This window comes from Ammospiza nelsoni, chromosome 11 (assembly GCF_027579445.1).
Source record: "Ammospiza nelsoni isolate bAmmNel1 chromosome 11, bAmmNel1.pri, whole genome shotgun sequence".
Classification (NCBI taxonomy): domain Eukaryota; kingdom Metazoa; phylum Chordata; class Aves; order Passeriformes; family Passerellidae; genus Ammospiza; species Ammospiza nelsoni.
The window spans coordinates 19121941-19254167 of record NC_080643.1 but is presented as its reverse complement, the minus strand read 5'-3'; the positions used below and the strand labels follow the sequence as shown (position 1 = coordinate 19254167).

Sequence of the window (132227 nt, the reverse complement as noted above, 5' to 3'; positions counted from 1 at the left end):
ATTCAGGCAGCTGGAAGCCCAGTCACCATTATATCATCAATATCTGTCTCCAAGGTTGGTCACATTAATGGAAGGAGTCATCCAGAGGGATGTTTTATCCATGGGAGCCTGAAAATGGCACAAGACTGGTATCTAGCAAAAAATAGGGAAAAGGAGGTTGTGTGTGAAATTAGGAGAAAAATCAGCTGTCCCTGAAACCTGAAGAATAAATAGAATTATTTGGGTTTGTTTTCCTTACAGAAGGAAGCTGCTATTTTCCAGAAATTATCACTTATTTTTGTCTTTAGTGTATCCCAGGACAAAACCCATTATCTGCTCTGGTTATTTTCCTGGAAGCAGCTCCCAGCCAGCTTCAGACTGGGCGAAGTGATAGGAGCAGAAACAAATGGGAAGCACCTCAAGAATGTGTTTTGATGTTTGGGGCTGGGAATGACCTTGGGTGTTGGCTGCTCCCAGGTTCCTGCAGGGAGGGAGGGTGACACTGCAGCGTTCAGAGACAAACACTCCCATGAGCCAACCTGATCAGCAGGTTTGTGGGCAGGAGCTGCTCTGAGCAAGGAGAATTTGGGGTGTTGGGAACAGAACTGAGCTGCAGCTCAGGGCTGAGCTCCCCAAGGGGCTCTGGGCAGCTTTCCAGGCTGAGGGAAGAAGCAGCTCCTTGTTCCTCACAGGGGTCTCTGTGATACCCTTACCCTGTACAGGTGCCAAGGGAAAGTCTGAGCTCACTCCTCTAAATTTTCATTTAATGAGATGGAACCTCCTGCTACAAAGGGAGGAGAGGGGCTTTGGGCCAGTCCCTTGGTGCTGGTGATAAAATATTTAATTCTTCCTCAAACCTGAGCACTGCTACACCTGCAGAGTGATGGTGAAGCCTGTGAATTCCCAGAAAATCTCATCCAGAAAACACAGTTATGAAAATACATCAGAACACAGATCAAAACTGGGACATGCTAGGGTTAAGTTTGTTTTTACGGCCCTAGTTTAGGAACCCTGTGGGCAGAATTACACCAGCATTCAGTGAAATAGTTTAGGGCTGATTTTCCCCACCTCCTTGGAGTCAGCCAGGGTTGTTTGCTGATGGAGCATTCACCTCGTTGGAGAAGCTGGGAGAGGCACAAGGAGACTTCAGGAGAGGGAAAGGACAATTCCAACGCTCAGAGAACCAAAGCCTGTCCAGGGTAACTGAACTCTGTCCTTGTCTGTGTGATGGATCTCAGGTGGGATCCCACACAGAGCCTTTTCCCAGGTGGTGACAGTGGGTTTGTGCCAGCTGGACTTCATCTCCAGGGCTCTGCATGGGAGACACTCAGCAGGCAGAAATGAGCAGAGCTGGCAGCAGCTCCTAACCCTGAGTTACCCCTGGAGTCAGCAGGGAAAACTCACAGGAACTTCTTCTGAGCCAAGGGTCACTCCTGGAAATGGCTGGATCAGTTTTATTGGGTTGTCTCATGGTTAGCTGACTGTATAGGGGGATACAGTGTGGGTGAATGAAGGTGGTACAGAATGTAATCTCATCCCCTAAAGAGTTGCAGCTGGAGCAATTACTAAAGATTAGGAGCAGGCCTGATGTTAACAGGCCACACCTGTAGCCAATGAGAACAAGTGGTATAAAAGAGTGGATTGGGGGAGATGCAGTTGGTTGGTTGTGCTCTGAGGAAGCAGTCAGTGCTTCGAGGAGCTGCCTATGAGAAAAATCGAGGGGGTATGAAACTCGGAGATATGGAATCTTTGCATAAAACTCCTGATGTATAAATCAACATGTGTGCATCACCAGGTGGGGGGACACATTCACCTTAAAAAATGTATGAAAATGATTTAAATTTGGGAGAGTCCTGAGCAACCCAGCCCAGAGGTTTCCAGAGGAGAACAAAGGTGATTAATCTATAGAGCTCTGTCAATCCTGGCCTGCCTGGAGCCAGGGTCAGAGATGGGACTGAGGAGAACAGGGCAACTCCTGCCCTTCCAGCTGTGAAAATGGGACACTGTGGTGACACAGTGACACTGCTGCAGCACAGACTGGACAACGAGGTTTGTAATGTAGCAAACTTCGCACACCAGTGTGTCTGTGCTCATAATTCCTCTGGAACAGGGCCTGCTCCAGAGCAGTTCTGCCAGCACACATCCTGAACCCCTGTAGATGTGTCCTGCAGCTCCAGGCAATGCTCAGCTCTCTCTGCCCCCACCCGTGTCCTGGTGGCTCATTCTGGATCCCAGCCAGGCCCAGCAGGGCACGGAGCCGTGCCAGGCCCTGGGCACAGGTGAGGGCTCCAGCCTGGCCCCCCAGTGACCCTGGGCACAGCCCCATGCCCTGGCCATGTCCCAAATCCTCCTCCTCGTCCTGGCAGCAACTTCAGCTGCCCCAGGGAGCTGTGACAGCCCAGACCCATCTGGGCTGGGCAGCAGAGCTCAGAGTTCACAGCCAGGACTCCTCTGCGAATTGTCCACCCTGCTGGGGGATCTCACAGCCTGCACAGGTCTTGCTGTGTTCCCCTTTCTTTTTAAAGAATAACTCGATAGGAAATTAGAAAATATATTATTATTTAAATAAATTAAATTCAAATTAATTCAAATTTAATTGAAATTATTTAGTTATTTAAAGAATAACTTGTGACAGTGTTCACAGGGGTTCTTGGATTGGGGAAGAGATGAGGATCTGACTCCGTGTTTCAGAAGGCTGGTTTATTATTTTATGATATATATTATATTAAAACTATACTAAAGAATAGAAGAAAGGATTTCATCAGAAGGCTGGCTAAGCTAAGAATAGAAAGGAATGATAACAAAGGCTCTGTCTGGGACAGAGAGTCCGAGCCAGCTGACTGTGATTGGCCATTAATTAGAAACGACCACATGAGACCAATCACAGACGCACCTGTTGCATTCCACAGCAACAGATAATCAATGTTTACATTTTGTTCCTAAGGCTTCTCAGCTTCTCAGGAGGAAAAATCCTAAGGAAAGGATTTTTCATAAAAGTTGTCTGTGACAATAACTCAATAGGAAAATTATTATAGAATACTTGGAGGCTGATCAGGTGAGTTTCAAGTCAGTGATGCTCTGTCTCTGTGTTGCACTGCAAGTGGAAACCCAGATTCCTTGGCAATACTGAACTTTCAAAATCAAATCTAAACCTCCTGGTTTGTTTTCAATGGGACGTCTCTCTCTCTGGGTTTTACACAGAAACTCAGGGGGAAAATACTTGTGCAAAGAGGGTGAGTGAGAAGTGCTCAAAGGTGTTAGGGAGAGCCAGGGGATCCCTCTGCACAAATCTGCCGTCCTCCGTTGTTTCTCTGAGAACAAGACCCCTGTCGACATGTCATGCCCTCATTTTTGTGTTGTCTCTGAAAACAAGCAATTTATTTCTAAAACAGAAGAGGATACTGAGATAAAGAGTTTCTTTAGCCATTCACTGGCTTCCCCATCTCAAATAAATTTAAATATTTTTAAATTTAAAATCACATCCTGTTTGAGGGGTAACTTTAGGAGAGTTCCCCTTCAATACAATCCATCTTCTTTTCCTTGTTATATCCTAGAAAGCCACTGGTCTAATTTTGCACTTGGGAGTGTGGCTGGATGAGGGCAGCAATTCTGTATTTGGATAACGTCCAGGCAGAGCCCGTGGCCCAGGATGGGACAGAGATCCCTGCAGGATGGACCCAAGGCAGTGCAAGGGCCCTTTCCACCCTGCTGCTCCCACAGAGGATGGGATGTGTGAATTCCAGCAGATCCCATTTCAGGCTCACTCCATATTTAAACTCCTGGTGCTCATCTGTTCCACCAAGAAAAGATCATCTGAAAAACGAGAGAAGTGGCTGAAAGGCTCATTCAGCTCAGCAAGTGGAGCAAGCAGAACTCTCGTGGCAGGAGCAGCAGCTGATGCCTGACCTTTCCCCACTGCCCCTTTCCCCCTCTGCTCTCAGGAGCAGGCTCAGGCATTCCTGGGAGCTGTGCATTTGGAAAAACAGAGCTATTTTTATTCACCCTGTGGTTTCTCAGCAGAGAGGTCTTGGGGAATATTTCCTTTCGCGTCAATCCCTTTAAACATTTTACAGAGCAGAGTCTGTTCTGGGAAGTCAGTAAATCTGAATTCATGTTTTGAAGTTTTATCGTGGCTGGGAATACAAGGTGCAGGAGGCAGCCAGCAGGGCTGATGAATGAAGCAAATGCAGGCTGTGCAGTCCTGCTCAAGCTATTACCAGAGTATTTTACCTTTTCCGTGCATCCAAATGAAACCCTTTACAGAAGCAGAGCAATCCAAAACCATCTGGCACCAGAATTGGGGATTTCATAATGTTTTAATGCAAACCATGTGAGCAGGATGTGCAGAGTGTCTGTGTCAGTGGGCTGAAGGAATAGGTGGGGAGAGGATGAACTTTGCAATAAAAGTTCTGTCCATTTTCTGGTGTGCTGTCAGTGCCCACCTTGCCCCAGTGGGGCTGGGCAGGGACAACTCTGCTCTGTCACCTGTCCCTGCCCCAGTTTTAAAAACTTTTAAAAACTTTTATTCTATTTTCAGCTTATTTTATCTCAGAGTTTACATACAAATACATACCATGTAAACCTTCTATCAAGCTTTAAAAATTCATTTCCCACACTTCCCCATATGTTTTCCTTGAGGGCACTGCCAGAAGAGCCCTGCAGTTCTGCTGACAGTGCTGTGGCCCTGGGGACAACCCTGTGCCTCAGCCATCCTCAGTTTGGGGCACCCTGCTCTCCTGGGAGGGGCTGGATCCTAATGAGATACATCCCTAATGAGGTATATCCCTAATGAGATGCATCCCTAGAGAGAAGGAATTGGAGATGCCAGGTTCCATTTGCACTGGGGAATGGGCAGATAATGGAATCCCAGACTGGTTTGGGTTGGAGGGAGCTCAGAGCCCCTCCAGTGTCACCCCTGCCATGGCAGGGACACCTCCCACTGTCCCAGGTGCTCCAAGCCCCAGTGTCCAGCCTGGCCTTGGGCACTGCCGGGGATCCAGGGGCAGCCACAGCTGCTCTGGGCACCTGTGCCAGGGCCTGCCCACCCTCACAGGGAGAATTTCTTAACATCTGATCTAAACTCTTTATCAGTGGGAGCCTGTGGGAACCCAGGACATCCCTCTGGCTGTCCAGGACACCAGGACCCTGCCAGGGGGCTCACAGACCCTGGCACAGAGCCCAGAACACCTGTGGGTTTGATTATGACCCGTGGAGCAAGTTACCAACCTTATGTGAAGATCAGCAAGCCACAACAGTTTAGGCAGAATAATAGTGAAGTTATCACGGGGTGAAAAAGTGGATTTTGGGGTTTTGGTATGGGGGTTCAGGGGGCAAGATGGAGGAATCCGGGCTTGTCCAGCCTTTTTCCTTCTTCTTCTCCTTAGCCTCCATCTTCTGCTGTGATGGTGGCACTTTTAGATTGGTTTAGAGTAGAAGCTCACTGTCTAACATAGGTGATAGGTATTGGAAATTAATTGTAAACATTATACATATAGTTTTTAGTATAAAGACATAACACTGCCCTGGGGGCAGGCAGAGTGCCTGGAACTGTCCTGCTGGATGGACCTCAGCAGGGCAGGAGAAAATTTTTTGTAGATAAGACACAATAAACAACCTTGAGACTGAGAACTGAAGAGCTCTGACTCCTTCTTTGAGCGCCAGGCTGGGAAAAGAGACTTTGAACAATCTCGGGGTCACTCTGGGCAGCGAGAGATCCCCACAGGAGCCATTCCCCTTTGTCACTCCATCCTGTGTAAACCATCTCTCTCCATCTCCCTGTAGCTCCTTCAGGCAGTGCAAGGACATGGTTTGGTCACCCCCAAAACTTCTCCAGATGAACAATCCCAGTTGTCCCAGCATTTCCTCACAGGAGAGTGCTCCAGCCCTCTGACCCTCCTGCTGTCCCTGAATGGAACAGACAGGGTGGAGCACGAGAGCAGAGGACTCACCTGGCACCAAGCCTGTCCAGACAACATTTTCAATTAAAAACCTCAGTGACAGTGCCAGAAAAACGATCACAGCAGTTACATTTCTTTGGGGTGGCAGGACTGAAGTCCTTATGGCAACCTGAAGCCAGGAGAGCTGGAGAGGGACTGGGGACAAGGGATGGAGGGACAGGACACAGGGAATGGCTCCCACTGCCAGAGGGCAGGCATGGGTGGGATATTGGGAATTGGGAATTGTTCCCTGTGAGGGTGGGCAGGCCCTGGCACAGGGTGCCCAGAGCAGCTGTGGCTGCCCCTGCATCCCTGGCAGTGCCCAAGGCCAGGCTGGACACTGGGGCTGGGAGCACCTGGGACAGTGGGAGGTGTCCCTGCCATGGCAGGGGTGGCACTGGAGGGGCTTTGAGGTCCCTCCAACCCAAACCAGTCTGGGATTCAGGGATTCTATACCAGCAGGCAGGACATTATCAATTCTATGGTGACTTCACCAGCAATGTTTACTGGTAATTTAGTAGTTATACATTATTCTAAAATGTGAAAAAGCCAATCACTTGTTTTTAAAATTTTAAAAGTTTAATAGTAATAAAATGGTTATAAAGGTAGTAATACAATTAGTGTAATAATAATTTTGGACAATTTGGATTAGGATAATAGGAGACAATAGAAACAAAGAGTTACACATATCTGGGTACCTATTTTCTGGGCAGCATAAGCCCAAAAAAGGACCCACATTAACAGAAAATTAACCCTTAAAACCAATAACCTGTTGCATATTCATACATCTCATACATGATGCATAAATTCCATTCAAACACAGGTTTTGTCTGGTCATCGTCAACTTCTCCCTCTTAATCCTAACAGCACCTTTGAGGCAGGAAGAAGTTAATTTCTTCTGATAATGGAGCAATAAATTCTTTTTCTTGAAAGATTTCGTTGTCCTGTGGCTGCTATCTCACTGTGAGTCCTTTCTTTACAAAACAAAATTATCCTACATAGTGTAGTTTCTATTTTATATATTTATATATTACATAATTTATATTAATATATATTAATATATTATATTATATTATATTATATTATATTATATTATATTATATTATATTATATTATATTATATTATATTATATTATATTATATTATATTATATTATATTATATTATATTATATTATATATATTTCTATTTTATATACATTTTTTATAACCTAAAACTATCTTTACCACACTACTTAAGAGAACTAATACAGCATTACTTTCTAACACAACACATATAATATTCATTTTAATATTTGCGAAAAGCCAATCACAAAATACATATTTTTCACAGAAAATGATGATAAATTCAGCTTGTCAAATGAACAGATTCGCTTATTTTGCAATTCTCTCTTTACAAAGGTGTCTCTGTAGATGCTGGAACACAGAAACAGCAGCGGTGCCGTGTCCCTGCTGCCAGGGGGGCTCGGGATGGGATTTTGGGGCTCTCTTGGCTTGGGATGGGATTTTGGGGCTCTCCCTGCTCGGAATGGGATTTTGGGGCTCTCTTGGCTCGGGATGGGTTTTGGGGCTCTCTTGGCTCGGGATGGGATTTTGGGGCTCTCCCTGCTCGGGATGGGATTTTGGGGCTCTCTTAGCTCGGGATGGGATTTTGGGGCTCTCTTGGCTCGGGATGGGATTTTGTGGCTCTCCCTGCTCGGGATGGGATTTTGGGGCTCTCCCAGATCGGGATGGGTTTTGGGGGCTCTCTTGGCTCGGAATGGGATTTTGGGGCTCTCTTGGCTCGGGATGGGATTTTGGGGCTCTCTTAGCTCGGGATGGGATTTTGGGGCTCTCTTGGCTCGGGATGGGATTTTGGGGCTCTCCCATTCCCGAGGCGGCCGCGAGAGGGAGGACGCGCCCCGTGCCAGGCTGGATCCGCCCGCTGCTCTCGGGAAATTCTATTTTAAACCCGGGCAGCCCAAATCCCTGCGAGCTGTTGGCTGACATTTGTGGTGCAGTGTAAGAATAGCTCATTTTGGGTTGCCATAAACACATCCCGAGCTGACATAAACTCAACGAAGAGCCTTTACAAAGTGTTTATACCAGTTCCACTGGGCTGCTCGGGACCTTTGTGTTTGGATAAACACCGAGCCTGAAATGCACTGATTTAGCTCAGAATGGGCATGAAAACTTCTGGTTTATCTTCAGAAGTAAACGGTGCACTGGATTCAGCAGCAGCTTCACAGAAAGAACTTTTTGAAGAGACTCCTCATCTGTATTTGATTGTTTCTTTTTGGAATATTTTGCAATATTTTTGTTGTTGGTTCTGCTTCCAGACAATCTCTTACCACTGGGGCATTCTGTGAATGCAGCCACATGTCTGAGGACAAGGCAGAAAAGATTCCCAGCACCTGGCTGCTGGAGAGCTTTGTGTTTAAAGCAAAATTTGTAGCTGAAAAATTCACAGAGGGTTTGTTCTGAGGATGGTGCTGGTGCTCACATGAGGGGGAAATCACTGTTTGCAGTGGCTCAGGTTTGAAATGTCTGCATCTGTACTGTATCTTTCCAATATTTTCCCCATCCCTTTCTTCTCTCAGTTCAGATCACCTCATTCCTCCCTGTGACCGTGTTCACAGGGGTTCTTGGATGAGGGAAGAGACCAGGATCTGACTCCATGGTTCAGAAGGCTGATTTATTATTTTATGATATATATTATATTAAAACTATACTAAAAGAACAGAAGAAAGGATTTCATCAGAAGGCTGGCTAAGAATAGAATAGCAAGGAATAATAACAAAGGTTTGTGGCTCAGCTCTCTGTCCAAGCCAGCTGAGTGTGATTGGCCATTAATTAGAAACAACCACATGAGACCAATCCCAGATGCACCTGTTGCATTCCACAGCAGCAGATAATCATTGTTTACATTTTGTTCCTGAGGCCTCCCAGCTTCTCAAGAGGAAAAATCCTAAAGAAAAGATTTCTCATAAAAGATGTCTGCGACACCTCCCTTTCAGACACTTCCTCCTGGGCCTTGCAATCTCCCTTGCCCAAGAAAATGCAGCTGTCACGATGGTTCACAGATCAAAATTCAGCCTTTCATGCAGCTGGGGCTTGATCCATTAACCACTTTGAAGATTGTGACCAAAGCCTGTAAGTGGCATGTGAAATATGAGCCTGCAGCAAGAGTTAATGAGGCCCAGGGAGCTGCAGAGCTGCTCTGCTGTCCCACGCAGGAACCCGGGAGGGACAGAGCAGCAGGAGGGGCAGCAGGGCCAGGGACAGCCTCAGGCAGCCCAAACAAGGTCAGAAAGCACTAAATGTGGAAGTGAGAAGGGGGGTTTGGCTGTGGTATTAAACAGACATAGAAAGGAGCAAAGTGTGGAGAGAGGAGCGATGTGGCTGTGCTGGGACTGCTGAGCCACGGAGCAGCATCCAGGGGAACCAGGGGCTCTGGGAGCAGCATCCAGGGGGACCAGGGGCTCTGGGAACAGCATCCAGGGGGATCAGGAGCTCTGGGAACAGCATCCAGGGGGATCAGGAGCTCTGGGAGCAGCATCCAGGGGGATCAGGAGCTCTGGGAACAGCATCCAGGGGAACCAGGGGCTCTGGGAGCAGCATCCAGGGGGATCAGGAGCTCTGGGAGCAGCATCCAGGGGAACCAGGGGCTCTGGGAACAGCATCCAGGGGGATCAGGAGCTCTGGGAGCAGCATCCAGGGGGATCAGGAGCTCTGGGAGCAGCATCCAGGGGAACCAGGGGCTCTGGGAGCAGCATCCAGGGGGATCAGGGGCTCTGGGAGCAGCATCCAGGGGGACCAGGGGCTCTGGGAGCAGAGAGAGCAGGGGAGAGGCTGCCCTGGGAGCAGGAGGATGCACAGTGAGGTTCCCAGGATGCTCAGTTGTGACAGTGTTCACAGGGGTTCTTGGATGAGGGGAGAGACGAGAATGTTGACTCCATGTTCAGAAGGCTTGATTTATTATTCTGTGATATATATATATATATATATAACATTATAACTATACTAAAAAGAAATAGAAGGAAAGATTTCCTCTGAAGGCTAGCTAAGAATAGAAAAGAATGAATAACAAAGATCTGTGGCTCGGACAGAGAGTCCGAGCTATCTGGTCTGTGGTTGGCCATTAATTGTAAACATTCAAGATGATCCAATCAAAAATCCACCTGATGCATTCCACAGAAGCAGATAACCATTGTTTACATTTTGTTTCTGAGGCCTCCCAGCTTCTCAGAAGGGAAAAAATCCTAAAGAAAAGGATTTTCACAAAAAGATGTCTGCGACACTCAGTGAGGTTCCCAGGATGCACAGTGGGATTTCCAGGATGGACAGTGAGATCCCAACGACGCTCAGTGAGGTTCCCAGGATGCAGGTGGGGTTCCCAGGATGGAATGGGGGGTTCCAGGATGCTCAGTGAGGTTCCCAGGATGCAGGTGGGGTTCCCAGGATGGAATGGGGGGTTCCAGGATGCTCAGTGAGGTTCCCAGGATGCACAGTGTGATTTTGTCCCAGACTGCAAAGCAAGATGTATTCTATTACCATCTGTATGGCAGCTGTCTCCTGTTCATTGGGCAGTTTTCCTTATCTCTTCCACAGCCACTCCTCCCTCCAGAGGGGACATCTGCTGATAACAGCTATTGAATGTCACTGCCTGACTGATAAGAACTACAGCATCCCAGTCAGAGATGCTCTGCCCCAGAGGCAATTCCTGCCAGAGATATAATGTGGAGATTCTGGAACACCAAGACAGTTTCTCCACTGGCTTTCCCAGAGAAACAGCAGCTGCCTCTTCTTCCCCTGGATCTTCAGAGGAAGACTACACCCTTTTCTACAGGATTCCTGCTCCAGCAGAACAACACCTGACACTCCAGGAGGACTGCAGCCATAATTCCACTTGGACTGCTACCAACACCCTGACCCACAGGGTGTCGGGTTGTGTTCTGACTCTGTCAGTTGTTGTTTTAGTTTACTGCATTGTTTATTTTATACTTTTATTTTCTTTCCTCTTAAAAAACTGTTATTTCCTCCTCCCATATTTTTGCCTGAGAGCCCCTTAATTTATAATTTATAGCAATTCAAGAGGTGGGGAGGGTTTACATTCTCCATTTCAGGGGAGGCTTCTGCCTTCCTTAGCAGACTCCTGTCTTTCCAAACCAAGAGAGATTCCAGGATGCACAGGTGCCACTTGCCAGAGGAAGGCTCTGGTGATGTAAATGGCAATAATCCAATTTATACACTGTGCAAACCCAGGGCACCACAGGGAATATTTCTCTGTCTGCTCTGGGGTGCCCTGACCCCCAGGGAAGCTCTTACTTTGACCCTCATTCATGGAGATAAATTCATTCACTTCAAGATAAACCAGAATCCACAAAAGTGTGAAATAGATTATAGAGAGCAGTGTAGTTGTATCACTTGGTGAGAAATTTCGTTTTGGGATTTTTAGTATGTTGTGGATGAAAGCAAGATGGAGGGCACAGGGTGTCATCCTGGGTTTCTTCTCCATGCTTCTTCTTCCTCCTTCTCCATGGGTTTGGGTGGCATTTTGTAATTGGGCAGAAAAGTCCACATTGCAGCTCTGTGGGATCAGTTATTGGGTTAAAAGGGAAAATAATCCAGGTGTCAGTTCTTAATTGGATAGTTTAGTCTTAAAAGACCTTGTAACAAGAGCTTGTTGGCCATTTTGTGCCTTCTAATGAAAAGCTGCCGAACTCACCATAATGAGACTGCTTTACTGATAAGAAATAATAAACACTTGAGTCTGAACACAAATTACTGTCTCCAGTGCCTTCAATCCAGACCCAGAAAAACCAACACTGGGACCCCCACAATGACCCTTGGTGCTGTCAGGTGAGAGGGAATGCAGGGAAATAACCCACACTGAGCACTGATAACCCTGTGTTCACATCTGGGAGCTTCTCCTGAGTGAAGAAAGAGCTCCAGTATTTTAAACTCCTGTTAAAAGTGAGCTGAACCTTCATGTTGACCAGCACAACCTGCTGTTTCCCTGAGCTGCAGGAGAAAATGAGAGGAAGGAGCCACCCACAGCATCAATTAAACAGGATTAATTTCACATCAGCATGGACAGAGTTGATAAGACCAAGGATCCACCACAAACAGTACAATAAGTTTCCACTGAATCAACATTTTCTGAGGGAAAACTCAGAATATTCTGTGATTCTGTCCTGTCTGGAAAAGTTGCAGCATCTGAAATTGTTACACTGAAAGTACCAGTTATCATTTCTCGATTCCAGGAATACCAAATGCTCACAATTGCTGCCTTTTGGAGTTTATTATAATTCTAAATATGATCCTGCTGTGACCCTGCTGAGCAAGTGGCAGAAAATGTAAATTGACAAAACTTGGAGATTTAGGCATTAAAATTATTCCGTTCAGTGTATTATTCAGGCTCCCATTTCAAAAATAACTTAAAATTTTGTTTTCAAATACTCACCTCTACTTGTGCAAGGCAAAGTCAAGTCACTGCAGCTGGGTTGTGCTCTTCTGTTTTACACATCACCAGCTGAGTGAACATATTTCCATCTGAATATTAAAGAAAACAGCCTAAAAAAGGAAAATATTTAGTCAAAGCATTGTATTTTCAGTTGGATAATATATTAATGAACAACCAGATTTTGTTTGTTCAGACAACCAGCTGACACAGTGAAAATGGAGGTGGCCAAATCCTAAATTATTCTTCAGCCTTCCCCAGTGAGCCAGGCAGGATTCAGAACTCAAGATACTGGAGGTTGTCACAGACATCTTTTATGAGAAATCTTTTCTTTAGGAATTTTCCTCCTGAGAAGCTGGGAGGCCTCAGGAACAAAATGTAAACACTGATTATCTGCTGCTGTGGAATGCAACAGGTGCATCTGGGATTGGTCTCATGTGGTTGTTTCTAATTAATGGCCAATCACAGTCAGCTGGCTTGGACAGAGAGCTGAGCCACAAACCTTTGTTATTATTCCTTGCTATTCTATTCTTAGCCAGCCTTCTGATGAAATCCTTTCTTCTGTTCTTTTAGTATAGTTTTAATATAATATATATCATAAAATAATAAATCAGCCTTCTGAACCATGGAGTCAGATCCTTGTCTTTGCCCTCATCCTGAGACCCCTGTGAGCACGGTCACAGGAGGTGGCACATCCTCACCCGGCTGATAATGAGCAATTTTCCTGTGACAGGGGGAGCACTGAGCCCGAGTTCCAGGGAATTCCTTTCCATTTCCATGTCCTGCTGTGGGCAGCCCTGGGATGAGCTCAGCTGAGCTGTGGTGATGCAGTGAGCCCAGCAGAGCTGGTTCACAGCAGGCTCTCAGTGCCACAAATGCCACCACACCAGGGCCTCTGTGACCTCTGTGCAGGCACAGCTCCCACAGGACTGCCAAGAAATGAGGCTCCAGTGTGGAATTGATTTTAACTGCTTGCTGCTGGTGCTTTTGGTTTGAGCAGGTATTTATTTGGTTTAATTCTTTGGAGCTCACTGCTGGGTTAGCTTTGTCTCCTGTGGCAGGGGAGCAAAATGCAAAATTCAGTTCAATTGGGCACAGTGAATTTTGGGGGTTTTGCATCTGTGTCCCAGAACAGCACAGCCACGTGTGCCACCACACTGGCTCAGCCCCACAGGCTCCAAACCCTTCCCAAAACCCCAAAACGTGCAGGGCCCCTTCCAGGTGCTGCTGTGCCCTGGAATGAGCTGCAGCACTGTCACCAGGACATTTTTTGGAAAATCCTCACTGCCCAGGATTTTCTGCTGGGAAGCTGAGAAGCCTCAGAGAGGAATGAAAACAATAATTATTGATTATTGCTGATTGCTGCTCCTGTGTTTGCTGCTGTGGAATGTGGCTTGGACATTGTTTGCCAACAGGTGAATGTTTGATTGGTTCCATGTGAATTGTTTTTAATTAATGACCAATCACAGCCAGCTGTGTTGGACTCTGAGTCAGTAATGAGTTTTTATTATTGATTCTTGTTAAGCCTTCTGATGTATGCTTTCTCTTTCTGTAGTATAATTTTGGTATAGCATTAACATGATGTAATATGATGTAATATGATGTAATATGATATGATGTAATATGATGTAATATTATGTAATATAATATAATATAATATAATATAATATAATATAATATAATATAATATAATATAATATAATATAATATAATATAATATAATATAATATGGTATAACATAGTATAATGTAATGTTTTGTATTATATTATAATATATAATATATAATATATTATTACATCTTATTTATATATTTTATATATTAAAATATATGTTTATATATATAAATATATTTACATATATTTATATAAAAATTTATTTATTCAAATTATATTATATTATATTATATTATATTATATTATATTATATTATATTATATTATATTATATTATATTATATTATATTATATTATATTATATTATATTATATTATATTCAGCCTTCTGAGAACATGGAGTCAAATTCTCATCTCTCACCTCATCCGGGGGACCTCACAAACCCTACTCAGCACCCCGCACCCTCCCAAGCCCAGATGCACTCTGTGCTGTAGGGATGGCAAGCACTTGTCTACAGGAGCTCCTGATGTTCTTTATGTCCTTGCAGCTGGAATTTTTTAGTCCAGGGCCAAGAGATGCCAGCTCCAGCACTCCCCTACACCAGTGAACTCAGCACTTTGTGTTTTTGCTTTGCTTTTGTTTGCTCAAGCATTAATGAGCCTTTGTGATGCAGGATTTGAATAGAGGAAGTGACAGAACTTTATTTCTCTTTCTCTACTTTATTCAAATCCTTTTCTAAAGAGCAGGAAACTTCTCTACTCTTAGAGTAACTTCCTACTCTCTTTTTCTACTCTTAGAGTAGAAACTTTTCTAAGAGTGGAAACTTTTCTAAAGATTAGAAAAGGGTTTGAATAAAGTAGAGAAAGAGAGGAATAAAGTTCTGTCACTGACAGAGTGACTGAAAGAGTGACACTCCAGATCCTGGGCCCCTCAATTCTCCATCCCACCGTGCCACAGCCATTCTTGGCTTCACACAAGGCCAGCAGAGGAATTTCTGCTCTTGTCTGAGCTGCACAGAGCCTCTGAGATGCCCCCATGCTCCTCTACCTCTGCAGGTATTTGTTTCCAGCTCCCTGCAGATATTTTGCAGAATTCCCTTCAGGGCAGCAGGGAAATTGTTGTTAACTCTTCCCAGGCCAGGCTGTAATCTGGAATCAAGCCAGAAATCCTGGATTCATAGCAGGATGTCAGTGCCTTGTTGAGGAGCTCTGACAGCCAAACCCTCTGGAGCTCCAAGCAAGACCCTTGGCATCCTGGATGCTCCCTGTGAGAGCACTTGGGAAGGTGGCACCTGCAGAGTTTCCCCTCCCTGGTGCCCTGGTTGGGCTCAGATCTGAAGCTTTGCCATTTCTAAGCAGCTTTCAGGTGTGTTCTCAGAATTCTGCTTGGGCTGAGGGGCAGCAGCTGTTGGTGACTCTGGGTTCACCAGACTGGCTGGGGTTGCTCTGGGATTCACTGTCCAGCTTGGCTGGGGTCAGTGCCAGGGTGGCACAAAGCCCTGGGCTTGGATGTCACAATTTCTCTCCTGCCCTGCTCTCCTGCACACAGATAAAGCAAATCCCTCCTCCTGCAGGTGCTGCAGGAGCTCTCCCCTGTCTCCAAACAGGAATGACCCAAACCCCACGGGCTGAGCACAAAATCAGGGACTTTGTGAAGGTCACCTTGGCTCTGGGCATTTCCCTCTGCAAGGTAAACCTGACTCCTGCTGTGTTTGCTCTTTGCATACACCATAAAGTATCCAGGATATGAAATTGCAGCGCGCAGATGCAGCAACGCCTCTCACTGAAGGACTTTCCTGATTTAATGCTGCACAAAGGTGAAAGCTTCACCCTGGTGTGGGGTGGGAATTGGAGAAACAGAAACTTCCACAGACACTGAAGGGTTTGAGCTGCAGCCTTGGGAGAAGATTGGATTGATGTAAAAATACAATACACAGATATTAGGCAGAAAAATCATAAACTGATGGTTCTGTAGTTGTAAGAATGTGCCTTAAGTTAGTGAGCAGCTGTACTGCTGAGATGGTGAAGGGTTTGCAGTGTAGGGCTGGGGTTGTGTGGAGTGAGCTGAGAGTTCAGAATTATAACAGAAGCATTTGTGTGCATGTGAGACAGAAGTCATTGGACAAAAGTATCCAGAGTGCAGCAGAAGTGAGTAAAGGTGATGGGTTAGAAAAGCAAAATAAACCCTGTGGCAGCTGTCATTGGGTTAGAAAGTCCTGTATTGCCTTGGAACAAAGAACATGTGACTGCTCTTGAGCTATGGCCCAGTGCTTGCTCCTCTGAAACCTCTGAGACTGATGTCTGACTGAGCTATAAATTGTTTTTAGCTTGAAAATCGTCTTCCCCTTCATCACCAGCAGTGCCAATGACAGTGTAGCTGCCCCCAGTTCTTCAGCAAGGACTGGCCCAGCATCTCCTCTGGGCACAGAGCTGCCCCAAGTGCAGGGCCTGAGTCAGCAGCTGCTCTCCTGCCTGCCTGGGGAGCAGGGATGTGCCAGGCACAGCAGCAGCTGGCCATACCTGCAAGCTCCCTTTAGGAAAAGAGCCTCAGGGGTGGGTGTCTGTGGAATTTAGACGGGTGTGAGACAGCCCAAACGGTTTGGGCAATAAATGAGTCACTGGTGGCTCTGAGCAAGCCATATGTCCCCACAGGTGCCTGCAGAGGAGCTGGCATTCCCTTCCATGGCAGATGGCAGCTGCCAGAGCTCAGCTCTGCCCGCCCAGGGATGTCGCAGACAACTTTTATGGAAAATCCTTTCCTTAGGATTTTTCCTCCTGAGAAGCTGGGAGGCCTCAGGAACAAAATGTAAACATTGATTATCTGCTGCTGTGGAATGCAACAGGTGCATGTGTGATTGGTCCATGTTAGATGTTTGTAATTAATGGCCAATCACAGTCAGCTGAATCGGACAGAGCACTGAGCCACAAACCTTTGTTATAAATTTCCTATTCTATTCTTAGCTAGCCTTCTGATGAAACCTTTTCTTCTATTCTTTTAGTATAGTTTTAATGTAATATATATCATAAAATAATAAATCAAGCCTTCTGAGACATGGAGTCAGATCCTCATCCCTTCCCCAATCCAAAACCCCTGTGAGCACAATCAGACAGGGATGCTCAGCACAGGACTGGTTGCACTAAAGTGGAAAAATTATAAGAAAAAGGCCTCATAAAATCCAGCCTGCTCTGTTGTATCCATAGCTAACCTGTCATTTCTTCACTTGGCAAGTTCCCCTGTGAAAGCAATTCTGGAGTGAGCACTTGGTTAACATAACAATCTATTCCTGGGTGAAAAACACCTTGCACCTGTATGAACTGTGCCAGTCACCCCTGAGATGTCAGGGGTGGCTCAGTTAGAACACCTGACTCCAGAAAATAAAGTTCTTATTGCTGCTCAGTGGTTAAATTCTTAGATCTGAAACCTAACTGCTATTTTAATTCTGACTGGAGTCTCAAAGTCCTGCAGAAAGCAAAGCTGCTCAGCTTGGGCACAGATTGGAGCCAGCTCAGGCAGCAGGGATGGAGCCCTGGCTGCCATCCCCAGCTGATAACAGCGATGGAGCCCTGGCTGCCATCCCCAGCTGATAACAGCGATGGAGCCCTGGCTGCCATCCCCAGCTGATAAGAGCGATGGAGCCCGGGCTCTCCTCCCTCCCAGCACTGCAGATCCAGTTTCAGCCACAAAGCACCGGGTCCTTATCAGCCCCAGGAGTGCCTTTGTTCTGCTGCTGGCTCCTGACCTGCATCAGGAAGGCAAACACCTGCAGAGCTGCCTTTCCTGTGTCTGGGGCATGAACCAACAGCTGGGCCACTCTGGAGTCCTGGTTCCAGCAGAAATTCCTCAAAATCCCCTTTACCTCTGTCTTTCCTGCTGCCCCATGCCCTGTTTGCCACGCTGATCAGGGTGACATCCTTATATAAATCTGTCACTGGATAAATCAGGGAATCACAGAGAATTCATCCATGGGCATGGGATGGTGGAGAGAACAAAGCCCAGATTTCTTTCCCACAAATCCCCATTTTAGGTGTAATTATGGACTGGGAGGACTGTGGGATCCTCTCCTGGATTGCTGTCAGGGCAGTTTATAAACCCAACAGTTCAGTGCTTCCTGCTGCACTCCTGAACTCCTGACACCCCAGCTCACCCTAAACCATCAGAATCATTCCAGTCATCACTTTTATGAGGTAAGGAATAAAAATGAGAGTTCTTTTTTCTCCAGAATGATATTACTTCTGCGTGGTTTCCAGGCTCAGCCCTGTCCCAGATGTACAGAAATATCCAGTTTTCTCTTTAGCAACATGGTGTGATTGCTCTCCTCTGGAGAGAGAGAGAGGCTGGTGCTGCTCCTCAGTGAGGTAATGGCCACAGGGGAGTCACTCCCCTCTCACATTTGGCTCCTGCTTCCCAGTGTCTCCTCTATAAAGCAATTTATGGTTCTTGGAGGCTGCAGGGGCGTGGGAGCTGTGTGAGAAAGGCAAACACAAAGTTAACTATTGCATCATCCTCCAGTGGCCAAGTGACCAGGTACAGCAATTGCTGTGAGAAATCCAGGAGTTGGTCATTTTCCTTTCAATTTTGTTGAGTATTAAGCTACAAGAATGAGGACATAGGGCATATTTTAACCAATAAAGCTTGCAGTTAAGTTGATCAGAAGATCGATTTAAGAAGAACCCCAAAATCCCCCAAATTCACCCCAAAATTCATCTGGGAACCCCAAAATTCCACCTGGGACATCCAAAATCCCCCTCAAAATTCACCCCAAAACCAGACCACGTAGGGTGGCCTGCTTTGATTCTGAAAAATAAATATTTCTTTAAGCACTGTAATAAGCCATCTAAAATGAATTTATTTGCTTGTTTTAGCAGTGACATCCTTAGCTGCAGGCAGCATTCTGGTTTGCTGCAGGCATCCATGTGGGTACCTGCACTTTTGAGAGCACTGGCCTTCCTCTGAGCTGCACAAACAACCAGAAATCAGACCCCAAACAGAAAGAAACCAGGTTTCTGGTTTCACTGGAACAACACTCAAGAAGCAAGTCCAGGTCAGCAACAGAGTGGTATTGGTGGGAACCTGAGCTCCTTGAAAATATTCTTTGTATAAAGAATGCTTTTCCATCAGTGAACTAATTCAGGTAATTTTCCTGCACACAAAAAAATGAGGTCAAAGGTAGAACAAAGTGCATATTATTAATGAATGCTCAGTCTATGGCTATGTCCAGACCATGATACAGAACAAATGAGGGGTGCACTTCTTGCCCTGTTAAGGAAGCACTTGGGAAAGGAGATATTGGACATTTTGGTTGATGGCACAATTGTCAGCTGAGGTCTGGAGCTGCACGTGAAAAATGTGTCAGTGAAAAGGCTGGATTGGGCAAAGCAGCTCTGAGAGCTGCATCTGGCCAGCATTTGGCAGAGGAACAGATTTTCTTTCCCAGAGGAACCAGAGAGAGGAGATGACAGCCTCCCAGTCTGAAGGAAAACCCTCCCATTGAAGGAATTAATGTAAAATGGTTTGGCTGTGCTTGTCCTGGCACACTCTGTACTCAACAAAAAAGAGAGAGAAGATCTTCCATAAAGTAAATTAAATTAAAGGTGAGAATCCACTTCTTACCCTGAGACAGCCCCAGTGCAGATGCTGCAGATCAGACTGGGTGGATAATCTCATCCCTGCTGAAAAAAGCTAAAATTGCTCTCTCTGAAGTTACAGCCCTCAATAAAAACCTTCGGGTTTGAACTTCAATTATCCACACCTTCCACAACTATCTCAGTATAAACCCTGCCTTCTGCCCAGCAGAGATTCCCAGATTAATGGTTTTTCCCATTTCCAAGAAAAGAAATAATAAATCAACAGAGCAAAGAGCAAGGACATGTCAGGGCAGGTAGGGAACAATCTCTTTCTAGAGATTGGCTGTAAATAAGCTGGGTTTGGGTGGCAGCTACACAGATTAGGGTTTGGATAAAATACCCCTGTGTAGAGAACAGAGCAGAATTTCTGTTTCCCCTGATGCTCAGATCTCACTGTCTGCTGTACAAATATTTACATGGCAGGAGCTTCAGGCTTCTTGTGTGTCCTGCACTCAGGGACTCCCTCATCTGTATTTCTTGCTGGGAGAAAGGCAAAAAGTGGCAGAATGAAGCATGACAGAAGTGCTGACTCTGTGTTCCATCACCAGCACCCCCTTTTCTCTCCACCCCTGCCTCAAGCTGCTGAGTGCACATCTGGAACATCTGCCTGCTTCCCCTGCCCAGCACAAACACCTCTGCACCATCCATCACCCCAAAGCAGTGCCCTGCACATGCAGAGCTCTGGGTAAACACAGAGTACACCTAACATCAATTTTAGCAAGGAAATTTGTTAAATAGGTTGTTATATATCCCCCCCACCATGCTTTGGGTTTCAGCATTTGTCCTGGGTTGTAAGATTTGGTTTGGGGGTGTGTGTTCTATTGCCATCTGTCAGAGCTGGGGCAGGTATCTTCTGTTCATTGGGCAGTTCTCTTTACCTCTTTCACAAACCCATCCTCCTTCCAGGAGATATTTTCTGTTAATGGGCCAGTGAGTGTCCCTGCAGGGCTGATAAAATTCCATCATCCCATGGGGAGAAGCTCCGCCCAGGGGAGGAGCCGAGCATTCCAAACCAGATAGAATCAGAGATTAGGAACACCTCAGCAGCCTTTGCCCCCTGCATTGCCAGAGGAGCAGCTTTCTGCTGCCCTGTCCTGATTTACCCAGCCAGGCCAACCTTGCTGCCAGCAGCCCTTTCCAAAGGCTGTGCTCTGTGCCTGGCTTACTGCAGGGAATCCTGGCTTTTTTGGTAACCTCCTGCTTTTAGCACCCAGCTCACACAGATATGGTCTGGGACAGACTGGGGTGTTGTGAGGTCCCCAGGGTGAGGTGAGAATTTGACTCCAAGTTCTCAGAAGACTGATTTATTATTATATTATATATTATACCTTATGTATTATATATTACATATATTACATTATATTACATTATATTACATTATATTATATTATATTATATTATATTTCATATATTTTATTCTATTCTGTTCTGTTCTATTCTAAACTATACTAAAGAATGAGAGAGGCTGCATTAGAAGGTCAAACAAGAATGATAATGAAAGCTCGTGACTGACTCCTCCTGACTGACTCCTCCGAGTCCAACACAGCTGATGGTGATTGGTCATTAATTAAGAACAATTTACATGTTTGAATAAACAATTTCCAGACCACATTCTAGAGGAGTAAAACATGGAGAAGCTGAGGCTTCCCATTTTTCTAGGAGAAGAAATCCTAGTGAAAGATCTCTTTGCATCTTTGATTTTTATGTGCTTACCCCTAGCCCTCCCCAGCTTTTCTCTGTGTTCTGGTGATGTTCCCTTGCAGTTTTCCCAGGACAGGAATAAATCCAGGGTTGAAGCTCCCAGGTTGTGCCCAGAGCCAGGCTTTGTGCTGTGTGCCTGCAATGCCTGGCTCGCAGGGACCCGGCTCCGGTTACAGGGCTGGCGTCAGGCAGGCTGTGCAGCTAAAAATAAAAGCATCCAAAGCACAAACCCCGAAGAGAGCGGGATATTAAAATTCCAGGAAAGCTGGAGGAAAAGCTGGAGCAGCCCCCGGGGGGAAAGCACCGACATTTTGGGGTGGTTTAAGTGAAGCCTCGGGGTTTGGCTGTTTTGAGGCCTGTCAGCCGTGCGGCCCTCAGGGCTCGGCCTGTGGCTCCAGGTGCTTGTGCTTGCACAGAGAAAGATTTGGAGCCTTTTGGGAGGCAGAACCATCCCTGGTGTCCCTGAGAACTTGAACCCCAGAGAAAGATTTGGAGCCTTTTGGGAGGCAGAACCATCCCTGGTGTCCCTGAGAACTTGAACCCCAGAGAAAGATTTGGAGTTTTTGGGAGGCAGAACTATCCCCTCTGTCCCTGAGAACTCGAACCACAGAGAAAGATTTGGAACCTTTTGGGAGGCAGAACCATCCCTGTTGTCCGTGACACCCCCTAAGCCCAGGCACACCTGGCTGAGCCTTGGATTCCCCCTGGATCCAAACCCCCAGGATGGTTCTGGGTTTGGGGACGTGGCTCTGGTGAGTCCCGAGGGCTCTCATGGGGGAATGGGCTTTTCACAGCTTCTGCAGCGCCTTGAATTGTCTGCAAGGTGAACAACGGATCTGTGAATCCAGGCTAAAGGGTCAGGGTTAAATACTTACCGAACCTGCTTCCAAAGGTGAAATTAATTAGTCTGCAATCAGATGGAAAAGACCCAGTGCTGTTTCTAAGGGGAGGTTTATGAATTTTGTATGAAGGATTTGGTGGAAATTTCCACATTTTCTGAGCACAAATCATAATCTAATAATCTTTGAAATTGTCGTTTTCTATTTAAATATTAAATAGCTACAGGGATTAATGTTTACCAGGTAGAGAGTTGTATTGCGGAGTGTGACTGCCCTTTCCTGGAGCAGCACTGTTCCATTGCAGCCTGGCAGACTGCTCGCCTTTGACCCGACTGCAAAACCCCTTTCTAGATTTAATCGAAGCCTCTTTTAAAGCAGGAGCTTTATCTCTGCCTCCTTTTGGGTGCTTTGAAACTAAACCCGCCAGGAGTGTGAGAGTGAGCTTTAAAAGCAGCTGTGTGTTTGCATAACAATGGATTAAATCCACACAGTCCCGGGGCTCCCCGAGTCCGTCTGCCCCGGAGCTCCCTGCATGTGGGTCAGGAGTTTCCAAATGATGCCTCAGATTAATCAGTGCAAAGGCCTGGCTTTTCCGAGTGTGCCACAGTTTAATCCTGGCCCTCGTTGGGGTTTTGTGAATCACAGAATGAACTGGGATGGAGAAGACCTTTAAGATGAGCTGGTTGTGCTCAGGGGCTGCAGAGAGGATGGGCACTGGGAGCAGCACCTTGCCTGGTGTGAAGTTTGGGGATTTGCTTTGGTTCTGTGAAAAACACCAATTTAAAATGAAATTTTAAAAGTTTAATAATAATAAAATGGTTATAACATCAGTAATATAATTAGAGTAATAAAAATTTTAACAATTTGGATTAGGACTATATGAGACAATAGAAACAAAGAGTTACAGACATCTGGGTACCCATTTTCTGGGCAGCATAAGCCTGAAAAAGGAAACACGTTAACAGAGGATTAACCCTTAAAAACATTAACCTGTTGCATATTTATACATCTCATGTATGATGGATAAATTCCATTCAAACACAGGATTCTGTCTGGTCAGTGTCATCTTCTTCCTCCCAATCCTGATGGTGTCTTCAGAGCTGAGCGTGGTGGGAAGAAGTTAATTTCTTCTGATGAGGGAACAATAAATTCTCTTTCTCTGAAAGATTTAGGTGTCCTGTGGCTGCTATCTCAGTGGGAGTACCTCATTCCTCTCTTTAAAACAAGTATTTTACATAGCCTAGTTTCTATTTTAACATTATGCTATAGCCTAAAACTACATTTAACACACTACTTAAGAGAATTAATACAGCATAACTTTCTAACATAACACATATAATATTTGTGAAAAGCCAATCATCAAATATGCATTTTTCACAGTTCTCCACCTAAAGAACAGCAGCTCCTTCTGAAGGAAGCTGGAGGTGATCTCCTGCTGACATTATTTGGGTGTTTTTAATGGGATCAAGGAATATCTGAGCTAGGATATCCCACAGATCGTCCAGTCCTGCCCCTGGCCCTGCACAGACAGCCCATATCCCCTGTGCATCCCTTGGGCAGGGCTATCCCAGCCCTGGATGTGCAGTGTGTGATGTTGTCACCTTCTCAGGCAGCTCCAAACCTGTCCCCGTGTGCCTTGTGCAGCTCCACTCCTTATTCAGGATTTTCCCTCCCGGTCCGAGCTCTGTCTCCCAGAAATCAGCTCAGTTTTTGTTAAAAGAGTTGCCTGCTACAACTCAGGTGTCCCCACATTCATTTTCTAGCAGCAGGTGCTGGGAACAGCTTCAGGGTACAGTCAGAGCTACCAACATCCTCTGGTTTTTGGGCAGGAAAACCTCACTATTCCCTGAAAATCTGCAGTGCTCACTGACCTCAGGATCAGCCCTGCACTGATGAATTTCAGGCTCATCTCTCCAGCAGAATTAAAATTAGCCCTCCACAGACCTGGGCCAGGCTCACTTTTTCTGCTTCCTGCAGTCATTAATTAAGGTGGCAGCTAATTTGGATGGGATCCTTTATTTTTGGCTGTATTTACTAGAATGATTGCTGGAACGAGTTGGATGTGTTGCATCTTGAGTATTACTGAGGCTGGAAAGCAGCCAGAACAACCAAGGAGCAGAACTTTCAGGCAGTTTTCCATATCTGCAGTAAAACTCAAGTCTGCTGCAAAGTTATCTGAGGAATTCAGAACAAGAAATGGGAAGGGAATGACACAGATGTGAGGGGGGGAAAAAAAAGTGAGGTATTTTATGCTTTTGGACAGCTTCCTGCAGTTATATCACTGCATTTCTATTATTCCTCAGCAAAATCAGAGACAGCAGATTGCACTTGAGCGGCTCCAGCATTCTTGGCAGCCTGGGGAAATCCAAGTGAGCTGAGAGAGGGGGATCAGAGGTGATTCCCCACCCTTGTCCATTCATTCCAGAGTGAAATGGGCAAGGACGAGCACATTGGGGATATTTCCCAGTGCTTTCATTACTTTGTGCCTCATCTTTGGCACAGTTTGTTGAGTATTCCATATTTGTTTTTAAGAATAAGGAGAGTGAGCTTACTGTGTTCTGAATGTCAGAGCACATTTCAAGGGGAAAAAATTCCCTAAACCCATTGCTCCACAAACAGCAGGACTAAAGCAGTTTCACCACTGATTTATGTGGTCTCATCCCTAAAGCACCTTTGCTATAAGGATAATTATATATATTTATATATAAGATGAATATATATACATACATATAAAAGATAAGGAAATATATATAAGGATATATATAAAAGGATATATACAAATACATATAATATGTAATATGTAATATGTAATATATAATATGTAATATGTAATATATACTATATACTATATACTATATACTATATACTATATACTATATACTATATATTATATAGTATATATACTATATAATACATAATATAATATATAATATATAATATAAATATACTATATAATAATGAATTTATAGATAATTAATATATTATCATATAATATATAATAGTATTATATATTATTATATATTATATGATAATGTATTAATTAAATTATAATATATAATATATAATATATAATATATAATATATAATATATAATATATAATATATAATATATAATATATAATATATAATATATAATATATAATATATAATATATAATATATAATATTATATATTATACATTATATATTATACATTATATATTATATATTATATATTATATATTATATATTATATATTATATATTATATATTATATATTATATATTATATATTATATATTATATATTATATATTATATATTATATATTATATATTATATATTATATATTATATATTATATGTTATATGTTATATATTATATAGTATCTATTATATAGTATCTATTATATAGTATCTATTATATAGTATCTATTATATAGTATCTATTTTATATATATATATATATATATATATATATATATATATATATATATATATATATATATATATATATATATATATGAGGATGACTTAACTGTGGTTCTCATTTCAGAGGGCAAACCCCCACATGCTGGGATGCTGGGGCAAATTCAGCCTCAGGTATGTGGGCACTGACCAGCCTGCTGCATAAACAGGAATATTTGGTGCCTGAGTTCTTTCTCTCCTTCAGCTGAGGAACGAACATGGTTACTTTTTCTGTCTTCAGTTGCTGACTTCCAAGAAACTTTAGAAAATTAATTCTTCTTGAGGCCTTGACTCATGTGTCAAATATGTATGAAATTTGGAGCAGAGATAGACTGAGCCATTACATAAGCTTCCTCTCCTTAGGAAAGCAACCTAATCAAGCTTGTTCCATAAAAACTCCCCACCCACATGACTGGAAATGGAGGATTTTACAAACACAGACCTGTGCCAAACAACAGCCATCAGAACCCCTCTGGCCAGTGTCCTTTTTCTTGGCACAGATGCCTGCTTGTGCTGGACAATGGAGCACATTTTGTCCTCTCTTTTGAAAGAGGAGTTTACAAGTTAAACCTAATGTCAATTCCCAATCCAAATCCCTAATAAGCTGCCACTCATCAGGCTGGGGGAGAAAGAATAACAAAATGGAAGTGCATTAATTAATTTCCCCAAATGTTCTGTTGCTGCATTTCCCTTCACTGACAGGTATCCCACATTTCCTCACAATCTGAAGGAAAAAGGTTGGGATGAGATTTTTGGGCATTGTTAGCTGGATTACTGTGGTTAATCAATGCAGTTAATTGCATTGATTTATTTCCCCAAATGTTCTGTTGCTGCATTTCCCCTCTAAGCTCCAAGGCCTCACTGCATTTCCCTTCACTGACAGGTATCCCACACTTCCTCACAATCTGAAGGAAAAAGGTTAGGATGATTGTTTTGGGCATTGTAAGCTGGATTACTGTGGTTAATTACTGTAGTTAATTAATGTAGCCTCCCTGCCCTGCCATGGTGAGGGCAGCACTCCCTCAGCTCCTGCTGCTCTGTGCTCGCTGCCTCCATCACCTCTGAAGCCCAAATGTGAAGCCAAATTTTCCCAGTTTTTCCCACATCCCTGTGGTTTGGATTGTGCTGGAGTGTGCTCTGTCCTCAGTCTGGGGAACATGAGAATTTTGCTGTGCTTCTCCTCCTGAGCACTGAGCTGCCACTTCTCCCCTGGTGGGGCCAGAGAGAGCCCCAAAGAGGAGGAGCAGAGCTGCCAGCAAAGCCCAAGGATGGAGCAGCATCCACTCCAAAATTCACTGCACTGAACATCAAAATTCACTGCACTTGCACAAAACCCTGCTGCAGTTACACAGCTCTCCCATGAAATATGTGTTTGGGCTTATTTCAGTTTTCATCAGAGTGCTCTGAAGTTTAACTAAATCCTTGTTCATTTTGGTGCCCAGGATGATATTGGCTTTTGCAGTCAGTTGAATACCAGCAGATTCAGTTTGACATTCAGGTTTAAGCCTTGCTCATTTTGATCCCAAAATGTGTCCAGGAGTCCCTGCTTGAAGAACCTCATGTCTGAGGGTCCCAAGCTTGTCCCCTCCTCTGGATATTTCCAGCCAGGAATCATCACTCTTTCTCCTTGCCTCAAATATTCTGTTACCCTGGTAGCAGGAAGTCAATTGGGGGGGCCAAGAGAAAAACCTTTTTATTTTGGAGGCTGCAGAGAAAGAGTCCAGAATTCTGTCACAAGGTTCTGCTCTATTCTATTCTATTCTATTCTATTCTATCCCATCCCATCCCATCCCATCCCATCCCATCCCCTCCCATCCCATTCCTCTTTCCCCCTTTGCAAGAATAAAGTATGACAGCTCCATAAAGAATGTGGATTTTTATACAGAACACATCCCTCTGGTGCCCAACCACTCTGGAATGTGAAATGATTGTTTGTTTAACAAAAGGAAAAACAAAAAATGCAAAGTTTTTGCCAGCCCTGGCTCTGCCTGCCCCACACGCCAGGGAGGCACCTGCACAAATATTGTTTGCATACAAATAAATTTGTGTACACTGAGGGGGAGAAGAAAAAGAGAATCTAAAAGCTCAAGCACTCCACAGGAGCCAAGCTCTCTGACTCTTTCAGTATGTAATTACTGAAATAATTACTGATGAGCTGTATTAAAGGAAAAAGAGAATAAACATTTTTAATGAATGCTCCCAGGTTCACATTCTGGGGCTGCGCTGGCATTTTTAACCTGGTGACTGAATTTGAAGTAGAGTATTTTTAGCTGCACCTGTTGGTTGTTTTTGCTTTTGTAAAGTGTCTCCACACCCCCTCCAGCCTCTCCACCCACTGTCTCCAGTGCTGATGGAAGCACCACACACACAGACAGTCACCCCACAGACTGGCTTGGTTTTTCTCACTTTCATTTCTTAGCACATGCATGAGAATAATTTCACTGGTTTCACTTTAGTTTATAATCTATTTGTCCACCAATCCACCAATACCTAAACCAGCTGGCTGAAACCTGAGTATCCTTCCAGAAATTTCACATAGAAAATTATTTCTTTTTATATTTTTTGGTTTTCTGATTTTGTTTAGTTGAGTTTGTTTGTTTGTTTGTTTGGGTTTTTCTGTTTTTTTTTTTTTTTTTTTTTTTTTTTGTTAGGAAATCTTCAGTGGATTTGAAATGAACTTTGCAGTTTTGAGCACTGAAAGCCAGGGAGGAGTTTTGGGTGCAGAAGCTGGGCTGCTGAGGCAGAGAAAGCAGTGCTGCTGTTTGGGTAAAGGTTATCCCAGACTTTGTTACAGGTCCTGTCCTTCCTGTGCATTCCAAAGCCAACTCCAGCTGCTGGGATTGATGATTTTACTGGGATTTTCCTGGTGTCACACATGGGACAAGGCAGGGGCCACAATGAAAGAGGGGCTCTGACACCAGGATGCCAGCAGGGAGAAGAGTTTCTCAAAGTGAGGGAAAGGAGAGGAGTTGGTATTTTCATATTTCAGTCCAAGCCCTTTCTTTGGTTGCCACAGAGCCATTGTCACTCTGTGCTGGTCTGACTTTCATATTTCCCATGGCATTGGCCTTGGCCAGCTCCTTTTGAACAGCAAATCTTCCCAAACTGAGGCAGGGGAGGATCCATGGCAATGCCTTTGCCCAAGTGCAAAGTGCCTACAGCAAGAACAGCCCTGATTTTGCAAAAGGGGGAACAAAAAGTGTGTCAGGCTGAAGGTGCAGAATTGCTGAGCAGCAGCAATTGCTCTCTGAGGCTCTTCTTGCCTTATTAAATCAAGTCAATACTTGCTCAATGATCAGTATCTCTCCCAGTTTCCATCTTGTGCTGCAGCTCAGAGGAGGAGGAGGCTCCAGGGCTGTTCCTCTCCTCAGAGCCCACGAGCAGGGCAAGGATGGGAGCAGGAGCAGCTCCTGCCCTGGGGTGTTACTGAAACCTGCCAGTGGAAATCCATCCCTCCCCTCTGAAGTCACCTGCAGCAGGTGAGGAATTCCTTGGGTGCACCAGATCCTTCATTTACCTCTGGGCAGGTGGCAGAGAAATTGCAGCTTAGTGAGGCAGTTCAAAAGGGAAAAATCCCAGGGCCATTAGGGAGCCCTGAGGAGCAGGAGGTGAATTCCTGCCAGGCTGCATTCTGGGGGGCTGGCATCAGCTCCCAGGGCCAGCATGTGACATCCAGTGCAAGGCTTTGATTTTGAAATTGTACACATAAATATATACACACACATATTGTTTTATCTGAGGGAAGATTGTAATCGTTGTTGAATCAAAGGTGAAATTTTCAAGGAGCAGGAGGAACTCTGCTCTCCAGATTATATGTTAAAGTTGGATGTGCATTTCTAAATCTTGTTTTGTTGTTTCAACACGTGGACATGGCTTTACTTTTACTTACAGTATATAATATATTGGTCAGTACAAAAATACATGGCTGCTGTCCTGAGAAAGCCATTTAATGCATGATTAACTGTGGCTGTGTGAGCTGTGAGAAGCACTGAAATACCAGAGCTAATTTTGCACATGGACTGGAGACAGCTCAGTTCTTTGTGTGGAAACACAAGGTAGGCAAGGGACCCTTGGGACAGGGGTCTCTTGCCTACCTTGTGTCCCCTTTTGGAGGCATTCAGCTCACAGAATAAATAAATAAATAAATAAATAAATAAATAAATAGTGCTTAGTGCAGGGTTTTGTGTCCCTCCTGTCCCTTTCGAAGGCATTCAGCTAATAGAATAAATAAATAAATAAATAAATAGTGCCTAATAAATAAATAAATATTGAAGCCTGTGTTGAGCAGGCAGAGCTGGGGAATGGACCCAGCCCCAGCATTAATTCACACACCAGGGGTGTGCAGCCTCACTGGCTATTTCAGCTCTTCCCCTGCCCAAATTAACTCCTTCATCAAAGTTTCCACCCCACACTGAGGGGTGGGAGATGCTGAGGGAGGGAATGGGCACAGGGGAGAGGGGGTTCTGGCAGCAGTTTTATTCCTGAGAGAATGCCAGAGTGCATTACAGGAGTCAAAGTTCCTCCGTTCTGAGATCAAAAAACCCCAATAGATTTGATAATAATTCCTAATTCACCAGAAGGAGTCTGAAAGGCTCCTAAAAATGATCAAATTAATGATATCCTACTTTATTATTAATTTATTATTCTTAGGTTTTCACAGGATTCAGTTCTCTCAGGGGAGTTCAGAACTAGACCAGAGCAGTGTTTTGTATCTGAGCCAATTAAGGAAAACCAATTCTCTGTTCTCTCCACCCAAACCTTTCTCTGAGGACCCTCTAAAATCCCCAGGGCTCTGAGATCCCATTGGGGCAGTTTAAGGTGTCCTGCTCCTGTGATATTCCCCAAGGCTGCTCCTTTCTCCTGTGCATCAGCATCTGCAGCTGAGGGATGCAGGAGAGCAGCTGGACCAGCTGTGACTTGAGCATCTGCTGGGGAAAGCCACAATCTGAAGGAAGGGTTTCCCCTGGCTAAAAAGCCAGCCTGGAAACAGCCACCTCTGCAGAGGGGCAGCCCTCAGTCCCCAAATCCAGTTTGGAGTGTCCTGCCTTGCTGCTCACTGCCATGGCCAGGACACAGCTGGAAGAGCCAGCTCAGCGTGGAGCTGTGAGAAACAGCCCCAACCCTGACTGAATTCCCCCCTCAGCCTCCCTGCCACCTTCCTGGGCTTCATCACTCTCCCATCCTGCCTCCCACTGCTTTCCAGCACCTTTGTGGATCTGCTTTCTCTCACAGGCTTTGCATTGAGGTTCCTTCACCTGTTGCCAAAATCCTCACCTTGCTTTTGGGTTCCTTCACCTGTTGCAGTCCTTTCCTCAAATCCTCAAAATTCCAGAACAATCCTTTGCTTACTTTTCCCTGCTTCCCTCTTTGAGCCAATTCTACCAGCACAGAGCTGAAGGAATGCAGTGACAGGAGTATTCCACCAATTAATATTGGTTCAGGAGCTGATGCAGGAGCCACTTCAACTCAAAATTGATGTGCTAACAAGGCTTATGGGAAATTTGTTTATTATTATTTCACCAAAGAATGACTCAAATTCTTGAGTGCAGGCTAAGGAAGAACTACTGGTACACAAAGTTTTACACATTTAGTTCTTAATCAGAAACTTGTGCAATGTTGTTTATGGAATTGTCCTGATTCAGATGTGGCTGTTATACCACTTTTGTTAAGAGTAAATAGATGCCAAAGCACAGAATAAACACTGATATCTGATCAGGATCACTGGAAATGAAGTGATTACTGACTGAAGTGTTTATTTATGGACAAAGATACCAGGGATGAACCATGGAGTCAGCAGGGCCATCAATCTTTGATACAGCTGCAATGAATCCTTTGTGTGAAATGAATCCTTCACACCAATACTTCTTATCCAGTGCTTGCCTCTCTTCCTATTTCCCACACCTTTATATTATCAGCTATCAATTTATATGAAATGTCCCTTGATGGATTGCTCTGTGCCCCTCTGGCTGTGGCAAACTGCTCCAAGTGCCACCTTTGTGCATCCTGCACTCCCAGTGTGAGTGGATGCACTCTCAGCAGAGACATTCTGTCATCAGCTTTTTATTCTCCTGCTTTCAGCTACACACTGAAAACTAAGATTATAAAAAGATATGATCTCATTGCTGAAGTGTCTCCAGCCACCAGTGGACTGACATTGTTTTTCCTCATTCAACAAGCAAAATGCAGCATTTCACAGCTCTTTTGAACACAGCTGTGGAACTCTTAATTCAATATTTGTACCTTGTACATCCCTGTTGTGCTGGATTTTAAAAAGGCCCGAGGGGAGGTGAAAGCTTATTGGCCATGTTAGCAGAGGTGTGGTGGTTTCTCTTCTCTTCTCTTCTCTTCTCTTCTCTTCTCTTCTCTTCTCTTCTCTTCTCTTCTCTTCTCTTCTCTTCTCTTCTCTTCTCTTCTCTTCTCTTCTCTTCTCTTCTCTTCTCTTCTCTTCTCTTCTCTTCTCTTCTCTTCTCTTCTCTTCTCTTCTCTTCTCTTCCCTTCCCTTCCCTTCCCTTCCCTTCCCTTCCCTTCCCTTCCCTTCCCTTCCCTTCCCTTCCCTTCCCTTCCCTTCCCTTCCCTTCCCTTCCCTTCCCTTCCCTTCCCTTCCCTTCCCTTCCCTTCCCTTCCCTTCCCTTCCCTTCCCTTCCCTTCCCTTCCCTTCCCTTCCCTTCCCTTCCCTTCCCTTCCCTTCCCTTCCCTTCCCTTCCCTTCCCTTCCCTTCCCTTCCCTTCCCTTCCCTTCCCTTCCCTTCCCTTCCCTTCCCTTCCCTTCCCTTCCCTTCCCTTCCCTTCCCTTCCCTTCCCTTCCCTTCCCTTCCCTTCCCTTCCCTTCCCTTCCCTTCCCTTCCCTTCCCTTCCCTTCCCTTCCCTTCCCTTCCCTTCCCTTCCCTTCCCTTCCCTTCCCTTCCCTTCCCTTCCCTTCCCTTCCCTTCCCTTCCCTTCCCTTCCCTTCCCTTCCCTTCCCTTCCCTTCCCTTCCCTTCCTAGAAAATCATTGAAAACCTGGGAATTATGGTGCTTGTCCTGTCCATAGTCACTTTTATGGAAATGGTGACCAGAAAGCATCCAAGAAAAATGCATTTCCCAAATCTTAGGGCCAGTACCTGTGCCCAGAGGCTGAACTAAGCAGGAAATTCCATTGGCAGTAATTCCTGCACTGTTCCTTCATCACCAGCACCAAACCTCTCCAGATGCTGGAGTTTCACATGGAGGGTGTTTCAACACTCCCAGCACAGCCTCCTTGTGTGGAGGCACCTCAGCTTTGGTCTTGTTCCATCTTGTTCCAGGAAAACTCACTGGAGTCATCTTGAGTGGGAATATGTGTATCAGGGAACAGGTATATATTATTGTCTTGGTTTGAAAGGACTGGTGTCTGTTGAGGAAAGCAGGAACCTCCCCTGAAATGGGAAATGTCAACCCCCTCCCTCTGAATTGTTATAATTTTGAAATTAAGGGGCTCTGAAGCAAAGATATGGGAATAGGAATAACAGTTCTTTACTAGGAAAACAAAAAATTCAAATGTAATAGTACATTATAAAAACCCAAAACCCAGTGCCAGAGTCAGAGCATGCCCTGACCCCCTGTGTGTCAGGGGGGTGTCCCAGCCCCATCCCAGGGGGGCTCAGCCCTCCTGCAGTGCCAGCTGTGGCTCTGCTGCAGCAGGGATCCTGCACAAGGGGGGAGTTTTCCTCTGCAGCTCCAGGGCTGCTGGGGATGGGCCTGGGCTCCCTCTGGCCATGCAGTTGGAAAAAGGTTTCCCTGGTGTCCCAAACCTCAGATTGTATCCAGGTAGGAATGCTCGGCTCCTCCCCTGGGCGGAGCTTCTCCCCAGGGGATGATGGAATTTTATCAGCCCTGCAGGGACACTCACTGGCCCATTAACAGAAAATATCTCCTGGAAGGAGGATGGGTTTGTGGGAGAGATAAAGAGAACTGCCCAATGAACAGAAGAGAACTGCCCCAGCTGGGTCTAAGAGCTGGCAATAGAATAAACACCCCCAGCACATCTTGCATTGCCCCCTGGGACAGCTGCAGACACTGAAGCTGCTGTCAGGGCTGACATTCATGATAAATGTTCCTTTAACTCCATCTCCCTGTGCAGAACCTGGCAGGGCCATTTTGTGATCACATCTTCTCTTGCAGTGGAGCAGAAATTGTGAGCCTTCCACTGCAAAAAGCCTCTTCATGTATCTGGTTTGAAGGGAGCACAAAGATAATACAAAACACTCAGATTCTCTTGTGTTCCTCTAATTTCAGTGCTCAGGCTCCCATAAATTACCACTTGATGAGCCTTTAAGATTCTGCTTCAGTGGAATTTATTGGGCAATATCAAAAGCAAGCAAACAAGTGGAGAATGAAACCCAGCTTCCAATCTCAGGGTGGTGTTCCATGCTGAATTGTCCACAGAAACTGTAATTGCTTTCCAGCAGGAAGCAAAAGATGGTAAATCTCTTTCAGAAGTTGGAATTAGTCATGCACAGATCAAAATCCATTCATATGCAAAGAGCACTCATCAATAAATTGCAGCTGCCTGCAAATAGCTGCAAGCCAGTGGAGAATATTCAGTGTTTGTCAAGTTAATCGCTGACATAAAATTGCATGTTGGATGACACTGATGGAGCTCATGAGTGTCAAATGTTTCCTTGGCCTACAGAGTGATTACTCAAAAAGGATTTCTTCAGAAAAAGAACTCATCAAAGACCTTTTTCTGACAAAATGCTTTTTCATTGGAAAATGAGATTCACACCCAGTTCTGCATGGAAAGTTCAAAGTTTTGCATGGAAACCAATTTATTTTGGTGAAGCTTTTGTAAGGGAAGGTCTCAGAGCTCTAATTCAAAGTTTCTGCTTTAGATGAGAAGTCCCTTCATTCCAAATTATCACACAGTCCAGGCCAATTGCTCGGAACAAAGAAGCTCCAGGATTTTGCTCCTATTTTTGTGGATTTATTCAAAGTAAACCAGCTCCATCAGGAGAGACTTAAAGACAAAAAAAACCCCCAAAACCCAAACTAAAAAAAACAAAAAAAAACCAAAACCAAACTCCTAGCAGAACTGGAGGTTCCAGCTCAGCCTTTCTAGCCCTGTGACCTCCCTGGGTTACGTGAGGATGGTTCATGTGAGGATCTGAGAAGTTCCAGCTCCTCTGGGGATTTGAGCCCAGCTCAGGACAGGACAGGACCCTGTGAAATGCTGATTTCCTCTTGCTGCACCCTGCAAGCAGCAGCAAGGCTGGGGCAGGGCAGAATGAATAACCCAGAGTTATTTATATCTATAATTTATGTGTATATATATATATATATATATATATATATATATATATATATATATATATATAATTTTATTATATTTATAAATATATAATATAATATAATATAATATAATATAATATAATATAATATAATATAATATAATATAATATAATATAATATAATATAATATTATATTATATTATATTATATTATATTATATTATATTATATTATATTATATTATATTATATTATATTATATTATATTATATTATATTATATTATATTATATTATATTATATTATATTATATTATATTATATTAATAAGAGAAGAAGAGCTCTTGAATTTCACCTGAGAGTGATGCTCATAACCTGAGATATCCCCTTGTCCTTTGGGCACAGAGCAGAACAACAAACAGGACCAAACACAGGGTTATCTATTTTTATTTTAGTGTGATCTCACAGCTCAGATTCGATGCTTTGGAAGCTCCAGGTGTACAATACAATGCAGAGGTACAAAACCAGACAATTCCTGTTTTCATTCCTTCCCACCTCACAATATTTCCAAACTGATCCCCACTATCACTAACAAAGTCATTTTGCCATTCTTGGAAATCTCTTTATTGCTTTTAGCTTCATCTCAGAGCCAGTAAAAGCTTTCAGAGCTGCTAATTTCAATTACTCCTTGACTTGGCTGAGGAGTTTCTGGTAGAGCCACAATTTGAGCCCTTCACTGCCTTAAATCCAAACCTTTTGTAGTTGTTTCTCATTAGCATCTAAAATTTGCCACGATGCTGCTGTGTGTATTTTTATTGTGCATTCTGTCTCAAAACCACAACATTTCCTTATGAACACACAGCTCTGTGAAGAGAATTAAGTGGCACAAAGCATCAGAGTTGAATATTCAGTTATTCTAGAAAGGAAGCCTGGAATGGATGGAGCTGGGCAATGAGAATAACTTCACAGTTATTGTGGAGCTGGGCAACGAGAATAACTTCACAATTATCTTCAGCAGGCAGGGCTGTGAGAGGCTCCAGCCACACCAGGCTGCTGCTGAGCTCCTCCCTGCTGCCATGGTGGGGGAAAATGCAGAATAAATTCAATTGCAGAACCAATCAATTGCACAAATCAATTCAATTGCTGGTTTCAATTCAACATCGGTTCTGAAAGATGGACCTGGCACATCACGTCCAGCTCACAGCAGAGCCACTTTGCTGCTTGTTGTTTCATAAAGAACATTCTAAAACTTAATTTTTTCCCCATTTCTGGCTATATTCCATGCTGGAAGGAGCAATACCTCTCTCATGTGGTTAGAAATACCCACTTGGCCAATGATCTCATGCAGCAGGGCAATGGAATGATGCTCTCTGCTGCCATCAGTGATTAACACACTGCATCCAGCCATTAATTATCCTTAACCAGCTCAGCACTCTGCTCTTTTCCACTGGATTCTAATGGAAATCTCCAAAGTTGTATTTTTAAAATTATTTTTAACCAGTCACAGCTCAGCACTCTGGTCTTCTCCAGTGTATTCTAATGGAAGTCTCAAAAGTTGTATTTTTAGATTATTTTTAACCAGTCACAGCTCAACTTTCTGCTCTTTTCCAGTGTATTCTAAATTATTTCATTTTATTATCTTTAACCAGTCACAGCTCAACTTTCTGCTCTTTTCCAGTGTATTCTAAATTATTTCATTTTATTATCTTTAACCAGTCACAGCTCAACTTTCTGCTCTTTTCCAGTGTATTCTAAATTATTTCATTTTATTATCTTTAACCAGTCACAGCTCAGCACTCTCAGGTTTTCCACTGTATTCTAATGGAAATCTCAAAAGTTGTTGTATTTTAAAATGATTTTTAACCAGTCACAGCTCAGCACTTTGGCCTTTCCCAGTGTATTCTAATGGAGATCTCAAAAGTTGTTGTAATTATATTTTTATTATTATTTTTAACCAGTCAGAGCTCAGCACACTGGTCTTTCCCAGTGCATTCTAAATTATTTTTTAAATTATTTTTAACCAGTCACAGCTCAGCTTTCTGCTCTTTTCGAGTGTATTCTAATTTTTTTTTATTATTATTTTTAACCACTCACAGCTTAGCACTCTGATCTTTTGCAGTGTATGCTAATTTTTTTTTAAATTATCTTTAACCGGTCACAGCTCAGCATTCTGATCTTTTCCAGTGTATTCTTATGGGAATCTCAAAAGTTGTTGTATTTTTTTAAATTATTATCTTTAACCAGTCACAGCTCAGCATTCTGGTCTTTTGCAATGTATTCTAATGGAAATCTCAAAAGTTGTATTTTTAAAAATACTTTTAACCAGTCACAGCTCAGCACTCTGGTCTTCTCCAGTGTATTCTAATGGAAATCTCCAAAGTTGCTGTATTTTAAAATTATTTTTAACCAGTCACAGCTCAGCACTCTGATCTTTTCCAGTGTATCCTAAATTATTTTTTAATTATTTTAACCAATCATAGCTCAGCACTCTGATCTTTTCCACTGTATTCTAATGGAAATCTCCAAAGTTGTTGTATTTTTAAAAATTATTATCTTTAACCAGTCACAGCTCAGCAGTCTGCTCTTTTCCAGTGTATTCTAAATTATTTTAAAATTATCTTTAACCAGTCACAGCTCAGCACTCTGGTTTTTCCCAGTGTATTCTAATGGAGATCTCAAAAGTTGTTGTAATTATTTTTTTATTATTATCTTTAACCAGTCACAGCTCAGCATACTGGTCTTTCCCAGTGTATTCTAAATTATTTTTTAAATTATTTTTAACCAGTCACAGATCAGCACCCTGGTCTTTTCCAGTGTATTCTAATGGAAATCTCAAAGGTTGTTGTATTATCTTTAACCAGTCTCAGCTCAGCTTTCTGCTCTTTTCCAGTGTATTCTAAATTATTTTTGAATTCTTTTCAACTAGTCACACCTCAGCTTTCTGCTCTTTTCGAGTGTATTCTAAATTTTTTATTATTATTATTTTTAACCAGTCACAGCTCAGCACTCTGGTCTTTTCCAGTGTATTCTTATGGAAATCTCAAAAGTTGTTGTATTTTAAAATTATTTTTAACTAGTCCCAGCTCAGCAGTCTGCTCTTTTCCAGTGTATTCTAATGGAAATCCCAAAAGTTGTTGTATCTTTTAAAATTGTATTTAACCAGTCACAGCTCAGCTTTCTGCTCTTTTCCAGTGTATTCTAAATTATTTCATTTTATTATCTTTAACCAGTCACAGCTCAGCTTTTTGCTCTTTTCCAGTGTATTCTAAATTGTTTTATTTTATTATCTTTAACCAGTCACAGCTCAGCACTCTGCTCTTTTCCAGTGTATTCTAACGGAAGTCTCAAAAGTCACTGTATTTTCTTTCTGGCTCGCTCAGGAGCGGTTTAGGATCAGATTTTCAATCAAGGCTCTTGGGAATAGTTCAGAATTTGGGACCCTTGTCCTGGAGCCCGTTGCTGTGGGTTCAGCCTGGCCAGGCTGCAATGCCCCCCCTGCTGCACCCTGATCTCCCGGTACCTCTGTTCCCAACACCGGAGAAAATAAAATCTCCTTTGCATTTGAGGGGCCACGGGGTGAATTCCTGAGGTGGACACTCCGTGTCCGTCCCCTCAGGAGCAGCAGGAATTCCCTGTGATCCTGCGCTCAATCCCAAATCCAGGAGTTCCCCCGCTTGCATGCAGAGGTTTGCGTCCTGCCCAGGACACAGCTGCAGCATCAGGAGGGCGCAGCTGAAGTGCCCTGACCTGGCCCACTGCCCTCTCTGTGCTTCCTGCTTTTTCCTAGAGTTTGCCTGAATGTAAATTTTTCAGTTTAAAAAAAGCGAGGATTTATCCCACACTGGCATGACATCACCCCATGTGACTCCTTGGGGGTTATTTTTGTAGCCTGTGGTGATATCACTGAGTTCCTAGAATCCGCCTGATAAATTTTAGCACTGAACATTTATTTAGTTGGGGAACTTCTGGGGTGTTTTTTTTTTATTGCAGAGTTCCTTATTTTACTTCTCTTTTAAGCCTGGCTTTGTGCAAACTGTCTGTTGGGTTGAGTCTGCTGTTCTCTCCAGAATATCTGCAAGGGAAAATGTTATTTTATTTCTCTTTCCTCTCCCATCCTCTCTTTGTTTTTTGGTTTTTTTTTTTTTTTTTCCTTAATTTTATTTATTTGTGAGAAATCTGGGATGACAACCCTTTCAACTTGCTTTTCAAAAACATCTTGCACACATTCATGGGGCTTTGTGTTGCCAAGCTCTATATAAACAAAAACTCTGAGTTCAACATATTTTTATATTCTCTCTGCACCTTTATCCCAGAATTAACACCCCAAATTTTTCTTTAGGATTTACCTGTCAAGGATTTTTCAAGTTATTTGTAGAATTTTTGTAAACACAGCACAGCTTTTAACCCTTCCAATTAAACCATGTGGGTTTTCTGCTTTACTGTCAAAACAGTTCTAAATATTGACATGACATATTGGTATTTTTTCTATTTTGGAGAAACAACTCTGTGTTTATCCTGCTTAATTAAACAAAGGTCAGGCATGGCAAAACGTGCTCTCCAGGACTGTGGGAGGGAACCAGAGCATCACTAAAGCTGTGCCATAATTATGTTGAAAATCCTAGGCTGGCCTGGCTTGGCAGATGCAGATTCCAACAGCTCTGGAACATTTGGAGAACTGATCTGCATCTAAATCTTGTGTCCTAAATACTTCTCAAATTAGGAGTAATGTGCATTAATAACACATTACTTATTTTTCAATAATAGATTACTGATTTTATCAACATCTGCATTTTGAAGTAACAGCTAAAAGGATAAAATGCTTGCAGGTTGTTCAGAGACTCAACATAATCTAGAGATTTTTATTAAAAAAAAAAAAAAAAACTAAAAGGATCTTTCCCTCCAAATCTAAGCAGGATAAACAAAGAGCAGGGTTAGCTGCCAAGAAGCAATTTGTCACAGTGTAAGTTGTTTCTAAATGACAATTTAAAAGCTTTTGGTTTTTGTATTTCAAATATAAAATCATAGCAAGCTGCACACAAATCCCAAATGGCAACTTAGAGAAATCAGGAGAGAATTTCAAATGCCCAGAAATGGAAAATCAGCCTCCAGTTCAGGAAAAGCTTTCCTGGGCTGTGACAGCACTGGAGGTCAGAGTGGCAGAAATGCCCTTTGGTGTTTGCCTGCAGCACCTGCCTGATCCCTGCTTTGGTTTGATGGAGAATCTCCACAAACCCCCAGCACAGCCCCTGCTCTCTCTTACTTAAATCTCCTCAGTCCCTACAGGATGGGGCATGTGAGAGGTGCTGATCTTGTGAAAATAACTTGATTTTTTCTCTCATCCTTTTCTCTCCTAATGCCTTTAGCTGCTTCTCATGCTGGTTTGTCTCTCTGCAAATCCCTGCTGCTCTTTTCTGTTCCTCTGAACTTTGTCACATACCAATGGCAGTGCAGGAACTCTCCTTCATGGTGTGTTCAAAATGTTGGTGCATCCTTAAATTCTGCAATTTAGGCAAATCCTCTCTTCTGTTTTGTTGTCATGTCTCTCCCATCCTAAACTGCTGGTGTTGTTTTAAGCATTGCTGAGCACTCAGCTGGCATTTTTAGGCAGCTCTTCACAGTAAATCCCACCTGTCTTTGTCTGGTTGACAAGAGCTAAACCAGAACCTGGCTGGTCACACACACACACAGAGTTTAATTTAGGTTGTCTTTTCCTAGACTGTTGCTTTGCATCCACTTCTAAAGGTGTAATCAACAGTTTCATCATCTGATATTGCACTTTTTCAACATCTGTCTTTTAATCTCAAGTATCTTGAAAATTTTGTTTATCAGCAAATTTTCTTGCCTTCCAATTTACTGCTGTTGTTATTTTTTATAACACTTTGAAGAAGCCACGTGGGCTTTCTTCAAACCTGCTGATACCTGTGGCAGGCAAATGAATTATAATGCATATGGAATTCTGAACAACAGATTAAAAAATAATTAAGGTCTTCAGCTCTGACTGTATCTAATGATATTGCTGCTCATGTGAGTGTGATAAAGAGCTGAGTAAGCAGGGCTGCCCTTTGAGATGCACTTTGCATAGGCAAAGCTGCTCTTTGTGGGCTCAGTTTCCAGCTGCTCAGGCTGCAGGTTCCCAGCCAGTAACTCTGCTCGTGGGCTGCTGCCAAATGGGGAGATTCCAGTGCCTGCACACCTCGGCCTGCCCTGGCCTTGCTCAAGGAGAACTGGGCTGCTGTCAGGCAGGAAAAATAAATGAAAAATAAAATCTGGCTCAGGGTGAGCGGGGCAGAGAGGGCTGCAGGGGAAAGGGGCTGTGCCTTTGGCACCCTTTGGATTTTACATCCTTGGCAAGTCTGCTTTTACAAAATGCTATCTCTGGTGCGCTCTTATTTTTTTGAAAGAGTGTCCAGCAGGTTTCTGCGGCAGAAACAATCCAATTACTCAAGATATAATTACAGGTACATGTGAATCTGTACCTCAGCCCTAAAGCACAGCACTGCTCCTGCTTTTGATTCCCAGAGGAAAAGATGAGCTTCAGAGAATTTAACCAAACCCCACTTTTCTCTTTTCTTGACCAAATCTTTGTGATAAATAGGTATGATTCGTGCTAATAAAAATTGAAACAGTAATCAATATTGACACAGTAATTAATATTTGAGAATAATAAAACAGTTAATAGTTAAAAGTTGTAATGCCAAAGAAGAGAGGGAGAGGAGGGGTTCCACCTCCCCCTTCCCAGCAGATGTTCTTCAAGGACCACAAGAAAGAAGCTGAAGATACAGTTGCTAAAAATGACCAAGAACCTAGTTCAGTCCCAAAAAATGCTAATTATAAGGGATTTATTGCCTTGATATGTAGATATAGTGATATGTTATTCTTGGCTTACATTGTACTGGCTTGGTGTAACCCAAAGGTGAATTAAAGGACAAAGAAGAAGACTACAGAGCCTTCATCAGTGATGACCCCCAAAGACTTGTGCGACCACCAAACTGAGTAGTGGCGCACGCGTGGTAAAAGTGGAAATGAAAGTAGAGACACAAAAGTGACGAACTGAAAATAAAAGGAGATAGTATTAACACATGGCATATAAAGAGTAATTTTCACTTGGCAAGCTGGTACGTGAAGTGGCGAGGGTCATTGAACCCTGCCCTCCGTACCCCGCAGTTGTTTTTGCTTATGCGCTATTATTGGAACCAAATTATCCCTTATTTATATATTTTCTAAACTATTTAATTAAAATTGCTGCTACCTTAAATATTGTTTAGTTTTGTTTTTTTTTTTTATGATAATTAAGCAAACATAACACCTTGGTTTTCTCACTGAAACTTGAGCGTTTGACAGAGCCACGGAGCGCTGGTCAGAGCCGTGCGCGCTGTGAGCACATCACCTGGGAGGAGTGATGCTGCTGGATCCCACCCATCCTGCTGCTGCCTGCGCCTGGAAATTCAGCCAAAAAACTCACGGTTCTTTAAGGAAACGTGAAGCCTGACTCAGTGAATCTGCGTGATCGTGTGAATTACTCACCAAAGCCTTTCGGCCGAGCGCTGAGCAGGGCAGCGCAGGTGGGTGCTGGTGGGGGCCGCTGGTGGCAGCAGCCCTGGCACGCTCTGCTCCAGGCTGCTGATAACAGCTGCTTGTTGGCACTGCACTATCAGCCGGGAAATCACAGCCACCAGCTCGGGGGAGGCTCACAAACCCAGCAGCTGGGGCCGGGAGAAGGTAAAAGTGTGGCACAGCCACAGCTGCTTCACCGCGCAGCGAATTGTGCTTGACACTGCCTGTCCTGATGGCAGTCATTAATTTAAAATAATTTTAAAAATTTAATGAGGAGCAGGGCTGCTATGCCTTGTGGTGAATAGTTGTGGTAAGGATGGTATTTACAGGGCTGATGGCTTTGAAAGTTTTCTGCTGCATGAGGTTGCTGTGAAAGGATCGTTCCATATTCTTGCCTTTTGTGATAAAAGTTTTCTTGGTACTGCTGTTTCCATGGTATTGAATGGAAAACTACCGATTTTCATAAGAAAATAATTGTTCATTTCAATAGCCTGCATTAAGGATTATTTACAGTGCTGCTCAACTTTGGCTACCTAGGATTTTATATCCTTGTCAAGTCTTTTCCAAAGCAGTATTTTCAATAATTCTTGTTTTTTGAAAGCCTGCCCAGCTTTCTGCTGCAGCAGAACAATCCCATTTACTCTGGATTAGTGAATTCTACAATAGCAGCTACTTCCAGACCCAAAACTGCAGAGTAAAGGTAATTAGGGAATAGTGGCTCCTTGCCAAATTCCAAAGCAGCCTTCCCTGGCAATTATCATCCCACTGTTTCATATGAGCTGCTCCACTTTCCTCTAGGAAGAGGGATTTTACAGAAAGGGAGTCAGAGCAATTCCTACCTCTTGCCTATTTTATTATTTATTGTTCCATATCACTACCCAGCAGTGGCATATTTTGTGTAAATTCTTTCCATTACTCACAAAGCCACACAAACAGCTCGGAGCTTTCCTCAGAGAATTCTTAACTTCCTGCAAAAACAAGCAACAAAAAGCTACCAGGAAAAGTAACCAGAGACTTTTAATCACTTGAGTCTATTTCCTGTCCCTAAGAGAAACTAGGATTTTCCACCTGCTTAAGTGAAATACTCAAGTGAATTACATTCTATTAAACAAAATAAATGCATGATATTTTATTGTGTCAAACAGGAGAATGGATCCTATTTCTTATCCTTACTCAAAGGCTTCCAAAGATTGCTCCAGAAAAGGCAATTCCTCTTGAGCGGGTCTGTTTTATACAATCCCAATAATATACTTTGATAGCATTAAAAATCTGAATTTATGCATTTGGTTGTGATGGAAATATCCTGAACTCTCCTGGTATAAACAAAGCACAGGTGACCTTTTTTATATAATTATATATATATAAATAAATATAATATTTTATATATAATATATATATTTCATATATAATAATACATATACTGTATATTATATTTGAAATATTAAATTTGCATATAAATTATGTAATTTTTATTTTGAATAAAACTATGGCTACAACCATCAATACTTCTTTAATATTAAGTGCAGTTGACTGTTATCAAAAGATAAATGAAGAGGGAGAGGGGGAAAAAGAAGGCAAATAATTTTGCTTGCATTCCTGTCAGCCAAGAGCGTGATGCTACTTGAAAACTTGATACATCAAAATCCATTTCTTGAGGAAATAATTTATTGCTTTGTACTGAATGTTTCACAAAAAAAATTTAGTTTGAATAGGTAATTTTGAAACAAGAAGTTAAATAATTTATTTAACAAGAAGTTAAATAATTTACCCAGAGAGTGCTGGGGCAAAGCATCTGCAGATTACCCCAACCTAAGATATTTTTGGTTCTGCTGTTCCTTATTTACAAGGGTAAGGTTTTCCCAAGAGGAGGAGGAGAAAATCCACCTTGGTTTATTTTCAAAAGACAGCCTTGAAAGAGATGAATCTGTCAGGTGTGTCCTGGGGAGATGTCTGAGCACAGAAGCTCCCAGATGGAAATAATGCCTGGGAGTTTCACCCTGCCTGCCCCAGGACAGCTTTGGCTGTGCTGCAATTCCATGCTAGGACTGACATGGGGGCAGGCTGCAGTCCTCAAACCCCAAGCTGGAATTATTAATAAATACATCAGTACATACTAGCAACAAAACATGGCTATTCCTTTCCATCCATTCCACTTTGTATGTGATAAGGGGGAAAAAATAACCTTGTTTTAAAATTTCCTGTCTAGAATTTAGTGTGTGAACACAGAATCAGTTATTCCAAGTTACAAATACCTGCTGTATGACAAGCAAACGCTTTAGCTTGCTCTAGATTTTGCTTTTTTGGTGTTTCTTTGCCCTCACTGTGGAATCAAAGGGATGTCTCAGCAATGATGTTCCAGCAGTTACCCAAGTCCTCGTGTCACCGTTCCATTTCTGTGGAGGGCAGAAGAAAGCCTTGCACAATTTGCTGCTAATGCAAAGCTTCTGTCTCCACCAGAAATAGGTTTGGAGGTGAGGAATGTCTGAATAAATGAATGTGAATACCTGTGAGTATTTGATGTGTATCTCCAAAGTATTAAAAATACTCAGGTACAAGCAGGCATGTCCACACTCATTTCTGTGCAGTTGCTGAGAGATGGAACAAATCTCCTAACGCAGCACACTGGGCTCTGCTCTGAGCTCCAGCAGGAGACTTGTATGTTTGCATTCCTTTGGCCTGATGTCTTTGCTAATTACTGCTCAAGTAATTTACTTGTTTTGCTCATAGCATTGTTTTGGCTTTTTATTATCTTGCAGAAAGAAGTGAAAAAAGAAGTTTGTTCAAAAATAAGACCAAAGTGAACATCATCGTTCATTTAATCAGAGTTGACTTTTCTGTTGAAGCAGAAATATATCCTGATAAGTATAATCAACCTGATTATCACTGGCCAGTCTGAGAAATGAAAAAAAGTCCTTAATAAATTAAATATCAAATTAAATGACAAAAACATCCCCCACCTTTATCATCAGACACCAAATGAGCCATATATGTATGGAAGTTTGTAAAAATGCACTGTTACCCTGGTGTGTCATGTTAGAGCTTCCCAGGAGGAATCTCCTGATCCTTGTGCTGAGCCCTGTGCAGGATGTGTCCATGGAGCCCAGAGTGAAATTCCCCCTGTAATTTCCCCTGTGCAGCTCTGGAATGCTCCATGCTCTGTGCAGGATGAGTCCATCAGCCCAGAGTGAATTTCCCTGTGCAGCTCTGGAATGCTGAGCCCTGTGCAGGATGTGCCCATCAGCCCAGAGTGAATTTCCCTGTGCAGGATGTGCCCATCAGCCCAGAGTGAATTTCCCTGTGCAGGATGTGCCCATGAGCCCAGAGTGAATTTCCCTGTGCAGGATGGGTCCATCAGCCCAGAGTGAATTTCCCTGTGCAGGATGTGCCCATGAGCCCAGAGTGAATTTCCCTGTGCAGGATGAGTCCATCAGCCCAGAGTGAATTTCCCTGTGCAGCTCTGGAATGCTGAGCCCTGTGCAGGATGTGCCCATCAGCCCAGAGTGAATTTCCCTGTGCAGGATGTGCCCATGAGCCCAGAGTGAATTTCCCTGTGCAGGATGGGTCCATCAGCCCAGAGTGAATTTCCCTGTGCAGGATCTCTCCATCAGCCCAGAGTGAATTTCCCTGTGCAGCCCTGGAATGCTCCATGCCCTGGGCAGGGCTGGTCAGAGCTTCCCCTTGTCCAGCCACCAAGCCCCAGCAGCTGCATGGCCACAATCCTGCCCTGCTGCACATCCTCACGGGTGCCCTGCTCTGAAGGGAGGTGCTTGCAACACGATTCTGGACTGTGCTGGCCCTGGAAGCACAAACTGCTCTGTGGGACACGGAGGACAGGAATCAAAGGCTGGCTGCAGCAGGGGCGTGTTGCCAAAAGTAACACAGCCCTTTGATCACCTATCTCTGTTTATCCCAATGTTTGAGATGAACTTGAAAGACAATGGATAAATGGGCTGGAGCTGAAAGACAGGCAGGTTTTTTTTTCTTATTTTGGACTGCTTTTTGTACCAGAATGCAGCTAAGGAGAGCTGCATTTCTCTCAGTGCAGGAATGCAGGCACGTGGCTAAAGTGGACTTTTGTCTTTGTGCTGCCTGCATGAACCTTTGAGTGCTGCAGGTATTTATGGCCTTATAGGCACATGGTAATTAGCTGCGTTATCTGGGCATGGCAGAGCTCAGGGCAGCAGGATGGATCCAGTGCCTGCTCTGGGTTCCTTGTCTCTGGAATCTGCCTTTGATGAGAGCTCACAGTGACGTGAGCAGGGCAGGAGTGAGGATCTCTGCACAAACACATCGCGGTCAGAGCAGCCTTCTCACCACAACTGTAAAAACCACTTGGGCTTTTTGATGAAGAAACAGAACAAAAATGATCTGTGAAGAGATAGAGGAAGGTTTGTGTATTTTTTAGCTACAGTCTGATAGAAGCCTCCTATCCTACTCTGTCACTACTCATTCCTTACTCAGGATTGCTTGCAGGAAAATGAAATGTTGCTGTCACCCTTTACCTTACTACAATGAACAGCTGTAATCCTTCTGCTTGGGGAGAACCTGAGTATTGAGTGGAGTTCAGTGGCCATGAGAAATTGTCAATGCACAGCTTAATGTCACACTGAATGAGGTGATAAATCCTTATCTCTCTATCAGGTGTAACAACTCTTCTTCAGCAGAGCATTCATTAATGTTCAGGCTGGGTTCTAAAAATGTTTGTCAGGAAAGAGCTATTTATGCTTTGTTATTTTTAAACTGTAGTACCTAGCTCTGAAGAGATTTTGTTGTGGTTAGGCTTTTTCAGAAAGTCAAAATAAACCAAATAAACCAGTTTGGTTAGGTTTCAAAAATAGAATACACGTGTAAATCAAAGTGCTGTATTTATTGTCTCTGCAGTAGGAATGGCTGTTCAAATAGACACAAATTATAGCCTAGAATTTTAGTTTTTAAAAAATGTGTCCTCTTTTTGGAGCTCAAATAATGCTTATTCAGACTGAATTTTTATTCCCTGTGCAGGTGGCACTCATCAGTTTAGCATCTCCACATTAAATTTATGAATTATTATTCTAAAATTATTTTCATGCTTTGATATTCTCAGCATCCAGTACTACCCCAGCTGACCTGGTGCATTTGTCTTGTGCTCTTTGAAACTTCCAGTGTTCTGAAAGGAGATTTACCCAGGCTTTCAGTCCTTTCCAAAATTATCTGGGATTTAACTGCTATTCCTCCAACACATTCCCAGCTATGGGGAAAAACCAGTTATAGTCACCAGATAAAATAAATTTGTACCTGTCAGACACAACAGGGAGGGAGCCCTTTGAAGCCACGTGCCTTTGGGGATATTTTCTATTTGCTTTTTCTCGGTTATCTGAGCAAACGAGGTGTGGAACAGCAGAGGACCCAGAGGATTGGCTGGGTGATGGGAGAATTGTCTGGGAGCAGGATCTGCACTGGGCAGCTCGGGTTTCAAAGTCACACCAGGAGAAAGTGAAATCTTGGGCAGAAGCGCTGCAAATGAGAATCCAAATGTAAAATTATCAGTGAGGAAGGGCTGCTGTAACTTTGTTTTTTCAGTAGGAGATTGTTGTTTACTGTTTGTAGAGCTGCACTCTCAGAATAATTTAATTACTGCAAGGCTTAATGAAAAGCTGTTTCAATTTATACTCTGAAGTGCTCCCACACAAACTGGTATTGAAAATCTACATAACTGATATTTTCATCCAACATATTTATTGTTAATTTTATAGAAAGACACCCAAGAACCATATAAGCAGCAACATCTAATAGATTATAGAACTATAATCTCCTTACTATAATCTATTAGATGTTCCTACTTACATGGTTCTTGGGTGTTTTTCTATTTTCATATGGAAGAGAGAGATTTGGCTCCCAAGATTTGGCTGAAAAGCTGCTGGACCCCAAGAGCAACCACCTTTGGCTGGATATGAACAATGTAGAAAATTGATGATTTATTCAGGACAAAGCAACAAAAATAATGGTTTTCATTTCAGCAAAACAAGTTAACTGCTCTGTTAACAGCTTCATATATGGTGTCCTGTTGTTGTAAGGCAATTTATGCAATTTAAATTCTCAATGCATGAAAAACCCAAACTAAAAATTGTATTTCCACTCCTTTGAACACTTTAGTGACACAGGGAAATAATAAAGCCTTTCAGATGGATGATAAAATATAAATAGTTTATGCATCATCATACACATAAGAGATGCCTTATTTGGCTTCTCTTTTAGGTTGCTCATGCTTGATTTGTTCAAGGCACTTTCTTCATGGGCTCTGTATGTGGACTTCTTTTGTATCTAACCTGACTTAAACTTTTTCCTAAGTAATTAAAAACAAACAAACAAAACAACAAAAAAACCCCACCTTTTGGAGGAGTTAGAGGATAATTTGTAGCATAATCAAACCTTGCAGAAGGACAATGTGCCTGGAAAAATGGCAAAGTTTGTCTACAGCAATCCTTGGCTTGAGGAGGGAGGGAGGAAGATTTGATACACAAAATTCCATAATAATAAAGTGTGTATATGCATTTCTTCTTTTTCCCAGCCAGCATTCCACTCCTAATTCTTGCTGTTCATTCTTCTGAGGCTTAGAGGCATTAAGGACACAATTAAGGTGATGTGGTGGCACTTCAAACATTTGATATTTATGAAGAATCCCCAAGACTGGGAGCACAGGAATATTGCACACAGCAAATGGAATCACCACAAATAAGGAATTTTTCCATGCTCCTTTCCAGCAGGCAGAGTGAAAACTCTTCTCAAAGCTGGGGATGGATCATCCCTGCCATGAGGGGGCTGAGGTGGCTTTGCCTGTGTGACAGACCCACAGGAGGAGAGGGAATTAAAGAATGCCCAGGATTTTGTCACAGCCTGAAGCCCAGGGGTTTTCATTCTCCTCTGATCCCTGCTTTTTGTCCAGGTAGGAACCCTGCAGATGTGAAAGTGCAAGAGCTGATTGTGTGCCTGGAGAAGTGCAAGTCCAATACCTGGATATTCACACTTCCAACACCTCACGCCTAACACAAACCACATCAGCCTGGGGAAGAATGCTGATAATTTTCAGTTTATTTTGGAAAATCTGCTCAGTTTTTGTTTCCCTTCTGCCCCAGTGCTGTAATGTTTCAGTTTCCCTGGTTGCTTTTCTGTTTCTTTCTTGCAATTATTGTCTTCCTTTGCATGTGCTGCATTGTTTAACTCTGAAATCTGGCTTGCTTTCCTCCAGATCTGTGTTTATTTGCTCCATGACTATACTCCTTCACTGTTCTGCTTGTTTAAAAGCAGTTTAAAACTTTCTGAAAGGTCTTTGGCAAAACGTCCTCTTTGTGAGGTGATTTTCCCTCCTTTCCTCCTTTTTCAAGCTCCTCATGGTGTTTAATTTTATATTACAGTATTTAAAGATCCTTTTACATATTTTGCTAAAATCTGTACTACTCTACCATATTACACGGACATGCTGAGTCTAAAGCCATGTGAATATTTATTGTACACACAGCTTTGAGTGGATTTTTGGATTTTTTTCCTCCTGGGCTAAGTTTTGCAGTCAGATACATGGATATGACTCCTGTTCAAGTTGTATAAATAAACTGGATCTGTGCATCATGGCACTTCTTCAGTTGAAATGTGGCATTGAGGTGTTAGTCTGTAAGAATTTGTAAAGAATGATTCAGATTTTAAATTTTGCCCTCAGTGGATACCACCTCAGTCTGGATTTGGTTTTCTGGTAGGTCTGAGCTGATGGCAATGGGGAAGAGGAAAATTAGAGTCTTTTCTTAACAGCTGGAATCTCAGTGTGATTCGTCTTATAGAAGGTGCTATAAAAGCTTAAATATTTCTTTTAGCAATATCCTGTAAACTGAAGCATTGTTACACTGGTATCAGTGGTAACTTTCAGAACAGGTGGGAATCACAGCATTTTGGAGACATGGAAACTTCTATTTCAGCCCTCCAGAGCTCCTGGTTGCCATCCCCATTCCAATCCCCTATTCCATGGAACCACACCTCTTCCTGGGGGCACCAGCACCTAAGAACTCTCTTGAATTTTGGGATTTTTTTCTTATTTGTTGCTCAGGAGAGGCAAACCCAACAGTGCTGCTTTGCCTTGTCCTTGCCATGCCTCTCTGAGGTTAACTGACTTTAGCTGAACTCAGGTTTTGGTTTATATCACAACTTTCTTCTGTAGAGAAATCCAAAATAAGGCAGAGAATTTTGCTGGAGGCTCTTTTTTTAGAGTAAAGCTTATTTAATTAACAATTAATGTAACTTACATGACTGTAAATGCAAACGTGTAATGCTCTTTAAAAACACTTCTAGGAGAAATGTTTTCCTTTGCAACAGCTGTCCTTAGAAGCTGGATTTTGGGGTGGTAATTTATTATTTTGATGTACCGTTCTGTATGTTTTCAAAGCTAAAATGAGTTAAGAGCGAGCAGAGCCCTTTGGTATCCCCGCTTTTCCACGGAGGCTGTGCGGAGTCACACATGGACTGCTGCCTCACAGCCGGTCCCCGTCTCCTCCAGGAACAGAGCTCGCACGCTATTTCTTTTTATTTATTTTTTTTATTTCTCCCCAGATACCTTTCCCAGCAGCTCGCACCCCACCCCTGAGCTCGTACCGCCCCTTGGGAATCGCTGCCTGCTCGGTGCAGAGCCGGGCTCCGCTGAGCGCAGGTAGGAGCGGGCAGGGCTGGCTCAGCCCAGGTAAGGCAGCGCTGCCCGGCCACAGCGCAGAGCCCCGCTCTGCTGCACCGGACCCGAGCACCGGGGCTGCTTCATTGACTAATTAATTGTCAAATTACAAATTAATTGTCAATCTGCCGAGGGCTCGACCGAGGCAGCGCTGCGGACCGGCTCGGCAGCTGAGGGCGGGGGTGCCTGTGAGGCAGCCCTGAGGGGAGCCGGCTCTGCCGCCCACCGGCGCGGCGGCAGCGCTCATGCCGCTCTCGCAGGCCGGGTGGCGGGCAGGGCTAGAGGCGCGGTGGCGGCGGGATCCCTTCGGGATCGCCTCATTCCCTCATTCCTTCCCTCCCTCCCGCCGCCGCCGCCGCCGCCGCCGCCGCCGCCGCCGCCGCCGCCGCCGAACCCGCGGCGCCTCAGCCGCTCCCAAATGGCGGCGGGGTGGGGCGGAGCGGCCGATCCAGGGCTCGGCGCTCCCGCGCCAGGCGGGGAGGCGGGAGCGGCCGGGCAGGCGGGCGCAGGGACGGCGTCGAGCGCCGAGCGGGCGATGGGCGGGGATAAATGTCTGCCTGGGCGCGGGGCCGCCATTTTCTCTGAGGCGCGGAACGAGCGGCGCCGGGCGGCACCGGGGCGCGGGGGACCCGCCGGGGGCCCGGGACACAGGTACGGGTGGCCGGGCAGCGCCAGGGCCGAGCGGGAGAACCGTTCCTCGTATTTCCTCTCTTTGCGGCGCTGCGTTCCGCGCTGGCGCCGCTCCGGGCTCGGCCCCGGGCGCGCTGACCCGGCCGCCGCCTCGGCCGCTCGGCCCCGGCGGACACTGGGGAAGGACGAGGAGAACCGGGCGGCTTCAGGCCTGCGGACCTTCGCGGCCGGATTGCCCGGCCAGGGCCGAGGGGATCGGTGCCGAGAGGGCCGGGGCGGGGCGAGGGTGCCCGAGGGTCGGGGGGAGCGGGGCTGGGTCGTGGCCGCCGCCTGTCAGCGCCAGCGCGGAGCCGCGAGGGTGGGCCCGCAGCGCCCGGGGGGACAGCCCGCACTGCTGGGGCCATGCAGGGGCTGTGCCCTGCCCCGGGAGGGTGAGCAGCGGGCATCCCGCTCTGCTGGGGCTGTGCCCTGTGCTGGGACAGCGAACAGCGGGCATCCCGCTCTGCTGGGGCTGTGCCCTGTGCTGGGACAGCGAACAGCGGGCATCCCGCTCTGCTGGGGCTGTGCCCTGTGCTGGGACAGTGAACAGCGGGCATCCCGCTCTGCTGGGGCTGTGCCCTGTGCTGGGACAGTGAACAGCGGGCATCCCGCACTGCTGGGGCTGTGCCCTGTGCTGGGACAGTGAACAGCGGGCATCCCGCACTGCTGGGGCTGTGCTCTGTGCTGGGACAGTGAGCAGCGGGCATCCCGCACTGCTGGGGCTGTGCCCTGTGCTGGGACAGTGAACAGCGGGCATCCCGCACTGCTGGGGCTGTGCTCTGTGCTGGGACAGTGAACAGCGGGCATCCCGCACTGCTGGGGCTGTGCTCTGTGCAGGAAGAATGAGGAGGATGGGCAGTGGGATGAGGATCCTGCAGCCCTGGAGCCGTGCCCTGTGCAGGGAGGATGAAGATCCCGCGCTGCTGGGGCTGTGCCCTGTGCAGGGAGGATGAGAGTCCCGCAGCCCTGGAGCCGTGCCCTGTGCAGGGAGGATGAGGATGAGGATCCCGCACTGCTGGGGCCGTGCCCTGTGCAGGGAGGATGAGGAGGATGAGGATCCCGCACAGCTGGAGCCGTGCCCTGCCCACAGCCGGGGCTGTGCTGTCCTGCTCTCCCCGGGTCCCCGCTGTGATGCTGTGGCTTTGTCCCTCCTATGCTTCCAGCCTGACCCTCCTGTTAGTGTCATCCATAGTCAGCTGAACTGGGAGAAGAAAACACCTTTAGGTGTATCAACAAAACTGAATTCTTTCTGCTTGGGCACTCTTTGCTCTGAATTGCTCGCTTGATCATTTTTTGCAAGTTAAAATCCGTTCGACATTTGCAGACAGGGGTGAGATTGCTCTGAGTCCTTGTCAGCGGTTCAGCCCTGCCTGTAGCAGTGGTGCTCTGCAGGAGCAGCCCCAGCCCTGTCCAGTTTCTGCCTCTTTCTCTCCAGCCTGCCTGCACACAGCAGTAACCTGCCTGTCCCACTGCTGTCACCTCACCTGTGACAGGCCAAATGACTTCCCTTCTTAGCCTTGGAGTGCCAGCCAGAGATGCAGGGACTGCAGAACCAGTTGCAGAGGGATTGCTGCAGCACAGTTTGTGTTCCAGCTGCAGCTTGTAGGTGTGCAGAAGGATCTGCAGTGGTGTAAAACTCAGAGTATTTCCAAAACTGAAGCCAGCTTAAAATATCTGAAGGTGTTTTTTATTTTAATGCTTCAGAAAAACTCATCTGCAGCTATTGCCTGAAGGATCCCTGCATTGTGCCAAAATGGAATGGGCTTGCTTATTCTTCAGGCTGTGTCTGCAGCGTTGGTGCAGAAGGAGAGGTTGAGTTGATGAATGTGAGAGTTAATTCCAGGCAATTCTCTTAAATCTCTTCTGGGGACACCCACTCAAAATGGAAGTGGCTTTAGTTTGGTTTGTCTTAATGAGAATTTTCTGCAGGCAAACCCTGAGGCTGCAATTAATCATGAAAGATGTAGGGATCTCTGTGTGTGCTCATGAAATGAATATGGTGACTGATTAATGCAGTAAGCAATTTAATCTTAGATTATTAAATCAGAAGTGAAGCAGCATCGTTGGGTTGGGGCAGTGATGCTTTCAGAGTCCTGCAATGTGCTTTTCGTATGATTTGTTGCTATTAATATTGTCAGAACTGAACAATTTACTGTGCAACATTGCAGGTTAACCTGCTTTGAAGGAATAGCTGTAAGTAGCAGGAAAAAAGCCTGCTTTTTTTTTTTTTTCCAAAGAAGATCTAAACCTTATTTTTTTCAGTTTAATTCCTTTTCCATTTTTTATTCTTAACCAAGAGTGCATTCTGTTCAAATGACGTATGAAGTCACTGCTGTCTCAGGGCTGGACTTACTCTATCTTATTAAAGGAGCTCATTTTGTGAACCACAAACATGACCCACGGAAAGCATTGCTCAGCACTTCTTGTACGCTACATCAGCAGTAATTCCTTCTGGGACATCTCCTCCCCTCCAGATTATTTATGTGGCTTTTTGTGCTCTTGGAAAAGCAGGAGTTGAGAAGAAAACCACGTTTTCCTTAAATTCAGAGCTGTTGGTTTCCAAGCTCCTGTAGGAGATGGGAAGCAAAAGCTGTTAGGTGGAATTATTTTATATGAAGGAGCCTTCAGTCAAGATTCAGTGCAGGAGTTGATGTTGTGCATTCAGGATGTTGAAATGGCTTTTATTTTGCTAATTAAGTTCGTGGAGCAAATGAAGTCGGGCAGTTGAGTGCAGGTTGGTGTTTGGGTCTCTGCTCACAGCCTGTGCTGCCAGAGTGGGTCCCTGTGCCACACCTGTGCCACACCTGCAGCACCCCTCTGCTCCTCCCCTTCCCCTGCTGTCACAGCTCTGCTCCTGCCTCCCAGAAGGACAGATGGACAGACAGAGGGAGGGGTTTCCGTGGCTTTGGGCTCCTCCTGGGGATGATGTGCTCCTGCTGGGATGCCCTGGCTGATGGAGAGCAGGGAATTCCCCCACGCCTCAGCTTCCTATTTCTGTATCCTGTGGGAATGTCCCGTTCTTTGTGCCCCTGCCTGGCTTGAAGAATGGGAAATGCCCAGGAATTGCTGCAGGAGAGGCAGGGCAGTTGGTGCCACCAGGTGCCCAGGGCACGAGGATAATGGGATTTGTGCAGCTGCATTTCCAAAACTTTTTGTGGCAGTTCAGGAAACAAATGAGTGTTTGGCCTCTGTGTACAAATCAGTGCTTGAACAGGATGATTGTGCTGTCAAAAATAAATTCCCGGACCATCTTCTAAATTAGAAACACAGAAATCTAAATGTATGCAATGAAAAATAGTATTTAAAGTTCTGTTTATAATCATTAAATTGCATAAGTTAAAGTGATCTTTATTTGGGGAAGCAACAAAAGTCGTCAGAACAAGATAAAAACTTGTGATTTACCAGGCAGTGTGATTGAAGCATGATTTCTGTAAGTTTCACATAAGTTTAATTTTTAAACAGACATGTTTACATCTACATTGTATTGATTTTGATTGATTTTGTGTAATTGCTTATGCAAAACTCTGGTGTTTTCTAGTATGAAATACATCCACTGTATTGAATAAGGTTGTAGAAACATTTGCTCAGCTTTACAAATTAATTGAAAGAGGAACTGATGTAACAGTAGGGACTTGGCTAAAAAGTCAGAATTTATGACAAATTACCAAGGTATTTTAGCCATGAGCATTCATTAGCTCATGGCTTTTGAGACAGCATGAAGCAGATACAATTTATTCTGTATAGTAACCCATGTTTAGTGATGTTCTTATTTTTTCTGAAGAGAAAGTCTCTTTTGGCCCGAGTTCTGTGAAGAATTCTCCGAGCTGTGCTGGCTCTTGCTGCGTGCGCTGTTTTTTTGTAAACAACGCTTTTGCTTTGAAAGCAGCTGGCTCACGTTTATCCCTTTAGTGACTTGAATATTGTGTTTGTACTATAAATGTCATCTGTTTTACACAAAGTTGATTTTATTGCAGCACTGTGTACTGACCTTTTACAGTTTAATAGAATATGGTCATTTGTGTACTGAAATGCTGCAGTGCACACAGCAGACGAGAATAAACAAAGTGCTGCTCTGGAGTCGTTTGTAAAAGAGAAAAGCATTTTCAGAGCTAGGAATTAGAACTGATCATTAATAAATAGCATGTTTATAAGTATCCTATTGAAGTGATGTAGTCCATGTGATTGAACTGAGAGATTTTAGCAGCAGAACTCCGGGTTTGTGTGGCACAGCAGGGTGGCCATTGCGTGTTTGTGTGCAGGTGTCATTTCTCTGGAGCAAGGGAGCAGAGGAGAGCAGCAGCACGGTTAAATCAGAGCTGTTCACTTGAGGCAGAATCGCCTTCAAACCCCGAGTGCAGGTGGTGAGCGTGACACCCGTGCTGTGTTTGCCCCCGGCGCTGTGGTGGGACCTTGTGTGCAGCTCCGCCCTCTGAGCCCCTCCCTCTGCGCTGTGCCTGGGTCACCGGGAACTGCAGTTTCCCTCTGGGGTTCAGCTCAGTTTGTGCCTGCTGGCTCTGCCCCTCACAGCTGTGGGCTCTCAGCCCGTGTTTTGCCTGTGCCTGGGTCACCGGGCGCTGCAGTTTTCCCTCAGGTTCAGCTCGGTTTGTACCTGCCGTGGTTTCCCTCGCAGTTATGGGCTCTCAGCCTCTCCCTCTGTGCTGTGCCTGGATCACCCGGCGCTGCAGTAACCTGAAGCTCCTCACCTATCCTCCTCCTTACCCTAGGACTAGTATACAAATGAATTCAAGGTGGATTAGAATGAGCAGAATAACAGAAAGTTAGTCTAACTAAGACGGTTGATTTCGACTCAACAAATTATAGCTCCCACCCTACAACTTACTTTATGTCCTACCTCCACCTAAGCTCCTACTCAGCCTTCACCCTAAGCAGCCTAGGCCTAGCCTTCCACCAAACCCACCTAATTGCAGCCCTGCCTTGTTTAGAGAGCATAATACTATTTTTATTTTCCCCGGTGCCTGATCACCGGGTTCAGGTCAGTTTGAACCTGCCGTGGTTTCCCTGGCAGTTGTGGGGTGCCTGTGCCTGGGTCACTGGGCGCTGCAGTTTTCCCTCTATCTCAGGTTCAGCTCGGTTTGTACCTGGCTGGTTTCCCTCACAGCTGGGGGCTCTCAGCCTCACCCTCCATGCTGTGCGTGGATCACTGGGTACTGCAGTTTTTGCTTCATCTCAGGTTTAGCTCAGTTTGTACCTGCTGTGGTTTTCCTTCCCGTGTCTCTCTGAGCCTGGATCACCGGGTGCTGCAGTTTTCCCCCTCAGGTTTAGCTCAATTTGTACCTGCCGTGATTTCCCCTCCCGTGTCTCTCTCAGCCTCTCCCTCTGTGCTGTTCCTGTGCCTGGGTCACCAGGCGCTGCAGTTTCCCTCTCAGGGTTAGCTCAGTTTGTTCCTGCCGTGGCTCTGCCCCTCACAGTTGTGGGCTCTCAGCCTCTCCCTCTGTACTGCGCCTGGATCACCGCGTGCTGCAGTTTTCCCTCTATCTTGGGTTCAGCTCAATTTGTACCTGCTGTGGTTTCCCCTCCCGTGTCTCTGTGAGCCTGTATCACCGGGCGCTGCAGTTTTCCCCGTCAGGTTTAGCTCAGTTTGTACCTGCTGTGGTTTCCCCTCCCGTGTCTCTCTCAGCCTCTCCCTCTGTGCTTGTGCCTGGATCACTGGGCACTGCAGTTTTCCCTCAGGTTCGGCTCAGTTTGTACCTGCCGTGGTTCCCCTCACAGCTGTGGGCTCTCAGCCTGTCCCTCTGTGCTGTGCCTGTATCACTGGTGCTGCAGTTTTCCCTCAGGTTTAGCTCAGTTTGTACTGCCGTGGTTTCCCCTCCCGTGTCTCTCTGAGCCTGGATCACCGGGCGCTGCAGTTTTCCCTCAGGTTCAGCTCAGTTTGTACTGCCGTGTTTCCCCTCACAGCTGAGGGCTCTCAGCCCGTGTTGTGCCTGTGCCTGGGTCACCGGGCGCTGCAGTTTTCCCTCAGGTTCAGCTCGGTTTGTACCTGCCGTGTTTCCCCTCACAGCTGAGGGCTCTCAGCCCGTGTTGTGCCTGTGCCTGGGTCACCGGGCGCTGCAGTTTCCCTCAGGTTCAGCTCGGTTTGTACCTGCCGTGTTTCCCCTGGTTGTGCAGCAGCTGCCGCCGGGGTTTTGCAGCCCGGGCCGTTCCCATGGGCAGCCAGGATCGCAGTGCCCATGAGCCATTCGGTATTTTTAGTTCAGAGACGGGACATTGCTTCCCTAACTCGCCCCTGGGTGTGTGCCGTGGGTTAACTGCGTTAATTAAAGCTGCCTCAGAGGTTCAGGCGCTAAGAAATGGCTCTGGGCCCCCAAGCAGAGGTTTCTGTTACATAAATGTCACCATAGAACAAGCTGGAGTTCTGAAAGTGGGATTTTTGGAACTCTGAGCTGACAGGTTACCAAGAGGGAGGTGCAGGATAGTGCAGAACTAGAAGAAAGATGTCTCTAATGCTTTCATAAGGGAAAACATTTAAGATATTCTATTGAAACAATTTAACCATTATTCTTTTAATATTTTAAACAATACCATTTAGTGAAATATTTAATATTTTAAATATGGCCCATTTTCCTTTTTCTCTAATGTCTTTTAGTCTGCTTCCAGTGTATGTCCCTGTCAGCTCTACCAGTAATTTCTGCTGGCTTTTGCATATTCCTTTTTCTTGTTCTCAGCCATTTAAGAGTGTTTGCTCAAAGTCTGGTCATACTTTCACTATTTTATGGTGGTTTTTCAGTCTATTAGCACACCACAAAAGGCACTGCTCTTTTTACTCACTTGCTACCTGTGGCAGAGATGACTAAATTATCATTCCTTTTTCTTTATTCAGATTTTCTTTGTGTATAAGAAACGTGAGGTTTTATGTAAGAATTTTTGGTGAAAGTGAAGGAGTGTGGTGGGCAGGTGAAGATATGTGTGCTCTCTTTTGTTGGTGTGGAATTGTTGCAGAAATGGAACACAGAGGGAAAATCCTGCAGAGCAGTTGTAGGGAGGACCATTAGACTGGAAATGTAGCTGGGAAGAAAAAAATAATAATAAAAAATACTGGTTAATCATACTTTAATTTTTTTTTTTAATTCCTAATTTATTGCTACCCCAAAAATGCTATTTATATTGTTTCCAAATCATTACCATAGAAAGTACACTATTAAAAGTTTCTTGTAGAAGAGAAAGTAAAGTGGATTTTAATTCTACTTAATGTGGAGGTAACAGTGCCTGTAATTGCCTGTGCAGGTTTCACTTGCAAAGGTGTATTTTGACACATGGGAACTTGGGGTTGTTTCAACTTTGCTTTAGAAACTTAGTTCTGAAGTTTCTCTGAAAGTTGGCACAGGATGTGACTCTGCCTTCAGGGGCAAGAAGATATTTTCTTTCAATTTCTGAAGTTCAGAACTTACCTGATTCCAAGGCTGCTGTTGGGTTAATATTTGCCTTATTTTGATGATTTCTGATAGCAATTGAATTCCTTCAGGTCCAATCTATTGCATAACTCCATTAAAATTTTTTTTTTTCAGTTTTTGTGTTGCAATTTGATGTGTTTGTTTTTTTTTTTTTTTTGCATTATAAAATTCATGCATTCAAAGTATGGCTGAAGTGTTTAAACTGTCTTTACTTTTGATTTTGCATGAGGCTGATGCTTAGTTTTTAAAACAAGCACACAGTGCAACAAACATCTCTGATTATTCCAGGGCTGGCAGGTTTAAGGATGATGAGCACTCAGTTTCCTTCAATTGAGGCAGAAAAGTGAGAGCACCTGTGCCAGCTCAGTGAGCTGCTGTTCCCAGCCTTTGCTCCCTCTCCCTGTGCCTCCAGTGGCTTTGGGAGCTGTGTGCAATCCATCCTGATGGAGGAGGAGCAGGCAGGAACCTGTTTGTGGTGCTGGGGCGGGAGGTGCAGCTTTCCCCGGTGCCTAATTAGAGAGCTGAGCGCTTTTGGTCAGCTGCAAGCCAAGCTGCTGGCTTGGGGCAGAGTCTGTGCTGGTGGAACAGCGTTTGCTGTGATCCCTGGGCTCACAGGGCTCAGCTTGGGGGCTGTTAGCTTTGTGTGGAAACCTGGCAAAACCCACAGAGGGTTCGGGGCTGGGGAGGGCTCGTCCAGGCTGCAGAAATGGGGTAGGAGGAGGTCTGGAGGGGTGGATCTGGAGAATGGGGTAAATGGAGGAGCTTCCAGTGTGCAAGGCTCTAATTTTGTGCTGCCGTTTGACAAGAGATACACAGAATTCTGAGGGACGTCGTCCCTGGGTGCTTTGAGCAGGTAGAAAGCTGCCCCAGGCAGGGCTGCCCCGGAGCCCTGGGCTGCCAGTGGTGCAGGGATTGATCTGAGCTCAGAAACAGGGCACAGCTCTCTCTTGCATTGCTGCAGCTTTTTAAGCTGCCTGTGTGAGTGGCTCCCTGGCAATGCAGAGGTTATAAAAAGAGAGCCAGCTGATGTTGCAATGTAAGCACTGCCCCTGGAGTGGAAAGACTGTCCTTTGGCATGCTCCCTGCTGCTATTTTTACCTATTCCAGTAAGATCTGCCCTTGTGATGTTCAATTACAGGACAGTACCTGGAATAATTTTCTGTTACAAAGTGCTGTATGTGCTGAAGAAAACGTTCAGTAAAATTGGGTAGATTGACACTAAAACTGTCTTACTCTGAAAAATGTTTTTTCTTTTGTCAGCACAAAACTGTGACTACAAGAGAGTCTTTCAGGTTTTTTTCAATATTTTATGTCTGGCAGAGTTTTTATTTTTTAAACTTTAGGTTCCTTTGTATATTGATTATTTTGTCTTTCTCAATTTCTCATATGGAGGCTTTAAACAGGCAGTGTGAGTTTTAAAGATGGGGATTAACAGTGTAGCCCAGGAATCAGTTTTTTGTCTTAATTTCTAAAAGGCCAGGCTGACGTTGACTAAATTTTATTTTGTATTCCTGCACACTATAGGAAATTAATATTTGTTTCTGGGAGTAAATTAACAGCGATGAAATGCTGCATCTATCCAAATATTTGTTGTGGTGGAAACAGGAGCAAGAATGCCCTGACAGTGACACAGGGGGTTCAGTGGCACAGGTATCCAGTGGGGATGTGTGGCTGCTGAAATGTCTGACATTTGGGATTTCCTTACCCCAAATACAAGGTGTATTTTGTAAAGCCATCAATCCATGGTGTGGCTGCTGAAATGTCTGACATTTGGGATTTCCTTACCCCAAATACAAGGTGTATTTTGTAAAGCCATCAATCCATGGTGTGGCTGCTGAAATGTCTGACATTTGGGATTTCCTTACCCCAAATACAAGGTGTATTTTCTAAAACCATCAATCCATGGTTCAGAAGTGATTGATAACACTGAAACCCAAACCTGAAGCTTTTGTGCTGGCTCTTGGTGCCTTTAGGAGTAGGTTTGGGCAGAACCTTTCCAAGGCAGTGCTTTGACACTGAGGTGTGATGAGTGATGAATTTGGGTGCTGGCCTTGCTCCTTGTGCTCCTCAGAGCAGCTCAGGTGGAAATCCTGCAGGCAGGAAATTCCTGCAGGACTCAGGGATTGTCGTCTCCCTCTGCTCTGCCATTGCCTCATTGCACAGTTCTAGCCAGGTTTGATTGAATCTCACATCTGCACTAAAGCTGGGCTTTTGGCAACTCATTCCTTAAACCCTCATATTTGCCAGTTCTGCTAGCAGATGTTCTTACTGATTTTTTTGTCATGTTTCTCTTTATCTGTCATGAAAAATAAGTAATTTTCCTGCTTCATAACTATTGCTGTGGTGGCAGATAGAATTCTGCACCTGCTTCTTCAGCCCATCACACTTGTTTTATGCTGTGCTGTCTCTTGATTTATGCATGAGATTTCTTTTTCTTCTTACAGATTTTATGTAAAAATGCTTCGGGTTTTCATTCTGTAAATGAAATTTCCACATCGATTTTCTCTCTTTTTTTTTTCATGTAACATTATCCATTTTAGTGCCTCATTGCCATCTCTTGTATTTGGTTAGAACTAAAGCTCTCACCTTTTCCTGTGGTGTGAGAAAACCTGAATTCCTTCCTTGTCCCCAGTCTCCTTGCTTATCTTTTTCCATGATGGAAAGCATATTTACAGTATTTTCTGTGCCACATTCCTTAGTGTTTGTTGGAGACAGGTGTGCTAGGTGTAAGCAGGGTAAATTCACTGGTCAGACTCTCAGTGGATTTTACTTTTAAAATTACTGAAAATGGCTCCAGGTGGAGGTCTCAAAGCATTCATCTGGTTTCTTGTTAATCTTTGAGAGTTTGCTTTTTTGGTAAAATCATTGCAGCTTCTTTTTGTTTATTAATTTTAGTTTTTTCCCCTTTCAGAAGAGAGGATACCTCTAGCCAGAAGTGAGCTGCCAATATAAGATTTCTTGATTTTTTTTTTATTGCATTTTTAAGAAAGACATGAGGAATCTGAGACTTCTTGGTCTGGAGAAGAGAAAGCTTTGTGGGGGCTGATCCCATCAAGATTTCTTCAGCTTCCCTAGGAATTCTCCCTCTTACAGTTGGTGCTTTTATGTGAGATACAGAGAGCCTTCAGAGGCTTGGCTGCTCCTACTGTTTGTTTGTTTTGTCTCCAAGATTTGTCAACATCTGTGAGTCAGCAAGGTGTTTGTCTGAGTGAGGAGCTGACGTCTGAGACTGAGATGGGACTGTTCAACTCCTGTTTGATTTTAATTTTTCTTCAGTGAGGTTTTAGCTGTAAAAGATTTTTTCTGATGTTCTGAAGGACGAATGAAATGCTTTTGAGCTGGGTAACATTTGGTTGTTGTGCACTTTGTGTCTCTTACACTGAAATGCTGCATGAAATAATGAAAGGTGGAAGACCCCGAGAGCTCTGAAAGTAGAAGGATGATAATTTATCACTGCTGTAATTTTTTTGTTGTTTATTTGATATACATAAGTTTGTCTATTAAAATGTAAATATCTGCTGTTTTTTTTGTCTTCCACAGATGATGTGCTTCATCCTTTTGTCATAGGACTTCATTTGCTGAAAGGAAAACTAAAGGTACAAATAACTTTTTCTTACCTTTCCCTTCCTCCTTCTCCTGCCCTTCCTTTCTTTGGAGATTCCCTTCAGGGGGGAAACTCAGCTCAGCCCCCCTGTGCTTGGATTCTTGCACTGCTGCTAAAATCCACTTTTTGTTTTTTGCAAAATGCCACAGAATCGATCTGGAGCTGCAGCTGTTACAGGATTTGCTTTATCAGAAGTGTGTATTTAACTTAGCCCTTGCTTGAGTCAGGCTCCCTGGGTATTTGCTTTGCAGGGGAAAAGCCCTTCCTCAGTTTAGAACTCCAGCTCTTGATATTTGCCTGTCTTCTCCAAACACCATTTGCCTTTGCACACAAGTGCAGCTCTGCTGGGACTAATCCAGGCCTAATGTAAATCTGTCTGTGACATTATCTTCAAACTCTATCTCTGAAACAACAAGGCTGCTGTGGCACTTTGTTAAGTAAATAAAAACCCACCCAAAGCAGAACTGTAATTTCATGGGTGTATTTAATAAGATAATGTTAAAATGGAGCATAATTTCTTTTGGAGGCTCTCAGGACAGTAGATGGTTGACATAGTCTTAAGTATTTTTTGTTGTATGCAGTCATATATATGTTATATATATGTGCATACACATATATGTACATACACATATATATACATACACATATATGTACATACACATATATACATATATGTACATACACATATACATACACATATATGTGCATACACATATATATACATACACATACATGTACATACACATATATACATATATGTACATACACATATACATACACATATATGTGCATACACATATATATATACACACATATATGTACATACACATATATACATATATGTACATACACATATACATACACATATATGTGCATACACATATATATACACACACATATATGTACATACACATATATACATATATGTACATACACATATACATACACATATATGTACATACACATATACATACACATATATGTGCATACACATATATATACATACACATACATGTACATACACATATATACATATATGTACATACACATATACATACACATATATGTGCATACACATATATACATACACATACATGTACATACACATATATACATATATGTACATACACATATACATACACATACATGTGCATACACATACATGTACATACACATACATGTACATACACATATATACATATATGTACATACACATATACATACACATATATGTGCATACACATATGTGTACATACACATATATTTACACACAGTCATATATATTGTATACAGTCTTTTGTTGTATACAGTCTTAAATTTTTAAGTACATTCTGTTTTTATTTGCCATTTTATTCAGGTTTCTTGGTAAGTACAGGTGCATGCAAACCATGAAAACAAAGAAGGATAAGCCCAGCTATTTCCAGGTGCCTCTTGTTCTAAAATACAAGGGAGAGCCCTTTGTTCATCTCCAGAGGATCTCTCAAGGTGCTGTGTGCCCTGCCCTGCCCTGTGCCCGTCTGGGTGATGTTTCCAAGCTCTTGGAGTGACATTATTGACCTCCACGTGGCACTGCAGGGCTGGCACAGAGCCCACATTTCATCACATCATTTACTGCTGCAGTGAAAGCAGGGAGCACCTGGGCAGGCTGGGTGTGCAGGTCATGAATTCAGCATTGCCAGCACCTTGCAGGCTCTCTGTGCACTGAGATGTGAGCACAGCTCCCAGATTATTATTCTTTAATAATCCTCAGGCTGTTCCTTCTCCCCAGGCTCTCAGTTTGGGGTGTTCTCAGTGCTGCTACCCTCAGTGCTGCTGCATTTCCTCCATGTGGCTGAGGGAGGACAGAGCCAGGCATTCTTTGTGCTGAGGTTCTCAGTCACTTTGTTGTTTAATCCTTGAGAACTCGTGTGGGAAGGGCATTTGGTGGATTGCTGACATTTGAGTAACTTTTTTTTCATCCTTGCTGTAAAGTGGATGAGTTCCAGACAACTGCAAACACAGTTTGGGGCTTTCAGGCTGGGAACAATTGGCATGAGCAAGTGCAGAATGCAAATGGGCACATGGCTGGGAAGGTATGTGCACTTGATTGAGAGATTTGGGGGAGAAAAAAGGCTTCTCCAGTGTTTTGGCCATGGGAAGAAAGACAAAGCACTTGTAGTCCCACTTGTGTCTGCAGAGCAAGGCCTGTGTTAAAGAGATCTCTCTGTAAATCTCCCTTTGGGGGATTCTCCTGACAGAATTCCACATTGTGGCACAGAAACAAGAAGTCTGAGTGACAGCACTGTCACATAATGTGATCCTGATACCATCAGCTATAAAAAGCAGTGTTCAGTGCTTTTTGTTTCTGGTACTGAGCTTGATTTACTGAATTCAAAAAGGAGCACGGCTTAAATATCACTTCAGCTTTAATAGTTTTTATAATGTTAAAAGCAGATTAGATAAGAAATGGAATATTATGCTAGGAAGAAAAGTGGAAATTTTTTTTGATGACCGAGTTCTGCTGCTTTGTAAGGAAAACTTGTACAAAATGTATGAGCCCTTTCCTTTCCTACTGTTTCAATAGCAATTCCATAAACTTGTTTGTGAATCTATATAAACTCTGCAGCTGTGCTTAAATCCAATTTAAAACCACTCTAATTAGAAACCTCTGCTGCATTTTACTTTTCACCTGAGATTGGGAAAGGCAAAGCTTTGGATTCTGTATCCCTCTTTTAGATGCAGGGTGTTCAGTGCTCCTGTTTCTCTAATGTAGGAATTGTGGTTCTATAGGGAAAATCAGAGCTCCACTTTTGAATTTCATAGAAATCTCATGTGATAAACAACGGATGACTGACATGGAATGCTCTGTGTGAAAGGACAAACCAGAGACCTTCTGGGATCTGCCTGGGAAGAGTAATAATATAATAATAATATAATAAATAATATAATATGTAACAGCTCCCTGAGCTGTTAGAGCCAGCAGGGAGCAGGCACAGGGTGGCCAAAGGTGCAGATTGTTTTGGTGACAAATTCCTGCTGAGCAAAGCCCAAAGTACAGCCTGCTGCAGCCTGGGAGTCTGACTTGGGCTGTGCTTACCAGCCAGAGTTTATCTGACAGCAGCTCAGCAGCTTCTAAATACAAAAAGATACTGATCTTGAATGAATAATAAATGAATAAGTCTAAAATGAGTAAGTCTGAAAGCAGGTTGAGAGTTGTGTTGCTTGTCCTCCTTACTGCAGGGCCCACTTGTTAGAAAACCATTGTTATTTTTTCCCTGAAGGCTGAAACCAGAATACTTCTGATAAATAAAGAAAAAGAGCAGAAAAGATACTTCCAAGATCAGAACAGCAGAGGCAGAAATTGTAAAATTCTATGTGTTTCTGTTGGTTTTTGTTCTGTTTGTTTTTTTCCCTGAACACTGACATTTCCTTCTGTTAATTTTTAATTTCTGTCAGTTGTCCAAGGGAGGAATTTGGTTTTTGGCATTAAAATGAAGGACAAATGAAGGAAAAGCACCAACCTTGGAGATGTGAGAGGGATCTGCCTGGGTTCTTGCACTGATCCCAACTCATTCCCTGCATTCATATTTCCACAGATCACAGCTTTATTTATTCACATAGGAGTGGGTCCAGATTTATCCTCTGCTGCTCTGAAATCTGCTTTTTAAAAATGCTGCTATAGATCCCAACAGAGATTTGTCTGGTTTGAATTTCTGGTTTTCCCCCAGCTAATTGGTCACCCAAGCAATATTAGATCAATTAATTACTGTGTGGGAGAAGAAAAGTCACAGTTAAATGGATCATTGATCTTTTTGTGTCAAAGATGAAAACTTTGCTTTTCAAACTTCTGTTTACTGACAGAAGTGTTCAGCTTGAAATGGATTCTGGACTTTGTTCTGTGCTGTTCTGTGTTTGTAACACAAAATTCCATGAATTTGTGTGGATAAAAATGGCAGGGGGAACTGTTTTGACTTGTTTTTAAAAACTTTGGGTGCTTTTTCCAGAAAAAACTAAGGACAAAGTACCTAAATTTGGGAGTGAGAGTTCAGCTCGGTACCATGTGAGCCTTCAGCCTCACTCAGTGCCAGTTTTGGCATTTCTTCAGAGTGAAACTTTCTAACAGCTCCCACCAGCAATTTATCCAGCTGATGGGAAAAGTCAGAGCAGCTTCCAGTACCTTTAGAGCTGGCATGAATGCCATGAATGTATTGATGGTGTATGAGTGACTGATCTCCAGGAATGTGTTCCTGTCAGATGTGCACATTCCAGGGCTTTTGCTTGAATTCTTGGTGCAGTGATTCGTTAGCAGAACTGTAATATGTGCAAAAAGCACTAATGAAAAGTGCACTCCTGGTCACAGTGTGCACAGCTCCTGGGGGACTTGCAGCACTAAATGACATTAATTTTGTGCTTAGGTTGAACATTTGATATGAAACCAATCAGTATCAGTTTCCCAGCAGTCCTGGATCTAAAAGGAGACTGATGTGCTTTAATATTCTCAAAATATTCTCAAAATATTCTCAAAATATTCTCAAAATATTCTCAAAATATTCTCAAAATATTCTCAAAATATTCTCAAAATATTCTCAAAATATTCTCAAAATATTCTCTAAATATTCTCAAAATATTCTCAAAATATTCTCAAAATATTCTCAAAATATTCTCTAAATATTCTCTAAATATTCTCTAAATATTCTCTAAATATTCTCTAAATATTCTCTAAATATTCTCTAAATATTCTGATGTACTTTTATCTCAAAATATTCTTTGAATGCTGCTGTTGCAGTTTGTCACTTGGAGAATGACTTCAAACAGCCTTTTTCATGGAAGTGATGAGCTGCAGGAAGAAAAGGGTTTCAAGAAAATTTTTAGAAATATACATGAAAACATCCAGCTGCCAGTGGATTATTTGAGCATGGCATAAACATAAATCCAGTGTCTGGTAATGATTATGTTTCAGAAATATGCTTGTAATTTAATTTAAAGAGAGAAAAGCAGTTTTTTTTTCTGGAAGAGACAAACTTAAGAAGAACATAGTTATGAAGGCATCATTTAAAATAAAGGAGGAAAGATTTTACAATGAAATTTCTCTTCAGAACAGAGTTTCAAGCATCTTTTCACTGGAGTGAGTTGGTGTGGATGTTGAGGGAGCTGAGTGCAGTGAGTAAAAATGCCTTTAATGGATTATTGCTGGGAGAAAAATGCCCAAAGGCAATAAATCTGCTGCCAGGGTGGGCTGTGCTCTGCACATCAATTTCCTGCTCTCACACCTGTGGCCTGAGGTGTTCTCCCTGCTCTGTTCTGCTCTTGTGCCCCTGCAGGGTTCTGAGTGAGCCACATAGATGTGTGTGGATGTGCAGTGTTGGGCTGTCACTAAATGTCACTTCTGTCAGCCCCAAGCTGCTCACTTGGTGCCATGTGAGTGCTCTCCTCTCCTCCCTGAGCTGCTGCAGTTCCAAGGGATGGTTTTGTAATGATTTATATCAATATCTTTGCACTGGAGGGCAGGAGGAAGGTGGAACTAATTCAGAATCACCTCCTAAGCAGCAGCTTTCTGTCTGTCTGTCCTTCCATGAGAATAATCTGGAGTAAGGCTTGAGAAGTGAAGCCAGAATTTGAGTGTTCTCAGGCAGACTGTTCATGGCCCGGGTCAGGAGGTGTCTGTGGGGCCCTGGAACCTCGGGGGCTGCTCTGAATGGCTGCAGGAGTCAGCAGCACCACAGTTTGGGTTTCTCCACAAGCCCCACCTTTGCAGTGGATGCCAGAGCAGGTTTGGCAGCTTTCCAGCAGGGATTCCCTGTCTCTCCCGGGAGACTGAAGATCTGGTCAACTTCCCTTTCTCTCCCCTGCCCCTCCGCCCTCAGGTCTCTTGGCAGGTTTTTGGCAGCTCCAGGCCAGCTCTGACCTCTGCTCTCATCTTTTCCTGGTGCTGGCTCCTCCCTGAGGTTGGGGAGGAGGAGAGCTGAGGATGGTGAGTGTGGTACATCCATTTCCTAGGGAAAGAACTCAACAGCTGTGAGCAAACCCACCTCAGCCAAGAGAGGTGGCAAACCCTCAGTGACGGCAGGAGAGAGCAGGGCACTGCTGGGAGGGGACTGTGCCAGACATGGCCAGTTCTGACTCTGTTCTGAGGCAAAGATCCTGGGAGAGAAGGATGCAAATGCCTAATTAAAGATAGAACTGACATTTGGATCTACACAGGCTCAGAGCAGTTGCTGTCTGTGTTTTCTGTGTGTGTAACAACCCTAAAATACATTGCTGTGATCTTCCCTGGTAGCTGTGCCTCAGTGTGCAGGGTTTGGGGGAGAGAATGCTGTGAGAGCAGGGAAGTCACTTGTGGGGTATTTTTATCTTTTGTCAAAATGCAAGTGTGAATTCTTTGTCATTTCCTGCTTTCTCTGGAATTTTTCAGGAAATGTTGATAGCATATCAAAATATTAAATATAAATGTAATGTTGGGGCGTTGTCAACTTCTGTCAGCAGGGACAAGGAGGTTTTGGTGGCTGTCCTGCAATTCCTTAGCTCAGCTCAGCAGAAAAATCAAGTTGAGCTCCTCTTTCTGTTTAGTTTCATCTGTTACCTGGAAGGGTGAAACAAAGGAGTTTCCCATAGGGGTTAAGTTCAGAGAAGCTCTCTGGGTTTCATCTTTCCCCTCTTATCTAAGAGTTTATCTCAGTTTTTATTGCTGCCATCTCAGGAGTTACTCTTTCAGCTGCCATGTGCATTATGTGGGTGTTGTAACTGAACACAACTTGTTTTTCACCTTTCTGGTGCCCAGGAATTGGGAGGTGTGTGGTGAACTTGGTTGTATTCCTCACTTTTCAGAATGTCTCAGTGTCTTCCTTATTCCCTTTTTACATCAAATATAAAACTCTTGTCATTTATGTGCCATAGATTTAAAAATAATAAAACATCCAAGTATCTCAATCCTGTTAGATGATTGAGCATGGAGTTTAAATCTTACTGATATTTTAACATTTTGAACTTTTGGCCAAGTGGACCTGCAGAGCTGATAGATTGAGGATTGGCAGGAGGGGAGGTGGGGCTGTGCTGGCAGTGCAGGAGATATTCAGGAACTGGCTGGAGGTTCTCTTTGAGGCTGAGGGTGCTGCATGTGGTGGTCATGACTTCACCTAAACCAAACCTTTCTCTGGAACTTGGTTCCATTTCCTTTCTGGCTGCTGGTCACACCTGGCTTGAGGTCTGGACCAAAGGTAGTTGCAAATGTGCTGTGAAGGAAAACACTCTGAAATTCAGCTGATCCTTCTGGGTTGGTTCCTTCACCTCTGTTCCCCACAAATTCCATTCCCTAAATATCAATTTGCAGTGAAATGCCAGAATTGTGTTTATTACCCTGGTGATTCCCAGGTGTCACACACTGGCAGAGCTCACACTGTGCATGTTCCTCACAGGTCTGGTGAGTGCCATTTTTATTTTGCATAAATACCTGTGTCTGTAACTATTGTGGTAAGATACCCATGTCTTTAAAGTCCAGAAAAGGCCACTTAACATTAGTGGAAATCTTTCTTATCCAAGAATTTCATTGTTTTAACTCTTCAACTGAAACAAACACTGTTGGCTTTTCCCTGACATAAACATGAGGAAATGTATTGGAGGGTTCAGATAATTGGAGGTGCAGGACCACACATGAGATGAGACTTGAGCAGCTGCTGACAGGTGTTCAGTCAGTGTTGGCTGTTCTGAATGAGGTTGTTGGATTTCTGTACAGGCTTTGGTTTTGCCTAATTTTGAGTAAGATGGTTGAGTACAATTTGGAGTTCAAGCTGCATTGCAGTTGGGATAAATGGGGAGAGAATTCAGTGATGCCTTTATCTGTGTCCCTGCATGTGCAGAAATGTGTGCAGGGAGGGGGTTGTTGGTGTCCTTGCACTGGAAGGTGTTTGTAAAATCATCAAATGGTTTGTGTTGAAAGGGTCCTCAAAGCTCATCCAGTGCCACCCCTGCCATGGCAGGGACACCCCCACTGTCCCAGGTGCTCCCAGCCCTGTCCAGCCTGGCCTTGGGCACTGCCGGGGATCCAGGGGCAGCCACAGCTGCTCTGGGCACCTGTGCCAGGGCCTGCCCACCCTGCCAGGGAAAAATTCTTAATTTCCAATATCCCGTCTAAACCTCTTTCCTGTCTGTTTGAAGCCATTCCTTGTATCCTGTTAATTGCAAATAATCCCTCTCCATTTTCTTGTAGCTCCCTTCAGGTACTGGAAGGTTTCAGCTGGGTCACCCTGGAGCCTTCTCCTTCCCAGGCTGAACAATCCCACTTGTCCCAGGTTTATTTATGCTGAAATGTAACTGAGCATAGTGGGTATGAAGCTTGACAGATTTTTTTTTTGCTGTTTCACACTATGTAAATTGTGACAATATTTATAAAAACCCAAATAACCAAAGCCTCAAAATCAGTGATAAAAATAGATTCCTTAATTAATTCTTTTCATTGTAATTCCTGTTTAGTTAATTAATTAATAATTCTTTTAACAGTGTGGGCTAATGCCTGTGTGGCATATCTGGTTTTCAGGACTGCTGTGCTGGCCTCCTACAGAGCTCTTTATTCTTGTCACCAGGGATGGTTAGGGTGGAGCTCAGGGGAAGGTTCTGCCCCAGAGGGTGCTGGCACTGCCCAGGGAATGGGCACAGCCCTGAGGCTGCCAGAGCTGCCAGGGGTGCCCAGGGTGGGATTGTTGGGGTGGCTGTGCAGGGCCAGGGTTGGACTGGGTGTTCCTGTGGGTCCCTTCCAATTCAGGATATTCTGATTGTACATTCTGGCCCCCTCTCTGAAAGCCCCCAGGCACTGATAATGTCGATTCCCCTGCCGGTGAAGTGCAGTGGGAGGAATTACACATCTGTTCCTGCTCTGTCTGTGTATAAAGTGCAATGCTTTCAGGAGCAGGCTGATTGTGCAGCTGGGGGTGAGCTGTACCTGCAGTGTAGCTTGGTCACCTCACAAGGCAGAGCAGCTCCAGAAGCTTCCAGAAAAGTCTGAAGTATGCTGTGTGAGGAGGAGGAGGCAGCCCCACTGCAGAGGGAAGGACGTGCCCATTTCCCTGACTGTCCCAATGTTCCTTAGGCTGCACCAATGGAGCACATCCAGGGAGCTTGGAAGACCATCAGCAATGGCTTTGGGCTGAAGGATTCTGTCTTTGATGGCCCCAACTGCATCTCCCCCACGCTGGTGCAGCAGTTTGGGTACCAGCGCCGGGCGTCCGACGACGGCAAAATCTCGGATACGTCCAAAACCAGCAACACCATCCGCGTCTTCCTGCCCAACAAGCAGCGCACCGTGGTGAGTGTGGGCTCACAAATGCTCTCCTGCCCCCGCTGGGGGTGGCCCTACCACCAGAAATCCCCTCCTTCAAAAGGGTCTTACTGGGCTTGAGTGATGGTCAGCAGTTGGGTGGTTTTAGAGGATGTGGTTTATTTGAAATATGCTCTGTATCTGTATTTTGAGAAGCTCTGCTGCTCTGCCTCATTGCTGTGAATTTTCTAAAGCACATGAGCATGTTCCACATGAAAAGTCATTGTTGGATGACCTAAACAATGATGCCTGCATGACACTTCTGTCATTTTCCTCACTTGAAGTGTGGGGGTTAAAACCGAAGTGAAACTTGTTGAGCAAACACTTCTGTTCAGTTTCTTGGAGCTGAGTGTATCTAATAATAGTCTTACCCAAAGTTCCCTGAAATAGAAATTAAACCTTTTTCTGTACTTGAGGTAGCTCCATTTGCCTGCATTTCTGTTCCTTCTGGAGGCTGCCTGCTTGTGTAAAATCCTGTTTCATAGAAACTCAGTCATTGTAAGAAACTGAGAAGTTATAAATTGCCTTCAGAACTTTGCAGGAGTGCACTTTGTGCAGCTTTCCTGGAATTTCTGAAAATGAGAAAATGGTCTTGGAAAAGCTTAAAGAAACTTTGCAGCAGTGTGTAAATGTTTTGTTGTGTCCCCCTTGCTCCCAGGTGAACGTGAGGAATGGGATGACCCTGCATGACTGTCTGATGAAGGCTCTGAAGGTCAGGGGGCTGCAGCCAGAGTGCTGTGCAGTGTTTCGACTTCTTGCTGAGCCCAGGGGGTAAGAGTCAAACTTCCTCCAGAGAATGTAAAAGTCTTGGGTTTGGAATAGCAGCAGTAATGTTTTCTTCCCCTCTGGCTGATTTCTTTTAAAGCAGTTTGGTTGTGAACACTTTGTGTTGCTTTCGTTGCCTTCTTCTGGGGTAACTCTGTCAGCTTCCTGTGTATTGGCAATTTCATTTTTGTTTTAAAGCTAAATACTGAAAATACTGAAAATGGAGGGGTTCCCTCTAGTGCTTGCAGCCCCTTAGTGAGGGTTTTGCCATGCTCTAGAAGAAGTGATGCCTTCCTTCATATTGGAGGTGCATTTCTGTGCTGCCTTTGTGCTTGGTAAATTCAGTGTCAGTGGTTCTTTGCCCACTGCCCTGAACAGTTCTGTGTGCTCAGTTTTAAGGCTCTGCATTCCTCTACAACTTCCCAATATTTGGATTTCAGTCTCACTCCACATATTCCATATTTATTTGTAGGACTGGGGATGCTGCTATTAGATACCAAATGACTGTTCTACAAGCTGAGGGAGTGAAGGTATCTCATGGAGTTAAAGCACTTCCCACCTCCTCAGCCTTGGCCTTAAAGCTCCCTGCAGCCTCAGGCATTTGTGGGGCTCCATCTCTGAGCAGCTGAGGCCATTTTGGGGTCACCAATCCCTGCCCAAGCACCTTCATAATGGCTTTTGTGGCACTCATAATTTCTGTTACATTTATAAGGGTGTTTCTGTGACTCCATTAAAACTTCCAGGTGCTTTATGTCAATATTTTATAAAGAAATAACATGTTAAAAAATGAGCAGAAAAAGAGGTGACTTGCTTCTGATTTTTTTGAGAGAAAGACACTGAGATCTATCCAGCTCACTGTACGAGGTTAGCCATGATTTTTTGGGTATTTGTTTTCAGTTTACTCAAGAAAACTCACCAAGCATAATTGCTGATGAGGCCAGACTTATCCCCAAAGTGATTTTGTTGTCCCCATGTTCTCTTTCAGGAAGAAAGTACGTTTGGATTGGAACACAGATGCTGCCTCCCTGATTGGAGAGGAGCTGCGAGTGGATTTCCTTGACCATGTCCCACTCACCACTCACAATTTTGTAAGCTTGTCCTGCTCTCTGTTCTGCTGGGAAATTTATCTATTGAACCACAGATTTGGCCAGAGAATGTTGTGAGCATTAAAAAGCTTTTGGCTTTCTTACACAGGGATTTTCAGAAGTTGGGGTTGGTTCCTTCACCCCTGTTCCCCACAAATTCCATTCCCTAAATATCACTTTGCAGTGAAATGCCAGAATTGTGTTTATTACCCTGGTGATCCCCAGGTGTGTCAGCCTGTCAAAGCTCACACTGTGCATGTTCCTCACAGGTCTGATGAGTGCCATTTTTATTTTACGTAAATACCTGTGTCTGTAACTGTTGTTGTAAGATACTCATGTCTTTAAAGTCCAGAAAAGGCAGAAAATTTCCATTTTTAGTCTCTAGCTCATCAGCCAAAAAAGGCTGGATAAGTTCAGCAGCTTTACTGAACTGATGGTCCAATATTTATTATTTATACTGGATATTCAGGGATGCTGTTAATTCTGCAGGTCATGACATTATTTTGTGAGCTAATGCTGCCTTGTAATTTGACATGAGTGTTCTGTGGGGGAATGAAAGGCTTTACTTTGTAGTTCCTTCTCAAAAATGGATTATTTAAATTATTGATATTATTTTGTGTTTATTCCACACAAAACATAGAAGGTGGTTTTGTGCTCTGTGGGTTTTTTTATTTTTTAAAAATTTTTAAAAATTCTTTTTTTTTGCAGAGATAATGCCCAACTCTCACTGTTTTACCTCGCATTATTGTCTTCTCCCTGGGAAGGAACTCTGTTCCCATATTTTAGCTTTTTTCTTGTTTTGTTCTAGAAATACATTGTGCTAATCCTAAATCCTAAAGGATTGTCATTTACATCCATTAGAAAGGTTAAGACTGATTTGCAAAACCTGAAAGTCACTTTACTTCTACATTACATTTAAAAAAACTGCAGAAAATGTCATCTGCAGCTGCTCAGCAGAAAATGAATATTTTTCTCCAGGTCTGGAGGAGGCTGAAATTTGGAGCTTTTCTCTCCAGTAGGTTCTGGAGGAGGAAACCCCCTTGGTTCATTTTAATCTTTTCATACTTCAGAAGCTTTAAAAAAAACAAAGTAGGCTGCCATTTAAAAAAAAAGTACAAATTCCTTCTATTATTTTGATTACTAAGAAATGTATTTCTCATGCAAGACTTATTGGTTAGTCATAAACACCAAGAGTTTTGGCTAACAAAAAAAATGAATTGGGCCTTCCAGTCTGATGCTCTTTCACCTCTTTGGTGCTACTGGAAACAAACACAAACCCCAGCTCTTGGCTCACACAGCTCTGTCACCTTGCTGAGAAAAACAATCACTTTTGCATTTGACAGAACACCTGTCCTTTTCTTTCTCTTTGTTTGTTTGTTCTGTAAATAAAGCCTTCAGTGTTTCTGAACTTCCCAGGTGTCCAACCAACCTGGAAATCCACTCTGGAATATTTGAGTGTGGTTTTAAGCTCAGTAGCAACCTAGGGGCTCTGACAGCATTTTACCGTGGTTATTTATTTCTGTTGGGCTCTGAAGATCCAAATGTCAGTTAATGAAGAGTTAATTAGTTAATTAATAACCACTGGCTGTATTTTCCAGGCCAGGAAGACATTTCTGAAGCTTGCCTTCTGTGACATCTGCCAGAAGTTCCTGCTCAATGGCTTCCGCTGTCAGACGTGTGGCTACAAATTCCACGAGCACTGCAGCACCAAGGTGCCAACCATGTGTGTGGACTGGAGCAACATCAGGCAGCTCTTGTAAGGACTGCTCCTTTCTCATGGCACCAGCAAGTCTGGCTGACACTTGCTTTTGTGTCTCTGATCCCAGAGATCCTTTGGGGCTGTGGGGAAGGCAGTCCCTGTGAGCAGAATTGTGGGTTGAGCTCATGCAACAGCCAGCAATGAGTGTCTGTTCCCCAAAGGCCGTGCACATCAGCTGCAGTTTGTTCTTGCTCTGCATTTTAATGTTCTGGGACAAGCAAACAAACACCTTGAATGACCAGGCAGTTGCTGCAATGCCCTTTGAGCAGGGGACAGCAATTCCTCTCACAAACACATGTTAGGAATCAACCAGGCCATGATTCAGTTGGATTTTAGCTGTTGGAAATTTAGTGTTCACCTGTTCTACACCTCAGCTTCTGGTGAAAATGGTGAATGGTGAGAAAACAGATGGAGGATACTGATACCAGTTACAAAAAGTTGAAAATTATGATGTTACAAGTCCTTTTATGCAAAAGTGTTAAAGCTTGTAATTGTTTTTATGTGTCTTAGTGGTTGTAATTTTTTATAACTAAACTTGGTCACGTGGTTCTGCATTTTCCCATACTAAGAGAGTGCAGGATGACTCGTGCCACTGGGTGCTACCTGGTTTTAATAGAGCTGAACTGTGTCAAGTGCCCTTTCAGGAAAACCTTAAGTCTGATATAAAAAGATTTTGTCTCTCACGTTTGGAAAGAACATGTGGAACTTTTCTTTGGGAGTCTGAAGGCAGAGATTTCAGTTGTACACAGAGGAAAAACACGATGTAAAGATAGGAATGTGTTCATGAAGTTAATCATGCTGCAAAGAAACAGCCCTTTCAAATTTCAGCTTTCAAGAGCATTGTACAGGAGGTAGTGTAGCAGTTGAAGTTGTAATTGTTTTTGTTGATATTTCAGATTGTTCCCAAATTCAAATATCAGTGACAGTGGTGTCCCTGCACTACCTCCCTTGACAATGAGACGGATGCGGGAGTCTGTCTCCCGGATACCTGTTAGGTAAGCTTGTATTTCCTGTCATTTCTCTCTTGGGAAATACACTTCTCTCAAAACAATCCATCCAAAGCAGCCAGAGACCCCCAGCTCCTCCAAAGCAGAGCAGTGTGATGCAAGGTTGGGATCAATGTGCAAGGCAGCAACACCACTTCATCACAGACAACTTTCTTGTTCTCAGATCCACCAAAGCATTGATTTCAGATTACATAGTTGCAATTTTTAGCCTTAAATCTTAAGGTAGAGTATTAAAGGCTTTTTGGAGACCTTTGTTTTCCTGCCTAAGAAAATCCAAGGCTCCCTTTTGGTATTTTTGTGAATTAATTTTATTTTATCTGATCAGGTAGTGTGCATTGAGAGTTTGTGTCTCGTGGTGGATGATTCACATCATAACTAAAATAATGCTCTGATATTCTGATGACAGATAGGAATTTAAGGAGAGAACAGTGGGGACTGAAAATTTGCTCCTCTAAAGAAAATTCTGATACCTAAAGAGAAGTTTCCTGTAGTTTTGAGTGCTGAAATGAATCTTGTGTCCCTTTCCAAGGGGCCTGTCCCCTGACCCTAACACGTGCCTGTATTCTTTCCCTTGAAATTCTAGAGGCTGAGGAGAGCAGGCCAGCTTTTGTTTTTTCTGCACCCATTTGAGCAGTCTGGTCAGGAATGAGGCACAGAGCACGTAGCTGACTTGTAAATGGTTCTATATCTTTATTTCTTTATTTTAATGGGAACTGCATCAGGAATTGATCTTTGCTGTCTCACTCTTATTTCCAGTGTTGTTGAACAGTGAGTTATTAACTTTATAGATATTTTGAAGGGTTTTGTGAAGGCTGGCCCATTTCAGTAAAGATGCATTTGTGTTTTGGGATCCTTATGGTCTGAGTGGCCTTAGCTGTGATTTATAACTCTTTGTTGAGCTGGATTTTAGTCTTGGCCTCCTTTTAACTGGTGTTGGGTTTCATGACTTCCTTGCTGGCTGTTCTGTGCAAACCATTGAACAGTCTTGCAAAGCTTTGCAGATTCAGGGCTTAGCTCTTAAGCTGTGCATTTAACAGGCTTGAAATGAGCAGTTTGTTTAGTTTCACAGTCCTGAATTCATCTCTCAGAGCCAGTATTTTGTCAGTGTATTAAATGTGATTTGGTGGGGATTGAGGTGGCAAAATTCCTAACAGCAAAACCAGACCTCAGCTAAACACACTAATTAAATATATGAGCTGACAAGATCTTCTAGTTTTTCAAATTTATTTCTTAAATGAAACTGGGACTGATTCAGCTGACCAAGTAGCTTAGTTGATGTGTAAATCCCAGCTCTTTCTCTGCTTGGAATTGTGTGTGCATTGCTTTTGGACAGGTTACATTGAACAGCGTTTGTCACTTGCCACAGGAGGGGAAATAAAAATAACCACAACTCTCCCTTTGTCTCTGCTTCCTTCTCAGCTCCCAGCACAGGTATTCTACACCTCATGCCTTCACTTTCAACCCATCCAACCCTTCCTCTGAGGGCTCTCTGTCCCAAAGGCAGCGCTCCACCTCCACCCCCAACGTGCACATGGTCAGCACCACCATGCCCGTGGACAGCAGGATCATTGAGGTAACCTGGGCTCCCCAGGGGCTGCCCTGCCCTGCCACAGCCCCTGGGGCCTTGCCTTCCCTGCCTTCCTCCCCTCTGCTCACCATCTTCCTCAGCTGCCTCACTGGGGAAGGCGTCAGGAGACACCTTTGCATAGGGAGTTCATTGTTAATTCTTGCAGTTAATACTTGGCTGGAGTAATGGTGAATTCTAGGGGTGTGCAAAGATGTTTAGCAGTTAGTCAGTTTTGTGAAGAAATGCTTTTTAGACATGTCTAAAAATGTTCTTCTAAATTTAAAAGTCTGGGTTTGTGGGGGGCTGGTGTTAATTTTCAATCAGACTGAAGGTGCCCTAAGTCTGGGTAGGTCAGAGCTTCCTGGGGCTCTGTTTTGTGTTACACTGAATGGAATTAATGACAGCTCTGGGCCTGTGGGCTGAAGCCAGTCTGGCTGAGACTATTCCTGCTCTTCTTGCCTTCAAGCAGCCTTTTTTTGTGTTTTCCTCCCTTAGACTGGCAGTGAGGGACAACTCTTGGAAGTCAGGCCTAAAGTGGCTGGGTTTCTTTAATTTTGGTTTGTGACAACTTTAACAAAGTGGTGTGCAGGAACTGCAGGACCTGGGAGAGACAGCAAGCCCTGTTTGTTGCTTTTGCCTCTGGAATAGTTTAAAAACTCTGGAGGCCAAGCAAAAGCCCTTCACTGCTGAGCTCACCTGCATCTTCAGCTGTGATTTATGGACTTGTGTGAAACCTGAAGATCCTCTGAAGGGGTGAGAGAGTTCCTCTGGCCCTTGGCAGCAGAGCAAGAGTGCCCTGCAGCCCAGGAGGCATTTTTGCTCAGAGGCTCTGTGTCAGCTGGGTTTGTGTCCTCCCTTTCTCTCTGGGTTCTTTGGCTCCCAGCCCTTTTTGCTGGTTCAGAGGCCAGGCTGACCATCTCTGATGGCACAAACCACAATGGAGCACTCAAGAAAATCTGAATTATTGATCCTGGTAGACTGATGAGTCTTTAAGGAGACATTTTTTCTTTATTCTGTATGCAGAGCAGTAAAGACAGAAACACTTTCTATTCTGGATCTTCACATTACCATAAAAATAGTTGTTACATCCTAAAAGCTTTTAAAAGGCCCCACAACAATGCAGAAAGAAAGTAGTAAAGACTTTCTAATAAACCAGGAGAAAAACTGTAATAAAAAATGGTTTAGCCAAGGATAGGTCCTAGTGAACCTCTGGGTTTGAGCAGGAATACTTCAAAATTTTACTGCACTTAATTATCATTTATCAAGCAAATTAGCTTACTTTTTCTTTCATTTAGCCTAACATTTAATTTTTAGAAATATTTTTTTATACTTCCTCTGTTCTTTTCTTTTATCTCTTACTGTGTTGGCCTAGAATAACAGCCTGAATGCTTCTCCCAGCTCCTGGTGCAGACGCTTTTGTTTGAGGGGAAGAGTAGGTATTTCCTTGGTGCCTTCTGTTTTCTTGTCATTAACAGCATTGCTGGGACTTGTGAGCCATGGCAGTGTCCACCTGCAGTGTTTAATCTGGACCTGGGCTGATGAGAATCTTGCCAGCATGTTTATATTCAAATATTGAGGCTGTTATTGGAAGAGGCAGATGGATGAAGAGCTTCATGTTCAGTTTATCTGGCTGAATTCATCCTCCTCTGAGTGTGAATAGGCTTGGATTAGAATGCATTAAACAGCCTTTAAACAAAACCTTCTCAAAACACATCCATTGGGTGGCTTTTCCCTCTGGAAATGGTTTTTATTGGCTGTACCCATCCAAAGCCCTGAGATTAAGAACAATGTCACTGTTTTTATTTCCCATCCAAGTAAAGTTGACAAACTGCAGCACTGGGGATGGTGTTACTGGTGTAGGAACAGGGGGTTTGGTTTGTTTGCTGTTGAATTCTGAAGCAAATAAACAAATATTCAGGATTGAAGCTCAAAAATACTTTTTCAAAGTAAGAACTCCACATAGAAGTAAGAACTCTCATAAAAGTATGAGAAACAATTTGAATTCTTTAGTTACCCTTTGCCAGCCTCCTTGAAAGCAGTTACATTCTCAGGCTGATGTACAAAGCCAATCTCTTGTTGTTTGAGTTCTGAAAGGCTTTATTATCCTTAAACTGAACAAAATAATGAAATTGAGGAGTTCTTCACTGGTTGTTCATGCAGATTTTATTTTAATCCACTCAGGTGTGGAGCAGTGGCAATCTGCAAGAATGCTGCACTTAGTCCAGCCTGGGTGAATGCAACTAATTAGCTAAACCAATGTATTTTATAACTGAAACTTTGCTCAGGATAATCTTAATTTGAAACTGTGGAGTGCAATGTGGGCTTGTTCTGTCCTCCTATGAAATCTTACATTTATTATTCTACTAATTAGTTAGAGAATTTGCATTGACTTCTGTTAACTTTGACAGTGTTTAACCTCTCTGTAGTGCATGTTCTTGCTTTGTACTCACACAGTCCCTGGATATTTTCCCTTTGCTGTTTGTACTTTGGGATAATGCCAAAGGCAGGTGAGAAAAGCTGTGCAGTGCTGTTTGTCAGAGCTTAGTTCTCTCTTGTGCATGGCTCTAGAGTTGTGTTGTGCCCGTGGCATGAGGTGACACTTGTGGCACTGTCCTGGTGACCTGTGGGAAACACTGCTCAAATGCCAAATTCCCTGTGGGAATGTGCTTGGAAAAGGAGAGGGCTTTGTGTAGGGGCACTTGTGTAGCTTTTTGGGGGTTGAAGTATGTACAGCTATTTCATGTGGGTGTTGAGGTGGAATATTTGGGGGGGGTTAAAAGTCCTGCTTTACCCAGAAGCTGTTTGGGAGTTGTCCCCTGGGGCAGAGCCATGCCAGGAGCTCTGTCCACACCTGGAACACGAGCATGAGGTGCAGGGGGAATGCAGGCAGTGTTGCTGCTGGTTCTTCTTGTTTTGTGCCCTTTTCTCTTTCCTTTTTGGTAGCAGTCCTTTCAGTATGCTGTGAATCTTCCCTGTGTTGTCAGAGTTCACAAGTTGCATGGGTTTCCTGCAGGATTGGTGTGATGAGCAGATCCCCAATCCTGGAGCTGCTGGCCAGTGCTGCATTGCACTAAAACTGGCCCAGCAATTTCCACACCAGCCCTGCTTGTTCCTTTGTGTGTTCTCTTACATTTATTAACTTTATTATCCATTTTCTCTGTTGCAGGATGCAATTCGAAGCCATAGTGAATCAGGTATGGTTTCAAAAATGAAACATTTTCTAATATGGTTTGATTTGGTTGTTTTCTTGTTCATCACCTGTTTCCTTGTGTTTCTGTCTTAAAGCCTCACCCTCTGCTCTGTCTGGAAGTCCTAACAATATGAGCCCAACTGGCTGGTCTCAGCCTAAAACCCCAGTCCCAGCCCAAAGAGAGAGAGCCCCTGCATCTAACACACAAGAAAAAAACAAAATTGTAAGTATGGTGTTTGTTTTAATTCCAAAATGAGTTACACCCTGCTGGGAGAGTGGTGAGGGATGAATTTCTGCACTGGAAGGTGTGCAGGGATGAATTTCTGCACTGGAAGGTGTGCAGGGATGAATTTCTGCACTGAAAGGTGCAGGGATAAATTTCTGCACTAAAAGGTGCAGAGATGAATTTCTGCACTGGAAGGTGTGCAGGGATGAATTTCTGCACTAAAAGGTGCAGGGATAAATTTCTGCACTAAAAGGTGCAGAGATGAATTTCTGCACTGGAAGGTGTGCAGGGATGAATTTCTGCACTGGAAGGTGTGCAGGGATAAATTTCTGCACTGAAAGGTGCAGGGATAAATTTCTGCACTAAAAGGTGCAGGGATGAATTTCTGCACTAAAAGGTGCAGATAATCTTGGATTGCTCTGCACTGTGTATACAGGAGCAGTTTATTATCATTAATTGGGGAATGATGGCACTGTTATAAATGGGTTATAAATGCTCAGAACAAAGTGTTCTGGGTTGCAAATGAATTTCAGGCAGTGGTGTGACATTGTCAGTGCAGGTCCAAGGATTTCCTTTTAAATCTTTCGAGGTTACATCCTTTTGATCCAGTTTTAATTTATTTAAAATTGGCTTTATTAGCCCTGTTTGAACTGTGCTGTTTCCAATGCCTTCATTTCCATTGGACAGTCAAATGTCTCAGGGAAAACCAGATTTTACAAAATACAACTTTTCCTTCAAAGGTTTGATTTAAACTTAGGGGTGGGGGAAAGAAAGAAGAGTTAGAATAACAATTGATAATAATAATTGATAATATCTTGAAATTTTTGAAGGCTTCTAAGCTTTCACAAGGAGAACACAGTTGCTCAGTGGGATTCACAGGTTTTGCTCACTTAGACATTGGGAATTTTGCTCTCATCTGTTTGGCTTATTCCATTTAAGAGTTGCAGAATTTTAGCATTGTGCTTTTGAAGAAACCACTCTCTTAAATATTTCAGATGTTTTAAAATATTTGATCATAAAATACATGTTCCTTAGGGTTTAGTTTTCTAGTGCAGACCTTCATGATAAACAGTTCAAGACATCCATGAAAATGGGTGATTTTTTATTTGGGTGTTTTGCTAAAAACCCCCACCACCCTCCCAAACTGAGGAGAAAAACAAAAATCCAAACTGCAGGATCAGCCCCTCAAGGTTCCAGGGGGAAGTTGTGTGAAGGAAGTTACTTAATTTATTTGTGTGTGTATAATACAGGTGATTAGAAATGAACTCCCTGTGAATTGTTGTTGCAGAGGCCTCGTGGACAGAGAGACTCCAGCTATTACTGGGAGATAGAAGCCAGTGAAGTGATGCTCTCCACCAGGATAGGCTCAGGCTCTTTTGGGACAGTTTACAAGGGCAAGTGGCACGGTGAGTCTGCAGCTGGGGGGCAGCACCCAGGGAAAATGGAGCTTGGGGTGCTGCGTGCTCAGCTGCCTCCAAAGGCACAGGAGAATGGATTTAGGGGTGCTGGGTGTTCATCCTTCACCAAGGGCACAGGGAGAATGGATTTATTGCTGCTGGGTGCTCATCCTTCACCAAGGGAAGAGGGAGAATGAGTTTAGGGGTGCTGGGTGCTCATCTGCCACCAAAGGCACAGAGAAAATGGATTTATTGCACCTGGGTGCTCATCCTTCACTAAGGGACAGGCAAAATGGAATTACAGGTTCTGGGTGCTCATCTGTCTCCAAAGGCACAGGGAGAATGGATTTAGGGGTGCTGGGTGCTCATCCTTCACCAAAGGGAGAATGGATTTAGGGGTGCTGGGTGCTCATCCTTCACCAAAGGGAGAATGGATTTAGGGGTGCTGGATGCTCATCCTTCACCAAAGGGAGAATGGATTTAGGGGTGCTGGATGCTCATCCTTCACCAAAGGGAGAATGGATTTAGGGGTGCTGGGTGCTCATCCTTCACCAAAGGGAGAATGGATTTAGGGGTGCTGGATGCTCATCCTTCACCAAAGGCACAGAGGAAATGGATCTGGGGGTGCTGGGTGCTCAGCTGCCTCCAAAGGGAAAATTGATTTAGGGGTGCTGGGTGCTTATCCTTCACTAGAGGCACAGAGAAAATGGATTTATTGTACCTGGCTGGGTGCTCATCTGCCTCTAAAGGGAGGATGGATTTATTGCTGCTGGGTGCTCAGCTGCCACCAAAGGGAGAATGGGTTTAGGGGTGCTGGGTGCTCATTTGCCACAAAAGGGAAAAGGGATTTATTGCCACTGGGTGCTTATCTGCCACCAAAGGCACAGGGAAAATGCATTTGGGGTGCTCTGTGCTCATCCTTCACCAAAGGCACAAGGAAAATGGATTTAGGAGTGCTGGATGCTCATCCTTCACCAAAGGGAAAAGGCATTTTGGGGTGCTCAGTGCTCAGTTTCCACCAAAGGGAAAATGAATTTATTGCTGCTGGGTGCTCATCTGCCACCAAAGGCACAGGGAGAATGGATTTATTGAACCTGGGTGCTCATCCTTCACCAAAGGGAAAATGGATTTATTGCTGCTGGGTGCTCATCCTTCACTAAGGGAACAGGGAGAATGGATTTATTGCTGCTGGGTGCTCATCTGCCTTCAAAAAGAAAATGGATTTATTGCTGCTGAGTACTCAGCTGCCACCAAAGGGAGAATGGGTTTAGGGGTGCTGGGTGCTCATCTGCTTCCAAAGGCACAGGGAGAATGGATCTTGGGGTGCTGGGTGCTCATCCTTCACCAAGGGCACAGGCAGAATGGATTTATTGCTGCTGGGTGCTCATCTGTCACCAAAGGGAAAATGGATTTAGGGGTGCTGGGTGCTCATCTGCCTCCAAGGGAAGAGGGAAAATGGATTTATTGCTGCTGGGTGCTCATCCTTCACCAAAGGCCCAGGCAGAACCAGGATCTGCTGTGTAAGAGCAGCCCTGGGGTTAAAGCAAAGCTCAGACACCAAACTCAATCTCACAGCTCTCCATTCTCACGGCTCTGATCTCTTCACTCCCATGTTCCCAGCTTGCTTTCTGAAAGGGTTTATTTTCTGTTAGCTGGGAAATTCCACAGCCTGCTCTTCAATTATATTTAGCTTCTCTTAAACCTTTGTGGTTCAATTAGCATGCTTCATTTCCAGGTGGGATGGAAAGGAAATCAGCATAAATAAATTGTGGAGTTTTTTCAATGAAAAAATGATTAATGTGAGAGTTTGATCTGTAGTGGGGATATTTTGAAAACAGACACCCTGCAAAGCTGCAGAATTTGTTTCCAAATTCATGGCTTGTGATTTTGAACAGAAGCTCACAGAAACCCCTCCAGGCTCTAATTTAAATGGCAGAATTGTCAGAAAAAAAAAACCTGAAAAAACAAATCTGGAAACCTACCTGCTGCCCTCTACTTTTAATGAGTAAATACTTGCATATGTCAAAGCCCAGATGCTGTCAGCAGAAGGGAAGCAATATTGTTACACTGAAAGTCTGATTTTCATTATGGAACTGAAATGGGACACAGAAATCAAGGGGAAAAATGAATTCAGTCAGATTTTATAATAAAAACTAAATTTATATTATGATTTATTTTAGTAGAACATTCACACCTCTTCAAGAATTAAATAATTAATGAAATTCTGCATGAAGGAGAGCTGTTGGGTTTTCTAATGTGCTCAGATGAAGTTTATTTATAAAACACTTCAATATTTAATTGATAATAAATTTGATAATAAAACCACAAAGGTGTGTGTACATATGTCCTGCAAAAAGGAGGAGAGAATAAAAATTTAAGGGAATTTTTTTCCCTTAAAAATGGAAGGGAAGTGTGTAAATAATTAATTAATGGCTTTTTCCATTAGACTGAAATTCAGCTAAATTAATTGCTTGATACCACAGGAATTTGCAGGGAAATCTTGACCCTTTAGTAGAGGTGTGCTGTGCACAGATGAGGGATTTTAGTTTCATTGTTTATTTATGTTATTTTGGGGAGGAAAGGAAAGCTGCACTTTCAATAAATTTGTGGTAATTGTATTTCCAGGGGATGTAGCAGTGAAGATCCTAAAGGTTGTAGACCCAACCCCAGAGCAGTTCCAGGCTTTCAGGAATGAAGTGGCTGTCCTGAGGTGAGTTGGTGTTGCACTGCTAAATTCTGATATTCCAGCTGCTGCATTTGCCTCCCAGCCCTCCCTGGAGCCTTCTGGCCCAATATTCTGTTCACAAAAAGCAGATTTCCAGAGAAGAATAAAAAAGACAGTCCTATTTCAGAGTATTTTTGTGGTCTCTCAACACCCACATTGCTCAGACCACACTGGGCAGTGAAGGTGGGCATTAATAAATTCTGCCCTAATCCTCACCACACTTGAACTCTTCAAGTGTTGAAGTTTGAAGCTCCTCTTCAAATTGCAGCACAATAATTTTTTTTTCCTTAAGCACATGCACTGATGAGTGTAACTGTTCTCTGCTTTCAGATCCTGAGGTTTTTTAGTGTTTGTGATGTTACTTCTGACAATTGAACCAAGTAGATAGATAAAAAACTCATCTCTGTATCTGATAATTCCTTGAGGGTTTACAGCCATCCTTTGGTCTCTCTTGGGGAAAAATCAGGGTTTGGAAAGAAAAGAAAGCTCTGGTCTTTGAAAGCAGCTGGGAATGGGGAAAAGTTGGGATAGAAGGAAAAGCTCTGGCTTGCAAAAGCATTTGAGAATGGGGAAAAATTGAGGGTGGAAAGAAAAGCTCTGGTTTGTGAAAGCAGCTGGGAATGGGGAAGAATTGGGGGGTGGAAGGAAAAGTTCTGGTTTGTGAAAGCAGCTGGGAATGGGGAAGAATTGGGGGGTGGAAGGAAGTCTTTAGTCTTCCACCTAAAGCTGGGATTTTTCCCAGCTTCCAGGGTGATTTCTGCCATTCCTGTGACTTCTAACCCCACTTGCAAGTGTGGCTGTTGCTTGTTGATGTCAAACCACTTGGGTTTTCAGACATCCTTTTCTTTAATGTTGATTTTAAGTAACTAAAAGGAAGTATTGTAACTAAAAAGCAAAAAACCAGCTGAAAAACCAGAAAATGGCAACTGTGTTGTATTTTAATTATCTGTGAGCCCAAACTTGACTCCCACACTGGGCTGGGACTGCAGAGATGAGGTGCATCCAGCCAGGAGTGCCCTTTGAGCAGCCCTGGGGAGCGCTTTGGGTGCAGCCACTGATTTCTCTTGGTGCTCCTCTGTCAGGAAGACCCGGCACGTGAACATCCTGCTCTTCATGGGCTACATGACCAAGGACAACCTGGCCATTGTCACCCAGTGGTGTGAGGGCAGCAGCCTCTACAAACACCTGCACGTGCAGGAGACCAAGTTCCAGATGTTCCAGCTGATCGACATCGCCCGCCAGACCGCCCAGGGCATGGAGTGAGTGCCCGTCCCTTTCCCCCCTTTTTTCCCTTTCCCCCCTTTTTTCCCTTTCCCCCCTTTTTTCCCTTTCCCCCCTTTTTTCCCTTTCCCCCCTTTTTTCCCTTTCCCCCCTTTTTTCCCTTTCCCCCCTTTTTTCCCTTTCCCCCCTTTTTTCCCTTTCCCCCCTTTTTTCCCTTTCCCCCCTTTTTTCCCTTTCCCCCCTTTTTTCCCTTTCCCCCCTTTTTTCCCTTTCCCCCCTTTTTTCCCTTTCCCCCCTTTTTTCCCTTTCCCCCCTTTTTTCCCTTTCCCCCCTTTTTTCCCTTTCCCCCCTTTTTTCCCTTTCCCCCCTTTTTTCCCTTTCCCCCCTTTTTTCCCTTTCCCCCCTTTTTTCCCTTTCCCCCCTTTTTTCCCTTTCCCCCCTTTTTTCCCTTTCCCCCCTTTTTTCCCTTTCCCCCCTTTTTTCCCTTTCCCCCCTTTTTTCCCTTTCCCCCCTTTTTTCCCTTTCCCCCCTTTTTTCCCTTTCCCCCCTTCTTTCCCTTATATCAATTAGATTTTCTCTATTTTATCAGCTATTTTATCTGCTTGTCCAGCCTGAGCTCTTGCTCTAGTGCAGCAAATGATAGCTGTTGTAAATTCAGAATGAAGGGGCTTTTCCTCCCTGTGTCAGCGTAACCCTGCAGTGTCTGACACACACTGATGGATGCTCTGTGGGCTGAGGTGTGGCTGCTCTGTTCCCCAGGACTCACCCAGATGTTTCTGGAAGCATTTCCAGCTCTGCTTTCAGCCCTGGCTCTGATGCTGAGAGCACAGGAGTAGCTGCAGAGCTCAAGGCCCAGGTTTGCAAACCAGACTTCAGGATCTGGGCAGGTTAAATGTCCATTTGGAGCTGTCACCTCCAGGATCTGGGCAGGTTAAATGTCCATTTGGAGCAGACTCCAGGATCAGGCCAGGTTTCAATGTCCATTTGGAGCAGACTCCAGGATCTGGGCAGGTTAAATGTCCATTTGGAGCTGTCACCTCCAGGATCTGGGCAGTTAAATGTCCATTTGGAGCAGACTCCAGGATCAGGCCAGGTTTCAGTGTCCATTTGGAGCAGACTCCAGGATCAGGCCAGGTTTCAATGTCCATTTGGAGCAGACTCCAGGATCTGGGCAGGTTAAATGTCCATTTGGAGCTGTCAGCCCCAGCACAGGGCACAGAGCTCATGGCTGTGAGCACAGCCCCAGGTTCCCAGGGTTAATGAATTTGTGCCACTCCTTCCTGGCATTTCTTCTCTGCACTGAGCACAGCTCCATGTCTTTGTTCCCCAAGTAGATTTGTGGAAAGCCAGAAGGGGCTGGGTGTGGAATAAACTGAATGAAGTGTCTGGGGGCAATGAAAATGCTGATGGTTTGTGAGCAGCCCTGCTAATGGCTCTTGTGCTTTTCCCTTCACAGCTATTTACATGCAAAGAACATCATCCACAGAGACATGAAATCCAATAGTATCCTTCCCGAGTCTCCATTCTCTGCTGGGAGGGAGGGAGGGAGGGAGGGAGGGAGGGAGGGAGGGAGGGATTTCTTAATGGTGATTTGGAGCTTGCTTTCTGTGGGGGTTGCAGCAGCTTTTTAAAATATATTTATGTATATAACTACTAATGGGCAGTCCCTGTTGATGAACTAGCAAGGACTTCCACAGGGCCACACTTGGGATAAAGATGTGCAAGAGTTGTGCTCCAGAATTCTCTAATTTTACTGAAATGAGGTTTATTCAGTCCTCTGGTACCCACATGCTGCTCTCATTGATGGGAGCTGTGTGTTCATCTGTGTGCACACATGGGTTTGTTTCTGTCTCTTGGGTATTTTTAGTGTGTTTAAAAGTCCTCGCATAGTTGGCAGAAATGAAGCCAAAATTCTACTTTAAACTCAAGAAAAGGCAGACTTTTACAATTATATTTTGTGCAAAAATAAATATTCAGTAAGACATCTGGAGTGAAAATGTTGTGAGCTGATTTCTTTCACCTTTGAAATGCCTGATTTTGGAATTACCAGAGCATCCCTGGAGATGGGAACTGGGGCTTCCTTCCATCAGATGTGACCAGGATGTTTTGGCAAATGTCATCATAAAAAATCTGCCAAGTCCAGTAGTTCCACAGTGTCAGTGGATTCTATTTTCAGTTTAAAAAAACTCAATTATTTTACTGTATAGGAGGCCAGAAATTTGTGATTCCTAGTTAATGATGATCATTTTTATGAAATAAGTTTGCTCTGCTCCTGACAGAAATGAGGGAGTCAGTAATGTTTATATTTCTGAATTATCTCCTTGAACTTGCAGCATTCCTAAGTGGAATCATTAAATGATAACTTCTTAGAATAAACCCAGCAGAGAAGGTGCTGGGGTTTTTAAAATATATATATATTTAATATATATTATAAATATGTTTATATATAAAATATAAATATATGTAACTAAAATGTATAATATATATAAATATATACACATACACACACATATATATGTATATATATAAATACATATATATATAAACACACACACACATATATATATATATGTATATATATATATATATATATATATAATATAGATATCAGTGACAGATCCATGAAGGAGATAATTGTAAATAGTGTGGATATATTTGCAGTTAAAATCATAGTTAGACCTCAGCAGATCTGCCAGAGAACTTTATGGAAATAGATTTTATTTTGATACTTAATTATCCTTGTAATTATTTTTTCTTAATTTTCTTTTCTGAGTTTGAGACCTCTGAGCTGTTTCCCTTTCTCAGTTATTTAAGGAGCTGCAGCCATGGATGGCAATGAACTGTTGATTTCTGTCCTGGCTCACCATAAAGATAAATCTGCAAATGCTGCTGAACATCTGCTCTGGTTTAGTGTTAAATGTTAATTTAAAATCCCTTTCCTTTGTTTCCCATACAGCTCCCAGCAGGTTTCAATAAAAAAAGCAGCACTTGTCAGTCAGGTCAGAAAATATCCAACGTTTGACTCAGTTTTGTGCAGTTTCTTTAACAAAGCCACAGATATATTTCTTCATGAAGGCCTCACAGTGAAAATAGGAGACTTTGGTCTGGCAACTGTGAAATCCCGGTGGAGTGGGTCCCAGCAGGTGGAGCAGCCCACGGGCTCCATCCTGTGGATGGTGAGCACAACCTTGCTGCATTTCAGTGCTCTGCACCCCCTGAGCGCTCGGGGCTGTCCGTCTGTCTGGGCTTGGGTTCAGCTCCAGGACAGGGAACGCTGGGGCTGGATTGTGCAGAGCAGGCACCAGGCACCCGTGGGCTCTCCACTGGGGCTTGGGAGTGATTTGAAATATTTAGAGCTGCCGGTGTATCTGGGAATGTGTATTAAGAATGTCAGGATGCTTTGTGCTCTGTAAAATACACACATCACCTGAAACAGAGTTCCAGAAGTAGAAATGTTCTTTTCTGTAAAAAAAATTGTACAAAAAGCCAAATTTTAAAAGCTTTTCTTAAAAAAAAAAAAGGATTTAAAACTAATTTACCCAATGCAAGGTATTTGTGTACATGAAACAGACCTTGGGGAAAAACACCACCCTGCATATTTGCTCATTGCAGGCTTTAAAAAAAATTAATATATTTATTTTAGTCATTTGTAGCCCATGTTTGCTGAGCTGTCACAGGAGGGAAGGTTGTTTCTCTTTCCTTGGAAGCTCCTGTGATCCCTTATTGTACTTTAGTGCTTTGCTTAATAATTCTGCGGGGATTCTTTAGGAGGGAGAAAAGATCTCAGTCAATGGGGAAAATTCTTCTGACGGTTCACACCTTGTTTTGCTCAGTCATCTGACAATGTTTATTTTAAGAAGCTTCATAATTGGCAAAGCTGTTAAATTTTCCTGCATTTCTTCCCTGATCTGTTCAGTATGTGCTGGTTTGTGTTTGCCTTTCACATTTCCTGACCAAGTTTTGGTATCAATTTACAAGAGATGAGAGTTTTGTATTTTTGAAAATATTTTTAATATATATTTATGTATTTTTATATATTTATATATATAAATATATATTTTATTTGTTTAACCTTGATACCAGTTTAAGAACTGATGGTGAAACACATGCTCAGTTCTGTGTAAGGTACAACAGGAGTCAATAAATGTTGCAAATGCAAATATTAATATTTTTTTCTAGTGGCAAAATGCTTGTTCAGTTAAAGCATTGATTTTTTTTTTTTTTTTTTGGTGTGTTCTGAACTGTATTGTTATTTTTAATAAGATGTGGAGTAGCCTGAACTTCTCCAGAGCCTTAGGTAACCTCATCAAACTTTGGGGATATGTTAAACTAGGAAATATGCAAAATGTTCCTGCATTTCTTCCCTGATCTGTTCAATATGTGCTGGTTTGTGTTTGGCTTTCACATTTCCTGACCAAGTTTTGGTATCAGTTTACAAGAGATGAGAGTTTTGTATTTTCCCTTTTAACCTTGATACCAAGTTTAAGAACTGGTGGTGCAACTCTGGCTCAGTTCTGTGTAAGATGTAACAGGAGTCAATAAACGTTGCAAATCCAAATATTAATATTTTTTTCTAATGGCAAAATGCTTGTTCAGTTAAAGCATTGATTTGAACTGTATTGATAATTTTAATTAGATGTGGAGTAGCCTGAGCTTGTCCAGAGCTTTAGGTAAACTCCTCAAGCTTTGGGGTGCCCTTTGCTCACTGATTTCCAGCTGAGCTCAGTCTCTGCTTCCCAAATGCTCTCTCTTGGCTTTCTGCTGTTGCTGCTGAGTTTTGTTTGTGTTTGTTCCCCTGCAGGCCCCCGAGGTGATCCGGATGCAGGACAGCAACCCCTTCAGCTTCCAGTCAGATGTCTACTCCTATGGCATAGTGCTCTATGAGCTGATGACAGGGGAGCTGCCCTACTCCCACATCAACAACAGAGATCAGGTAGGAGCCCCCTGGGGCAGCCCAGCTCACTTCTGCCCATGGCACATCCCCTGGCCTGGAGAAATGCAGGGAAAATACAAATTTATTATTTATTAAACCAGCTGAGGTGGGGCTGCCAGCCTGCCTGGTGTCAGCAGTGAATGTGGAACTGAGAGTTCACCTCAGGATTGACAGGGCAGGTACTCAAAGGAGAAAATTCCTTGTATATAAATATTTGAAGTGCCCTGTTAATTTATTCCCAGGTGCACAGTAAAATATTGCTGTATACATTTGCAGTTATGGGAAATTCCCATTTTGGTGTTAAATATGCTGCTGCTGCATCAGGAGGATTGGATTTGGTGCTTTTTACTGATGGAAAAACCCCAATAACTATTGTCCAGCCTTGGAATATTGAATATTTGTGTTTAGTCTGTGCTGCTAGGCAGCCCAGCCTGCAGGGCAGTGCCCTGTGGGACTGGGTTCCATCCCAGCTGCCCAGCAGCGAGCCCCTGTGTAACCTGGTTTTTTTGTGGGTGGTTGTTTTGCAGATCATTTTCATGGTTGGCAGGGGCTATGCTTCCCCAGACCTCAGCAAGCTGTACAAGAACTGCCCCAAGGCCATGAAGAGGCTGGTAGCAGATTGCCTGAAGAAGGTCAGGGAAGAGCGGCCTCTGTTCCCTCAGGTGAGCGGGGTGGGGTCCTGCCCAGGGCCTGAGGGCTTGTGAGGAGCCCTTGGGCACACAGGACTCTGCAGATGGAAATTCTGGGGAACAGCAAGTGCAGCCTTGCCCTGGGTCTGTGTTCATTGCTAATGCAGCTCTGGGCTGTGCTTTGGTTGGACTGGCAGTTCTGGGAGTCCATGGAACACAACCTGAGGCTGTGCTGGGCCTTCATCACCTCACCTGCCCAGAGACAAACCAAACCCCCTCAGTCCAGAAAAGTGAAATCTATCTCTGGATATTCCTTTCATTTTAGAGTTGAGGGAAATGAGAGGCCACTGCTCCTTTCCTTCCCCACACCTCTGAACAAGGAAACAAAATCCACTGGGGGATGTAAACTCCTGGAGCAATTCTTGGTATTTCTACAAGGGATGCTTTACCTTGTCCTGTCACTATGGGGATGGACTATAGACTTTCTTATACTCATTAATTATGAGTAATTAATTAATTAAACATCAGCAATTTTGGAAAAATATCTTCCTGCTGTTGCAGTCAAGCATTGTTTAGAAAGTTCTTTTTGAACATCAGGCAGAAGATGCAGTTCCTTCCCTGTGACTCTGCTGGAGGGCGGTTTAGATGCTCATTAATTGTTCCTAATATCTGTAAATTGATGAAAATTGATGAAATTGATGAAATTGATCCTCCCAACCTCTGGAACCCCCTGAGGCCCTCCCAGCACTGACAGAGCTGGGCTCCTCCACTCTGTGTTCAGTGCCCCACGCAGCATTAATGTGAAACTTGAACTGGATAAGAACTGAGTGAGTGAATGGATAAATGAATGAATGAAGGTTTAAATGGAAGCAGAGGGAGCTGCTGTTGGTTTAGATGGAAGGTTTAAGTGGAAGCAGAGGGAATGCAGACCCCACAGGCCTCTCAGAGCTCTCTTTCCCCAGATCCTGTCCTCCATCGAGCTGCTGCAGCACTCTCTGCCCAAGATCAACCGCAGCGCCTCGGAGCCGTCCCTGCACCGCGCCGCCCACACCGAGGACATCAACTCGTGCACGCTGACCTCCAGCAGGCTGCCCGTGTTCTGAGAGCTCTGCCCTGCCCCCAGCAGGCTGTTCCGAGTGCTCTGCCCGTGTTCTGAGTGCTCTGCCCCTGTTCTGAGCTCTCCTGCCCTGCTCCAGGCTGGGGCTGCAGGGGGAACTCGAGCTGTCCAGGCTCCTCCAGCAGGACTCCGTGTCCCACCCCACCAGGAAGCTGCTCTGGATTCGTGCAGTTCTCAGCCTGCAGGGACACAGCTCCTCATTGCCTTTGCTACCATCTCTTGTCCTGGGAGAGGTAACAGACTACAAATCAAGAGATCTATTATTATTTTTTTAATAGATGCACTTGAGCCTTATTTTGCCCTTCCCAGAAGCGATGGCTGTTTGTCTGGCAGTGGTTGTGGCTGGCTTTGCTCTGGGCTCAGTGAGGGGGCTCTGAGGACAGGTGATGTTCTGGTGCTGACTGCCCCGTGCCAAGTGTCACCTCACCCTGGGGAGTTGTGCCTGGAGTGGGAAGAGGAAATAACTCTGGAAATCAGCTCCTGCCTAAGAGCTTCACCAAGCCAATGAAATAAGTTCAAATGCTAATTCAACACAAAATAGTTTTGCAATAGTTTTGCACATAGAAGAAAAACTCTTGCAAAAGGATGGCATCTGTTCTGAATTGTCCTGCTCAGAGAGGAGGAGATGAGCCAGTCCTGCTTTGGTCATCTTGAGAAGCCTCCCAGCTGCCTTTGGTACTATGGACCTGCTGTTGGTGCAGCCCAGGCAGGGTGGGTGAGGAGGGCTGGGCTGGGAGAGCCTGGGGGTGTCCCCTCTCCTACTGAGGGATGTCCCCCCTCCTGCAGAGGCTGAGGTGTCCCCTCTCCTGCAGAGGGTGTCCCCCTTCCTGCAGAGATTGAGCATGTCCCCCCTCCTGCAGAGGCTGCATCCAGCAGGAGCTGTTGTCCAAGAGATGCACTAGCAAGAGGAAACTGAGCGTATACAGTTTTTCTTGTTGATTTGGGTTTTAATTTTTTTTTGTTTTTATTGCTCCTGAGAAAATGCATTTATTGTAAGCCAAGGTTCCTCTTGATTATCTTATTTTAATAAAATAAATTAAATTTTAGGTTTAAGATTCAATGTCATCATTTTAATGGAGTCAGCCACAGTTCTTACTGGGACATCTGCATTTGGAAAACTCAAGAAATGACATTTCTGAATAGGTTTTTAAAAAGTAATGGATAAATAACAGCAGTGCAAGTAAAAACACACTTGATAAAACAACCTGTACATTTCCAGTCATGACAAGACAGTTTGTGTGCTGTAGTGACCTCTGAGCAGCAGCTGCTTGGGACACCCTGATGAGCTCCCAGGCTCCTGCCCTGCCCCACTCTGGCTCCATTTTCTCTTCTTCACTGAGGTGCAAGGGAGGGTTTTGTGTTGGCTGAACTCCAGGAGGGCAGAACAGGTGGGTCAATCTAGAGATGGGTTTTTTCAAAGAGCAGGGGCTGAAATGGGAAATGTGGTTACTGGGGCACAGCTGGAACCCATTTGGGGTTCTGCCTCACTGGGGGTCAGGCTGGCTGTGCCCTCTGCACCCCAAAGCTCTGGGCAGAGCTGCTGCCTGTGCTGGGAGCTGGGACAGGCCCTGGAATGGCCACACAGCCCCTGCAGCAGCAGCACCCACAGAGCTCCTGGGAGAGGGAGAACCAGACCCAGAAATCCCCTCCAGTTTGGCCTCAGAACGTTCTGGAACAGGGCAAGGGCAGGATGTGAATCCCTGGGTGGTAACTGAGAATTCTGTGACTTTTGCTTCCTCAACAGTAAATTGGGACTTGAAGTCTCCATTTCTTTCTGCATGGTTTTTATCAATATTATTGTATTTGGACTGCAACTCTAAACATTATTTATCTCTAATTGTCACTTCATTATAAGCTTAAAACATGAAAGGAAAAATCCCAGAAGAGGTAAGCTGCTTTTACTTTAACCCTGATTTCCCAAAAGAAACCATTAACCTGTGGTTTTTAAACTAGATCATGTGTTTCTTGAAAAAAAATGAAGTATTTTGGATAAGTGAGTTTATTTTAACCAGCACTTGATGTCCAGTTAAATGAAAGGTGCTGAGTGAAGAACTTGGAAACCCAGACATGGTAATTCCCTGGTAGCTTTGAAAACCAAGTTATGTTTTTAATTTCAGACTATCCCTCATGGCTTCTTGGGGCAGAGTAAATCAGGAATGTCCTGTTTAGGGTGAAGAACATCCTCTCCATTGATTTTTTTTTTTAAAGTGTGTTCCTGACAATATTTCTTTCTGGCAAAAAAATTTAGGTGGAGGGGCAGATGGAAATGAGCTTTAGTGGGAGGGTGAGGGCTGGGAAGTATTCTGGGATGGAAAGGGTGTTTGGGTGTCCCTGACCCCTTGATCTGGGTGTGTGACATCCTCTCAGGGTAATTCACCTTCTGCTTTGTAATCAGTGCTGACCAACTGCACTGACTGGCCCTCAGCCTTTGCTGGGCCAGCTTTACCACGAGAGGGAATTGATGTTACAGCCATGCAAGGCCAGCCCTGACTGTGCAGCGAGCCCTGCCACAATTACTGCAGGGGGAAATGATGGAAAATTTAATTTCCAGTGAGATCAGGGGGCACAGCTGGCACAGGGGAGGAGCTCCTGAGCCAGAAATGCCAACAGCAGCTGAGTGGATCATCCTGGATCCAACACCTGCTGCCAGCTGAGGTGTTGGAATGCCAGGCTGAGGCTCCTGCTGCTCCTTCCCAGCAGGACCCAGAGCCTGCTGCCACCCCCAGGGCTGGCCCTGTGTGCCCAGGGCTCTCTGCCACCCCCAGGGCTGGTCCTGTGTGCCCAGGGCTCTCTGCCACCCCCAGGGCTGGCCCTGTGTGCCCAGGGCTCTCTGCCACCCCAAGGGCTGGCCCTGTGTGCCCAGGGCTCCCTGAACACATTTTGCTTCATCATTTCCCACCCCTGATTACAAACCTTCCTGTCCTTGGCCTTTCTTTCTTACACATTTTAAAGTATTATTTTTATGCTTTTATATTGCTATAGATAACCACCTTCCACGGCAACCAAAGTGCTCTAAAACAAACCCCACATCTCTGTTGGTGTTTACAAACACTGCTCAGTGATGTACAAGGCTGAGTCAGTGATAGCTCCTGCTCAGCTGTGTCCATGCTGAATTCTTGGTTTAAATTCCAAGTTGGGACAGTTGCATTGGCAGAATTAACTTCTGGTACCAGATTTCACAACCCAACAGAAATTACATTTTTAACAAAGCCAGAATTCAGTTCCAGTTCTGTTACCTCAGCAGAGATGTGCACGAATCCCTGGGGCCAAGGGGAGAGGAGGCTCTGAGGTGCTGCAGAGCCCCCCCTGCTCTGAGACACCTCACTCCTCTGCTGCAGCTCCAGGGAGTGCAGGAACCAGTGCAGCTGCATTTGCTGTGCAGCAGGAGCCACTGCTGCCTCTGAGCACTGGGGTGAGTGTGAAACAGGCTCATCACACTGGGGTGAGTGTGAAACAGGGCTGGGAGCTCCCCTGGCAGCACTGAGGAGCCAGCCCTGCCCAGAGAACCCACCAGCCCCCACTCTGAGCTCCAGGTACTACCTGAGGTATCATTAAGGAGAAAACCCTACACTGACCATTATTCCCAGCGGGTTTTGTACTTCTACATTTAGCTGATTTAGTGGAGAAAAAAACCCAAAAGCACTCAAACTCTAATTAGCAACATTTTTTACCAGCTGACGCTTTCACTGGACCTGTATTTACACTACCACTCAGCTCACAAGACAGCATATGTTAGGCCAGAGAGGGACAAAACCCTCCTGGGATTAAGGGATTTTTTCCATGCAGCCAATTTTTTTTTTCTTTTAAATATATTTTAGTCTTTTGTTGTTGTTGCCATATAAAAACTATCAGAAAACTTTACCAGGACCGCACAAGTGACCAGCAGGGCACGTTTTGCTCTACCTGTGCTGGGGAGAGAAAAGCCTGGCTGGCAGGCAGCTCGGGGGGGCTCAGAGGGGCTCTGGGGGCTCGCTGGGCTCCTCCTCAGCCCCAGAGAGGTGCATGAAGAGCTCCCCCAGCTCCGTCACCTCGGCGTCGGCGCCGGGCGCGCTCCGGCTCTCCCTGTCCTCGATGAAATCCCACAGGCGCACGGAATTGAAGAACTGCAGCAGAGACAGAGAGAGCAGCCTGAGCACCCCTTGGCACTGATACATTCTATAAAAAATCCTTCTGCCGGGATCTTTCCTCCTGAGAAGTTGGGAAGTTTCAGCTTCCCCATGTTTTGCTGCTTTGGAATGTGATTTGGAGAATTGTTTAGCCAGCATGTGAATTGTTTTTATTTGATGACCAATGACAGCCAGCTGTGGCGAGGCTGTGAGCAGCCACCAGATTTTATCATCCCTTTTCTTTTCTTGATGAAATCCTTTCTTCTATTCTTTTAGTATAGTTTTAGTATATAATTTTCTTTTAATATAAAATAATAAATCAGCCTTCTGAAACATGGAGTCAAGATTCTCATCTCTTCCCCTGTCCTGTGAACACCCCCACAGCCCTGGCCTGGGCTGGCACCTCCCCATTGAAACCAGCCCCAGAGCTGCCTGTGAGCTCTGTGTGCCAGGGGAGGGGACACGAGGTTTTGTCCCTTTCAGCTGCCCTGAGTGCCAGCACAGGAGAGAGCTGTGAGCACTGTGGGTGAAAGCTTAAAGGGCAGAATCCCTGTGAGGAAAGGTTTGGGCTGGTCACAAAAACAAACGTATTCAAAAGCACTTCTGCTCTTTACAGACTCAGCCAATGTTTAGTAGGACTATTATCTGTCTTCAGCACACTAAGAAGAAAATGAACCAAAGCTTCCCCAACTTCAGCTGTGCTTAAGGGAACTCTGCCCAAGCCACAGAGTGCTGGACAGCATGGCACAAAGCCCCTCAGACAGCCTAAAGGGGTGAGCTCCCTTCTCAAGGCAAGAATCATGCAGAACTAATAAACTGCTCCAGAGTTCATAGAGTACAATGTCTCCCACATCAGTCAGTCTGTGAGTCAGTTTATACTGGTCAGAAATACACATTTGGCTCATAACTAGAGAAATTTGTAAAATCCAGGCATAATGAGAGACACTTTCTGTCTCCAAGGACAAACCCTTGCCCGAGGAACACTGAGGGGCTTTTCCCACTTATCCTGCATGGCAGGAAGCAGTGGCAGCAGCACAGCTGGGGCTGCAGGGGGGCTCTGTGGGGGTTGTGGGGGCTGCAGGGGGTGCAGGGCTCTCTTACCCTGACAGTGCCCTCGGAGCTCAGCTGCTTCCTGGGTTTCTCGGGCTCGGCGCGGGTGCCGTCGGGGTAGGCGTGCAGGTACAGACACCTCCCCCCAAAGGGACACGTGCCTTTGCCTTGCTCAAAGTACTTGCAGGGCTTTTTCCTGAGGGAAGCACAACACACAGGTTATTGCCTTCAGCTGCAAGGGAAGGAGGTGCAGCTCAGTGCCCACAGCCCCAGTGGTGCTCTGCTAACACAGCCACTGAGCTGAGAGCAGTGACATTCCCATTTTCCTTCCCTCAGGCACCAGCAATGATGGCTGAGGGATCCACACGAAGCCATTTTGGCAAGTGAGCTGAAGCAGCTTCAACATTTCTGAGCATTTTCAACATTTTGAGTGTCTGACCTACAATTGCACAGGCACAGAGTGAAGCAAACTGTGAGCAGAGACGAGGAGCTCTCTGCAGAGGGGTCTGTAATTACATTAAGTTTAAAAATAAAAGCTCAGCAATTGATTGAGCCTTAGAGCAGCTAAAGAACAACGTGAGGGGTGTGGGTGGCTGCTGAACTTACCCCACTCCCTGCTTGAATGCTTCAATCAGCTCATTCTTCTTCTCCTGCTCTTCCACCCAGTACACGCTGGGGATGACAAACTCGGAGATGACGCGGCACTCGGGGCAGGACCTGCAGGACAGGACACAGAGATGCTCTGGAACCTCCCACGCTGGAACCCTCCTCAGACCTGATACTCTGGAACCTCCCACGCTGGAACCCTCCTCAGACTGCCCCAGCAGTGAGGATCCTCCCCAGAGAGGGGATCTGTCACCTCAGGCAGCACAGACACCTCCTCCCACGTTAGCACAGAGCTTTGTGGGAGTTCCAGTTGGAATTGCTCAGTTCAGGACACCCAGGGCTTGTGTTTGTTTCTGGACTTGAGCAAAAGTCTGCACACTCCTCTCATGTGCAGAGACAAACTCTGCTCTGGGAGTGCAGCAGGAGGCCAAAAACACAAATTAAGATGTCTCAGCCTTTTGAGCTGATGGTCACTTCAGTGACAGTTGGAGTGAAAGTTGTGCAGGAAAGTCTCTTTTGGTAGAAGACTGAAAATATTCCCACCTTTCCTTCAGCATGTTTGTAACTTGAGAGATGCTCAAAGAAGGAAACTTCCCTACTTGGATGTTTTAGATTCTCTCTGAGGGGGGACAGGTTTGGAACACATTTTTGTGGAGCTAGAAGATAAAGGCATTTATGAGACAGGCACAAGTGTGGTCAGTGGGACAGTGACCTGGAGCTGGAACTGAGAGAGAAAGCCCAGGATGAAGCACATCCATGGGAAAAGATGGGAGCTCTGAGTGCAGCCCCCTCACTGAGGTGGCACTGCAGGCTAAACAAGAATGATAATGAAAGCTCCTGACTCAGTCTGACACAGCTGATGGTGATTGGTCATTAATTAAAACCAATTCCCATGGTACCAATCAAAGCTGCACCTGCTGGCAAAGGATCTCCAGACCACATTCCCAAACAATCAGAGAATTATTGTTTTCACTCTTTTCTGAGGCCTCTCAGCTTCCCAGGAGAAGAAATCCTGGTGAAGGGATTTTTCAGCAAACACCAAGGTGACAGCCCTGGGGCTGGCAGAGCTGGGGCAGGCTCTGCTGAGCTCTGACACCTGCAGCTCCAGCCCCTGAGAGCAGCTCCAGCCCCTGAGAGCAGCTCCAGCCCCTTGAGAGCAGCTCCAGCCCTCTGACAGCAGCTCCAGCCCCCTGACAGCAGCTCCAGCCCCCTGACAGCAGCTCCAGCCCCTGTGTGTGAGAGCAGCTCCAGCCCCTTGAGAGCAGCTCCAGCCCCTGTGTGTGAGAGCAGCTCCAGCCCCTGTGTGTGAGAGCAGCTCAGCCCCTGTGTGTGAGCAGCTCCAGCCCCTGTGTGTGAGAGCAGCTCAGCCCCTGTGTGTGAGCAGCTCCAGCCCCTGTGTGTGAGAGCAGCTCCAGCCCCTGTGTGTGAGAGCAGCTCCAGCCCCTGTGTGTGAGAGCAGCTCCAGCCCCTGTGTGAGAGCAGCCCACGCCCCAGGCAGGTGCAGCACTCACTTGATGATGGGGTTCTCAAACTGCTTGGCACACCTCCACTGGCGGATGCAGGACAGGCAGTAGGTGTGGGTGCAGTTGGACAGGATCCCAAACCTCCTCTCTGAGGCTGAGGCTTTCTCATAGACCACCTCCATGCAGATGCTGCACACCTTGTCCTGGCTGGCCTGGATGGCAAAGGCCCTCTCCATGTCGTGCTCAAAGCTTGCCATGCACATCTGTCAGGGGACAGGGCACTGTCAGGGACACAGGGCACAGCCAGCTCCCTCTGGAGAGCATGGAGCACTCACTGAGGGCACCCAGTGCCAGCCTGGCACACCCAGCTCCCTCTGGAGAGCATGGAGCACTCACTGAGGGCACCACTCCCACCTGTCACTGGCACAGTTTAATTTAAAGAACATTAAATTCAATCATGTATTTGAGCCTTCAGTGCTCTCCCAGCTGCCAGAAATAAAGATGCCAGGGTGCTTCATTCACCCCTTTGTGCATCTCTGTCAGACAACAGGTACTGAATTATTTGGTGCTTCCAATGTCCCCAAAAAACACTTCACTGAATACGTGCCACACTCAAGGTGTTCCTCTGATTACAATTAAGGCCACATTCATTCACCAGATGCTCATTTTTACCCAGGTAAGGAATTAGTCTCTTATTTCAGCTTTCCTCCAGCACTTCTCAGCCCAGCAGTGACAATCCAGAGCCCTTCCCACTGCCACAGCACTGCAGGGTGAGCTGGTGCCTCAGTCAGAGACCTCCCACAGCTTTTCTCCTGGGACCTGCAGGATGCTGTGGGAGCTCTGATGAGGATGAAATGGCAAAACCCACAAGCTGCTACCTGCAGCCACTTCAGCTCCAGAGGCCTGAGCTGGCCCAGAACCACAGGAGGAGCTCTGTGGGAGAGCTGGAGCTCTCACCAGTCCTAAACACATTCACACTCTTAACCCTGGCAACCCCCTCCACCCCCATCCTATTTCCACTTCTATCCAACAGCCTCAAGAACATCCCCAGCACAATCACAAACACAAAACCTCCTTCTTAATCAGCCTAATCCAAATAGCAATCTCCATCCACTCCAGAACAGAAAGCCTCACCTCCTTCTGAGAATGAAAATTCATTATAAACTTCAGAATCCCCATCAGCCTAAAAATAGATTTCTACTCCCTTACCCTCTTCCCCACTGCACTGTTCCTACCATGATCTATCCTTGTTGAAGACTGCAATGCAAGATGCTTTCAGTTCCCATCTGTATGGCAGATTCCCTTTGCCAAGTGGGCAGTTTGCCTTATCTCTCTCTCTGAGTGACCATATTCACTCCTCCCTCAGGAGGGGACATTGCTGATAACAGCTACTGAATGTCACTGCATGGCTGATAAGAACTACAGCATCCCACTGGGAGATGTGAGCCCAGAGGGAGGAGCCAAGCATTGCTACCCAGATATAATCCAGAGGGAGGAGCCAAGCATTGCTACCCAGATATAATCCAGAGGTTTCAGACACCAGCACGGCTTCTCCACAGGATTCCCCAGAGGAACAGCAGCTGTCTCTCCTTCCACTGGATCTCCAGAGGAAGAATACATCCTTCTCTACAGATCCCCCTGCTCCAACAGAACCACCCCAGACAGTCCAGGAGGGCTGCAGCCACATTTGCAATTGGATTGCTACCAACAGGGTGTCAGGCTGGGTTCTCACTCTGTCAGTGTTGTTCTAGTGTACTGCATTGTTTATTTTATAATTTTATTTTTCTTCCCTATTAAAGAACTGTTATTTCCTGCTCCCATATTTTTACCTCAGAGCCCCTTCATTTAAAATTTATAGCAATTCAGAGGGGTGGGGAGGGTTTACATTCTCCATTTCCGGAGAGGCTCTCCTTCCTTAGCAGACTCCTGTCTTTCCAAACCAAGACAACCCTACAATTTACAAGGTGATACACGGGCTCAGACCCCTACATTACAACACTTTTCACCTCTCCGCTATTCTCATCCTACTCTAAGCTGAGAGCAGCCCCAGCCCTGCCCCGAGCTGCCCACTCCCCGTTTACCATCTCGTGGGCTTTCCTCTGCTCCGGGTCGAAGGGGTGCAGCACCTGGAGGCCGCAGATCTCGCAGAGCTGCCCGTGCAGGTAGAGGCAGCGCTCCCCGAAGTGGCAGGCGCCGGCGGCGGCGTAGGGACACAGCTGCTGGGCCGGGGCGCCGGGGCAGCCGCCGGGCGCCGCCTCCTCCAGCCCGCTGCAGATGGCCTCCAGGTACGAGTGCGGCTTGGGCGCCTCCTCCTCCTCGGCACCGCCGGGCTCGGGGCAGCACGGCACCGCCCCGGCCGCGCTGGGCGGCGCCTGCTCCTCGCTGGAGCCGCACAGCTCTGCCGTGAGACACAGGAGAGATTCTCCAGAATAGAAACCCAGTTTGAGTTAGGTGAAATGTACATCTGCGTAGCCTGATTGCACAGCCTAGGCTCAAGGGAAACTGCTTCCATGAATGACAGAGATAAGGGGAGGAGACAGAGGGTGATAAAGAGAGTCTGCTATGAAAGCAGATCAACCTGACCTAGGAATTCTTTCTGATAAAGAAGAACTAGCAGCAAATGTCACGCAAAATTCATAAAAATGAATATGTATGAACCCATTGTGAAATTGTATGCATATGTACTTGAGAGGGGGATAAGAAGAGACCTGAAGTTCCCAGAAGTACACGTGTCATTTTAGGGGAATGATTCCCACACGCATCCAGCGCTGCAATAAACATATTGGCGTTACAACTTTCACAAAGTTGTGGAGTTTTTGGCTGTCTCTGCAAAACAGTGGGACAAGCAGAGGCACTGGGCTCAGCCCCAGCAGTGCCTGATTCTTTAAGGGTTAAATTTTCCTCCCCAGTGGGGTCTCATCTCTGAGCCCCTCTGCTCGTGAATCACAGGGATTTACCCAGGCTGCCTGCTGAAGAGTTCAGCATTTGTGCAGGTGTGCTCTGTCACAAACCACTGGAAATCATCAGGGCTGGACAAAATCTCCAAGATCATCAGGTGTGACCCAGCACCCCAGGACAGAGAGATGCTCTGGAACCCCCCACGCTGGAACCCTCCTCAGACTGCCCCAGCAGTGAGGATCCTCCCCAGAGAGGGGATCTGTCACCTCAGGCAGCACAGACACCTCCTCCCACGTTAGCACAGAGCTTTGTGGGAGTTCCAGTTGGAATTGCTCAGTTCAGGACACCCAGGGCTGTCACAGACACCTTTTTATGAAAATCCTTTCTTAGGATTCTTTTCTTCCCGAGAAGCTGAGAAGCTCCAGGAACAAAATGTAAACAATGGTTATCTGCTGCTGTGGAATGCAACAGGTGTGTCTGTGATTGGTCTCCTCTAGATCTTTGGATTTCTCTCTCTGTCAGAGCCAGCTGCCTTTGTTATCATTCTTTTATTTTCTTTTCTATTCCATTCTTAGCTAGCCTTCTGAGATGAAACTTTTCCTTCTATTCTTTTCAGTATAGTTATCATGTAATATATCTATCATAAGACAATAAATCAAACCTTCTGAACATGGAGTCAACATTCTTGTCTCTTCCCTCACCTGAAAACCCCTGTGAATCACAGGGATTGCCTGCTGAAGAGTTCAGCATTTGTTCAGGGGTGCTCTGTCACACACCCATTGGAAACCACAGAATCACCAGGGCTGGACAAGAGCTCTGAGATCACCAGGTGTGACCAAGCACCCCAGGACACCCCTGGACTCCTTCTCTCTGAGGGGGAACATGTTTGGAACACATTTTTTGAGGAGCTAGAAGATAAAGGCATTTATGAGACAGGTGAAAGTGTGGTTAGTGGGAGTTCCAGTTGGAATTGCTCAGTTCAGGACACACAGGGCTTGTGTTTGTTTCTGGACTTGAGCAATCCCTCCTAAGTAAACCATAACAAGCACAAGGAGAGAAAAGAAACCCCCAAATTTACCAGTCAACCACACCCTGCAACTGCTGCTACAACCAACCCCAGCACCCCATAATAAGGGGAGGTGTTAGATGCAACTTCCAACCCCCCTAGAACAAAGTACAACCCTAAAAATAAAACAAATTCTATCACTGCTCCCCTGTGCAGAGACAAACTCTGCTCTGGGAGTGCAGCAGGAGGCCAAAAACACAAATTAAGATGTCTCAGCCTTTTGAACTGATGGTCCCTTCAGTGACAGTTGGAGTGAAAGTTGTGCAGAAAAGTCTCTTTTGGTAGAAGACTGAAAATATTCCCACCTTTCCTTCAGCATGTTTGTAACTTGAGAGATGCTCAAAGAAGGAAACTTCCCTACTTGGATGTTTTAGATTCTCTCTGAGGGGGGACAGGTTTGGAACACATTTTTGTGGAGCTAGAAGATAAAGGCATTTATGAGACAGGCACAAGTGTGGTCAGTGGGACAGTGACCTGGAGCTGGAACTGAGGGAGAAAGCCCAGGATGAAGCACATCCATGGGAAAAGATGGGAGCTGAGGGCAGCCCCCTCACTGAGGTGGCACTGCAGGGACAACAGCTGCTCCTGCAGCTCATGGCACAGGGGGTCCTAAAGGTTCTGTGGCTGCTGGTCAGCACTGGGACACTGGGACAGCAGGACACTGGGACAGAGGGACACTGGGAACACAGGGACACTGGGACAGCAGGGACACTGCCACATGAGAGCATTGCAGCCTCAGTAGGAACTGAAGCATTCCCACAAGGGCAGGGCTCTGCCAGGTCCCAGCTGCTCCAGAGCCCTCTGTGCCCACTGAGCACAGGACCAGGGAGGGCTGAGGGGGCAGAGCTGCCCTGCAGGGCTGTGGGATGGAGGGAACTGCAGCAAGGGACACCCAGGGCACCCTGCTGCTCCTGCAGGCAGCTCTGCCAGCCCAGCCTGGGGGGTCTGAGTGCCCAGGACGAGGTGGGAGGTGAGAATGTGACTCCATGTTCTCAGAAAGCTGATATTATATTATATTATATTATATTATATTATATTATATTATATTATATTATATTATATTATATTACATTACATTACATTACATTACATTATATGCTATACTAAAACTATACTAAACTATAGAGAAAGGAGACATCAGCTCTCACTGAAGGGGACACCTGCCCACCTGCAGGGATGAGGGCTCTCCCCCAATGCCTGACAATCCTCTCCATGAAAAAACTCTTCCTGATGTCCAGCCTGGAGCTCCCCAGGCCTGAGGGCTCACACAGCTCCGGGAGCAGAGCCTGACGCCCCAGGACAGAACAACAGAACATTCCCCTCCCTCCCTCCCCCCGGGAGCCCGCTGGGAGCTGTCACCTCCAAGGCTCGGGCTGGCCTTGGGGCTCCGATAGGCACCGGGGACAGCACCTCCCTCCTCCCGCCGTCCCTGCCCGCGGCCGGCACAGCGGCTCCCACTCACTCCTGTCCCGCAGCACCAGCGTCCTCTTCTCCCTCCGGCTGCGGGGGGCGCCGGCGCCGGGCTCGGGGGGCGCCCGGGGGCTGCCCGGGGCCGCGGGGGGCGGCGGGGCCGCGGCTCCGCCCGGGGGCAGCTTCACGTGGTCATACCTGCGGGGAAACGGCACCGGGACACGGAAACGGCACCGGGACACAAAGCGGGACATGGAAACGGCACCGGGACACGGAAACGGCACCGGGACACCGGACACACGGCTGAGCCGGGGGGGGACGGGATCCCGGACAGAGCGAGGGACCGGGGGGACAGCACAGGGAAAGCAGGGAAACGGGGACACATTCCAGCAGAACTGGGGACACGCTGCAGCAGCAGAGCAGGAGCAGCCAGAGGAGTGAAGGGGCTGCTCCACGGACACAGCCAAGTGTGCAATATTTTCAGGGGACAGAAATATTCGCCAGGAGCGCCCCAGGCAGGAGGAGCACAGCCAGGCCCTGCCTGAGCCCTCAGGAGCAGCCAGAGCAGCTCCAGGGCCTGACCCCGGCCTGGCTCATGGGTCAGACCAGGCAGGGAGCTGAGGGAGCGGCAGGGATCAGTCCATGCCTGGTTCTCCTCAGAGCATTCCCCTGGGAGCTTTAACCTGCAGACCCCAGGGAGAGCTGTGGAACTGCTGAGCCCTCCCCAAAGCTCCATTCCCACAGGGCAGAACGAGCGCTGACACTGAGCCAGAGCACAACTGCAGCGCTGCAGGTGAAAGCGGCTTTAGGCTCTGAGGGCAAAACTCACATTTAGGAAATGATTTCCTGCCCAGGAGCCCCCGCGGTGCCCGGCTCGGCGCTCACCTGCAGCGGGAGCCGTAGGCACACTGCCCCTTCTGGTAGTACTTGCAGATGGTGGAGGATTTGCTGGTGGCCAGGTCATGGGAGAACAGGCATTTGCTGCCCTCCCGACACACGCCCTGCAAGAAATACCTGCGGGGAGAGAGAGACGCGGCTCGCTCAGGGCGGGCGCTGCCGCCACGCTCGGCTTTGCCGCGCTTCGTTTGTGCAGAAGCAGCGGGGCCGGCAAAGCGCTCCAGCCCTGGAGCCCGAGCTGCGCCCGAGCAGAGCGCCCACGGCCACCGCCAGGGACGGGCACTCGGGACCCAGCGCCCCTTCGTGAACAAAACTCCCCGAGCAGCCCGGGAGGAGCCGGCCCTGCTGACCCCGCCCGTTCCCCGGGCACCTCCGGCCGGGACACCGGGCAGCCCCCGGGGCAGCGGCAGGGCTGGGCACAAGGAGGGGACAGGGGGCAGCCACGACACCCAGCTCGGCACGGGCCGGTGCTGACGGGGGAGAGCGGAGCGAAGGGCTGTGAGGAGCGGGACAGGGGCCGGGCCGGTGTTTGAGGGGTCTGAAGGCTCCGGGGCCGGGCGGAGCGTGGGGGGCGTGAGAGCGGAACGAGGCGCGGGGCAGGGGCGGAGGCGGTGCCTGCGGGGAGCCCGAGGGCCGTGAGGGCCGTGAGGGCTCTGCGGGCCGTGAGGGCTCTACGGGCCGTGAGGGCTCTGCCGTCTCTGAGGGCTCTGCGGGCCGTGAGGGCTCTGCCGTCTCTGAGGGCTCTGCGGGCCGTGAGGGCTCTGCCGTCTCTGAGGGCTCTGCGGGCCGTGAGGGCTCTGCCGTCTCTGCCGTCTCTGAGGGCTCTGCGGGCCGTGAGGGCTCTGCCGTCTCTGCCGTCTCTGAGGGCTCTGCGGGTCTGGCCCGGCCGGGCCGCGCTCACCTGCACGTCACCTGCTTCGTGCTCATCGTGCCGCCGCACTGTCCGGCCCGCCCGGCTCCTCACGCCGTGCACGGAGGTTCCGCGGTACGGGGGGCGTGGTCGCGGCCCCGTCCCGCCCCGCGGCCGCGTTTCCGGCCGGACGGTTTAGGCCGGCGCGCCGGGCCATGGCGGTGCTGCGCGTGCGCCACTGCCGCGCGCTCCTGTACTGCCGGCGCGCGCCGCCGCGCTGCCCCGCGTGCGGAGGGGACCTGCGCGGAGCCGGGCTGGCCTCGGCGCCTGTGCGCCTGGACAGCCCCTTCCGGCACGGCCACGGGCAGCCCCGCGCCTTCCTCGTCAGGCCGACCCGCGGCACCTTCCTGGAGTAACCGCCAGGGGGCGCTGAGGGAGCGGAAAGGGCGGGAACGGGGCGGGGAAAGGGCGGGAACGGGGCGGGGAAAGGGCGGGAACGGGAATGGGAGTGGGAGTGGGGACGGGAACGGGAATGGGAGTGGGAGTGGGAATGGGAACGGGAATGGGAAATGAGGAATGGGGAGGGAACGGGGAGGGACATGGGAGTGGGAAGGGAACGGGGCGGGAACAGGAATGGGAACGGGGCGGGAACGGGGCGGGACAGGAAAGGGGAATGGGGAATGGGAACGGGGCGGGACACGGGAATAGGGGATGGGGAAGCAAAAGGACAGGGTAATGGGACGGGAACGGGGAGGGAATGGGGAATCGCAATGGGGCGGGCACTGAGAGGGAAATGGGGGGGAAAGGGGTTGGGAAAGGGGTGGGCACTGAGGGAACGGGGAATGGAACGGGAGGGGAAGAGGGAGGAGAGTGGGGAATGGGAGGGAAAAGGGGAGGGAATAGGGATGGGCAAGGGGCGGGCGCTGAGAAGGAATGGGGAGGGAAAGGGAGTGGGCAGGGAAGGGAATGGGCGGGAAAAGGGAATGCAAAACGAAGGGGGAAGGAAATGAAATGGGAGGGCACGGGAAGGGGAACGGGGAAGGGAAGGGGAAGAGGAACGGGAAGGGAAGGGAAGGGAGGAAGGGGAGCGGGCGGGCCGGGGCTCGCAGCTCTGGGGAAGGCAGGCTGTCACCCCGGCCGCTGAGGGGCAGCCCTGCCGGGCTGTGCCGGACCCCGCTGTCCCTCAGCGCCGCTCTGCCCCTCCCGCAGCGGCTACGACGGGCACAGCGACCTGCACGTGGGCATCAGCAGCTCCCGGGGTGAGCGGCGCCTGCGGGCCCGGCCGCGCCCCCTCCCGCTGCCGCCCCTGCTGGTCTGGGTGTGCCAGCTCGCGATATCCCGGGATAGGCTCATTGGGAGTGGTCTCACCCCGCAGCACAGCTCCAGAGCAGATCCATTCCCCTGAATGGATTGAACAGGCACTGAATGGAATACACGGGTGCCTTCCACCCTTGGAATGAAAGGCTAGGCTTGCGTTAAAGGAATTACACTTTAATTGAGTTTAACACACTTTTTGCTAATTCTAAAACATCCCTAATTAAAAATAATTTTTAAAAGCCACATTAAAAATTCTATTGGGCTCTACCTAGAGCAGGCCCACCCTGTACAACATCATTCCAGGTGTGCATTTCATACAAAGCCAGTCTCCTTTGGGGGTTAAAAATGAAGCCTGATTGTTGCTCTGATTATTAAAGAGCCAACCCTTTTTTCAAACCGCGCTGTTGAGAACGAGCCCAGGCGTTTGCTGGGAGCCAGGGCTGCATTTCCTGCTCTGCTGGTGGGAAGCTGGGCGAGAAGAAAGCTCTGTGTGTGTGTGTGTTTGCAGGTGTGGTGTACAGCTACGACCAGGAGGGCGTGCACAGGGATGCCAGGGGCTGGGAGCAGTGCGTCTGCGTCCCCCTGCTGCAGCCTGACGCCGGGGAGCTGCTGCAGCACTGGGACAGCCTCCTGCACGAGTTCTCCCTGGAAGAGGCCTGGCTCCCCCACAGGTGTGTGCTGGCTGCTGGGCTGGCTTTGGGGTGGGCTCTGGGCTCACTCAGGACTCCACTCCTGGCAGCCCGGCCTGGCCTGCCTGCACAGAATGGGCTGAGCTTTAGGTAAAACTCAGCTGCTGGAACATGAAAGCTCTAAAGCGAGAGGTTTAGGGGATTTTGTATTAAAGCCTCAGTTCACTGAACATCACCTGCATGCTGCTGAGTACAAAAGTCCAGGCACAACTCCATAATTATTTTTCTGTCAGTTTTAGGTGAGTTTGCATTTAAAGGCTGAGCACAGTGATGGGATCCTTGCCCTGTTGTTGTTTTTGATGTTGTGGTGAGAAATGGAGAGCAGGCTGATTTCTGCTCTGCTGGTGACAGAGCAGGAAAGCAGCACTCCTGGGATTGTCCCTCAGAGCCTGCCTGGGTGCCACTGAATGAATGCAACCATAAAAGAAAAAAAAAATCAAATCAAAAGCATTTTTTAGCAATTCTGTATGTGCTGACTATAAAATTTCAGGGATCAAACATTACCCCCCAGAAGAGATGGAAAATTTGATTTAGAGCAGAAGTTTTAGATGTTTACAGAGCTGGTAAAACCAACAGAACTTGTGTCACTTTTACAGTTCCCAGTAATATTAAAAGTGCCCTGACACCCAAAGATCCCTGGCAGAAGAGCAGAGATGTGTGCATCCCTTCCCCTGGCTTGCCCTGCTTTTCCTTTTTCCACAGCCACACCAGTGACCACTGAACTGAAAACAACTTTAATTAAATCCTCTGCTTATTTTTTCAGTGGACAGGAACTGTAGCTCCTATAACTCCTTTTTGGGTTCAGGCCAAGCCCAGTCTGGTTTTCTGGAAGCTTTTCCCTTACTGCAGGGTGGCAGAGAAATCACTGGTAGGGTTTGAAATGAGCTCCCACTCACCCGTGGTGGCACACAAAGAGTTAACTCTGGGGCTGCGGGGAAGGGCTGCAACAATAGCTGGAAGAGCAAAGGTTAACAAGGTAAAAGCAAAAAATAGTATAAAAAATAAGAACTGCTTTTTGTCAAGCCTTGCAGCTCTCATTTTTACAGAGCTCAGGCTGGGAGGTGCCACTTGTGAGGAAGATATGGAACAACTGGGAGGGAGGGGGAGTAACTGGAGAGTATTCCTGGAGTAAACGCTCCTTAGGGTGGTGCTGGGTGGCAGTGCCCTGCTGAGGGTGTGTGACAGTGACACTGCCCCGCTGAGGGCTGTGTGACAGTGTCACTGCCCTGCTCAGGGGTGTTGGTCAGTGTCACTGCCCTGCTCAGGGCTGTGTGACAGTGACACTGCCCTGCTGAGGGCTGTGTGACAGTGACACTGCCCTGCTCAGGGGTGTGTGACAGTGACACTGCCCTGCTCAGGGCTGTGTGACAGTGACACTGCCCCGCTGAGGGCTGTGTGACAGTGACACTGCCCCGCTGAGGGGTGTGTGACAGTGACACTGCCCCACTCAGGGGTGTCTGTCAGTGACACTGCCCCGCTCAGGGCTGTGTGACAGTGACACTGCCCCGCTCGGGGCTGTGTGACAGTGACACTGCCCCGCTCAGGGCTGTGTGACAGTGACACTGCCCCGCTCAGGGGTGTCTGTCAGTGTCACTGCCCTGCTCAGGGCTGTGTGACAGTGACACTGCCCTGCTGAGGGGTGTGTGACAGTGACACTGCCCTGCTCAGGGCTGTGTGACAGTGACACTGCCCCGCTCAGGGGTGTGTGACAGTGACACTGCCCTGCTGAGGGCTGTGTGACAGTGACACTGCCCCGCTCGGGGCTGTGTGACAGTGACACTGCCCTGCTCAGGGGTGTGTGACAGTGGCACTGCCCCGCTCAGGGCTGTGTGACAGTGACACTGCCCCGCTCAGGGCTGTGTGACAGTGACACTGCCCCGCTCAGGGCTGTGTGACAGTGGCACTGCCCTGCTGAGTGAGGCGTTTCCCCAGGTACGAGGAGCAGCAGCACAACTGTTTCACCTTCGCCCTGGCGTTCATCAACCGCGTGCGGCAGGGCCGGGGCGGGGCCGCGCTGAGCAAGGCGGAGTTCACGGAGCGCTTCGTGCTGCCCCGCACCCGGGACGCCGCCCGCTACCTGCGGCTGCAGCGGCTGCTGCAGCACAGCGACATCCACATCGTGCCCCTGGCTGAGCAGCAGCAGCAGAGCCTGCCCGGGAACCGCGGCCCGCTGGGGTAGCGGTGGGAAGGGACGGGCACCTCAGGGGTTAAGGTTTAATGTGGGTAAAAACACCTTTAACTAAAGCCCGCACCTCAGGGTACCGAGCTTGTGCATTTCAGGGAAGTCACACGCACACAATGTACACCCTACAGGGAATTTCCATGGATCTGTTCCTGTGGAAAAATGTTCTGTGATTTAACATTCACTGTGTGCTCTGTTCTGCAAAAACTTCACAGCAGAAATCAGAACTGCTGTGGAGTTCAGGGATTTACAGATGAACTGTGGGAACTGCAGCTGTAACAAACCAAAATGGCCTTTTCTGTCATACTGTTTACTGCTGAGTGAAAAAAGGGAACATGTGCTTGTGTGCTGCTAAATCCCATCCCTGTCTGACTTAATTTCCTTTAATTTCCTTTCCTTTAAACACTAATAAATGTACCAACAAATAAATCCAGCCTCTTTGCCTATCAGATTTCATTTTCCACTCTGAACTGGGTAAAGTAAAGAAGCCAAGGTGTAAAGCAGGGTAAAGGAAAGAAGCCAAGGTGGAGTTCAGATACCTGAATGTGAAGCTGCAAATCCCAAGGGAAGAAACACTTCTCACCCAGATGGGGAAAGGTGCCCAGGCCCCAGAATAAATTTAAATTCTGGGAAGAGTTCCTCAATTCTGAGCTGTGATTGTAGAAGTAAGTTCCAGGGTCCCAAATCCAAATCTGAATTCCCCAAGACTGAAGTCAGGTTTGTGCTGCCATAATATCAGAAATACTGTGCCTAATGACTGCAGTGTAACCACCACTCAAACATGCACCTTTTTATATTTTATATTTTGAGTTGGGACACAGCTTTTCATCTGTTCACTCACATTTTTCAGTAAACATGATACATCTCATTTTAAACAGCATTTATACACACCATTTTATGTTGGTAGAAAATGCTCTGGGCCAACAGTTCATCACAAGATTAGGTGAAAACCAACAAAAAGTGGATTTTAAAAAGGTTTTCTTGTGCAGTCAGTTAAAATTCATCGGGCTCGCTGCGCTCACGGGAGGAGACCCAACGGGACACGATCAGCTCCTGAAACAAACCCAGCAATGAGGAAGGAAAACCCCAAAAGCTGCAGCAAATCAGAGAGAGATGGGGACAGGTCTGTAAAACTGATTATGTGTATTTTGTGGCCACTGGGGTGTTTCAGTAGATGACTCTGTTTGTTCCTGAAGAGAGCTGAACTCTCACACTTTCCCCTTTTATTTCTGATCTTAGCTCAGCCCTGCCATCTCCACAGGGTTTTAGGAATCCCTAAATGTTTACATGCACTGTACCAGCAACATTCCCATTCACACAGGAGAGGTTAAGCTTACAGAGATCCTGCAAAGCACTTTGCATGACTTGGGGCAGGAAGGAATTTGATTTTATGTGCAAAACTCAAATCAAGGCAAAGAAGAAGGCACAGCTCTCCCAGGGAGCTGTGGAAAGGCAGGAAGCACTCACCTGAACCTTGATTCTCTTCATGCACTCTGGGGTTGCCATCTCCTCTGCTGTCATGTCAGAAGGTCTGATCAAGTAGCACAGCATGAGCTCCTGTGGGCAGGAGCAAACACAGAATTTCAGTGGATTATGGAGGCACCATGGAGCTCACACTGACAATGTCAGGGAAATCCCAGTCTCAAAAGGAAAATCCTGGGAGATGGAAAGGGCTTTATAAACAGAAGTGGCAGTCAGGAAACAAGGGTCCCTCAGGTCTTGCTGTTCCTCACACAACTTCTAACATTCCTACAAATGGCAGAACTTTCATAATTATTATTTAACAACAATTCTTCCAGGATTCACCTGGTATTGACAAAGGAAACTTCTCTCCCACAGGCAGCTCAACATATTGTTCAGCAGGAGGATTCTCCTCCCAGCCTCAGTTAAATCCCTGCCCTCTGGAGCCAAACTTTACCATGCCAAAGCTGGTTCTACCCCAGAGCTTGTACCTTGGAAGCATTTGCATTTGTTCTGTTCAGCCCAGAGAGGGACATCCAGCTGAGGGGTCTGCGAAGGGAACCTTCAAAATTATCATCCACCAACTCAGCAATGACAGAGTAACTGCAAAACAGCAGGCAGGACAGGTCACAGAAAGGAAACTGGCATTTTCTGAGGACAACTCAAGGACCAGGGGCTAAAAACTGGCATTAAACAATCTGCCAGTTTGCAAGCTGTGGGATTGAGTCTTTCTATAAGGAAAAGAGGAGAAATACTGAAGTTGTGCATGTGCCCAATGGTGCCTTCCCTCCCACCCTTCTGATGTTTGTAGCATTCTCTTTGTTAATGCCAAGCTGACATTTATAACCAATTTATTACCTAGGAGTTCAACCTGACTAGCCAACAAATAAAGACAATTATCATCCCTTAAAAGTTCTCCCAAATTACCCAGACCATGTATTTTTCTAAGTCAGTATTATGAAATCCAATTATTTTCCTGAGTCTATCATCATATGAGTACTAAATCATAACTAAGTCACAACTGCAGCTTGTGATTTTGAATGCCTGTTATTTACATTCAAAGAAATGGTGTCATTTAGCTCCTCTGCTGAAAGGATTTTCACATTCCCAGTGTGAACACAATGTGTTTTGAGTGATGAGTATGTGCTGAACCAGTGAAGATGCTAAACTGGAGTGAGTGCAATTTGACTGAAGGAAATGAGGCAGAAACAGGAGTGTCAAACCTGGCGTGGTAGAACGGGGGCCCTTTCCGATACAGCACTGAAAGGAAAGAGAAACACCTCAGTCACATCAGAGTTAAAATGGGTTTAACACCAGGGCCCATCACTATTGTCAAATGTTCTGTAAATTGTAATTACATGAGAAAAAAACCTCAACTCTTGTGAATTCTGCTCAGAGTTAGGTTGTCCCAGCAAGTGGAGAGAGGGAGGAGCAGCAGAGTGACTCAGGGCAGGGCAGGCCAAGGGCAAGGCAGAAGAACCAGAGGAACTGGCAGTTGTAGGAGAGAGTTTAGGATGGGATTTTCTGGCAGGGATGATGAATTCAGCCAGAGCTGCACCCTGACCTAAAGGACTTGCTCAGCATCCCCCAAGCTGTGTCACCACTTCAGCAGCACTAAAACACCTGCTGGGCTGCACACATCCAGAAACACCTGACTTCAATGCATGCTCTGTAATTGCTGCACTGCTTGTGTTGACATGAGCCAAGTGGAGCTCTTGGGTTCCTCAGCAAGGACACCACTAATTACTTCTGGAATATCAAACCCTCAAACAATAATGCAAAAATGCCAAATCCATTCTCTAGCTCCCCCAAACCCCACACAAAGAGACAATCCTGGCAGTGAGTTCAGCACAAGTCCAGCTGCTCTTAACTGGGATGAATGGGGTGCATGAACTTCAGTGTGGATTGGGATCTGGGCTCAAACCTGTTATGTTAACACTGAGCAGATGTGTTTAGGAGAGCACAGAGAAAGTTGGGAAGGGAATTTCAGTGCAATCCTGAAGGAATTCTGAACCTCATGAAGCAAACCAGGCCTTCCAAGCTGTCTCTTCACCTCCTGGATATAGGATGTTCCTTTCCACTCACATCCCAACTTCACTGCTAACCCATATGTCCTCTGCCAATGCAAGCAGCAAAGGCTGCTCCATGCAGTCCTGCAGCTCCTCTCTGGAATTCCCACTTGCCTGGAGGAGGGGTGGCCAGGAAATGACCCCATTTTTGGGGAGGTACTCACAGAGGTCCGTGCCATACTTCAGCCCCACCTTGGGCACCCAGCCCTTGCCCCTGAAGTAGTGGTAGGCCATGTAGGTGGTTTTGAAATCGGGCTTCACCTCACTGAACACTTCCCACAGCTTCACGATGCTCAGGGGCTCCTGCAAAGCACACAGCAAGGTCACTGCACTGAGAGAAACCAGCCATGCCCTGCTGCACAGATGCATGACAAATACCAAATTCCACAGCACCAGATACCACATGGCACAGCCACGGAGCAGGAACTGCAGGCAGTGAAACAGAACCCTTGCATTCAAGGCAGGAACCTGCTGCTCCACTTAGTGGCTCTTTTAGGCAGTTCACAATCATTCCCATAACACCCCTGTTAAAGGAAAGGCTGATAAATCTTCAACTAAAAGCACAGGTTTGAATTATTATGTAATAATAGTTTGATAGAATTAATATCTAAAACTCCAAGGAATTTTGCCATCTCAGGTGTGATTATTTACCATATTATTTCTCCTGTATTTCCAAGTTACAACAAAAATCCTTTCTCTGCAGACACACAGTGCTTAATTATATCTGTCTTGGTAAACTTAAAGATTTCAGAGCTGTATTTCCTAAACAGAAATACCATTAGTTGTAAGAAAATCTTCCCAATCCCTGTGTTTGGTATTTCCTCCTCCAGAATTACCAGCACAAATCACTGCCACACAGGGGAAGATTCAGACCAAACCACATCCAGAGAAAAGCATCCCCAGTAATCCCAAATGAATCCAATCTCTTACCTCACCATAATAAACACTTAAACATCCCAGGGCATAGACCAAGAAAAAAGCCTGAAAAAACAAACAGAGGCAGTTTAAGTGATGGCTACATTCCCCTCCTGTAGTTTATACACAAAACATTGAAAGAACAAAGGCTTCATTCATTAATTTCCTACAATGTCATTAAATATAATGAGAAGCAGCAGAATTGAAAGAGGATTCATACAAATGTTGTATTCCAGTCCTGTCACAGGTCTCTGTGTCAGTGGCATTACTCACCTAAAGCAAACAGGATTGGACTCTGTTTTTTAACCATCTCATGTAATTATCACAGCATATTAAAGCTAAGTGTAATGGCTAAGACAATCCAGGTCCTTAGGAGACACAGGACTCTGTATTTTAGGAACATATTTTAAATGACAGTGTGACATAGATTAAGGTTTACTTTTTCAGATGAAAAGCAAACTCACTTGCACTGTGCTTGACACATACCTCTTCCAAGCTGAGTTGTAAGTACTCAAAAATCCTAAATGGGTTTTTTCTGCATACTAATACTTCCTTCTTGACAAGCTACAAGAAAAATTGGCTATTATTAATATGTTGAACTGGAAAAAAGACTGAATTCTGAAAGTAGCTTTGTCTAAAAGATTAGATAATTTTTCTTACATTCTCTTGTGCATGAGTGGAGTCATCTTCAGGACAGGAGCTGCCTTCTTCCTCCTCTTGCACCAGCACATATTCTGGAGCACATTCCCTTGAGTCCATCTCCTCCCAAGCCCTCTGCTCAGGGCTCTGCTTCCCCTCACAGCCCCAGGGCACAGCAGGGTCCCTGTGGCAGGACCCCTCAGCCATGTCCCTGGGGTGCTCCTGTTCCTGGTCCCTGGAGGCACTGCCAGGATCTCCTCCCTCCTGGGAGTGCTGCTTGTGACCCTCAGGCCTTTGGGCTCCTTCCCTGCCACATTTCCTGCCCAGTTCTGCATTTCCTGTGCTCCCTGTGGTGCAGCTGTGCCCAGCCTGTCCATCCCCATCCCCTGTGCAGAGGGGCAGCCCCAGGGGTTTGGTGTAACTCTCCAGGATCCTGCTGATGGAGCAGCTGTCCAGGCCCTGCTCCCGCAGCACACTCTGAGCCCACTGCACGCGCCGCTGGTACCTGGGAACACAGAAATGGGGAACTGCAGGGATTGAGGCTGTAATTAACACTGCACAGCCAGGAGGCTCAGCACAGAGCACAGACACCCCCAGCAGCTGTGGGCACAAATGGGGTCAGTGCAGTGGTGTCGCAGACATTTCTCCACAGAAATCCTTTCTTTCAGATTTCTGCGCCTTCGGGAGGCCAGAGGCCCCCGAAGAGAAGGTAAACAATTATTATCAGCTGCTGGGGAATGCAACAGGGACACCTTGATTGGCTCATTTCCTATGTTTATAATTAAGAGCCAATCACCAGTGCAAGCTAGGGGACTGAGTCCTTGAACACAACTTTGTTGTAGATTTTTTTCTATCTATTCCTAGCTTAGCCTAGCTGCTCTGCAAAACCTCTCTCTATATTCTATTAGTATAACTATAATGTATTATATCATATATTAATAAATCCAGCCTTCTGATTCAAGAAACAAGATTCACCGTCTCTCTCTCACCAGCTGTGCCCACTCAGGTGCGGTAATACAGTGGGGCTCCAGTGTTTTGGGAGCCTCACGAACACTTCAGCTTTTACACAGCCAAGGACTGAGAGCAGGAGCTGCAAACCCTGCTGTAACTGCCCTGGAAGCAGCAATGGCACTGCAGGAACACCATTCTCCAGTAGGAATCACCCTTTGGAGCTGAACCCCTCAACCTGAGCACAGAAATGGGAAACTGCAGGGATTGAGCCTTTAATTAACACTGCACAGCCAGGAGGCTCAGCACAGAGCACAAACACCCCCAGCAGCTGTGGGCACAAATGGGATCCATCCCCTGGGGCTCCAGTGCTTTTGGGAGCCTCATGAGCACCAAGTGCTGGGCAGGTTCAAGGAGCAGCAGCTTCACCAGGGAGAAAATCCCATCTCCTATGAAAGCCTTAAGGCTGAATTCCCCACAAATTTGGAATTGGAATTTCAGGATTGAAACATGGAACAAGAGCACTCCCACTTCAGCTTTTACACAAGGATTGAGAGCAGGAGCTGCAAAATTCTTCTCTAACTGCCCTGGAAACTGCAATGGCACTGCAGGAACCCCAGTGGAAAATTCTCCAGTAGGAACCAACCCCTCAGTTATATCCCTGAGAGATAACAACAATCCCATCACTGAGATATTTACAACTTTCAGCTACTACTTCTAATAGTTTTCAATCATGACAGAGTTTTTAGTGCCTTTTCTCTTGGAAAATAACATTAATTAATTATTACTAACATTTAATGTTATTTTAATAACATGAAGTCAGTCGAAACAGGACTCTTCACTCTGTGAAGGTGAAAATCTTGCACAGCATTTTTTATTTCCCTGAACAAAATCCTCAGGCAGCAATTTCAGCCCAGGTGACAAGGGCATTAAATGCAAATTCCATGTGCCAACACAAACACAAGTGCAGGCTCCTGATAAAGCTGGGTAATTCAGGGCTCTGCTCTTTGGTATATAAAGGACATTCCTCTCTGTCCTATTATTTAATTACCATTTAATTTGCACTTGCAGAGCATTTTGTGCACCAATAAAATCCCACTCTTATTGATGCTCAGCATCTGCAAGCAGCAGTAGCTGTAGCAGCATTAGCAATAATATGGTTACTGTTTTTCTTACCTAAAATCGAGAGCAAAATTTTAAAATTTAAGTGAAGTTTTTAGTTATCATAAGATTAAAACCAACTGAGTAACTCACCTGCACTTAATATTTTATACACTATTTAAGCAGAAAAAAAAAAAAAAAAGTAGTCCAACACTAAGTTCTGCTAAGTGTACAAACTACCAAGGTTAACTGAGACTTAAAAAAAGGTAAAATATCAAAGTATTGTAAAATATCAAAGTACTGTAAAAGTTCAAGAGCTGCTTCTGCTACACCATAAAAACCCAATATGGAAATGGAAGAGATATTTTAAATAGCCTGCACCAGAAATTTCTTTTCCTGCTCCTCACCTGAAGAATGTTTATTATGCTTATAATCATTATTAATTAATTGCCCATTCTGTGGATGCACTGAGCCTTGGCTTCTCTCCAGCAATCAACACCTACAAGCCTGCATGAAAAACCACCCTGAGGATCACCCCCTGCCCTTTTCTCATTATTTCATTTATAAATTCTAAAGTAATTTATAAATGAAATAATGAGAAAAGAAATGGAAGCAAGTCACTGCCTTAATTCATACAGCAAACAACCTGAAACCCAGAAATGTAAACCAGAACAATCTGTTTCCTGAAAACACCAAGAAAAAAGCAAATTCACTTACTTTTGGGATGTAATAATGGGCATGTTTGTGTTAACACCTGTGTAAAGAAAAAAGCATACATTGTTTCATCAATATAAGGATGGTTTTGTGTGATTTTGGTCACTGGGTGATCTGCACCAGGGAATTGTCCCCATTTGCAGCCCTCCAAGCCATTTTGGTGCCACTTTTCAAGCAGGGATACAGCAGAACCAGGAAAGTGTTGTTTTGGTTTTTTAAGATTTTTTATCTTTCTGGTGTTGATATTCTTGTAACGAACTTTCTCACACACTTTCTGTAAATAACTCATTGTTTTGCATTTCTTTATGGAGGAGGAGAAAGTTGATGGGCTGTTGGTTTGACCAGTGTCATTGGAGAGGTGGCACTGTCACCCTCCAATCCACTGTCACTCCTGGAAAATTATAAATGTTGGAGTCAGAAAATAAACTTCTCTTTTCCTTCACCTTGAGAACAGCGGTGTGTGCTTGTGTTTTTTGTGTACTATAGTGACAGAACGGTACAAATGTCACAGCCTGCACAGAGGAGAATTAAATACACTTTTTTCTCCAGATAATTATGGAGGGACAGAATAAAATCCAGTGATGGCCTCTGGGACTTCACTGTCATGGCAGAGGTGAGTACAAAATCAGTTTTTCCATAAACAGCCAAGAGCAGACTGGGTGTGACTGAAACCTTCACCAACCCTTCCCTCATCGTTTCAGGGACACCAAAAGCTGCAGATCAAACCCAAGGAAAATAAGGGGGGAAAAAAGCCCCAGGATGATCCCTTCACTTCAATCTTCCCAAGCAACAGTTCAGTGAAGGTTTGGGTGAATGCACTAAGGAATTATCCACATGGATTCCAACTCTTGGATTTTTCCTAGGCATGAGAGATGGGGAGAGACAGATCTCCTTCGCCTGATCCATCCAGCAGATTATTCTGTGTGTAATTTATAAAAATATGCCTTCAATAGGTGTGGAGAGCTCCCAGAGCAGTGCTGGGCTACAAGCAGCCCCCACTTACCTCTCCACTTGGCCACCAGCTGAGGATCTGAAATGCTGAACACTGGGCGGCTCCTGGAGAGGATCCCTTTGCCAAAATAGCCCTGCAAGGACAGAAAACCCCGAATCACCTCATGGTACACACATCAACTTCTTCCCGCTTATAAATTGTGCAATGGTGACACCAGCTGAACAAACAGCTCAACTCCTGCAGCATGTCAGCCCTGCCTGAAGCTTGTTTAGCTGCTGGTTCACTATTAAACCTGATTTAACCAAGTGGTTAAATCCCATTTAGCCTGGAGAGTGTTGGGTCTTTTCCCTGAACTCTAAATATCTAAAACCTCCCAGGAAATGTTTGAAAACAACACCTGAAACCAAGGAGACAGCAAAGCATTAGAGTGGTACTCAGACACAAAAACCTGAACACAGCTTGTTTCACACAGGAATAAATCACTCTGAAATTAAAATAATTATACAAGCACTTATAAAACATTAATAAAGCTTTAAAAACAAGAAAATGCTTTGAAAAGTTGCATGAAATGTTGAAAGCAGACATAAACATGAAGGATTTGCAGCTGTTTCTTAGCTCACAGTGTCACTTCATTCCAACATTTATTTCCTTGGATAAGAAACTTTTCACATTTGATACAGAAAGAATTTTTCTTGCAGTGATTTCAGGAGAGAAGGGAAATATGGAGAATCACGAGTGGCTGAAGGGGCAGGAAAGATAAAGGCAGCAGATTTGAACCAGGGTTGTGTTTTACCTGCATTTAAAACACTACAAATATTGTGCAAACAGGGTGCAGCACCTTGTTGTAGAGCTGTTCAATATCCTCGGGGTTCCTCACAATCACATTGTTGTTAATGATCTCAGCCTGGCAGAGTCTGAAATCCTTCCCCCCCACATCCACAGGAAAGGGAGCCTTGTAGGACTCGAAAACTCTTCTTTTCCTTTTTGGGGGGTGAAAAACTGCTTCTGCCATGTCTTACTTTATCCTCCTAAAAGTGCAAAGAAAAGATTTAACACCCGGGAATTAAGGTTCGCCCATTTTTTTCGTACTTCAGCAAGATCCCTCCTACAGCACAGCAGCACATTCTCAGTGGGTGCTGCAGGGTAACACAGGTTTAATTCTTCAACTCTTACACCAAACAAACGCAGGCAGGGATGCGCTGGAGATCTCTGATCTGCCTCTGGCGCATCCCCTGCACAGAGCTCATGAAGGAAACTCCAGAAATAAAGGAGTAAAATACATCCCCTCAAGTTTGCCCCGGATCCCCTCAGGGCTGCCCCTGGATCCCTGAGGGCTGCCCCGAGATACCCTCAGGGCTGCCCCGGATCCCCTCAGGGCTGCCCCTGGATCCCTGAGGGCTGCCCCGGATCCCCTCAGGGCTGCCCTGGATCCCCTCAGGGCTGTCCTGGGATCATTCAGGGCTGCCCCGGATCCCCTCAGGGCTGCCCCGGATCCCTCAAGGCTCCGCCGGGATCCCCTCAGGGCTGCCCCGGGATCCCCTGAAGGCTGCCCTGGGATCATTCAGGGCTGCCCCGGATCCCCTCAGGGCTCTGCCCGGATCCCCTCAGGGCTGTCCCGCGAGTCCCTCAGGGCTGCCCCGGATCCCCTCAGGGCTCTGCCCGGATCCCCTCAGGGCTGTGCCGGATCCCCTCAGGGCTGTGCCGGATCCCCTCAGGGCTGTCCCGCGAGTCCCTCAGGGTTGTCCCGAATCCCCTCAGGGCTCTGCCCGGATCCCCTCAGGGCTGCCCCGGGATCCCTCAGGGCTCCGCCGGGATCCCTCACGGCTGCCCCGGAATCCCCCCGGGATAGCCGGGCCCTGCTGCAAGACTCGCACTCGGCCCGGGGTGTCCCGGTGGGTTTGGGGGCAGTGTCCGCTCCCGGGGTGTCCCGGTGGGCTTGAGGGGCAGTGTCCGCTCCCGGGGTGTCCCGGTGGGGTTCGGGGGCAGTGTCCGCTCCCGGGGTGTCCCGGTGGGTTTGAGGGGCAGTGTCCGCTCCCGGGGTGTCCCGGTGGGGTTCGGGGGCAGTGTCGGCTCCCGGGGTGTCCCGGTGGGTTTGAGGGGCAGTGTCTGGTCCCGGGGTGTCCCGGTGGGGCTCAGGGGCAGTGTCCGGTCCCGGGGTGTCCCGGTGGGTTTGAGGGGCAGTGTCCGGTCCCGGGGTGTCCCGGTGGGCTTGAGGGGCAGTGTCCGGTCCCGGGGTGTCCCGGTGGGGTTCGGGGGCAGTGTCTGGTCCCGGGGTGTCCCGGTGGGTTTGAGGGGCAGTGTCCGCTCCCGGGGTGTCCCGGTGGGGCTCAGGGGCAGTGTCCGCTCCCGGGGTGTCCCGGTGGGGTTCGGGGGCAGTGTCCGCTCCCGGGGTGTCCCGGTGGGGTTCGGGGGCAGTGTCCGCTCCCGGGGTGTCCCGGTGGGGTTCGGGGGCAGTGTCGGCTCCCGGGGTGTCCCGGTGGGTTTGAGGGGCAGTGTCTGGTCCCGGGGTGTCCCGGTGGGGCTCAGGGGCAGTGTCCGGTCCCGAGGTGTCCCGGTGGGTTTGAGGGGCAGTGTCCGGTCCCGGGGTGTCCCGGTGGGCTTGAGGGGCAGTGTCCGGTCCCGGGGTGTCCCGGTGGGTTTGAGGGGCAGTGTCTGGTCCCGGGGTGTCCCGGTGGGGTTCGGGGGCAGTGTCTGGTCCCGGGGTGTCCCGGTGGGTTCGAGGGGCAGTGTCCGGTCCCGGTGGGTTCGGGCAGACAGAGCCGGGCCGTTCCCGCCGCCCGCGCGCGCCACGCACCGTCACTGTCACCGTCACCGCCGCGCCGCCACCGCGCCTGCGCACTGAGCCCGCGCACGAACGGCCCCGCCCCGAGCCCGCCCCGGTCCCGCCCGTGGGTCCCGCCCCGCTCCGCTCCGCTCCGGGTACCGGTCCCGCTCCGTCCCTGCCCATCGGTTCCGCTCCATCCCTGGTCACGGTCTATCCCCCGTCCCGCTCCGTCCCCAGTTGCGCTCCATCCCCGCCCATCGGTTCCGCTCCGTTCCCCCCACGGTCCCGCCCCGCTCCATCCCCGGTCCCGCTCCATTTTCGCCTGGGGGTTCGGTCCCGCTTCGTCCTAGCCCAGAGGGAGATCCGGTCCCTGCCGGGGTGTTCCGGTCCTGGTTCACCCCGGTCCCGCTCCATCCCCGGTCCAGGGCCGGTTCCGGTCCCGCTCCATCCCCGCGGGGCGGGCCCGTCCCGCTCGGGTGTCCCGCCCCGGCAGAGGTGAGGCCGCGCTGTCCGGCCCCGGCTGCCGGCCCCGAGCCAGGGATGCTCCCGGCAGGGAAGGACCGGGAATGTGCTCCCGGCTCTGCTGCCGGGCTGTCCCGCCGGGCTGCGGGGCTGTCCCTCCCGGGATGTGCTGATGTCCCTCCCGGGGACAAATCACATTGGCGGCTCTAGTGTGACCAAAGTGAGAGAAGCTTTTGGAGTGAGCGATGAGCTCCGTGAGCAGAGGCAGGAGGCACACACGGAGATGATTAATTAGAGAGGGATTGGGACAATATTCTGCTCATTTGGCCCCGGGACACAGCCCGTGGCTCGGTGGCACTGCTGTCCCGCCGGCTGAGGCTGATCCCGCAGCTCAGAGCCAGCTCGGCCCGACGGGCTTGTGCAGCTATAAAATAAAAGCGCCTGAATTAAATACAAAGCATTTTCCTTATTTAGGACCTGGTGTCTCTTTTTCTACACCTTGTCCAACCCACGGTCACACCTTCACCTGCTCCTGTTTGAGGCACCTGCGAGGTGCTGCCACTGTCACCAAAGAGGAGCGAGACAGTTTGGCTGCAGACTCTCAGCAGAGAATTCTGATTCCCAGCAGAGATCAGGGATGAAGAACTGCAATAATACATACTTTTAGGAGGTATTTTATCTCGTTCCTGGTTTTTTATGGTGAGCCAAAGGGCAGGCAATAGTGAGTACAAGGCCAGACAGGAGTTATTGCACGAAACACGGGAACACTCAGATTGTGTTCTCGCAGTTATCGCCTGCAGAGGTGTGCTCGATACACCAGCTCAGGACTTTTTGATGTTGATTTGCATAAAAAGTGTTGAAGCCAAACCTCAGAGGGGCCTGATGTGTTCTTGTCACCAAAGTACAGAGATGCTCTGGCAACTTCAGGTTCATTCTCAGAGCTCTGCCATTGAAATACCCAAATTAAAATATTCCAGGCAACAAAATGAAAGTGACCCAACTTCAAAGATGTCACTCTGATTCAAAATTCCTCCTAAATTGGTCAAACCAAGTCTCACTTGAATGAAAGCAAGTTTATCTCTGCTAGCTATATCTGGATTTTCTCTTTGTGCAGACACATTTACTATGAGACATTCCCTGCAGGGAGAGGCAGACAAAACACGAGGAGCTACAGGCCACTCACATTTCCTTATCAACCTGCAGCCTTGGACAGAACCCACAGCCAGCCCTTCAATTAACTCACTCACACTCCTGTTTCTTCACCCATTATCTGCTCCCGTCCCTGATAAGCCCAGATCAAGCTGCAGCCAGAACTCGCTGTCTGAAGGACAAGCTTTGCATGAGTCACACCTCGTTTCTTTTATCTATCAATTTCTGTATCAATAATTGTGCAGACACTCTCAGCAGTGTCCCTGCTGCTGCTGATGATGAGGCAGCGCCCAGTGACAGGCTCTGAGCTGCAGCCCTCGGGGTCACCAGGGAATCAGGAATGTCACCCTGCTGTCAGGAGCCACAATGAAAGAATCTGTGTCTCAACACAACAGCACAAGGCTGAAATCACCCAGTCTAGAAATTGTACAGAAATTAAGGTGTCCAGGGTGTCTGCACTGGAGCATGGATACTTGCATGTATATACCTAGCAAAAACTAACAGTGAGGTTAGGACTAAGTCTGTTGTCCTTGGGTGTGTGTGGCATCCACCTTGACATCTTCAGTGTCTTGCTTTTTATAAGCTACAAAAATGTAAAATTTGGTGTGTGATTGGTTGATGATTTATGATCATTGTTTGTATTTTTGTTTGTTTTTTTTTGGGGGGGGTTAGTTCTGGGGTTAATTCTATGTTTGTTTTGGGGTGGTTATGGAGTGATGATGATGGTTGGTTGTTGTTTTTGACACTAGGAAATATAGAGGAAGGTTAATTGAAAGTGTATTGATTGTTGCAGACATCTTTTATGGAAAATAATTTCCTTAGGATTTTTCCTCCTGAGAATCTGAGAGGCCTCAGGAACAAAATGTAAACAATGATTATCTGCTGCTGTGAAATGCAACAGGTAGATCTTTAATTAACCCATCTTAGATGTTTGTAATTAATGGCCAGTCACAGCCCAGCTGGCTCAGACAGAGAGATGAGCCACAAACCTTTGTTATTATTCCTTTTTCTTCTATTCTTAGCCAGCCTTCTGATGAAACCTTTCTTCTATTCTTTTAGTATAGCTTTAATGTAATATATATCATAAAACAATAAATCAGCCTTCTGAAACATGGAGTCAGATCCTCGTCTCTTCCCTCATCCTAAGACCCCTGTAAACACCATCACAATTGATGATAAATGATTTGGATAATGTAGGTATATATGGTTTAATTATTTAATTAAAAAAAAAGAAAAAAGTCAAGATAAAAAAAATGAATGCGTAAAATGGGATTTAAATGTTAGTTCCTAGTAAATATGTGAACAGACCTGCATGGTCCTGCAGGACCACTGGGATATGGGAGGAGCAAAACAATGTTGTACCTGTGAGTGAGGATTGTGTCCCTCACCGGGGCGTTTCACAGGCTGAACAAACACTCAGGAGCAGAACAAATAAAGCTCATCCTGCCTCCAGACACGGGGCTGCGCTAGAAGCCCTGCAGATCGCTTTGCTGGCAGTTCTCAGGGCGGGTTTTTGCTCCCTGGAGCGCTCCCGCTGTGCCCTGCAGGGTGCAGCTCCTGCCAGGCATCCCCGCCCTGCCCCTCCCTGCGCTGGGAATGGCACCGGGAACAGGGAATTCCCTGCTGCCCCGGCTGCTTCAGGGCTCTCAGTCACAGCATCCAGTTGCTTGGTATTTCACAGAATCCCAGAATCCCAGAATCACGGAATCCCAGAATCCCAGAATCCCAGAATCACAGAATCCCAGAATCATGGAATCCCAGAATCCCAGAATCACAGAATCACGGAATCGCAGAATCACAGAATCGCAGAATCACAGAATCGCAGAATCACAGAATCACAGAATCGCAGAATCGCAGAATCCCAGAATCATGGAATCCCAGAATTGCAAAATCACAGAATCGCAGAATCATAAAATCCCAGAATCCCAGAATCACAGAATCCCAGAATTGCAGAATCACAGAATCACAGAATCCCAGAATCACAGAATCACAGAATCCCAAAATCACAGAATCACAGAATCACAGAATCCCAGAATCCCAGAATCACAGAATCCCAGAATCCCAGAAGGATGAGGTTGGAAGAGACCTCTAAGATCATCAAGTCCAACCCATGCCCTAACACCTCAGCTATAGTGTAGCACCAAGTGCAGTGTCCAGGCTTTTATAAAACACATCCAGAGATGGTGATTCCACCACCTCCCTGGGAAGAGCATTCCAGTACTTTATTATTCTGTCTGTGAAAATTTTTTTCCTAATATCCAACCTGTACCTTCCCTGATGTAGCTTGAGGCTGTGTCCTCTGATTCTGTCAGAGACCGACCCCACCTGAGCACAACCTCCCTTCAGGAAGGTGTAGAGAGCAATAAGGTCACCTCTAAGCCTCCTCTTCTCCAGGCTAAACACCCCCAGTTCCTTCAAACGTTCCTCACAGGGTTTGTTTTGTGTTCCCAGCCCCTCTCCAGCCTTGTTGCCTCCTCTGGACGTGCTCCAGCCCCTCAAGGTCCTCCCCAAACTGAGGGCCCAGAACTGCACACAGCATTTCTTGATACTGGGCTGATTTATTGCATTATTAAATTAAGGTCCAAGGCAATGTCAGCTTCCTGCCAAGGCTGATAGGACTCTCCCCTAAACCACCGTGGCTGTGACCCTTCAACCCTGACACAGTTGCCTTTGCTGCCTGACTCTCAATGCCCCTTTGTCTGCACTACCAGCCCCAGAAATTCAGATATAAATCCCAGAAATATGGATGTAAATACGGATGTGTTATGGCATCCACGTCAGATCCACAGGAACCCCTCTGAACTCCCAGTGCCTTTCCAGGGGAGGATGCTCCTGCTCTGTGCTGTCCCAGGATTTCTCAGACAGAGCTGCAACCAGTTCCAGTGGCAGGACACGATGTCCCTGCCAGGCTCACTGAACTCCTCCTGTGACCACACACGTGGTGATTTCCTCTAAAATCTGCACAGCATTTGCAGCGCTGTGCTCTCAGCCTGCCTGTGGTTTGTGTCCTTCCACAGGCACTGTTTCATTGTGAAGCCCATCTGGAAGAAATATTCCCCTTATAAAATAGGAGCTCATTTTATATTATATGAACTAATGTTTAACAGCTAATATTAACGAGGGGCTGTGCTGTGAAGTTTCTACCCCAGTAAAATGGAGTTGCCATGTGCAGGAAGGCACAGGGAGGTTTTGTTATCCAAAGTGGTTTTTTTGAGTGTTTGGGGGTTTTAGAGGCAGTTGGGAGTTAATTCTCAGTCCTACCTCAGCCAAAACATACAGGCCAGGTACTCCTTAAATACATATTTTACATGCTTAGGCTTATTAAAAGAAACAGAAATGTCAGCCTGTAAAACTATTTGCCCATGCAGAAAGCCACTCATAAAATCATAAAAGAATGATCTGTTCTTACAGTGTCTTTAGGTAATTTTGGAATCCGTGCCAAGAAATAAAAGGGTTTTGCATGAAATTCAAGTCATGATTTGTCATTGTAATAATTTCTGTCTGGCTTTGACAGAATGTTCCTGTAAAATTTTGTTATCCCATCCGTGTTGTAATCCACAAAGCCCCCATGATGACACTCTCCTTTCTGGATTTTCTTTCTCACAAGGTGATGCAGACAGCAGTGGGAGGATGGGCTGTAGTTATTTACATTAGCCAGCTCCAGTTTCCCCAGACTGACAGAAATTCCCATGGAAATTCTGGTTACATTAACTTTGACAGAGATATGGGACTGGACTGTTTTTGGAAACTTTAAAAAAACACCAACAACTAGGGAATACTTTTCATTTTTATTAACATGCAGCATCTTAATTTTGTTTATTAAAGAAATAAATCAAGGTTGGTTTCTGCTTAGTTTCAGATGGTTTTCACAGGAGACAAAAAAAGAGAAGTCAAATACTGGCCAAGCATCAACCCAGGGAGGAATCCCATAATAGCAGCAATCCCGAGGAGGATGGCAGTGAAGGGAGCAGCATGAGAAAAGAGGATTTTAGAGATGAGAATGGCATGGCTGTGTTTGCTTCAGACATGGACAGTGATTGTGCGTTCTTGGAGATTAAACACACTTGGATGTGGAATTCTTGCAGGATCCATCCCATTATCCCATCCCATTATCCCATGGATCCCATGGATCCCATCCCATTATCCCATCCCATCCCTCCGTCCCATTGTCCCATCCCATCCCATCCATCCAATTCAATCCAATCCAATCCAATCCAATCCAATCCAATCCAATCCAATCCAATCCAATCCAATCCCATTATCCCATCCCGTCCCATCCCATCCCAGCCTATCCCATTATCCCATCCCATTATTCCATGGATCCCATGGATCCCATCCCATCCCATCCCATCCCATCCCATCCCATGGATCCCATTATCCGATCTCATTATCCCATCCCCTCCCATGGATGCCATGGATGCCATGGATCCCATCCCATCCCATGGATCCCATGGATCCCATCTCATCCCGTGGATCCCATGGACCCCATCCCATTATCCCATCCCATGGATCCCATGGACCCCATCCCATTATCCCATCCCATGGACCCCATGGACCCCATCCCATTATCCCATCCCATGGACCCCATCCCATTATCCCATCCCATGGATCCCATGGATCCCATCCCATTATCACATCCCATGGATCCCATGGATCCCATCCCATTATCACATCCCATGGATCCCATCTCATCCCATGGATCCTATGGATCCCATTATCCCATCCCATCCCATTATCCCATCCCATCCCATTATCCCATCCCATCCCATTATCCCATCCCATTATCCCATCCCATCCCATCCGGGCTCTCTGAGGCCATCCCAGTCACTCCCTGCCCTCAGTTTTTGTTCCAGATGTGTTAGAAAATGATGTGAACATTAATTGAAAATTATGTGAACATTAATTAACTGAAATGATGTGACCATTAATTAACTGAAATGATGTGAACATTGATTTTCTCTGCCCCAGCCTCCCCAGAGCCCCTGCTTCCCTTCTCCCCCTGGAAACAAAAAGCCACAGCTCTGAGCTGGCCCCTCCAGGGGAATTAAGGGCACTCAAACCTGCTGATTTTCTCCCAGCCCTGCAGCTCCAGTGCCACATTTATTTACCTTTAGCTGCAGAACCATTTGTTTCTGCGTGCCTCATTAGTTTTTCTGCTCCATCAGTCCCTGGCTGAGCTGCTCAATGAGGCAAATCCTCTCTTTGGCTAAATCCTGCCTCCCTCACCTTCACCTCGTGTGGCTCAGCACACAGCTGGGCACAAAACCCTCCAGGTTCCAGCAAGATGAGCAGCAAAAGTTCATTTTTTGGGTGTGTATCCAGTTGGGAAGGGCACAGTAAGGGTTGGGAGTCTCCACTAGGTGTCCATGTTTCTGCAATTTTCATTTAGGGCTCCACTCAGCCCTGCAGAATGCACAGCAATTGTTCTGCTCCGCTGCCAGATGGAAATGGGAGATAGATTTTATATCAGTCAGGGGTGCACCTGGGCCTGCACCTAAAAAGGCACAAAACCCTCAAAAACCACCTTTAAATTGCACATCTCAGACACCCAAACCAGTCCTGTAAGGGCTGGCAGAATTTTCACATATTGATTATTGCCTCTCTTGCTTTTTAAAATGTTTTTCAAATTATTACATGCTTTATATTAACTTGTAGGAACACACAGAAAAAGCTTTCCGGATTTTTAGTGGGGTTTTCAAAGTATTTTCTAATTTGACTCCCAGTTTTTCTGGGATGGGATAGGATAATAGGATGGATCCTGCAAGAACTCCACATCCAATTATTACATGCTTTGTATTAACTTGTAGGAACAAACAGAAAAAGCTTTCCAGGTTTTTAGTGGGGTTTTAAAGTCTTTTTTTATTTGACTCACAGTTTTTCTGGGATGGGATGGATCCTGCGACAATTCCACATCCAGTTATTAGATGCTTTGTATTAACTTGTAGGAACAAACAGAAAAAGCCTTCCAGGTTTTTAGTGGGGTTTTAAAAGTCTTTTTTTATTTGACTCACAGTTTTTCTCTGCACAGCCTTTTTTTTTGCATTCAGGTGAGCACAGAGCCCTAAAGCAGTGACTCAGAATTTTAGAAGCACCTGCTTAATTGCCAAATAACTGCTTTGCTCATTACATTTCTCTTCAAATATTGATGCCTAATATTTACCTACTTTACCTGGCTGTCTAATGGATGCTGGCAGGCAGAGTTTTGTGCACTCAGGGACTTTTTCATGCTCCCAATTTCAAACAAACTGTAGGCAGCAGCCTTTAGTGCTCATTTATTGAAGGTGTTTTTCACTGCTTGTTTTTGTCATTTGCAACCCCATTCATTAATAAGAGGCCAGAGAGCAGGGATTTCATTCAGATACCAGGGAATTCCAAGGAGCTGTAAATAAGGATTTATTTAAGATTACTGGATTCCCTTCTAGGAAGAATAACCCAGCAGATTTTCTTATTTTTTTTTCTTTCATGTTTTTATTTTTATTTTTTATATTTATTTTCCTTTTTTCTTTTTCTTTTTCTTTTTCTTTTTCTTTTTCTTTTTCTTTTTCTTTTTCTTTTTCTTTTTCTTTTTCTTTTTCTTTTTCTTTTTCTTTCTTTTTATTTTTTCTCTTTTTTCTTTTTCTTTTTCTTTTTCTTTTTCTTTTTCTTTTTCTTTTTCTTTTTTTTCTTTTTTTCTTTTTCTTTTTCTTTTTCTTTTTCTTTTTCTTTTTCTTTTTCTTTTTCTTTTTCTTTTTCTTTTTCTCTTCTTCTTCTTCTTCTTCTTCTTCTTTTCCTTCTTCTTTTCCTTTTTCTCTTCTTCTTCTTCTTCTTCTTCTTCTTCTTCTCCTTCTTCTTCTTCTTTGCTGCTTTTTTTCTGGTTCCCCAGGCATTTTTGTGAA

The 132227-nt window shown here is 45.8% G+C and overlaps 4 protein-coding genes across 8 annotated transcripts; 2 read left to right on the top strand and 2 right to left on the bottom strand.

The window, feature by feature from the left end:
• Positions 1 to 51603: 51603 nt before the first annotated feature.
• RAF1 (Raf-1 proto-oncogene, serine/threonine kinase) lies at positions 51604 to 94704 on the top strand. Of its 4 annotated transcripts, XM_059480471.1 has the most exons (19): positions 51604 to 51706; positions 62674 to 62729; positions 71796 to 72011; positions 72682 to 72794; positions 73774 to 73876; positions 75472 to 75629; positions 76529 to 76627; positions 78059 to 78212; positions 79579 to 79638; positions 81373 to 81400; positions 81492 to 81619; positions 82911 to 83028; positions 85645 to 85729; positions 86827 to 87003; positions 88422 to 88468; positions 90023 to 90141; positions 91767 to 91898; positions 92426 to 92560; positions 93490 to 94704. In XM_059480471.1, the coding sequence occupies exons 3-19, from the start codon at positions 71805 to 71807 to the stop codon at positions 93628 to 93630; spliced, it is 2004 nt and encodes a 667-aa protein (XP_059336454.1). In that variant the 5' UTR covers positions 51604 to 51706; positions 62674 to 62729; positions 71796 to 71804; the 3' UTR covers positions 93631 to 94704. The 4 variants fall into 4 exon arrangements, with proteins under 4 accessions (XP_059336454.1, XP_059336457.1, XP_059336455.1 ...); XM_059480474.1 differs by lacking the exon at positions 76529 to 76627; XM_059480472.1 differs by lacking the exon at positions 79579 to 79638.
• MKRN2 (makorin ring finger protein 2) lies at positions 94571 to 108175 on the bottom strand. 2 transcript variants are annotated; one of them, XM_059480476.1, is made up of 8 exons: positions 108042 to 108175; positions 107129 to 107257; positions 106296 to 106441; positions 102951 to 103291; positions 100918 to 101132; positions 99407 to 99517; positions 98852 to 98996; positions 94571 to 97747 (listed from the first exon to the last, which is right to left on the bottom strand). In XM_059480476.1, the coding sequence occupies exons 1-8, from the start codon at positions 108065 to 108067 to the stop codon at positions 97595 to 97597; spliced, it is 1266 nt and encodes a 421-aa protein (XP_059336459.1). In that variant the 5' UTR covers positions 108068 to 108175; the 3' UTR covers positions 94571 to 97594. The 2 variants fall into 2 exon arrangements, with proteins under 2 accessions (XP_059336459.1, XP_059336460.1); XM_059480477.1 differs by having other exon boundaries at positions 102951 to 103267.
• On the top strand, positions 108090 to 112611 carry MKRN2OS (MKRN2 opposite strand). Its single transcript, XM_059480478.1, has 4 exons — positions 108090 to 108402; positions 109200 to 109249; positions 109816 to 109978; positions 111929 to 112611. Exons 1-4 carry the CDS (start codon positions 108206 to 108208, stop codon positions 112173 to 112175), a joined length of 657 nt encoding a protein of 218 aa, XP_059336461.1. The 5' UTR covers positions 108090 to 108205; the 3' UTR covers positions 112176 to 112611.
• Positions 112612 to 113046: 435 nt separating this feature from the next.
• Positions 113047 to 123809, bottom strand: TSEN2 (tRNA splicing endonuclease subunit 2). Its single transcript, XM_059480210.1, has 12 exons — positions 123772 to 123809; positions 121816 to 122005; positions 121029 to 121110; positions 120029 to 120065; positions 117284 to 117767; positions 117110 to 117187; positions 116639 to 116689; positions 115873 to 116011; positions 114863 to 114899; positions 114131 to 114242; positions 113646 to 113735; positions 113047 to 113231 (listed from the first exon to the last, which is right to left on the bottom strand). The coding sequence occupies exons 2-12, from the start codon at positions 121987 to 121989 to the stop codon at positions 113172 to 113174; spliced, it is 1344 nt and encodes a 447-aa protein (XP_059336193.1). The 5' UTR covers positions 121990 to 122005; positions 123772 to 123809; the 3' UTR covers positions 113047 to 113171.
• Between the last annotated feature and the right edge of the window lie 8418 nt (positions 123810 to 132227).

Excerpts from the sequence above, each read along its gene's own strand:
- RAF1 (XM_059480471.1), top strand. The coding sequence starts at position 71,805 with ATGGAGCACATCCAGGGAGCTTGGAAGACCATCAGCAATGGCTTTGGG. Across the intron at positions 83,029-85,644 it reads TTACAAGGGCAAGTGGCACG|GGGATGTAGCAGTGAAGATC; the intron begins GTGAGTCTGCAG and ends TTGTATTTCCAG. Across the intron at positions 91,899-92,425 it reads ACATCAACAACAGAGATCAG|ATCATTTTCATGGTTGGCAG; the intron begins GTAGGAGCCCCC and ends GTTGTTTTGCAG.
- MKRN2 (XM_059480476.1), bottom strand. The coding sequence starts at position 108,067 with ATGAGCACGAAGCAGGTGACGTGCAG. Across the intron at positions 106,442-107,128 it reads GCCTACGGCTCCCGCTGCAG|GTATGACCACGTGAAGCTGC; the intron begins GTGAGCGCCGAG and ends GTTTCCCCGCAG. Across the intron at positions 99,518-100,917 it reads TTTGAGAACCCCATCATCAA|GTCCTGCCCCGAGTGCCGCG; the intron begins GTGAGTGCTGCA and ends CCTGTCCTGCAG.
- MKRN2OS (XM_059480478.1), top strand. The coding sequence starts at position 108,206 with ATGGCGGTGCTGCGCGTGCGCCACTGCCGCGCGCTCCTGTACTGCCGG. Across the intron at positions 108,403-109,199 it reads ACCCGCGGCACCTTCCTGGA|CGGCTACGACGGGCACAGCG; the intron begins GTAACCGCCAGG and ends CCCCTCCCGCAG. Across the intron at positions 109,250-109,815 it reads GGGCATCAGCAGCTCCCGGG|GTGTGGTGTACAGCTACGAC; the intron begins GTGAGCGGCGCC and ends GTGTGTTTGCAG.
- TSEN2 (XM_059480210.1), bottom strand. The coding sequence starts at position 121,989 with ATGGCAGAAGCAGTTTTTCACCCCCCAAAAAGGAAAAGAAGAGTTTTC. Across the intron at positions 117,188-117,283 it reads CCACTCATGCACAAGAGAAT|CTTGTCAAGAAGGAAGTATT; the intron begins GTAAGAAAAATT and ends TTTTTCTTGTAG. Across the intron at positions 116,012-116,638 it reads TAAGTGTTTATTATGGTGAG|GAGCCCCTGAGCATCGTGAA; the intron begins GTAAGAGATTGG and ends TGTGCTTTGCAG.